At 42.1% G+C, this 144,179-nt stretch overlaps 3 protein-coding genes, 3 pseudogenes and 4 gene segments (V, D, J or C); 5 read left to right on the forward strand and 5 right to left on the reverse strand.

The window, feature by feature from the left end:
* Positions 1-15,181: 15,181 nt before the first annotated feature.
* LOC139373525 (myocyte-specific enhancer factor 2D homolog) lies at positions 15,182-46,949 on the forward strand. Of its 10 annotated transcripts, none has more exons than XM_071114135.1 (13): positions 15,182-15,389; positions 29,178-29,553; positions 34,690-34,893; positions 35,313-35,456; positions 35,727-35,940; positions 36,645-36,701; positions 38,509-38,690; positions 39,154-39,183; positions 40,049-40,175; positions 40,619-40,772; positions 42,236-42,304; positions 42,803-42,850; positions 43,427-46,949. In XM_071114135.1, the coding sequence occupies exons 2-13, from the start codon at positions 29,500-29,502 to the stop codon at positions 43,851-43,853; spliced, it is 1,710 nt and encodes a 569-aa protein (XP_070970236.1). In that variant the 5' UTR covers positions 15,182-15,389; positions 29,178-29,499; the 3' UTR covers positions 43,854-46,949. The 10 variants fall into 10 exon arrangements, with proteins under 10 accessions (XP_070970236.1, XP_070970238.1, XP_070970242.1 ...); XM_071114136.1 differs by having other exon boundaries at positions 15,196-15,389; positions 39,154-39,174; XM_071114137.1 differs by lacking the exon at positions 39,154-39,183 and having other exon boundaries at positions 15,185-15,389.
* A 5,432-nt stretch (positions 46,950-52,381) lies between these two features.
* Positions 52,382-59,243, reverse strand: LOC139373526 (transmembrane protein 79-like). Its single transcript, XM_071114146.1, has 5 exons — positions 59,055-59,243; positions 57,656-58,525; positions 56,777-56,971; positions 56,382-56,610; positions 52,382-53,834 (listed from the first exon to the last, which is right to left on the reverse strand). The coding sequence occupies exons 2-5, from the start codon at positions 58,335-58,337 to the stop codon at positions 53,642-53,644; spliced, it is 1,299 nt and encodes a 432-aa protein (XP_070970247.1). The 5' UTR covers positions 58,338-58,525; positions 59,055-59,243; the 3' UTR covers positions 52,382-53,641.
* Positions 59,244-61,393: 2,150 nt separating this feature from the next.
* Positions 61,394-67,862, forward strand: LOC139372325 (protein misato homolog 1-like; annotated as a pseudogene).
* Positions 67,863-68,940: 1,078 nt separating this feature from the next.
* On the forward strand, positions 68,941-69,980 carry LOC139372647 (leukotriene B4 receptor 1-like). Its single transcript, XM_071112423.1, has one exon. The coding sequence runs from the start codon at positions 69,093-69,095 to the stop codon at positions 69,978-69,980; it is 888 nt and encodes a 295-aa protein (XP_070968524.1). The 5' UTR covers positions 68,941-69,092.
* Positions 69,981-81,637: 11,657 nt separating this feature from the next.
* Positions 81,638-84,004, reverse strand: LOC139372327 (Ig kappa-b4 chain C region-like). The segment is given in 3 exon segments: positions 81,638-82,222; positions 83,647-83,712; positions 83,956-84,004. Coding segments are annotated over 3 exon segments (441 nt in total).
* Positions 84,005-85,014: 1,010 nt separating this feature from the next.
* Positions 85,015-100,732, forward strand: LOC139372328 (C-X-C chemokine receptor type 2-like; annotated as a pseudogene).
* On the reverse strand, positions 94,280-98,334 carry LOC139373899 (Ig kappa-b4 chain C region-like). The segment is given in 3 exon segments: positions 94,280-94,812; positions 95,817-95,922; positions 98,290-98,334. Coding segments are annotated over 3 exon segments (474 nt in total).
* Positions 100,733-116,966: 16,234 nt separating the features above from the next.
* Positions 116,967-120,246, reverse strand: LOC139372329 (Ig kappa-b4 chain C region-like). The segment is given in 3 exon segments: positions 116,967-117,491; positions 118,906-118,963; positions 120,196-120,246. Coding segments are annotated over 3 exon segments (432 nt in total).
* A 583-nt stretch (positions 120,247-120,829) lies between these two features.
* On the forward strand, positions 120,830-124,200 carry LOC139372330 (neuropeptides B/W receptor type 1-like; annotated as a pseudogene).
* Positions 124,201-137,859: 13,659 nt separating this feature from the next.
* Positions 137,860-142,014, reverse strand: LOC139372331 (Ig kappa-b4 chain C region-like). The segment is given in 4 exon segments: positions 137,860-138,455; positions 139,866-139,931; positions 141,618-141,624; positions 141,970-142,014. Coding segments are annotated over 4 exon segments (441 nt in total).
* Positions 142,015-144,179: the final 2,165 nt, after the last annotated feature.

The raw sequence follows: 144,179 nt of genomic DNA on the forward strand, positions 1-144,179 counted from the left end.
ACGATCCATCATGGCACCGAGATGATGTAGCATTGCCGGTGTTCCGGGGCACCTGCTCCAGCGGGCTCCATGGTTGGTATAAGATTCTGTCAGAATTGTGTGTGTACTGGTAGCGAAGTCAGTAGTAGTGAAGCACACTTTATTTAGGTAAAAGTGCAAAACAAGCAAAACAGTCACAAGAATTATGTTTAACAATAAACATCTTCGTGAAAATAACACGGAAAAAACAAGCCAGTCTGGCACATCAACAATACACACGTAACAATTAACAATCTTACACAAATACATGATGGGGAACAGAGGAATAAATACATGTAGATTGATTGGGGAACGAAGACCAGGTGTGCAGGGAACAAGACAAAACAAATGGATACATGAAAAATGGACTTCGGTGGAAGTTGTGACAGAAACATTTGACCCAAGTTAAACAATTTAAAGGCAATGCTACAAAATACTAATTGAGTGTATATAAACTTCTGACCCAGTGGGAATGTGAATAAATAAATAAAAGCTGAAATAAATAATTCTCTACTATTATTCTGATATTTCACGTTCTTAAAATTAAGTGGTGATCCTAACTGACCTAAGACAATGATTTTTTTACGAGGATTAAATGTCAGGAATGGTGTAAAACTGAGTTTAAATGTATTTGGCTAAGGTGTATGTAAACTTCCGACTTCAACTGTATGTTCCCGTGCTAAACGAGAAGCACGAACCACCGCATTTAACCATGGCAAGGTGACTGTTAATATGATCGAATATAAACAGTCTAGTTATTCCCTCCGTAAGGTAATCAAGCAGGCAAAACTTCAGTACAGAGACAAAGTGGAGTCGCAATTCAACGCCTCAGACACGAGACATATATGGCATGGTCTACAGACAATCACGGATTACACAGGGAAAACCAGCCATGTCACGGACACCGACGTCTTGCTCCCTGACAAGCTAAACACCTTTTTAGCCCGCTTTGATGATAACACAGTGCCATCGACGCGGCCCGCTCGAAAGTACTGTGGGCTCTCGTTCTCTGTGGCCGAAGTGAGTAAGACAATTAAGCGTGTTAACCCTCGCAAGGCTGCCGGCCCACACGGCATCTCTAGCCGCGTCCTCAAAGCATGCGCAGACCAACTGGCTGGAGTATTTACAGACATATTCAATCTTTCCCTATCCCAGTCTGCTGTCCCCACTTGCTTCAATATGTCCACCATTGTTCCTGTACCCAAGAAAGCAAAGGTAACTGAAGTAAATTACTATCGCCCCGTAGCACTCACTTTTGTCATCATGAAGTGCTTTGAGAGACTAGTTAAGGATCATATCACCTCTACCTTACCTGATACTCTAGACCCACTTCAATTTGCTTACCGCCCCAATAGATCCACAGACGATGCAATCGCTATTGCACTACACACTGCCCTATCCCATCTGGACAAGAGGAATACCTATATAAGAATTCTGTTCATTGACTATAGCTCAGCCTTCAACACCATAGTACCCTTCAAGCTCATCATCAAGCTCGGGGCCTTGGGTCTGAACACTGCCCTGTGCAACTGGGTCCAGGACTTCCTGACGGGCTGCCCCCAGGTGATGAAGGAAGGAAACAACACCTCCGCTTCACTGATCCTCAACCAAGGGGCCCCACAAGGGTGCATGCCTAGCCCCCTCCTGTACTCCCTGTTCACCCATGACTGCGTGGCTACACACGCCTCCAACTCAATCATCAAGTTTGCAGACAACACAACCATAGTAGGCCTGATTACCAACAATGACGAGACAGCCTACAGGGAGGAGGTGAGGGCCCTGGGTGAGTGGTGCCAGAAAAATAACCTCTCCCTCAACGTCAACAAAATGAGGGAGCTGATCATGGACCAGAAAAAAGCAGAGGGAGCACGCCCCTATCCACATTGACAGGACTGCAGTGGAGAAGGTGGAAAGCTTCAAGTTCCTCGGTTTACACATCACTGACGATCTGAAATGGTCCACCCACACAGACAGTGTGGTGAAGAAGGTGCAACAGCGCCTCTTCAACCTCACGAGGTTGAAGACATTTGTCTTGGCCACTAAGACCCTCACAAACTTTTACAGATGCACAATTGAGAGCATCCTGTCGGGCTGTATCGCCGCCTGGTACGGCAACTGCCCACCTAACCCTAAATGAAAGGAAAATACATTGTGAGCAAAATTATGAATCATATCACTTTAGTAAATACTTTCTAATGGGTTAATGACCTTAGATTTGAGCATCTGTGGCCTCCATTTTAGAACGTTCTAATATACCTAAAATGTATCATCGGTGTTATCATCAGTAGTGTTACTACTCCTACTGGTGGCACAACGTTATCCTCATGGTGAAAGAAAAAAGACAAACCCAGGTCAAACCATTTTGAATCATATTAGTCAAATACAATATTTTGAAGGAGTAGGCTGTCATTACTAGCAATGCAAAAGGAGAGGGTCTTTGGCAAGTGCACAACAAAAGACGACTAGGAACAGGCATAATCATAGTCGATGACGTGGTCAGATAAGAATAGTAGCAACCAAATAGGCTTCAGTGAGAAGTGGCTTTTGCTATGAGCACAGGGACCCAAAGTCCCATAAAACATGCTTCCCAGAGAAGTGAGGTGTGACAGCCTGTGAATTACAGGGGTGTGGGGGTAACACATCAGAGACAGTTTTAATTTGTTGAAACATTTAAATTTAATGTTGAGAGGCCATTATAAGGGTTTATTAGCCTCATAGACTAGACATAAGCCCCCTTCGCAAGGAGATTCCTGCAAAAATATTATTTGAAGATGAGTGAGTGAGTGTAAGTGTAAATCTGGGACACTCAAATTAGTATGATGTTACATTTGGTATGGTTATATAAGACAAATGGTTACTTAGGGTGGTTGGTCGGGGTAGATGGTGGGCGTATAACACAAATGGCTAGCAACCAAATGGATGCAAGTTTGAATCTCATCACGGACAACTTTAGCTAATGAGAAACTTTTCAAATACTTTTTAGGTACTTTGCAACTACTTAGCATGTTAGCTAACCCTAACCTTAACCCTTTTAGCTAACCCTAACCTTAACCCTAGTAGCTAACCCTTCCCCTAACCCTTTAACTTAACTCCTAAACGTAACCCTAACTCTAACCCCTAGCCTAGCTAACGTCAGCCAGCTAGCTAGAATTCGTAACATATCAAATGTTTTGCTAATTCGTAACATTTTGTACATTTCTAAATGTTTAACATATTGTACATTTGGCAAATTCATTACATATATTACAAAATGGGTGATGGACATCCACAAATTAATAGATACCATATGAAATGTAACATAGCATACTAAATGGAGTGTCTCGGATTTATGTACAGAATAATACAAAATGCTCTGAGACCAGGTTGGGTTTATACATGCTTAATACACTTTTTATTATGCTGGTTATCTGTTGGTATTGAGTAAAAGGTCCCCCCTACACACACATTGCTTTTATGGCATTGTGAGTTGTTGCACCCCTGTCATGTCATTCACCATGAAAATAAATGACACAGTGGTGTGCATACGTCCATTATTTCTCAGGTACTGTGTAAAAAAGACATTGGTTAAAATAATATCAAAAGATTAACCTCAATTTGACCGACTGGCCTACCTTCACCTCTCTCTCCACCTTCATCTTTCTACCTTCACCCCTCTCTCTCTCTCTCTCTCTCTCTCTCTCTCCTCTCTCTCTCTCTCTCTCTCTCTCTCTCTCTCTCTCTCTCTCTCTCTCTCTCTCTCTCTCTCTCTCTCTCTCTCTCTCTCTCTCTCTCTCTCTCTCTCTCTCTCTCTCTGTCCATTATCTCACTGACAAGTCTCCATTCAGATAATAAGGACACGAAAGGAATGCCAGTTCCTTGTTATGGCAAGATCCCCATAGTAATGGGAAAGAATATCAGTACTGGAAGGCGAAATTACAGGGTATAGGGCAGGCTATAGAGGTCAAAGAAGACGGTCTGAAGGCATCTAACCTCGGTGATTGAGTTGCCAGCATGAGGCCTTCTTTATTAGGACCGTTTGAACAGAGGAGCAACGGTGTGGATGGAAGCTCGAGCTAATGAACTCAGGCTGGAGCGCACGGACAAAGTGCTGAATTTAAAGGTTCCCAACCTTTGCCACTTTCAACTAACGTTCGGACAAATGTGAGAATCTATTGCGTTGTTCCCCTGTTCAAATGGCGTCCCGCACTAGGAAATTACTATTGGCGTCGCTCTCGTAATATCTGATTGAAAGGTGAAAAACAGGTGCCCGTTGACGAGATTATGATATTAATACGCTAAATACATTGGTTATATTATTCTTACGGTAACTATAGATTTCGAATGCCTAGCATATACACATCTCACTCATATAATAATTGATTGAAATGACCTAATTATTATTATGAAATTGCCCAATAAATTACTTTTTATTTTACTTTTTTTAATGGAAATTTCAATAAATGACAGTGAAATCATTTGCGGGAGAATATTTAGGCTCATGATAATAATAGCCTAATAACAATAGCCTTATTATAATAAGGCCAGATAAAACATTCATAATGTTTGGTTAATTGAACAGAACCAGCATGTTCTCATGTTTATAAGCACATATATTTCGAAGTAGGTTACACAGTGCCACTTAGCCTAACAAAAAAGTTGCAATGGAACTAACATTGCATTGTGTTACGCGACGAAAAAAAAAGTTTAAAATCTCTAATTGTAACAGAGAGTCTGTAACATAGAATATCACCTATAGGCTACACAACTAACCACTAAGCAAACGCTGGTTTATTCAATATAGTCCATTTAAATTTAATTCCGTTTCAAGCGATTTTTTTTTCTCTGTGGTATTTTACAACCTCATAAGTTACCTATTTGTATCTAGGCTAATAGGCTACTAACTTTTTTTCTGTCAATCTTCCAAAACGCAAATAAAAATCACTTACAGTTTCATCCCATGTTGAAACCTTTATAGACCTTTGTATCACTGTAAGCGTGACATTGCCTATTTTTTTCTTCACTTTCTGTCCATATCAGAAGTTTATTGGTAGGCTATGGTTCGTTAATTCGATCTATTCGATTTTAATTAATTTGTCTACTGAGAATTAAAACAAATTAGCCTGGTTCCTCTCTAGGTTTCTTCCTAGGTTTTGGCCTTTCCTGCATTACATGCTGTTTGGGGTTTTAGGCTGGGTTTCTGTACAGCACTTTGGTATATCAGCTGATGTAAGAAGGACTATATAAATACATTTGATTTGATTTGATATTACGGTGGCATATTTGACAATCCTTTATGGTGGAAATGATAAGAATTCCAGTGATTCCTTTGGAAAACGTAACAACGGATTATAAACACCATATATACAAAAGTATGTGGACCCTTCAAATTAGCGGATTCGGCTATTTCAGCCACACCCGTTGCTGACAGGTGTATAAAATCGAGCACACAGCCATGCAATCTCCATAGACAAACATTGGCAGTAGAATGGCCTTACAGAAGCTTAGTGACTTTCAATGTGGCACCTTCATAGGATGCCAACTTTCCAACAAGTCAGCTGGTCAAATTTCTGCCCTGCGGCTCAGCCAGGAAGTGGACTCTGGAGCAGTGGAAACGCATTCTCTGGAGTGAGGATTCACGCTTAACCATCTGGCAGTCTGACGGACACATCTGGGTTTGTTAGATGCAATGAGAACACTACCTGCCCGAATGCATAGTGCCAACTGTAAAGTTTGGTGTAGGTGGAATAATGGCCTGGGGCTGTTTTTCATGGTTCGGGCTAGGCCCCTTAGTTCCAGTGAAGGGCAATCTTAACTCTACACAATTACATTCTAGATGATTCTGTGCTTCAAACTTTGTGCCAACAGTTTGGGGAAGGCCCTTTCATGTTTCAGGATGACAATACCCTTGTTCACAAAGCAAGGTCCATACAGAAATGGTTTGTCGAGATTGGTGTGGAAGAACTTGACTTGCCTGTGTAACAGGGTTGGTTATGTTTCCACTTGCCTCTAAAGAAATGTGTATTTAATGTTCAAGCATTCTTATTGGTTGGTTCAACTCTGATGACAATAAGGTGTGTTGTGATTGGCCCCGCTTGCAGATAGGGGTAGATAGCGAACGTCAGGTCTTCCTAGTATGAAAATGCAGAGCAAGGGGAAGAACTACTTCAAGGCCTCAGAGCGAGTGACGTCACCGATTGAAACGCTATTAGCGCGCGCCACCGCTAACTAGCTAGCCATTTCACATCGGTTACACTTGCACAGAGACCTGACCTCAACCACACCGAATTGGAATGCCGACTGCGAGCCAGGCCTAATCGCCCAACATCAGTGTCCGACCTCACTAATGCTCTTGTGGCTGAATGGAAGTAAGTCCCCGCAGCAATGTTCCAACATCTAGTGGAAAGCCTTCCCAGAAGGCTGTTAAGCAGCAAAGGGGGAACCAACCCCATATTATTGCCCATGATTTTTAAATTAGATGTTCGACATGCATACTTTTGGACATGTAGTGTATTTTGCAAAACCACCATGTAAATGTGTGGCAGGTAGTCCAAAGGTTAAGTAACAGAAAGGTTGCTGGTTCGAATCCCCGAGCCAGAAAAGTGGAAAGATCTGTTGTGTTTATTACAACCACATCTAGCCGTAACCTACTGACATAACCACGGCTCTACGAACCAATTGATATTTCGTTTAATATGAGAGTTTCTCTAGCAACCCCATTTTCAAAAAATGCGACCTCTCGTTTGGGAAACGCTTATCTAGCATTTTGGGGGCGATGAAAGTCTTTTTCATCTTCAATGAAGGGAAGCTTAGTGGGCAGGGGATCGTTGGGCAGGGGGATCATTGGGTGATGCAAGTATGTGCGAGGAAGCATGAACAGGGTGGGACTAAAGTTGGTGAAATCTGAACTGTAGTTGCATACTCTACGACATCACTTTGCTATTGAGCAAGCAAAGATCACTATAGTTTTCAGCCCGAGTAGGCGTTCCAGTCTTTCTCTGTTGTATTTTTAATATGTACAGTAGGTCTACCCATATGTGTCATATCCCTTTCTTGCAAACAATTTGGTATTTACATACATCAATGAGAGTCGATTTATCTTCGACATTATTTCAGATAGAGATTATAGGAAACATGCGTTCTCACCATTTTACTATTAATCATATGCTATATGTCCAATACAAGGCATGTTATTTTTACTATCCTGTCAACACAAGATCTTATCACTTGAAATTAGATAAATCTGGAGCCATGTATTTTGTTAATATATAATGTATGTATCTGGTTTAAACTAGAGTTGGGGTTAATTCCGTTTCATTTCAAGAAATAAATTGACATTCAAGTTTAAGAATTGAAAATAGTTTTAAAACAAATTTATTGTTAATGAGTAATATAATCAATTTAGGAGATGACTTGGGCAAATACATGCTTCAATGGAATCCGAAAATGCCAATACAATTTTGGCAGTGGCTAGTATAACAAAACTAAAGTGTAGATTGCAGTCACTCCATAGACTGCTTTAAAAGGTAGGGAAACAAATATCTAAATATTTAAAATTGCTGAACTATCCCTTCAATTGAAACTAATTGACCCCGATCCTGGTTTAAACCAATAGTATGAATATATCATTAATTCCTTATTGTGCATTCAGTTTGTGTATTAATACATTCGCATAGATATTATTTTTTTTTCTCATTTGAAATAACTCTTCTTGTTGTTTTTATTTATTTGTTGAATCTCAAATGAGGTAGGCTAAATAAAGTCTAATACATTTGGTAAAAGAGGTAACCTCAATTCAGTCAATTCTTCTGTAACTGTTACAGAACTGTTAAGCCACTACAACTGTCACTACTAATTTGCTTGCACTAATGATTATTTGATGCAGGAACAATTGTGAAACGCCTCCACTGTATGCAATTATTATCTGTGGAGACGGAATAAAGATAATCCCCATTCTAAAGACTATGCTTCCATCATGTGGTGTTTTTGTGTATTTCACATGCCACCTGCTTTACTTATGCTGGAGGCTGACAACAGGATAGGATTCTGCGTCCCCCAGCTGTTTCCGAAGTTGCACTACACATATTTAGAGTTGAGACGTTCTCTCTTTATAAAAATCAAGAGTCAATATTTATCTGTTGGGTGGGGAATTCTAATGTGTCGATCTGTAAAGGTAGCCTATAATCTGCAATATTTACAGAATTTTCAATGGTAATGGTTCATTCGGCGAAAAAACGTACAATTGAAAGAGCATTAGCCAATTGTGACTGCTGAGGCCAAATGCTGTAATGTCAATCTACAGTTGAAGTCGGAAGTTTACATACATTTAGGTTGGAGTCATTACAACTCGTTTTTCAACCACCACAAATTTCTTGTTAACCAACTATAGTTTTGGCAAGTCGGTTAGGACATCTACTTTGTGCATGACACAAGTAATTTTTCCCAAAATTGTTTACAGACAGATTATTTCACTTATAATTCACTGCATCACAATTCCAGTGGGTCAAAAGTTTAAATACACTAAGTTGACTGTGCCTTTAAACAGCTTGGAAAATTCCAGAAAATTATGTCATGATTTTTCCATGATGTCATGGCTCATGACATAATTTGAGTCAATTGGAGGTGTACCTGTGGATGTATTTCAAGGCCGACCTTCAAACTCAGTGCCTCTTTGCTTGACATCATGGGAAAATCAAAAGAAATCAGCCAAGATCTCAGAAAATAAATTGTAGATCTCCACAAGTCTGGTTCATCATTGGGAGCAATTTCCAAACGCCTGAAGGTGGTACCACGTTCATCTGAACAAACAATATTTCGAAAGTATAAACCCCATGGGACCACGCAGCCGTCATACCGCTCAGGATGGAGACGCGTTCTGTCTCCTAGAGATAAACGTACTGGTGCGAAAAGTGCAAATCAATCCCAGAACAACAACAAAGGACCTTGTGAAGATGCTGGAGGAAACAGGTACAAAAGTATCTATATCCACAGTAAAACGAGTCCTATATCGACATAACCTGAAAGGCCGCTTAGCAAGGAAGAAACCTCTGCTCCAAAACCACTATAAAAAAGCCAGATTACGGTTTGCAACTGCACATGGGGACAAAGATTGTACTTTTTGGAGAAATGTCCTCTGGTCTGATGAAACAAAAATATAACTGTTTGGCGGTTTAGAGGAAAAAGGGAGAGGCTTGCAAGCCGAAGAACACCATCCCAACCGTGAAGCACGGGGGTGGCAGCATCATGTGGTGAGGGTGCTTTACTGCAGGAGGGACTGGTGCACTTCACAAAATAGATGGCATCACGAGGGAGGAAAATTATGTGGATATATTGAAGCAACATCTCAAGACTTGGTCACAAATGGGTCTTCCAAATGGACAATGACTCCAAGCATACTTCCAAAGTTGTGGCAAAATGGCTTAAGGACAACAAAGTCAAGGTATTGGAGTGGCCATCACATAGCCCTGACCTCTATAGAAAATTTGTGGGCAGAACTGAAAAAAACGTGTGCGAGCAAGGAGGCCTACAAACCTGACTCAGTTACACCAGCTCTGTCAGGAGGAATGGGCCAAAATTCACCCAAATTGTTGTGGGAAGCTTGTGGAAGGCTACCCGAAACTTTCGACCCAAGTTAAACAATTTTAAGGCAATGCTACCAAATACTAATCGAGTGTATGTAAACTTCTGACCCATGTGATGAAAGAAATAAAAGCTGAAATAAATTATTCTCTCTATTAGTATTCTGACATTTCACATTCTTAAAATAAAGTTGTGATCCTAACTGACGTAAGACAGAGAATGTTTACTAGGATTAAATGTCAGGAATTGTGAAAAACTGAGTTTAATGTATTTGGCTAAGGTGTATGTAAACTTCCGACTTCAACTGTATGTCATAGTATAAAAATAGATAAGAAAGAGCAGCAGAGCTTCAATAGTGGTATTGCCAGTGAGTTACTGACAGTATTATCACAATACCCCCAGTCTACATCCTACAATATCATTAAATAAGTACTGTATTTCAATCTTCTGTCATGCCATCTATGTAGTTAGTAGTACTATAGAAAAATTATGTTGAACCCTGTACTTTTTTACATCCCCATTATTGTTGCTCTCATTTCCTCTGTCTGTCTGCCTCATTTGCCTGCCTGTCACACACACACACACACAGCACGCATTCCCATCCCTATGTGCGGGTAATGTGGAAGTGGACTGTGGGTGGGTGCTTTTGTTGGTTTTGTTGCCATGGTGACAGTGTGTTGCCAGGCAGCAGGCGGGATGCGATGGCCCTTGGGAGCAGCGGGTCACCGCACACTAAGGGTTCTCCGCCCACACATACATACACACACACACACACTTCAGAGGAAAAATGGATAGAGGAAGTGAGGCACCCAGGAAAGCACCCAGGAATGGTTCAAGAATAAACACTGGACTGTTTTGGAGTGGCTAGCGATAAGTCCATATCTGAATTCCGCAGTTGATGGAAGGCACCACTCAAACATTGAAGAATTGGAGCAGTTTGAGCTGAAGAGTGGGATATATTACCCGTAGAAAGGTGCAGCAATCTCAGTGATAGCTACAATAAGCATTTTTTGCAGTTATCTTCACCAAAGGCTGTTTAACCAAGTATTAGCGCCTGGGTGCCAATAATTTTGTCATTGTAATCTTAAGTTTTCCAAAACAAAATTGGTTCTGCAATGTTGACAATATACAAGCAACGTGTGGAGACCAAAGTTTCTTTCAATTGAAACTTATTTTATAAGAAATAAGAAAATTGCTAAGGTGCAACATTTGTCTGCCACTGTATGCTTGATACATACTGATGGTGTAATGGGTCCTAGGTGTAGCTGGTGTAGAGAGTCAGGCGCAGGACAGCAGATTTAAGTAATCAACGTACTTTTACTCAAAATGTCAAATATACAAAGTAACAAATACACGCACACCATGACAGACCGAAAATACAATAAACAATCACTCACAAAATACCACATAGGGAACAAAGGGTTAAATAATAAACAAGTAATTAGTTGAGTGAAACTCGGTGTGAAAGACAGACAGAACAAATGGAAAATAAAAAGTGGATCGGCGGTGGCTAGAAAGCCGGTGACGTCGACCGCCGAACGTCGCCCGAACCAGGAGAGTGACCGACTTCGGCGGAAGTCGTGAAAGATGGTGACTTGATGTGACATTTAAAGGCAAAGAGGCAGTCGAAGCTTTAGAACAAATGTAGATATTTCCCCCCCGCTTTTTCACAGATCAAATTAAATCACAGATTATGTCTGTTTACATTATGAAATGATGTTCCCAGTCATAAACCCAATAAATATTACAGGAAATGTGAAACAAGTAATCCGTTCAACATGTTACATAAGGTTTATAAAAGCATTTAAGGAGGGCAATCCACCAACACACGCTGGTTTATCTGGGAATTTAGTTAATATTCCTTGAAACACCATGATGCTAAAACAAGATAAGATTGGAATATCATCCCTATTAAATCCATTGACTCATCAATTCAGTTATGAAGGTGAATCTTCTGGTCCCACAATACAGCCATGATATAGGTTTCCTGTAATACGTGTACCAAATACTAATATTTGTTTCCATGTTTATTCTGAATGTGTAAAGACCTCTGTCCAATCTGACAGAGGGGTTACATGTTGGCAGAAGGGGACCCATCTGTTTGCAGTGTATTTCCCCTGTAGCCTACATAAGCTTCTTACTTAAAACACACAGTAATCTTCTCCCCCACCCCCGGACTCACTCTCTCTCTCTCCCGCTCTCTCACACACACACACAAACTCACACACGCATGTCACACGAACAGACACCACTCTATCTCAACTTTATCTCTCTCTCTCCTCTACACTGCTCCCTCCATATTCAATTAGTAAGGTTCCATTATACACTGAGTGTACACAACATTAGGAACACCTAATGTTTGCATTAATAGACTGTCCAGGTGAATCCAGGTGAAAGCTATGATCTCTTATTGATACCACTTGTTAAATCCAATCAGTGTATATGAAGACAGCTTAAAGAAGGATGTGTAAGTCTTGAGACAATTGAGACATGGATTGTTTATGTGTGCCATTCAGAGGGTGACTGGGCAAGACAACATATTTAAGTGCCTTTGAATGGTGAATGGTGTATGTCAATAACTGCAAATGCTTCTGGGTTATTCACATTCAACAGTTTCCCACGCTCAACTGTTGGGTATCCTGTGAGTATCAAGAATGGTCCACCACCCAAAGGACATCCAGTCAACTTGACACAACTGTGGGAAGCATTGGAGTCAGCATGGGCCAGCATCCCTGTGGAACACTTTCGACAAGTTGTAGAGTCCATGCCCCGATGAATAGAGGCTGTTCTGAGGGCAAAAGGGGGTGCAACTCAATAATAGGAAGGTGTTTCTAATGTTTTGTACACTGTGTATTTTCATGACAGGTTTTACTAGGTTATTGTCACAGGACAATCCACAAAAGGTCATGGTCATAAACCAAGAGTTTAAGCACAATAAACTGTGAGTGGATCTATGCCTGCAAATGGTTTAAAGATGGCAATTTGTCTCTCCAAGATCGTTCATCCTGACAGAAGTTGATTTGCAAATGCTTCATAAAACCTCATCAAAATACATGCACTGTCATGTGTTCTTAAAAACCTTGTGATCTATAAGTTACAGACCCAGCGTACCCCGATTCACTCTGAATTCAATACTTTTCCGTCATACAATTGTATTTTCTTTCTACTGTATTATCTACGACCTTCCTCAACTGTAGTCTGATTTAAAATAATATAAATTATTGTGGCATCTTTAGAATCAGACAATCAAGGTGCTTCTGCCCTTGGCATCAATGGAAGTGTCGCAGATGGGAATCTGTGAAACTCACTCTTGAGTGTGAAATGTCGCCCCTTGCACAGACTTCTTCGGACAGGTAGAGACGCTTCAGGAGGGTGGTCACTAGAGTTGGGTGGTATCCAGATTTTCATACCATCATACCATTTCTTTACCATATGGGGGTATACACACAAGGGGCGCTACAAAAATTAATGTTACACTACAAGGTGTCAGAAGCATTCCACATGGATGCTGGCCCATGTTGACTCCAATTCTTCCTTCAATTGTGTCAAGTTAGCTGAATGTTCTTTGGGTGGTGAGCCATTCTTGATACACATGGGAAACTGTTGAGCGTGAAGAACCCAGCAGCGTTGCAGTTCTTTACACAAAACCGGTGCGCCTGGCACCTACTACCATACCCAGTTCAAAGCCACTTAAAACTTTTGTCTTGCCTTTTGTCACTCTCTGAATAGCACACATACACAATCAATGTCAAATTGTCTCAAGGATAGAGAATCCTTCTTTAACCTGTCTCCTCCCCATCATCTACACTGATTGAAGTGGATTTAACAACTGACATCAATAAGGGATCATAGCTTTCACCTGGATTCACCTGGCCAGTCTATGTCATGGAAAGAGCCTGGCTGCTGGCTTTAGTCAGGCGAAAATCATAGCAAGCTAGCTAGCCTTTTTAGCTCCCCACATCTCCATGTGAAATAATCATTCTGATATCAGCTAAAAGTAGAACGTCATCATGTTTGGTCACAGAGGGAAAAAAAAGCCCATGGCTAGCTAGTTGGCAACAGCAGGTTCTACCATTTCACTATAGCCCGGGATCACTCCTTATTGCTTCTAAACAAAACACCTTTTTGGGCAGATTCTTGTTGTTTGGTTTACTGTTTGAACAGTCACTGAGATTATATTTGGTTGGTTATTAATGCAAAATAGGCTACTTTGAGGAATAGTCTATTTTACAAGAAGCCGCCCCCTTTGTGACTAAAAACTACATCGCAACTCTGCTCCGTACTTTCAGTCTCTGTAGTGTGTGAGTTTACCTATAAAGCAACCAACTGTAGACAAAATCCAAGGTGTGATGCCGGGAGAGGTGCATCTGCAACAGCCGAAATTCAAGACACTGATGTGGTTTTCCAACAGAAAGGCTCAGTGCAACATGGCAGTGTTGCCATTGTTTATAAAAGTTGTTATTTGTAATGCCGAAATAAAGATGTACTCAACCCCCATACCTACACTAATAAACTTTAAATATACTTTGTATGTACATTGTACAATCAATTGGTGGGAGAGACTCAAATATCACATTCATTTGTATATATCCACTGTATACATGAATTGCGGCAAAGTTGGTTCCTGTTTCAGGCATTTTAATTGTTTTTCCTGTTTCAGGCATGTTGGCATTGGTCACGTTCACGTGGGCGAAACAATAACACCCTAATAATTAGTTACAGTAGAGCCTCCCACGATACAGGTGATGGTTGCAGGATTAAGATGGCGAAGAGCAACTGCAGAAATTTGCAGTTGACTGCAGTCAAAACTTCATGACCTTCCATCCCACGATTTGTGTACATTTCATGCAGTCGACATGTAGGCACAAATTGAAATATATTTATCCCCATATTGCAACACACTTTGAAAGGCGGTGACCATCTTGGAAAAAGGGATCTGCATGAATGCAATTGAAAAGCAATTTGTTAATTAAGACAATTAGAACACAAATCCTGCTGCCTAAAGAATAGGCCTATACTGTTGAAATTGCTCCCTCTCCTGATCATGGAGGAGACTGCACAGATTTGTATTTATTTTACAGGTCACATATCCACTTTATTTGGCGTAAACTCTAAAACTAGGGGAGAATCTCCTTCTGATACTCTTTGCGTCTTCTCTCCTCGCCTCCTTCTCAACACCCATTGGAGGAGAACGTCAGATAGGCGGGACCTCTGGCTTTTTTATCCAATGGGTTTTGAGAAGGAGCCGAAGAGTATGCAATTGAGATTCTCCCAATAATCTGAAGATATAGTAACGTCCTATCTGCAGAGCACGTAATTGTAAAACAGCTAATGGGTATTCTCCAGGAAAACAGGGTGGTAGGCCATTCGACCGTAGGCCACACAGTGACATTTGGAAAAGGTAAATACCAAAGCGGAGGGATACAAACACCCTTGTAGAACATGGCCGTCATCTCATCTCTTTCATGCCCTGCCCATGTACAGTAACTTCTACTGTGATTGGCCTTGACGTTATAGTATTAGCTTCTTATTGGCTTTTTACAAGTCACTAATGGCGTTGAAGCTATAGTATTAGCTTCCCTATTGGCTTCTTACAAGTCACTCATGCACTGGTGTCGATGACGTAAATTGTGCACTAGGTACACTGTATCGTTTGGTTGAACTGAATAGTTACATTTTACGTTAAACGGAAAAGGTTGGAGTGGATTTCTCTAAAGAGACATCGATCATGATTATAGCGCTTTGTCTTTTCATTACATCAATATTTTAAGCAATTCCTATATATTTTCACACCATTGTCGATGTGATATTTCAGGGTAAGTGGAATGATACATTTGCTCTCTGCGTATTTTTCCTTGTAAGAAAACGAATGCTTGTTTTAATCAAACAATTGTTGTCAGACGGATAGTTTATAATAGGCTAATTTGTATTGACAACATGATTCACCTAAATTGTATTTTGATTATAATTTGTCGGCCCAGTAGTCGAATTCATAGCTGACTAGATGGTTGGGTTGTATTTGTCGGAAGAGTTGAGGTTTTCAAGCAAGGTAGGCTAATGGCTGTCGGTCGGAGTTCGTCAGAGATCGTGAAATGGCCTAAAGAGCACCTTCGCTAGACGACAGATGAACCGTTCCTCCATGATGGTGTGAACAGTGAAAGCTCTCGGTTTAGAACGGAAGAGGTGCGTGCACGTTGACAACAGGGCCACAACCAAAATAAGAGCTAGAGCGAGCTGTCACCAGCGGATACATTTTCTGCCTATCAGTTGCTGCGTTAACATCGACTCTGAAAAATACGAGGTCAAATCATGACATTAGTGATCTCCAGGTCGTTAAGACGGAGTTCTAGAAAGAGGACAGATTTGGATGACCGTTCAAATGTATTTTTCCCAGTCGGAGCTCGTTTTTTTTCCGAGTTCCCAGTTGTTTTCAACGCTCAGAAGTCCGAGAATTCCGAGTTCCGAACTCTCCGTTGGTTTCAAAACAACTGGGAACACTTGCCGCGTTCAAACAACTGGGAACTCGGAAATCTCCGACTTCCAGTGCGTTCAAGTCGACTGGGAACTCGGGGAAGAAACGAGCTCCGACTGGAAAAATCGTTTAAACGGTCATCCAACTCGGAATTGCAAGTCGGTAACGCTGGCATTTTTATACAACTTTGTTTGCCAATTATTTTTCTAAGAAAATAATAGGTTACACTTCAGGCTACAAACAGTAGGCCATATATTTCCCCAGGATTAACAGCAATATTTTAATTTTCAATGTAGCTGTCAGTGACGAAATACTCAGGTAGGCTAGCTATCAATAGCAAAACATAGATGTCAGAGCATGCTGATGCATGAAGTTTGACATATTTATTTTATTTTTTATTCTGCCATTTTCTTTACATTTTAAAATCACTATACCTCTTCAAATCTCATGTCATTATTGCACTTTGCTGAACTTTGTTTGAATGTTATTCTTAAAACAAGCAACAAATCTCTCATTTGTGATACTGGGATTTGGAGATCATGTGCACTCTGTACCACATACAGCATTACTTTAATACATTCTATGATTACATTTTGAAGGAGAAGTTGTTGCATGAAGCCTCTTATGCAGAGATGGGTCTTTTGAAAGAATCTGGAAGGCCTTGCGCACCATTCAAATATTACGGATTTTACCTCACATGGGGGGGGAATTTGCTCAGATCTCTGTGCGCATTGTCATAGTACAGAGGGTAGGGATTCCCTAGCTGTTAAGCCACCTAAATACTGTACTTTAGTTAATGCGTAACGTCTTGACCCATCAGCAGACATTTAATATTAGATTCCGGGCCTTGATTTTTAGATTCATAGTGGAACATTAATCATTTCAATATCACGTGACCTGAAAGTTGGCAGGCATGTTGTGTGGATGGTCAAATCATTATTTTTTTGTCACATGCGCCAAATACAACGGGTGTGGACTTGACCATGAAATGCTTACGTACAAACCCATTCCCAACAACGCAGAGTTAAAAAGTAAGAAATGTGCTAAATAAAAGGAAATAGTAACACAATAAAATAACAAGGTCCAGGGATACGAGGTAGTTGAGGTAATTGTGTGTAGAGTTCAGTGAGTGTGCCTAGAGCCAGTGCAAGAGAGTCAGTGGAAAAAAACAAAACAATACAAGGCTGTCAATGCAAATAGTCCTGGTAGCCGCTTGATTAACTGTTCAGCAGTCTTATGGCCTGGGGGTAGAAGCTGTTCAGGAGCCTTTTGGTCTCAGACATGGCACTCCGGTACCACTTGCCGTGTGGTAGCAGAGAGAAGTCTACGACTGGGGTGGCTGGAATCTTCCACAGACACTGCCTGGTATGTATGTATGTATGTCCAGCTGTTGTCGGAAGTTTACATACACTTAGGTTGGAGTCATTCAAACTCATTTTTCAACCACTCCAAAAATGTCTTGTTAACATGGCAAGTCGGTTAGGACCTCTACTTTGTGCATGACACAATTTTTCCAACAAGTGTTTGCAGGCAGATTATTTCACTTATAATTCACTGTATCACAATTCCAGTGGGTCAGAAGATTACATACACTAAGTTGACTGTGCCTTTAAACAACTTGGGGGGGGAGGAAGCCAGAAAATGTCATTGCTTTAGAAGCTTCTGATAGGCTTATTGATGTCATTTGAGTCAATTGGAGGTGTACCTGTGGATGTATTTCAAGGCCTACCTTCAAACTCAGTGCCTCATTGCTTGACATTATGGTAAAATCAAAAGAACTCAGCCAAGACCTCAGAAAATAAATTGTAGACCTTCACAAGTCTGGTTCATCCTTGGGAGCAATTTCCAAATGCCTGAAAGTACCACGTTCATCTGTACAAACAATAGTACGCAAGTGTAAACACCATGGGACCACGCAGCCGTCAAACTGCTCAGGACGGAGACGTGTTCTGTCTCCTAGAGATGAACGCACTTTGGTGCAAAAAGTGCACATCAATCCCAGAACAACAGCAAAGGACCTTGTGAAGACGCTGGAGGAAATAGCTACAAAAGTATCTTTATCCACAGTAAAACGAGTCCTATATCGACATAACCTGAAAGGCTGCTCAGGAAGGAAGAAGCCACTGCTCCAAACCCGCTATTAAAAAAGCCAGCCCAGTTTGCAACTGCACATGGGGACAAAGATTGTACTTTTTGGAGAAATGCCCTCTGGTTTGATGAAACAAAAAATGGTCATTATGGCCAAACAGTTCCATCATTATGCTTGGAGGAAAAAGGGGGACGCTTGTAAGCCAAAGAACACCATTCCAACCGTGAAGCACAGGGGTGGCAGCATCATATTGTAGGGGTGCTTTGCTGCAGGAGAGACTGGTGCACTTCAAAATAGATGGCATCATGAGGGAGGAAAATTATGTGGATATATTGAAGCAACATCTGAAGACTTGGTCGCAAATGGGTCTTCCAAATGGACAATAACCCCAAGCATACTTCCAAAGTTGTGGCAAAATGGCTAAAGGACAACAAAGTTAATGGAGTGGCCATCACATAGCCCTGACCTCAAAACTATAGAAGATTTGTGAGCAGAACTGAGAAAATGTGTGCGAGCAAGGAGGCCTACAAACCTGACTCAATTACACCACCTCTGTCAGGAGGACTGGGCCAAAATTCACCCAGCTTGTGGAACTCTACCCGACACTTTTGACCCAAGTTAAACAATTTAGAGGCAATGCTACCAAATACTAATTGGGTGTATGTACATTTCTGACCCACTGGGAATGTGATGAAAGAAATTAAAGCTGAAAAATCATTTTCTTTACTATTATTCTGACATTTCACATTCTTAAAATGAAGTGGTGATCCTAACTGACCTAAAACATGACATTTTTACTAGGATTAAATGTCAGGAATTGTGTAACTGAGTTTACATTTATTTGGCTAAGGTGTATGTAAACTTCTGACTTCAACTGTATGTATGTGTAGACGGCATTCAGCTCGTCTGGTAGGCTGGCATCACTGGGCAGCTCACAGATGGGTTTCCCTTTAATCCGTGATAGTTTACGAGAGATGGAGTAGGATTTAATTTGAGTCATGTAGTTACCACAGTTCAATCAGTAAGGCTCTTCTGAATGCATTGTCACTTTTCATTCGTTTCTAATAAACTCATTCACATCTCTTCCTCTCACTGATCAGCATGGCAGGTATTTATAGGGGGGGGGGGTCCCAAACCAGCTGCCCTGTCTCTGAGGAGCATTCCTCAGAGACGAGGTCTACCTCAGAATATAATAAGGAATTTCAATGAATAGTTTCTGTCATTCAGTTAAGCCTGTACTCGATTGAACTGTATTGTTTGATGGTTCGTCAGAGATCGTAGGGGGATTCCCTATACGCATCTGGATTATTGTCCCGCTCCTTGAACGCGGCAGCTCTACCCTTTAGCTCAGTGTGGATGTTTCCTGTAATCCATAGCTTCTGGTTGGGGTATGTATGTATGGTCACTGTGGGGACGAGGTCGTCAATGCGCCTATTAATGAAGCCGGTGACTGATGTGGTAAACAAATCAATGCCATCTGATGAATCCCGGAACATACTCCTTTCTGTTAGCTGAACAGTCCTGTAGCTTAGCATCCGCTTCATTTGGCCACTTCTGTATTGATGACGTAACTGGTACTTTTTGAGATTTTGCTTGTAAGCAGGAATCGGGAAGATGGCGCTATGGTCAAATTTGCCAAATGGAGGGGGAGCTTTATGAGACTGCATTTTGTTGTTGCCTGTAGTCGCACAGGTGACCTGCTGGTAGAAATGTAGGTAATACGGATTTCAGTTCACCGGCCACGAGAAGCGCAGTCTCTGGATGTGCATTTTCTTGTTTGCTTATGGCCCTACACAGCTTGTTGAGTGCGGTCTATGTGCCAGCATAGGTTTGTGATGGTAAATGGACAGCTACGAAAAATGTAAATATTTTTTAAATAGTATGGTCTACAGCTTATTATGAGGTATTCTAACTCAAGTGAGCAGAATCTCGAGACGTCCTTGTTCAGCCACATATTGGAGAAACAGGATACAGTTCTTCAGACCACATCGATAGGATAGTCTCGACTGGAGTAGGTCCAGTGATTGCACGTTCGCCAAATGAACAGAGGGTAGAGGCGTCCACTCGCCAACGTAGTCTCGTCAGGTATCCCGTACACCGTAGTCTCGTCAGGTATCCCGTACACCGTAGTCTCGTCAGGTATCCCGTACACCGTAGTCTCGTCAGGTATCCCGTACACCGTAGTCTCGTCAGGTATCCCGTACACCGTAGTCTCGTCAGGTATCCCGTACACCGTAGTCTCGTCAGGTATCCCGTACACCGTAGTCTCGTCAGGTATCCCGTACACCGTAGTCTCGTCAGGTATCCCGTACACCGTAGTCTCGTCAGGTATCCCGTACACCGTAGTCTCGTCAGGTATCCCGTACCCCGTAGTCTCGTCAGGTATCCCGTACACCGTAGTCTCGTCAGGTATCCCGTACACCGTAGTCTCGTCAGGTATCCCGTACACCGTAGTCTCGTCAGGTACACCGTAGTCTCGTCAGGTACACCGTAGTCTCGTCAGGTACACCGTAGTCTCGTCAGGTACACCGTAGTCTTGTCAGGTACACCGTAGTCTCGTCAGGTACACCGTAGTCTCGTCAGGTGTCCCGTACACCGTAGTCTCGTCAGGTGTCCCGTACACCGTAGTCTCGTCAGGTGTCCCGTACACCGTAGTCTCGTCAGGTGTCCCGTACACCGTAGTCTCGTCAGGTGTCCCGTACACCGTAGTCTCGTCAGGTGTCCCGTACACCGGCCTCTTTTTTTTAAAATTTTTTTACGCCGTATTTTCCTTTTTCGAGTGTCAGCGATGAGCAGAATGTCCTTCACCGCCAACTCGTTGAAGTAGAGGTTAGAGATCGCTGCTCTGATGTTCAGAAGCTCTCTTTGGTCACGTGAAACAATGGCGGCAACATTATGTACAAAAGTTAACATCATTGCAAAGGAACAAACAAAATGGCCCAATTGGTCAGGTGCCCATAAAACGGCTGCTATTCCCTCGCAGCTAAGAACCAGGTCCCAAGGGATCTTCGTCTGATCCCAATGCTGCTTCTGGGGTAGGAGTATGCCAAACACAGCCTTGTGCTTTGGGGCCAGTCTGAAGAATACTTGATCATGTAGATTTCCCATCTCTCTGGGTCATTTAAATACATTCTTGAAAATATACTCGTCTAACCCAACATAGGTAATGTGCTACAATGTAATCTCATCATGGTCATTGCGAGCCATACTTACTTTTGGAGCTCACTGTATTTCATACTGTATTGGGACAGTGACAATTTGTTTTGGCTCTGTAATATAGCACTTTGGATTTCAAATTATATAATGCCTGAGGTTAAAGTGCAGACTGTCAGCTTTAATCTGAGGTTTTTTTTCATCCCATATCGGGTGAACCGTTTAGAAATGACATCAATTTGTGTACATAGTCCCCCCCCCATTTTAGGAGACTAAATCTATTTGGACAAATTCACGTGCATTAAAGTTGCGAAAGGTTTAGTATTTGGTCCCTTATTCCTAGCTCTCAATGAATGCATCAAGCATTCGACTTTACTAACTTGTTGGATGCATTTGCTGTTTTTGTTTTCAGATTATTTTGTGCCCAATAGAAATGAATGGTACATCATGCATCAATAACCATGTTCTAGTCACTGTTATTGTAAATAAGAATAGAATGTTTCGAAACACCGCTACATTCATTTGGATGCTACAATGATTACATATAATTGAATTGATGATGCCCAAGAAGATGGCATTTGGAGGATATTTTGACATGGGTGTTCGTCGAGGGTTGGCAAACCGTGCCAGTAAATCCTCCAAAAACTGGCTTTGAGGGCATTATCACTTTTATACAATTGGTTACCGACATATTCAAATAAGGATTGACATATTTTCATGAAAGTTATTTTGATGAATTTATTCATACTATTTCATCCTTCCACAAGATATAGTCTCGACACAAATCTAGGGTTGCTACCCAAACCAGCTGGTTGTTCCTTCTATCGGTTCGGTTTCTAGGAAACGACCCAGTCATTCAGTCTTTTTGTTCTGCATCTATGGACACGACCAAGTCGTTCGTTCTAAATGTTCCACTGCCATACTAGCTGGCAATCGTCTTATCCCTTGCTTGCTTGCTAGCTAGCCAACTACGGCTAACTTAGTCATGTCAAAACGTGCTGCCAGAATAACCGCAAAGTAGCTTCATTTGCATTTGTTTAAACTGTTTTCTAGTGACATTTATTTGGATACAACCATAACAATGAGGTGTGATATAGCCTGGCATAGAAAATGTGCTCACTCGTCAGGACACTGTTGTTCAGAGGAGCTAGCCAACAACACAGCAAATACAATCACTTCAAACTGAAGCTGGAAAGACTGCAAACTAGCCGCATCTTGTTCCATTTGACCTTTTTTCAATTGACATTTCTTTGTATATATCCATAAAAATGGTGCCAACTGATTCATGATTTCTACTGGCTGAGAAACGCTTCCTGTCTGTCTCTTCCCCCGATATGCTCATTACTACTGGACAGCTGCAGATTGAATTTGATTAATGAAACAAAGTTTCAAATGTCAGAGAGACAGACAGCAAGGTTTATACAAATCTCTGCAGTTGAAAACTAAATGTTAGTCTAAAAGAAATGTGAGAATGTCTAGATGTATTCTTATAGTGGCGATCAAGTTAATGACTTGTCTGCTTGGGCTGATGAGACGGTGGATTCCGCAGTCAGATGGAACAGAGTAAATAGGCATTTGAACGTCATAGCTGGTGGTAATTTGTGGAATAAATTCCGTCTGGAATGTGGTTTTAACCAGCATTCAGGATTAGACCCACCTGTTGTATAATCCTGAATAATGAGTGAGAAAGTTAGACGCACAAATACCATACCCCCAAGACATGCTCACCATTACAATAACACAGGAGGTTAACGTTTGTACGTCTAACTTTCTCACTTATCATTATTCACGTTTCATTCAGGATTATCCGTAATCATGGTAGCATCCACAATAATTCGTTTAGTCAGGGCTATTCTTATTTGCAATAATGAGCTGAACCTCAAACCGGAAATGCATCCAACTCATTTGTAGAATCACAAGTTTGATGTAGTCATTACATGCTATGAATATGGGACCAAATAGTTAACTATGTACAAAACATGCTGCGATTTCTACATGGTTCCCCCAATATGGATGAAAATGCCCTTCAAATGGGGAACAGAGGTAAAAACAACTGTCACTGTCCCAATACTTTTGGAGCTCACTATAGTTTGCTACACAAAACATCAGCCAGAGTTAAACCAACTTTTGATTTTGTTGAATTCATGGGATGTAAAAAAATAAACAAACTGGTTAAATATTACAAAGAAAACAATAGAGCACACATGAAAGCTGTTATCAGAAATAGCCTAATTATCAGAAACCAATGTAAACTTACAACCTTCAGAACACAGTATCACAATCCACTCTACGCCATCTGTGCTAATTGACAGACCAAGAGACTAATCTGTCACTTTGTGAGATCTTAGGGAAGTTGCTGTCACAGACGGCCACTGGCCAGTTCACTAGTCAAGTAATGTGACACACCTCCCCACCAATCTATATCAATGAACTCAAGTTAACCAAGAAAATAATTTGTACAAAAAAACGACATTAACCATGTTGGTCAAAAAGTTGACGTTTACAATGTTAATTGTAAACATGATTTCTCTTCACCAAATCTTCAACAGGAACAGTAGCGCCCACTGATTTACACTATAGGATGAACTATAGGGAACGAGATGAAGGCTGGCATGGCTTGTTTATATTTACAGTTGGCCACAGTAGTAAAACTTGTTCCTCTTCTCCTGTCAGTTGTCTGGTTGAACTGAAGGAGCAGTGGCCCTGAGGGCTTAACGATATTTGTCCTCATATGCGTCAGGATTGGATTGATCTCAGAAGAGATTAGTGTTTTTTTTTGGGGGGGGGGGAAACTGTTGGGAATAACAGATGCTACACCTCTAAAACCTTTGTTAGATCTTGTATCGTTAAGAAGGCAGGTCCATAGCATAGTGGCGCAAAATAATTGGGATTGAGAATGTTTTGCGGTTATCTGGTGTGACAGCACTATGTAACAGGGTTTTTTTCTTGATCAAAAATGGGCTTAGGTGGTGGGTGTGGTGTTCTTTTTAGATTCCCCCCCCCCCCCCCCCCCCCCCATATTGGCGGTGTAGCCAATTTCCTGCAATTCAACATATCTCCATGAAATTGTGAGAAATTGTTGCCGTTTTTAAAGCTTATTTCCTACAATTCTACGCTTTGCCATGGCTAATGATGTATTATTTTGCTCAAACATAAGAACAGAATCTATTCTGCTAAATTGTTTTGGAATTTTCTTTTTTCCCTGACTGTCTAGCTTTTATTTAGGTGATTTTGTTATTTCTCCAAATATTATTTAAAAATAGAGTAGGTCATTTATCTTTTCTACATACTTTCTGGTTGTAGTCATTTTATGTTTACACTGAAAGGTTTTTCCATCCCGATTTTTAACATAAAATTTATATATTTTACTGTTTCGGTTTAGGTGACCCGCCCAAGGATTCAATGGCAGACAAATTTCCTTTAATAATACTGCTCACCATGTGCTCTTATGGTCACACGCTGACACACCAGGAACTCACTTATTGCCACAATTTAGTTCGCACCTGTCATGTTCCGCTATTGTGTTAAGACCTGACTGCCCTACCCTTGACAGGATCTGTGAACGCTCTTCCCTCAAGAGTTTGCTATGGGAAGCCAATGTGACAGGATTCATTGCAAAGAGACTCCATGTAGCCCTGGTGTGTGAGACTTCTGGCGCGTGAGGAGATTGAAGGTATCGGAGGTCATCTCCATCAATAGAAAATGTCAGAGGAGAGGGATGTGAGGCGACCAAGGAAAAGTCTGAAATTCAAGAGAGCCATAATGAAATGAACATGGGAGGTTATAGAGGGAACCCAGTAGGCCTAGATGAGTGTCCTGGTGGGATAAAGGGTGAGCGATCAAGCAGGTGAAGCTGTATCTAAAAAATACTAATTATCAGCTCTCTACCTCTCTGCATGTAACCCAGCAAAGTCTTTGCAAACCACTAAATCTAGACTCACGAAAGAAGACAGAACTGTCATTTTCTCAACCTTTCCTCCACTGTGAAGTAATAACGACAGATCCCTCCATTAGCTGGAGTCAGATAGCCGATGAGTACTATAAGCTGTCCACTTCAAGGCTTGGTCCTCATTCTAGGGCTTTGCCCACATTTCATTGACCAATGTGTAATCTGCTGAAAGGTCTGTGCCACTAATTACTGTACACCATTCAAACCGACAGATGCCTCGCCTGGCTTGATTGTGCTCTCTCTCTTTTAATCAGAGGACATTTTCACGGGTTGCGAAAGCAGTTTCAAGAGGGTGTCCAGGCAGGTCGATAGAACCAAGGTGACTGAAGGCCTGCCCTTGACAGATGAGGCGTTCTCTGTAAGGTCCATTTCAGACTAACATATTTTTCTGCCTGAGCCCATCCAGTGTCTGAGTCTGGGCTCAAGTTGAAAGCCACGTCTCTCCTTTAGCTCGGAGGTTCCTGTAATGTCACTGTCAGAGTGAGCTCGGTTCTGCTCTGGCTCAGCGTGTGTCGAGCCGCGGCCTCATTATCTTTGCGTCTAATCAGTCCTCCAGCCAGCTCTTAATTGAGCCATCAGCGCCTTAAGGGGGAGGACGGATGTGTCAATTAGAGTAACGAGTGGGAGTAGCCATGCCAAGTGCAGCACAGGGAGGACATGCCTTGCAGAGCAGAATCCTTGTTCTGGTTCATTCTACGGCCAATCCAATAGACCAACTATAGCCGAATATGTCAGCAAAGTCAAGAACTTGTGAGGTTGCAGAGTTTTTACTCCTCGTGTGTCATTATATTATATTTTTAAAATGTTGATTTTGTTCTGTGGTATACTGTTGGGGTTTGGCACATCCACAACTTATTCACCAGCCGCTGTTTACTATTGTTCTGTCGAGAAAGGGGGCAAGTGCAGAGGCTAAATTGTAGAACGTGAGTTCTACTGTCTAGGATTCCCATGAATATGGGTACATAAAAAAAGTCATTTTCTTGCCCAATATGGATATAGTCACCTACATGCAGTTTCCCTCGATGGAGTGTCACATTGTGCCATATGCTTTTATTTAGATGAAACACTCTGGAGCGAATGTCATGTTTGATAATGGAAATGATCACAGGGAGGAACACTTGGGTGCTTTTGGAGTTAATTTTCCTGTCATGGTCAGTGTCTTCAGACTGTTAAGTGTCTGTGACCTACATAGGCAAAGCCCTGCTCTAACATTGTCTTTTAATGGCACTTGCCATCATATAAACACACAATTTAAGTTTGTTTTTAGTCGTGGTATTGGAACGGAGAGCTTTGGTGTATTTATCATTTCTGATTGGCTGTTTGGGCAAATTAGGTCATGTTTAATTTACTGTAAATGTGTTTGTGTTCACATGAATGTAGTTAGCAAAGTTGTCATCAAGGCAAAGGGTGGCTACTTTGAAGAATCTCAAATATACATATATTTTGATTTGTTTAACACTTTTGGTTGTGTTATTTAATAGTTTTGATGTCTTCACTATCATTCTACAGTGTAGAAAATAACAAAAAACCCTGGAATGAGTAGGTGTGTCCAAACTTGACTGGTACTGTACATTGGCAGCACATTTCCCGCCCAGTCCTCACTTTCCCAAGACCTTTTAAAGATGAAATAAAGCTGGTTTTGTGGAGGACCTAAGTGCTCTCCACCAGCTACAGAGTTGGCTTTGCATATTTTCCATCTGGCCTCACAATGATCCCACTGAAAAGCTAGGGGCTTGACGGGTCAGCGCTTGAAGGGGAAACGCTTTTGGCATTTACATAACAGCCACAAGGCTGTGTTCATGTGTAGATAAGTTGCGGTGGCATTACTGGACAGTACAATGACAGTCGCCTGTCATTTGGCGTAACAGTTAGACACCATCACATTGAATGACAGACAGGCCGATCATTCGGTGTAACCGAATGGTTCCATATTCAACGATACGTGGTCGCTTAGCATGTTAAACCCATGTGTTTGTGTTACATGATTCCATATTATCCTGGAGTACTTGGTTGGTTGCTAAAGTGAGCTTTAGCTTGGCTACATCATGCCAAGTTTGTCATATCAGTCCAAACCATCAAACAAGTGTGGCTATAGCACTGTGAGCACACAGTGAGGGGCCATGACAACCTTGCGTGGCTGTCAAGAGACCTGGCAGAAGAGTGTGAATTCTGAACACGTTCCCCCTCAAATTGAAGCAGTCTTTAGATGCAGTGAAACATGCGACTTGTGAATATGAAGGTGGACGGCACAGACCCGTGTACTAAAGGACACAGGTGGGTTCTGACTGAGGTGGTGGTTACCATGGTCTGTGCAAATTTACCTGCTTCCCTTTCGGTCATTGGTTTTAGTGCAGTTTACCTCAACAACGATCCTGGGGACCCACTATGCAGGATTTCCCTCCGGCTGAGCATTAATTGGACTCGATGCGTCTAGGGAAGCTGCAATACTGTACGACACATGGAATACGATTGGGATAGAGACGCTTTCCCTTATGCTTCTGATCCCAGCTTAGGGAGGACACTAGGCTATAGCCTGGGTTTGTATTAAAACCACTCGTGTATTCATAGAAGCCTAAACACCAAAAATATATGGACGGTACAAACCAGTGCCAAATAACAGAGGTTGTTCATCGAACTCCGAAAACAGCTAATTGAACACAGTTTTACAAAGATCCCCGTAAGACCCTCTCGAGATGTGGGCCTAACTTACAACAGAGTCTTATGAGAGGAATATGAGGATGTATTTATTGTAATGAAAATGTATGCTGAATGGAAAGGAACCCCTGCTAAAAGAGTAAACACATTGTGTGGACTATGGCGAAGAAGAATCCGCTTTGTTCCAGGTTCAATGGCTTTGGGCTTTGGCAGGAAGTGCCTAATGTTAAGGGGGATGGCTAATACCGGGCATGCATAAATGTTCTGATATCTGTTTAGTCATTTTAGGTCCCTCTTCAGTATTCAACGCTTGAAATCACTGCAGAATGTTTTCGAACCATATTGCTTCACCCACCAGTCTCAAGTCCCAAGGAACAAGGTTTGACTCCAGAGTAGGAAATTGGCCTTGTTGCTTCTTCTCATCTTGTCATTTCACTTTAGTCTATGAAACCATCACGCTACACGCTAATATGCTACAGACTTCTAATCTATCAGGCTCACCTGGAAGTGTAAGCAACCCAAATACACCCCCCCTCCCCCCATGTGTGTAGTGTGAACACAGGTATTTTTTTTAGACGCTTGCCGTAATCCGTCCGTCTTTCCCTCTGACGTCCTTGTGCTTGGGAATTCCTCTACTGGGCAGCTAGCGCTTAGTGCGCCACCCTGTTGTCACAGACCAGCCTTGGTGAATTGAAGGCTGTCGCTAATAGGATGGAAGCGCTAGTGGCGGTTAGCATGCCTTTCCTCAGTGTGAGGCTGCGGGATCACTCTCTGATGGGGAGGAGTGACAAGGGCAGGGTGACATCAGAGCCTTTCTGACATTGAGCTGTGGGGAGTATTTTACTTGTCTTTCTCTGTGCGTGCCTAAACTGACTGACTGGAGAAGCGTAATAGTTGTGTGTGTGTGATCAGACAGGTCAGACTGCATTACCTGGGCTATTGTCCTTGAGTCATAGGTTTTGAAAAATGACATATTTCTCTCATGTAACTGGGTCCACAGTACTTACAGACATGTTAACAGTGAGTTGTAGTATTAGGAGCAAATCTGCTTTGTTGAATCAGTCCAATTAATACATTTTATATTTTATAGCCTGCGGTTACTTTAGTTGTCTTTCAGTTAGTTTTATTCCCCCCCCCCCCCCCCCCCCCCCCCCCCCAGTTTCTGAGGCATTTTAGTCACATACAACTGAAACATGGCATCTGTTCTATGAAAACGCACCATAAGGGTTGTTTCCTGTGTGTACCTAAGGAATGTAGAAGTAACTCTCTCTCCCCTCCCTTTCCAGGAGTGACATCGTCCTCACCACAACAACGGTCGAGAAACTGGTGACCTGAGTGAACAATGAACTGAGGGCAACCCCCCCCACCCCACCCCTACCCCTCCCCCCCACCCCCCTCTCCACCAGCTCTAGCAACAGAAAACCCTCTGGCCCGTCACCCCAGACCTGGGCAGAGGAGTGTGTGCGCGCGTGCGACTGCGTGTGTTTTCTGAGGCTGCCCGTGCTCCAGAAAGAGCTAATAGGCTAACCTCGCCTGAGAGGAGGCCCTTCTGACCTTTGACCCTGTTTGACTGACCCCAGCCAACAGTCACCACCACCACCAGGAAGCATGGGGAGGAAGAAGATTCAGATCCAACGGATCACCGATGAGAGGAACAGACAGGTGAGATTGGAGACACGGCCACATCTCAAAGTCTGTACCAACGCTATTGTTGTTTTTATAGTCGAGAAAGATGGGGCCTTGTTTCTTTGAATACTGAACAACAAAAAAAAGTAATCCTTCCTTCCTCCCGATCCAGTTATACCCAGGTTGACCCATGAATGTGTTCGCCCACCAAGGCCCATTTGTCACCATGGGCTAGATTCATTGTTTGTACCGGTGCAAAGTACGTACCTGTTGAAATAAATTGACCAAAAACAGTCAAATAGAACTGATGAGAAGGAAAAAGAGCTTACGGTTAATAAGACTATAACGATTTTTAGCTTGTTTCATTCTGAAAATAACAGGTGCAAAGTTGGCATGGGCTGTCTACCTCGGGGTATTTGGAAATGGCCACGGGATGGTTTTTCAACACCATCAATGCGGTTGGAACTATTTCTTTGAAGTTTTTCTGTGCTTTTTAATATTTGTAGTTTACTTTTTACAGAAATACATGAAGTCAACTTGTGCAGTATGTTAAAAGATAAAAGCCGATTGCGTTCTTTATTTCACCCGTTACATTATTTGACATTATGAAGCTTACCATAGATCCCCAGAACAGTTGAGCCAGTCACGTGTCTGTAAATAGCACAACTAGAGAAAGCGGGGGCAGGTGAGTCCAGCGGTGTGTTGACAGGGGTCGTGTTTTATATTGAAAAGTGGTGTTTTTTGCTTCAATAGAGTGACCAGGGACGTGCAACTATAGTTTTCTGCTACAGATTTGGCAGAAAATAGCTTAATTTTCATCAGATGACAATAGAAGCGCAACACCTTGGCTGGCAGCCACACAAGTTTGCTCAATGAGCTTAAAATGTTTATCTTAAATCTAGTATTTTTACCAGAGGAAAGTAGCCTCACCTTAATCGGAGCGTTGTCTGCTGAACTCTCATCAGAGTGAAGTGCAGCTGAAGCACAGAATGAGTCTGATGCTGTGCAGAAATTACAATAAGAAGCATTTAGATTCCTTATGTGTTTTATTTATATATATATATATATATATTTTTTTTTCTGTGTGAAAAACAGAATTCTGAGTTAACTAGCAAGTTAAACTTAGGGGTCACGTCATCGAAGTAAGTGGCTGAATTAAGGTGATGGGGCATCAAATCAAATGTTATTAGTCACATGCGCCGAATACAACAGGTGAAATGCTTACTTCCGAGCCCCTGACCAACAATGAGGTTTCAAAATCATTTCAAATATGAATAAGAAATAAATTAACAAGTAATTAAAGAGTAGCAGTAAAATAACAATAGCGAGACCTATATACAGGGGGGTACCGGTACAGAGTCAATGTGCGGGGGCACTGGTTAGTCGAGGTAATATGTACATGTAGGTAGAGTTATTAAAGTGAATATTCATAGATGATAACAACAGAGTAGCAGCGGTGTAACGGGGGGGGGGGGGGGGGGGCAAATAGTCTGGGTAGCCATTTCATTAGATGTTCAGGAGTCTTATGGCTTGGAGTTAGAAGCTGTTTAGAAGCCTCTTGGACCCAGACTTGGCGCTCCGGTACTGCTTGTCGTGCGCTAGCAGAGAGAACACTCTATGACTAGGGTGGCTGGAGTCTGACAGTTTTTAGGGCCTTCCTCTGACACCGCCTGGTATAGAGGTTCTGGATGGCAGGAAGCTTTGCCCCAGTGATGTACTGGGCCGTATGCACTACCCTCTGTAGTGACTTGCGGTCGGAGGCCGAGCAGTTGCCATACCAGGCAGTGATGCAACTGGTCAGGATGCTCTCGATGGTGCAGCTGTAGAAACTTTTGAGGATCTGAGGACTCATTCCACATCTTTTCAGTCTCCTGAGGGGAATAGGTTTTGTCGTGCCCTCTTCACAACTGTCTTGGTGTGCTTGGAAAATGTTTGTTTGTTGGTGATGTGAACACCAAGGAACTTGAAGCGCTCAACCTGCTTCACTACAGCCCTGTCGATGAGAAGAATGGGGTGTGCTCGGTCCTCTTTTTCCTGTAGTTATCTCCTTTGTCTTGATCACATTGAGGGAGAGTTTGCTTACCTGGCACTGCACTGCCAGGTCTCTGACCTCCTCCCTATAGCCTGTCTCGTCGTTGTCGGTGATCAGGCCTACCACTGTTGTCATCAGCAAACTTAATGATGCTGTTGGAGTCGTATCTGGCCATGCAGTCATGAGTGAACAGGGAGTACAGGAGGGGACAGAGCACACACCCCTGAGGGGCCCCTGTGTTGAGGATCAGCGTGGCGGATGTGTTACCTACCCTCACCAACTGGGGGCGGCTTGTCAGGAAGTCCAGTATTCAGTTGCAGAGTGAGGTGTTCCAGGGTCCTTAGCTTAGTGATGAGCTTTGAGGGAACTATGGTGTTGAATGCTGAGCTGTCGTCAATGAATAGCATTCTCCCATAGGTGTTCCTTTTGTCCAGGTGGGAAAGGGCAGTGTGGAGTGCAATAGAGATTGCATCATCTGTGGATCTGTTAGGGTGGTATGCAAATTGGAGTGGGTCTAGGGTTTCTGGGATAATGGTGTTGATGTGAGCCATGACCAGCCTTTCAAAGCACTTTTAATTTTTTTAATTTTTATTTCACCTTTATTTAATAACCAGGTAGGCTAGTTGAGAACAAGTTCTCATTTACAATTGCGACCTGGCCAAGATGAAGCAAAGCAGTTTGACACATACAACGACACAGGGTTACACATGGAATAAAAAAAACAGTCAATAATACAGTAGAAATATCTATATGCAGTGAGTGCCAATGAGGTAAGATAAGGGAGGTAAGGCAATAAATAGGCCATGGTGGCGAAGTAATTACAATATAGCAATTAAACACTGGAATGGTAGATCGGCAGAAGATGAATGTGCAAATAGAGATACTGGGGTGCAAAGGAGCAAGATAAATAAATAAATACAGTATGGGGATGAGGTAGTTGGATGGGCTAATTACAGGTGGGCTATGTACAGGTGCAGTAATCTGTGAGCTCCTCTGACAGCTGGTGTTTAAAGCTAGTAAGGGAGATATGGTTCTCCAGCTTCAGTGATTTTTGCAGTTCGTTCGTCATTGGCAGCAGAGAACTGGAAGGAAAGGCGGCCAAAGGAGGAATTTGCTTTGAGGGTGACCCGTGAGATACACACTTCATGGCTACAGGCGTGAGTGCTACAAGTCGTAAGTTTTAGGCAGGTTACTTAGAGTTTTTCCGGCACAGGGACTATGGTGGTCTGCTTAAAACATCATGATATCTTTTGATTTCTGCTCCTCCCCCATCTTCTCTGAGCAGAGCAGGCAGGCCCGTTGCCCTTGCGACTCCAGACTTCACACACAGGTGTGCTGCTCTAGAGCCAGTACTGTTCATTTGCACAATGTCGCTTGTAAATGTCCAAACTCACCAAAAATGACATTTGGTAGCTCCTACTTATATATGTATCACTTTGAGTTGGACTGCCTGTCTTTTGCAATTACATATTTTTTTTTTTGCTCTCGTTAGCCTGTTTAGCTAGCAGCCTCCATGGAAATTTGCTATTATTTGGGCTAATTTTGATAGCATTGTGGTAGTTGATGCCCAATGGGCTTTTTTTGTGTTTTGGCACCCCCTAGTGTACTAAACCGGTAATACCTTAAATCCCGGGTTGTATGAAGGATTATATGACATGAAAATTTGGCTACTGCCCAACCCAAGTGCAAATGTATATCTTTCTCTATGTTAGTGTCACTGTGCCCATTTAATGAACATTGTATCAGTGTTGTAGTGTAATGTTTCTGTTTTCTGGGTTTGTGCAGAGTTTATCGTGGTTTGTTTGAGGGTGTTTTTGTGTTTGACGTGAATGGAGCGCTCGTGCACCCATGGCCCTTTCTGAGAGTGCATAGTGTTTCAGGCCGAGCATGCACAGAGTTTAAACCAGCATGGAGTCAACCAGATCACACACAGCTCTGCGGACAGCTGCTACAGATAAATCAATCCACCCACAGCAGCTGTAGGCCAGTGGACACAGTCATATCAGGGATATAAGTTACTGATCTCTCTGTGTGTGTGTGTTTTGAAATGGTAAAAGTGTGTGAGTGAGATTGTGGCCGAGTGCAGGGGTGTCTCTGTGTGCTACTGTTTTGGGAAAAATGTGCAATTGTACAGTATGTGCAAGTGAGTTTCTCATTTTTCAAGGAGTCACCTGTTACGGTTCTTGTTCACAAATAGGTATAGAGTTAACAACAACCACCCTGCTATTGGACTGATGTTCCGATTTTTAGATGAATTTGTTAGTCATGAATGGTTAAACATGAAAATAATCTTCCTGGTTGTACATAAGCAAAATACATAAAACCGGTACAAGGGCTATGGTCGGTTTATGTCAGTTATTCAGTGACCTATGTTCCTCATTCACATTCCTACATTCCTCCAGTAATTCAGAAATGTACACACACAACATGGATACACGAAACGTTCAAATCAAATCCAGAATTGCTGACCAAAGGTCACGTATCACTACAGTGGCGTTGCGTAATCGCGTATTACAAAAGCATAACCCCAGTAGATGTTACACCCTTCCTTGTCCTCTATTGCTCTTCCGTGTGCTTGTGCGCACTTGCTTGCGTGTGCGTTTTGTTTCGTATGTGTGAGAGGATATTAAAGGCCCTTATCAGTTTTATCATCAAATCATCTCATTTGTATGTTCATGGATCTGAGAAATGGGGAAGGGGGGGGGGGGGGGGGGGGACTGTAATTAGTTGGCGAAGTTGGGACATGTTCATTCGGCACAAAACTGAAGAAAACAGTCTGAAATGGAGGGAGATGTTTTTTGTGGCACAATGTTTTGAAGCATTTTGCTACAGTGTGCCCTAATGAAAACGTCACTGAAGAACCTGACGGTGGCACCAATTTTAAATGAATAGCAGGTAAAGGAAACCCGCACTGCCGGTTCACTCAGATTTGTCACGCTGCCGGACGTGTTAATGACATGAATTTACCCTCTACAGACACACCACAACTCATTTTCACGCCTTCCTTTCCGCAACCTCTGCAAGCTCTTCCCATCACCCTCTATTATGTTACTGCGTAAAGGACTTTGTGACAATGCTGATGGCCAAAGTGCTTATATTAATAAATGTGATAGAGAATAAATAAATCTCCTCCCATCCAGGTGACGTTCACCAAGAGGAAGTTTGGCCTGATGAAGAAGGCGTACGAGCTGAGCGTGCTGTGCGACTGTGAGATCGCCCTCATCATCTTCAACCACTCCAACAAGCTGTTCCAGTACGCCAGCACCGACATGGACAAGGTCCTGCTCAAATACACCGAGTACAACGAGCCCCACGAGAGCCGGACCAACGCTGACATCATCGAGGTAAAGCAATCACAAAGAGCCATCCGCCTCTAACCGTACCACTTTTGCTTGAGCCTGCCTGGAATGCCATGTGGGCCGGATTTGTGCTTTTGTGACTATTCCTTTGGTCCCACTGTGCCAGGCAAGCTCAATCACGTACAGTTAACCGCTTTGAACCCAGTTCTTGGCAGAACAACGAACCGTATTTGCAGCCACAGTGTGGTGTCGCCTTTCTGTAGCCTCCAGTGTTGTGGAACGCAAATGGCAGCCAGAGAGGGAATGGGAATTTTGTCTCAGAACTGAGCTGTGTGTCTTCTTGCCAGATCCGGAAGTCTGAAACTCTCGTGTGCACTAGTTCATATTCAGCCAGACTAACCTCCACCTTCCGTGTCATCTTTTCCTCTTGTCTCCCTCCGCTCTTTTTCACCCTGTCATCACAGACGTTGCGAAAGAAAGGCTTCAGCGGTTGCGAAAGTCCCGAGCCGGACGGAGAGGACTCCATCGACCAGAGCCCCCTGAACGACGACAAATACCGCAAGACCACCGAAGACCTAGACATTCTCTTCAAGCGCTACGGTGTCAGTGTAAGTATCTCCCTCTCTCACTATCTCACCCAATCTAAAAAACCCTTGCCCTTAGCTTGCCACTATCCCCTAGTACGGCTGCTAGTACTGGGATAGGTCAAATAACTGCCCTGGCTGGTGGTACTCAAATAGAGGTTTGAGGAACACTGGTGGAAGCTCCCTTTCACCTAGAGCAGTATCAAACTGCTGTTCTTTCATTGTCTATCAAATATCAAGAGGCCTGAAACATGGTTGAAAAGTACTAAGTGTCAATTCTCTCATCTCTTTCAGTCCTCGGTCCCGCCCCCCACATTCTCCGTGCCCGTCACCGTCCAGGCCTCTACTCAGAACGCATTGCAGTTCAGTAACCCTGGGAACGCCATGGTGACCACCTCCTACGTGACGTCGTCATCGCTCTCTGACAACCACCACCTGTCACCCCAGCCACCGGCGCTCCAGAGAAGCACAGGATCTCCCGGGTTGCCACAGCGACCGGCCAGCGCAGGTGAGCGAAAGAGCGGGAGGGCCTTCTACTGTGGCATGTGGAGGAAATTAGGTTGTCATCTTTTCTCTCCACACAAACTCTGTGCTCTGCCATAACCAGGGTCATGTTTATCATGACATGCAATGGAAAACGTTGGTGTAAAGTAATATACTGCTTACTATGCTATTATATTCGCTTCTATTATGTAAAATACAAACTAATCATTAGGCCTATGTGATCTTGCAAGACACACTTGGACAGTAGGGCAAGTTTATTAATTGCGTCGTAGCTTACCCGAGCCCCAAGTCCATAAAACTGTTTTGAGGACTGCCATTTTAGCAACCACTTGTAGGATTTTCTGTCTGCGGCTGTTCTGTCGCATCTGGCCCGCTTTCAAGTGATTATCGCTCATTGGAAGTATTTGAAAGTATTTTTTTTTTTTAAATAACTTTTATAAATAGCTTAGCATTTGAAAATATTTGGATACATTTCTTCTAAATACATTTATTTCAAATACTCCTAGGACCTGGGTTCAAATGCATGGGAGCATTTATTTATATTTGCCAATACATTCCAATATTCAACTACTTGTATTTTCAAATCGAAAATATCTGAATACTTGTAATAAACGGAATGTAAATGTTTATTACAAGTATTCAGATATTTTCCTACTAGTAGGAATGTTCATATTTTCCTTGCTCAGCCAGTGTTCATCATTTCAACAGGTGCTATGCTCGGCGGTGACTTGAACAACTCAAATGGCGGATGCCCAAGTCCAGTCCGTGAGTAACCTTGACAGACTACTCTACAATAACACTGCTACTGACAATACTACGCTCTAAGAAATCGGCGTACCCAGTGAAAAACAGCAAATTAATCTATTATCTTAGGCGCTAGACACAAATTCCCGTACTCTGATTTTGCTCCCACAATGATTGATTGAGATGCTCAAATGACAGAAAAACGTTTCCAAAAGTCTCAATAAATATCAGCATTTTGGAAATGAGGATGTTGCTTTAAAAAAAAAAATTAAGCAAAGGGCCTGCTAGAAGACTAGAAAAAGGAAAGGAAAGTGAAAAACATTTTGATGCTTGACACATTGCCAAGAGTAATCATATACTCCACCCAGGTCCTTAGCAGTTCCTCTCCCTCCCTTCTCTGTCATTACCGTCAATGTAATTACTGGGACTGCCCTGAATCATCTGGGAATGTTGACGTCAGCTGGCGTGCCTGGAATCCCCAGCACTTTCCTGGATTGACACCGGAGCAATGCAGGAGGGTGGCAGGTAGAGAGGGAGACCCAGAAGGTTCAGGTGTCACTGTCAACCCTCCCTCGGGGAGAAATCAAATCTAGCCCCAGGCTTTTGGACAGAGGGGGGTTGCCTAGCGTTATGGCTGAAGCATGCAGTCCAGGGATAGCTGAGGATATGATGTAAAGACATTTTGTCATGTTGTGTGACACGCACGTCAACATGTTTTTCTGTGTAATCAATGTACTTTTTGCCGTGGATTGTACACACCTTCTCACAGCTCACGAGCCATGCGAGATGACTACGGATATATATATATATATAATTGTTTTTCAATCAAAGCATTGTTTGTCATCGAGTCGTGTGTTTGGGAGTACATCCAATGATGTAGTGCTATTTATTTTATTTTTAGGTGCAGGAGCTATAATTTCTCAGTTTGTACTGACATACTGTATGTCGTCAATTGAATAGCCATTATAGAATATGCATAAAATACATCCTCCAATTGCAACGTCGGCCTATGCCCACCACATTGTCTCAAGAAGAAAATGTTATATTTCGAACGGAGATGGGCCGTCATCACTGCATCTGCAAGCCAATCATTTGATCTCAATCAGTTTCATAGGAATGTGCATTTAGGATCTTCTTGAGTGAATGTTTGGTGAGTGAATCAGAGCACACGGTGTTCAAACTATTAGTCTTGTATTTTATTTTCAATCCAAGCATAGACTCTATCCTGCCTGGTGGCGCACACTGTTGAGTTTTGTCCGGCATGATCAGTGAGCTAACTATCCTAAAAGCTCCTAAGAAAGCGTTTTTGGTGTAAAGTAATATTCTCTAGGCTTACTATGCTATTATATTTGGTTCTATTATGTAAAATACAAACTAATCATTAGGCCTATGTGATCTTGCAAGAGACACTTGGACAGTAGGGCAAGTTTATTAATTGCGTCGTAGCTTACCCGAGCCCCAAGTCCAAAACAAACTGTTTTGAGGACTGCCATTTTAGCAACCACTTGTAGGATTTTCTGTCTGCGGCTCTTCTGTCTCATCTGGCCTGCTTTTTAAGTGATTATTGCTCATTTAGATGATCGCATTGCACAAACCATGAAGTCTGACCCTCCATCTAATTTCCTCAGAGACCATATAGGCTCTTTGCTGTATGTCATATATAAGGTCCTTTTGAGATCGGTGATCATGAAAGAAAATACTTAACATCTGTCAGAGGTTCCATCTTCTAAGTACACTAAACAATGATTGCTGTGCCTAGGTGTTGATTTACCTACAAGCTGTTTTGTCATTTATCTTTGGACGTTCTCTCTTCCTTTTCCCCCTTCAGCTAACGGATACATCAGTGCCAGGGCCTCCCCGGGCCTCCTCTCGGTGTCCAACGGCAACAGCCTGGGGAAAGTAGTTCCGGCCAAGTCCCCACCTCCGCCTCAGAGCCCACAGATGGTCAACAGCCGCAAGCCAGACATCCGGGTAATCACCACTCAGGGTGGGAAGAGCCTGATGCAGATGGTGAGCTCAACCATGCCGAACCAGGTCTAACCAGGGCCAACCAGGCTTTACCAGACTAAATGGGACCCGTCTGTGTTTGGACACCTTTTTTTAATTGCATCAAAATAATAATTTACAGAGGTTGTGAATATTTCCCTTCTACAAACTTTGACACTTATTATGCACAGGTTTATCTCAGTTTCGTAACGAGTGAAATCTAGCATGGAAGTTCCAGATTGCCAAAACACAACCTGTGCAATCTAGAGTAAGCAAAGGTTATATAATAAAATATTGTATTATACACTATAGTATATCTGTAATATATATATTATCATTGACAAACAGGACCTTTTCTTCACTATGAATACTGTCTTCTCTCCAGCATGACCTTTTAGTCAACGGTCGGTCTAAACTAGAGATGACTGTGTTTTGAGTTCAGAGAAAGGTCAGTGGTGTAATTATCTCCGCTCCCGTCCCTTTGCAGACAGATGATGAGCTGGAGATGGTGAGCGAGGTGAATCTTTCTCTCCCGTCACTCGCATGTGTCGATGACTGTTGACCACCCCCCACCCCCCTCCATTCACATGGTCACAAGTGTGCAACGCAACTCGTCATTTAAGCCCAAAGTATAGATGGTCTCTGTCTTTAGTCCAATGGCATGTGGCGGTATGGTCATGAGTTTATGGTTGCCATCTGACTGCATGTGGCTTTAGGGTCGAGGTTATGGGATTCCAGCATGACTGCATATCGTCATTCAACTATGATCAGTCTGTATTTTAAGGGGGAAAATAAAGGTAGCTTTCAAGCAACGCTAGCATCGATCAGTGGGAACGTTAGCAGCAATTTTGGACGATTTTTCGCCGCACACCTCATTTGGCTCATCGACATTGTTTGTAGGCCCATTTTCTTCCGTCAAACCCTGACACCTTTGGGTAGCATGACGGGTGTCATTTCCCTCGGCAGTTTGCCACCACCTCGCAGCACGTTCCCTGTCCATCTGGAAACTGCATGGGGTTACCCAAACGATGAATGGCACACATTGAAAGGGATAGTTCACTTTTTGAAGTTTGCTTATTTCCAGCTAGAAATTTTAAGTGAACTTTAAGGCTCGCGTTCACCTGGCAATGCCACCACTACTATTATGTGTGTTGATGCATGATGTCTCAAGATGTCTCCCAACACCACCTCTACCTAATACGAGAGACATTTTGAAAGTCGTAGCTTGTCATGAATCCAACTGTGTTGACATTCAAGCATGTCAAAAGTTCCATTCATTGAATACACGGGTTTTAAACATGTCGCTCAGTTCTGTCCAACACCAAGGTTCAAATTCTGTTTTTAGTTGGTCTAACAGTCTCCTTCATCTCCTTTCTTCCCAGAATGCACAGCGTTTGGCCGGTGCACAAGTGACCCAGATGCTCACCACACCGGTGGTCTCGGTGACAACGCCCAGCCTCCTGGCGCAGGGGATGCCCTTCTCCGCCATGCCGACAGCTTACAACACAGGTTACCTGAAGCATGAGCAGATAGCTACAAATGCTTATACGTAGCGGAGGACAGCTCATAATGTCTGGAATGCAGTCAATGGAATGGCATCAAACCCATGTGGTTGATATCATTCCATTGACTCCATTCCAGACATTATTATGAGCCGTCCTCCCCTCAGCAGCCTCCACTGATATATACTGCACACACACTGTAGGTCAGAATTGCACAACTCTGTACACAGTCCTTCTGGTTTTCATTTCTCCCTGACACTTGATGTTATCGAAGATCAGTAGTTTCAGAGTAGCAAAGAGCGAGTAACAACGAGCTGCAAAATGCACCACAGCTGCACAGAGAGTTTGAGTTCCTATATACAGTAGATTAAGTTTGATTTAAAAAAAAAAAATTACAGCACATGTAAGGAAATGTGCAACAGTTTTCCCTCTGTTTTTCGCTTCCCTCAGAATACCAGCTGACGAGCGCTGACATCACCGCTCTCCACGCCCTGGCGTCACCAGGCGGCCTGCTGCAAGGCAACGCGCCATGGCAACAGTCTTTATCCCAGCAGCAACATCAACAACAGCAACAACTTAGTCTGGCATCGCTTAGCAACTTGGTGTAAGTCCATCCTTGCATTGCCACGTCACAAAGCAACCATGAAGCTCTCCTCCGTTCTCTACAAACCAATTGACGACTGTCGACCTGTCCATCAAAAACACTATGACTGACCATTCCTGTCATGTAGCATAGTGTCCCCATGTCATTTGTAGCTGTAAGCAATTCACATTCTTTGGAAGGGGTCTGTGAATTGGTCTTGACTTTTTTCCCTGGACTTTTTCCACATCTTGTTACGTTACAGCCTTATTCTAAAATGGATTGTTTTTTTCCCCTCTGCAATTTACAAACAATATCCCATAATGACAAAAAAAAAAAAATGATATCATAGTCTTGGATATGACGATGGGCACACCTGTATTTGGGGAGTTTCTCCCATTCTTCTCCAGGAATGTTCAAGTATGGGCTCTGGCTGGGCCACTCAAGGACATTCAGAGACTTGTCCCAAAGCCATTCCTGCGTTGTCTTGGCTGTGTGATTAGGGTCGTTGTCCTATTGGAAGGTGATCCTTCGCTCCAGTCGGATGTCCTGAGCACGGTCATCAAGGATCTCTCTGTACTTTGCTCCAGAGAAACTCTGGAGCTCTGTCTGTCAGTGACCATTGGGTTCTTGGTCACCTTCCTGACCCAAGGCCCTTCTCCCCCGATTTCTCAGTTTTTCTAGGAAGAGTCTTGGTGGTTCCAAACTTCTTCCATTTTAAGAACGATAGAGGCTAATGTGTTCTTGGGGACATTCAATGCTACAGAAACGTTTTGGAATCCTTCCCCAGGTCGACACAATCCTGTCTCGGCGCTCTACGGACAATTCCTTCAACCTTATGGCTTGGTTTTTGCTCTGACATGCACTGTCAACTGTTTTATAAAGACAGGTGCGCATTTCCAAATCATGTCCAATCAATTGAGTTTACCACAGGTGGACTCCAAGTTGTAGAAACCTCTCAAGGTGATCAATGGAAACCGGATGCACCTGAGCTCAATTTAGAGTCTCATAGCAAAGGGTCTGAATACTTATGTAAATAAGGTATTTCTGTTTTAGTCTTTTAATAAAATTGCAAATGTGTATATAAACTGTTTTTTCTTTGTCATTATGGGTTATTGATGAGGGGAAAAACAATTTAATCCATTTTAGAACAAGGCTGTAACTTAACAAAATGTGGATAACGGGAAGGGGTCTGAATACTTTCCAAATGCACTGTATTCCTTTCCTCTGATGGGGCACCAATATGGACTGTCCTATTGTGCTGCGTTCTTACTCCACACACCGCTTTACGATGGCAGCATACAGGAAAGCATATTTCCTTAGAACCTGCAAAGCTGTTACCGGGCGGGTCTTCCAGGCCTTAAGGAGAGAAGCCACGGTTTGTCCCAAACGGCCAAAATGGATCCCGCTGCTAGAACCAATACCCCAGCCGCACACACACTCCGCCTCAGTAGCCTGTGTGACTGAGTGTTCTCTCTTGTCCACAGCATGTGGGGCATGGACAAACAGAGTGGGGAATTGTCTAGCCAGATCTCCAGTCTGGCAGCCAATCTGAGGTGAATGTGTACCTTCGGGTGGTTGGGGACTGTTCTCTATTCTATGTTATCACACAATCTCTTTTCAGAACAATGTTATTCAGGACAATGTCAATTATACTGTACTTACACACACACGTGCGCAAAGTCTGTTATTTTAAAGGGAGGGAGTTGCCTTTTCCACAGGGTGACATATATTAGCATCAACCATAGGACTGTCTAACATTGAATCCGGCAACACTGTCCAGAGACCACTTATGAAAATCATGAAATGTCATTTTCCGCACCTGCAAATGTTTTTCATGCTCCTATATTTGAAGAAATGGGATTGGGCTCAACTTCAATCTATTTATGATCTCTTCATAAATGTATTATCCATCTATGCTTGTTTAAATTGCTGTATAGATGGATAGGTAGATTGGTGAATACCCATACACCCCTTGCACACTTCTCACATGCATAGCTACATACTGTCATTTCCTTTTGCAAGTGTCTCCAATGTTTTTTTTCTCCCCACAGCGCCTCGCAGTCCAACCTCCTCTTGGGTAGAGATGAGTGGTTGGGCCGGTACTGTATTTGTCCGTACTGTGTAATGTCTGTGCGCTTTTGGCTGCCCCGGCATGTAATTTCTGTGATTGTGGTTTCCACCTTTTTCTTAAACGGGTGTAAGGTTACAAAATTCTGGAAACTTTACCACAGTTCCCAGGTTTTTCAGAAATTCTGGAATCCTCCAACCGGAATTTCTGAAAAACCCAGTTTCTGGATGATAATTTCCGATAGCTGCCATGATCCCTTTGCCAAATCACCTGCCATACACAGGCAATTTCATGCTTTTTTTAATGCTGTTGCTTGTTTTTGTATGGATTTTGGGAGCTTGAAGTTGAATTTTGCTTGTCAATTGCTTGGAATGGATTTGATCATTGACTCAAATGGTGTTGCTACCACTATGCCTTGTTGGTGCTCTTTGTGTGTGAAACTTCACATCAGAAGCCTGTCACTATGCTTGTTTTGCAGTTGATTGTCAGGTGAAACTGACTCTCATCCATCTTGTCTTCCTTCTCTTTCTTAATTTCCATCTCTGTGCTGTGGCTCATTGTCCATGTTTCCCCTCCCATCTCCTGCACTTCTCTCTCTGACGCTCAGGCCGGTGGGCCACATACCTCAGGGCGCCATGCTGACTGTCAACACCAACTCCAATGTGAGCATCAAGTCTGAACCCATCTCGCCCGGCCGAGACCGCCACTCACCGTGCCCCCCGCCGTCCTCCTCTGGAGGGGGCATCCAGACGACCGTGCCCCCGCCACAGTACCCTGGTTCCCTACTGTGCCTGGAGCCACCAACCGGCCGTTCCCCCGCCCACAGCCTCAGCAGCAACGGCAGCTCCTACGAGGGCAATGACCGGGATGACCCTGGGGCAGGCGGCGGCATTGGCGGAAGTGCAGCGGGCAACCGTGGCCGTTCCCTGCCTCCTGACTTCAGCCCTTCGGTGGAGCTCCTGCGGGCCCAGAATGAGGTGGAGCAGGAGGGAGCCAACATCAAACGCATGAGACTCGACGCGTGGGTCACATAGAGGCCACGCCGCCAATGTCATCGACCCCTGAAGCACCCCGAACACAGACCCCCTCCCCCAACACACACTGAACCCCCCCCCCCCCCCCCCCCCCCCCACTGACATTTGCCACCCACCACCACACCTTCCCTGCCTCCTATCCAACCACTTACCCAGCTGCCCAGGACTCAAAGCAGAGAGAACGGTATGGGCTTGCGTTCCACCTGAGGGGAGGATGGTGTAGTGTGTTGGATTCTGTATGGGGCGGTGCAATGAATATGGGGGCTCAAAGAATCTCGACGTGGTCTTGCTCAAACTGAGTTTTGCGCAAGTGTCAATTCCCACGAAAAAAAACTATCGGGACTTGAGGATAGTGGATGGATTTAAAATGGAACATTCTGAAACGTTTCGACTGCTCGTTGCTGTTTATGCCACTTGTAAAAGGGACTAGATTCGTTGGACGACAGTCGTCACGTATTTAGTTTGAGCACGACTGTATCGGTAACAGTATGATGGATGGCTTTATGCTGTGTTTGCTCAACAAGTGCTGGTTGTTTTCACCGCGGGACTTCCTGCCATATTGACTGTTCAGTTCTGTTAGATATAATTAGCAGTTAGCAGTCTGTTTTCCAGAAAGCCCCCCCCCCCCCTTCAAAATGCACTTTGGGAATGACTCTGTTTTGACGAGCGCTGTTTGCGACGATTGCTGGCTCGGCTTCATCGGTGGCACTGAGCGAAGAGACCCAGACGGGCAAAAACAGGATGTCCGGTCGGTCAGGGATACACAGGAATGGATCCTACCGCTGCCACCAATTTCCAACGCCCAAGCCTCAGGTGGTGGCACTCTGTGGTCAACTGGCACTGTCAGCCAAGGCCAAAATGAGCCCCTCGCCAGAGTGCCGATATCAACCTCTTCTCCTAAATGCCAAATGCCTCGGACGCGGGTAGAGGGACACTGAAGAATATTGTTCAGTTATGACTGACAGCCTCTATGAAACAACAGTAAACACTCATAGCATTTGTGTCTGCCCTCTCTCTGCTCAGATGCATATGGAGTCATCATCACCTGTTTCCATTCTGATTTTTGAAGGAATTGTGAATCTTTGTTGCTCCAGAAATGAGGTTAGATGCAGGGATACGCATCAGAGGACTTCTAAAGGCTCATTCTACTAGTAGAAGACCCCAATGCAATGCACATTTTATGTTTTGGACTTCTGGTTGCTCTCTTTAGGGAAGTATTTGGTATGTTGGCATTTTAGACCTGCTGTTAGAGGTTAGAACTGTTTAACTGTAGATCGTTTTGGGGGATGAAGAGTTAAACTTTGTATAAAATCACCCATTATACAAACGCGTTTGATGTTCCCTTAGCTTTCTGCAACTCTTTGCAATGTTTCAAAAGAGCTGTTTCAGCAGAATTCAAAAACACATATTCTATATTTCTATAGCTTCAGTTGGCTTTTCAATACGGACGATGTGTGTAAATATGAGTATATTTGCATAGACTTTGCTAGGTATCCCTAAAACAAACAATGTGGTCATTCTCTCAGTGGATCTGTTTGCATATTGAGTGTGATTTGTAATTTCGAGCTACGATGCAGGAGTCCTGCAGCAGTAGCCGGGGAGTTTGTTTCAGTAACCTAATATAATGCTAGTGTTGATGGTGTGCATGTTTTCTCACTCGCTCTTTAGAGGCCTGCTTGGCTACAGTGTCAACATGTCCTTTGGCCTCACGCTCTGAACCCAATCCCCTATTATCAAAGTCAAATGATAGACCACTATAACACAAGTTATAAAAATGAAATGGATTCTACTATTGAAAGGAGCACAATGTGACATTTGTATTGAATCATGGCATTTAGTCTTAAAACGATCTAACTTTGAACTACACTAAGGTTGAGCGAAAACAAGAGACTTTATTTAAAGTAATTTGCCGATTTTGAAACAACTTTTTCTCCCATATGAAATCATGTTTTCATATGCTTCACACTCTGCCGTGAGCTTGGCCAAATGGACTTGTCCTATTTAACAATGTAAGTAGGTGGTGTTGATTTTTAGAAATGTAACTGCTGTCCATTATGCAACACAGATTTAGTTTCATTGCCTGCTCAGGTGAATCCCAGGGTTCAGTGCGTATGGCTGGCACCAGTGACTTATCTAGTGGGGTGCAACATTTCACATAGAAATGGAATGTCTAGAATGAAGAACAACAACAGGCCCAATTCAGGGGCTTTCTTTTCTACACACTACATTTTTTGTCTGAACTTGTCGTCACGCCCACCTCAGTCTGAGGGAGAGGTCCCTCTTTGGTTTGAGACATTTGACACCACACTTGATTGGTTTTAACACCCTGTCTATTGCAGGTCACTCATGTACAGAATGTTCTAGCAATGTAGTCTCGACAATCTATGTTAAAACCTGCATCCTTTTTTTTTTTTTTTCTTGTGTAAAATGTTTTCTAGGTCTTATTTTTCAAGTGTTTAATTTGTGCTGGTGACAGTTACTTATTGTTGTATAATGGAGCTTTTATTTTTCTGGTATTTTGTGTAGGATATTCAACCTTTTTTTATTTAAACGCCCTTATATACATGATATGAAACTGGTTTCCTTTCTTGAAACAACTTGCTAAAATTGCACGATCAGTTAATGTGATATAGCAAATGCAATGAAGGAGAAGACCAGTTAAATGCTGCAATATTGATTTTAAGATATGAAAATATTTATGTGGGGGAACCTGAAATGAGCAATTAAAACGAATTACAAAATGTAAATGCATGGGATTATACGAAACGCTCATGTTACATAACAGTAACAAAATGCATCACAAATGAGTAAGACAACCTCGTAAAAATGTAGCATAAGTCAAATATATGAAAATGATTGATAATATATTGTGTTCAGTTAGTCTGCTTTGGGTTTTTTGTTGTAAAGACTTGTTTGAGAATTATATACATTTTGTGTATATTTTCATATGCAATGTATGCACTGATATGTTATGAACATTCTATACCGCTTTTACAAGTGTTTTGTTGTACCAAAGTATCCCAAGTCCCTTAACCTTATCCCTTTTGTGTATGTTTTACCGTATTTTATATATTAAATAGACAAATTGAGTGAAAAGGCGTATCTGTTTTGAACAGTAACGGTGCGTGGGTAAAATCAAAGGGGAAGCCAACCCAGGGGGGAAAAAAGCCAAATTGCAACCTGTGTTATCACACATGCTTTGATAATTGTTTGTACTATAACCTGTTAGTTCATATGGCTTGACGCTGAGATAGCGATATATTGCTATCTAAGGCCGAGACCAGACACGGTGGCAGAATAAATTCAACCACACATTTGTTTCATTACAAAACCGGAGAGAAACCTCTGTCTGGTGAAGTCCACAAAACATATTGTACGTAACAAACAGTTGCTTGACTTTACTGTAGGTCATGTTTCTGACATTTTTGGACAACTGATTTTGGAACCACTGAGTTACTGCAAGTCGCAACGAAAACAGGAGCCACCTCCACTATTGAAGCAACATTTCAACATATACTAAGCTTAGGTGATAAGTACAGTGACAACTAAAAATATACCAAAAACTATTTAGTTTAATCACCTTAAGGTACATATGTGGCTGTGGAATGGTACGGATTTCTGTGTCTGTCTGTGCAAGTAGAAAAAACATGTTGACTCACCCTACTTGAAGAGAAACGCCAATGCCATCCTCCTAAACGGTCTCTGACTGTTGGTACACACTTCTAGTTTGTTGTCCTAGGCTACCTGGCTAAAATGCTTGAGCTCTAGCCTAACTTTCTTTTATGGGCAACGATGTGCCAGGCCAGCCAGTTAACATTAGCATGCTACATGTCGGTGTGTTTTGTTGTCATATACAGTTGAAGTCGGAAGTTTACATACACTTAGGTTGTAGTCCATTAACTAATTTTTCAACCACTCCACACATTTATTGTTAACAAACTATAGTTTTGGCAAGTTGGTTAGGACATCTACTTTGTGCATGACAAGTAATTTTTCCAACAGTTGTTTAGATTATTTCACTATCACAATTCCAGTGGGTCAGATGATTACATGCACTAAGTTGACTGTGCCTTTAAACAGCTTGGAAAATTCCAGAAAATTGTCATGGCTTCAGAAGCTTCGATAGGCTAATTGACATCAATTGGATGTGATCTGTGGATGTATTTCAAGGCCTACCTTCAAACTTAGTGCCTCTTTGCTTGACATGGGAAAATCAAAACCTCAAATTTTTGTAGACCTCCACAAGTCTGGTTCATCCTTGGGAGCAATTTCCAAACGCCTGAAGGTAACACGTTCATCTGTACAATCAATAGTACGCAAGTATAAACACCATGGGACCACGCAGCTGTCATACCGTTCAGGAAGGAGACGCGTTCTGTCTCCTAGAGATGAATGTACTTTGGTGCAAAAAGTGCAAATCAATCCCAGAACAACAGCAAAGGACCTTGTGAAGATGCTGGAGGAAACCGGTACAAAAGTATCTATATCCACAGTAAAACAAGTCCTATATCGACATAACCTGAAAGGCCGCTCAGTAAGGAAGAAGTCACTGCTCCAAACTTGCATAAAAAAGCGGTTTACAACTGCACATGGGGACAAAGATCATACTTTTTGGAGAAATGTCCTCTCGTCTGATGAAACAAAAATAGAACTGTTTGGCCATAACGACATCGTTATGTTTGGAGGAACAAGGGGGAGGCTTGCAAGCCGAAGAACACCATCCCAACCGTGAAGCACGGGGGTGGCAGCATCATGTTGTGGGGTGGCAGCATCATGTTGTGGGGGTGCTTTGCTGCAGGAGGGACTGGTGCACTTCACAAAATAGATGGCATCATGAGGGAGGAAAATGATGTGGATATATTGAAGCAACATCAGTCAGGAAGTTAAAGCTTGGTCGCAAATGGGTCTTCCAAATGGACAATGACCCCAACAATTTTGCCAAAGTTGTGGCAAAATGGCTTAAGGACAACAAAATCAAGGTATTGTAGTAGCCATCACAAATCCCTGACCTAAATCCCATAAAAGATTTGTGGGCAGAACTGAAAAAGCATGTGCAAGCAAGGAGGCCTACAAACCTGATGCAGTTACACCAGCTCTGTCAGGAGGAATAGGCCAAAATTCACCCAACTTATTTTTATTTAACTAGGCAAGTCCGTTACGAACAAATTCTTATTTTCAATGATGGCCTAGGAACAGTGGGTTAACTGCCTGTTCAGGGGCAGAATGACAGATTTGTACCTTGTCAGCTCAGGGATTTGAACTTGCAACCTTTCGGCTGCTAGTCCAACACTCTAACCACTGTGGGAGTGGGAAGTTTGTGGAAGGCTAGCCAAAATGTTTGACACAAGTTTTAAAGTTAATGCTACCAAATACTAATTGAGTGAATGTAAACTTCTGACCCACTGGGAAAGTGATGAAATAAATCACTATTCTGACATTTCATATTCTTAAAATAAAGTGGTGATCCTAACTGACCTAAGATGGGGAATTTTTAAAGGAATAAATGTCAGGAATTGTGAAAAACTAAGTTTAAATGTTTTTGGCTAAGGTATATGTAAACTTCCGACTTCAACTGTATATATACACTACTGTTCAAAAGTTTGCGGTCACTTCGAAATGTCTTTTGTTTTTGAAAGAAAAGCAACTTTTTGTCCATTTAAAATAACAAATTTATCAGAAATACAGTGTAGATATTTAATGTTGTAAATGACTATTGTAGCTGGAAACGGCAGATTTTTTAATGGAATATCTACATAGACGTACAGGGGCCCATTATCAGCAACCATCATTGCTGTGTACCAAAGGCATGTTGTGTTAGTTTATCATTTTAAAAGGCTCAATAGAAAACCCTTTGCAATTGTTAGCACAGCTGAAAACTGTTGTCCTGACGAAAGAAGCAATAAAACTGGCCTTTAGACTGGTTGAGTATCTGGAGCATCAGCATTTGTGTTCGATTACATGCTCAAAATGACCAGAAACAAATAACTTTCATCTGAAACTCGTCAGTTTATTCTTGTTCTGAGAAATGAAGGCTATCCCATGCGAGAAATTGCCAAGAAACTGAGGATCTCGTACTATGCTGTGATCTACTCCCTTCACAGAACAGTGTAAACTGACTCTAACCAGAATAGAAAGGAGTGGGAGGCCCCGGTGCACAACTGCGCAAGAGGACAAGTACATTAGTGTCTAGTTTGAGAAACGGACGCCTCACAAGTCCTCAACTGGCAGCTTCATTAACTTCTTCTCGATCCGTGTCCTTTCCACGGGATGGTTGAGCTAATGTTGGCTAATGCGATTAGCATAAGGTTGTAAGTCACAAGAAAATTTCCCAGGACATAGACCTATCTGATATTGGCAGAAAGCTTAAATTCTTGTTAATCTAACTGTACTGTTCAATTTCCAGTATGTATTAGTGAAAGAATACCATGCTATTGTTTAATGAGTGCACAATTTTGAACATGTAAAGTCATTAATAAACTATTTAGGCACATTGGGCAGTCTTGATAATACAACATTTTGAACAGAAATTAAATGGTTTATTGGATCAGTCTAAAACTTTGAAAATACACTGCTGCCATCTAGTGGCCAAAATCTAAATTGCACCTGGGCTGGAATGATACATTATGGCCTTTCTCTTGTATTTTAAAGATGATGGTACAACAAATACAAAAGAACGGTTGTTTTTGTCTTTGTATTATCTTTTACCAGATCTGTGTTATTCACCTACATTTCTTTCACATTTCCACAAACTTCAAAGTGTTTCCTTTCAAATGGTACCAAGAATATGCATTTCTTTGCTTCAGGAACCGAGCTACAGGCAGTTAGATTTGGGTATGTAATTTTAGGCAAAAATAACCACAAAACACCAGTCTCAACGTCAACAGTGAAGAAGCGACTCCGGGATGCTGGCCTTCTAGGCAGAGTTCCTCTGTCCAGTGTCTGTGTTCTTTTGCCCATCTTAATATTTGATTTTATTGGCCAGTCTGTGATATGTTTTTTTTCTTTGCAACTCTTCCTAGAAGGCCAGCATCCCGGAGTCGCCTTTTCACTGTTGACGTTGAGACTTGTGTTTTGCGGGTACTATTTAATGAAGCTGCCAGTAGAGGACTTGTGAGGTGTCACTAATGTACTTGTCCTCTTGCTCAGTTGTGCACCGGTGCCTTCCACTCTTTCTATTCTGGTTAGAGACAGTTTGCGCTGTTCTGTGAAGGGAGTATTACACAGCGTTGTACGAGATCTTCAGTTTCTTGGAAATTTCTCGCATGGAATAGCCTTAATTTCTCAGAACAAGAATGGACTGATAAGTTTCAGAAGAAAGGTCTTTGTTTCTGGCCATTTTGAGCCTGTAATCGAACCCACAAATGCTGATGCTCCAGATACTTAACTAGTCTAAAGGCGGACAGTTTTATTGCTTCTTTAAATCATAACAGTTTTCAGCTGTGCTAACATAATTGCAAAAGGGTTTTCTAATGATCAATTAGCCTTTTAAATGATAAACTTGGATTAGCTAACACAACGTGCCATTGGAACACAGGAGTGATGGTTGCCGATAATGGGCCTCTATCCCTATGTAGAAAAAAAAACATTCAGCTGTTTCCAGCTACAAAGCCATTTACAACATTGTCTACACTGTATTTCTGATCAATTTGATGGACAAAAAAGTTGCATTTCTTTAAAAAACAAGGACATTTCTAAGTGACCCCACACTTTTGAACTGTAGTTTTTTAAATTTATTCCCAGCCCCCGTCCCTGCAAAAGGACTTTTGCCTTTTGGTAGGACGTCATTGTAAATAAGAATTTGTTCTTAACCATCTTAAAGGTTAAATAAATACAACATTTGAACTTCCATCCTCTCAGGCCAGGGGCACAATGTATTGATTTATGGTTGGATCAGAATCACTATTATCATTGGCCAGTATTGAGAATTAAGTTAAAACCACAAGTCCAAATCCCTATCTCCATCCATGGATAATTCAGGAAAGGGACAATTTTATCTAGATAGCCATCAGAGGACAACGAGATGCAACAATTCAAGTTTTACTTCTGTCAATGAAGTTTGTTTTCTGATGTGATTGGTCTGAAGCCAAATCCAAACTGGCTTCCCTTAACACTTTTGTTTTGGCGCGCAAGGACCATTCACAGCTGAGCGCACTCAGTTTAGCTCAACACTGATTGGCTATTATTTTATACTTTTATCAAGGGGGGGGGGAAATGCTTGTTGACTTCCCTTGCATTCAGTGCTATGGGCTGCAACAATGCCATGCTGTTTGACCAGACAGCATCATATGCTATGCATACTGAGAGGGGCGCTGTTTTGTACGCTCGGACGCTTTCTCCAGTGACATACATTCAGCCTCTTGCAAATCGAAGGAAATATATGAAACACAGACTAAAGATACAAAACAACATATGTTTTTCTTGGTTAATTCCTTGGGGAAGCCTGGCTTCCCTTGGCATCCATGAATACACACCACTGCTTTTGAACTAGTTACTGTCAATCCTTTGGCTTCATGATGTCATGACAAAACGCAAGATTAGTAGCTACTTTATTATGTGAATCACATCATTCCATTAAGATAGTGTAAACATTGAAAGATAATGCCCAAAAGAAATACAACAATTATGAGCTGTCTTCCATATACAAACAGGACAATGTATGTGCATTGGTTATGGTACTGTACAGACATAATTAACGTAACACATTCTTAAATAGCTATCAATTAACATTCTTCATTCCCATTCATTGTGGTAGTAAATGCTGTACTATTGTAGAAAGGAAATACATGTAAACATGGCACAGTTGAAGAAATAATAAAATATCCACATGGATTTTATGTTATACGCATTCAAAAAAGTCAACTCCGCCCTAGGTTCATACTTCAATGTTGGCACTTAAGTCTTCTTACATTTTAATAACTTGGGGAAGACCACCCCCTTCAGGATGTACTGTATAGTGCCGACTAGTCATGTCGTCATAGCTCATTATGAAACCTTCCAGTGAAGCTCTGGACCATCCTTCACCAAAGCCATGAGATTAGAATAAAACACAATTCTAGTTAGTAAGGATATACTGCACAAAGTTGTGTTTTAGGCAACAAACGGAGGAAAACAGACGGGGAAGAACAACCTGGATTGTCCAATAATTATTTTTTTAAACGCTCATTTTCCTTTGCTACATTAAAAATTCTTTTTTTTTACGTTTTGTGCCTAATGAACACAACCCAGGCCTTACATGTCTTATTTTATGGATGGTCCATTCCTCTTTGGCTTATGTACGGCATAAGACACTTTATATCACAATCATTCTACTACAGGTAACTTCATTGGGGTGGCTAACTGTTACTAGCCCCACGTCATCTTAATGAATTGTCCAGCTCTCCATAAACCATTGTTCAATGTGATCCAATATGTTCCAGATGAAGGACATGAAATCCAAGAACTTGATTCTTCTCCCTTACTCCTTCCAAACAAACATCATGACAATGAGTGGGTGCCAATTGAACTATTCACTCAAATTATTCAGTAGGGCAAAACACTGAGGAACTCGTGTGTTATATTGTTGATAACAGACTTGCATCTCAGAAATGTATTCCTTACGCTACATGCTATCTGCAAGGTTGCACAACGTTTGCCTAAGGAACGTGCCTCTGATCTATCAGAAGGCAAAGTGTACATATGATACTGTAGGTATAAGTTACATGGTAATATCTAATTCTTTCAGGTTTAAGTATCTAGGGACTGGGGGTCCATTTAATCTTCAGGATTGGACGTATCTACTCCTCTTCCTCCTAGCCCCACCAACTCTGCCTGGGAGGTGGGGTGGTGGTGGGCGGGGCCACATCAAAGACAGCCCCTTCACTGACTGACGAGCACACAAAGTAGAGGTTGGCGCCCAACATGACCAGTATGGGCAGGAAGGAGAGGCCGAAGCCCAAACCCCTCACGCTGCTGCCTAGGGTCACACACACCCAGTAGATCAGCCTGTAGGGTGAGAGATCACAACAAGATCAGCCAATTGGGTCACACAAACCCAGTAGATCAGCCTATAGAAGAAGTGACATTGGGTGAGTTTGTTTTGCATGGTCCATGGAGATAATATACGGAGAAGGTATGTAAACACGTACAGTACCAGTTAAAGGTTTGGACACACCTACTCATTCAAGGATTTCTTTATTTTTACTATTTTCGACATTGTAGAATAGTGAAGACATCAAAACTATGAAATAACACATATGGAATCATGTAGTAACCAACAACAACAAAAAAGTGTTAAAATAAATAAATAATGTAAGTAGCCACCCTTTGCCTTGACAGCTTTGCACACTCTTGGCATTCTCTCAACCAGCTTTGAGGAATGCTTTTCCAACAGTCTTCAAGGAGTTCCCACATATGCGGAGCACTTGTTGGCTGCTTTTCCTTCACTCTGCAGTCCAACTCATCCCAAACCATCTCAATTGGGTTGAGGTCGGGTGATTGTGGAGGCAGGGTCATCGGATGCAGCAGTCCATCACTCTCCTTGGTCAAATAGCCCTTACACAGCCTGGAGGTGTGTTTTGCATCATTGTCCTGTTAAAAATGAATGATAGTCCCACTAAACACAAACGGGAAGGCGTATCACTACAGAATGCTGTGGTAGCCATGCTGGACTGTCATGCTGGACTGTCGTTTCTCTTTGCTTATTTGAGCTGTTCTTGCCTCAATATGGACTTTGTCTTTTAACACATATGACTGTCTTGTCACAACTGATTGGCTCAAACTCATTAAGGAAAGAAATTCCACAAATTAACTTAACAAGGCACACCTGTTAATTGAAATGCATTCCAGGTGACTACCTCATGAAGCAGGTTGAGATAATGCCAAGAGTGTGCAAAGCTGTCAAGGCAAAGGGTGGCTACTTTGAAGAATCTCATATTTTGATTTGTTTAACACTTTTTTGGTTACTACATGATTCCATGTGTTATTAGATCGTTTGGATGTCTTCACTATTATTCTACAATGTATAAAATAGTAAAAATAAAGAAAAACCCTGGAATAAGTAGGTGTGTCCAAACTTTGACTGGTACTGTAAGTGTTTACAAACATCATTAGGTTAGAAAAGACAAGGATAACAATGTCGGGTAAAAGTATGGATCGGTGATAAGCAATGTTCCCTCTGGGACTGGCCCCCAGAATAAATATTAGCCCACAGAGAGAAGCACGAGATTGAACTTCACTCTAGAGTAGTGGTCACCTATTGGTCAATCCAAGGCATTCCTAGTCAAACATTTCAGGGAATAAAATAAATAAACGCTTCCCCCCCCCCCCTGTTTATTTTTTGTCTCAGACTGTTGCCGGTTAGGTGCACCAAATTCAGCTGCCCTGCGTGCCGGGTAGACAACTGTTGCCGTTTTGTACCATTTCATGTGTCTGAAGGTACAAACTCTGCCTTCCTGGCGGGCCCGGAGAGCAAATCAATTGCACTATAGGCCTACCGCTGGCCAATCGGATGGCTCAGATTACAGTTTCTGCAGTAACGTAGCAGGCAAAAAAGGAAAGCTACCGCAACGTTTATACTGTGAGATTTTAAAATGTGTAAAACCATGACTAGAGAGAGACTCAACACACTCATAAAAAAACAGCAGCTCTTTGCTGTGAGTTCATGTTTAAGTTTTTACTCAGCACTGTCAACACTTGTAGGCCATAAAATGCACAGTCTTCCCATTTCCACTCAGTGCTCCAACAAGCACTGCAGCAGCAATGAATGAGTAGGAAAGTGTACCTATAGGCTTGCGTTGTTGTTATTATTATTAGCGGATTGGGTCATTTTTAGTATCGAGAAATGTTTCACTTTCTCTGTTCATAGGAGTAACATGAATTTATGCATGAGGCAGAAACGATGCGGTGCGACTCGAGTTTTGCCATCAGCTAGAAGAATGTGTCCCTTTTTGGTCAGTGGAGGAAAGGGAGAGCAGAGGGATGTTGACAGGCGGACCCTCAGTCTGCTGCTCTCTCCCTCTGCTGACCATCAGACGTAGGCACAATCAGCCCAGAAAAATACAAATAAAAGCTAATTATTTGGTTGTGCCTTACAAGTAATACAACAGATCTATTACAGGTGTTATCATATAGCCTACCTCAAATTTTAAAATATACTTTTAATTTTTTTTTTAAATGGCCTGAACAACAATGCATTGGCAGGGCAACTCATTGCTTCAGTACTCTTTTTAATTGGTTAATGTTGCACAGGCGTACACTTTTTAAGTCATGTGTAAAAATGATCTGAGCGGCATTTTGACTCAGAAAGTGATCTTGACTCAGAAAAGTTTGGTGACCACTGTTCTAGAGTTTTCCCTGTTAACACTATCAACGTTTCCCTTTACTGTGGTAGTTGTGTTCTAATCAACGGAATATTAGCCACTTTCAATGCAACATACTGAAACAAAAAACTTTGCAAGAGATTTCATTGTAATAAACATACAACGCAAAACACACTGCTACCACTGACACTAAGTGGTGAACACACACACACAGGCAGTCACAGGCATTCACCTGCCGAAGGCAAAGACGACGGTGAGCAGGGGCACCATCTTGAGCAGGTCCTGGCTGATGTAGGTGGCCATGACGGCCAGCTGCAGGAAGTAGAGTAGGAAGAGGGAGAGCGAGTCGCCCACGTAGTGCCGGTGGACTGCCACCTCCCGGCTCTCCTCCCCCACCTTGGCCTCGTAGAGGGGCGTTAGGGCGCCGTAGCGTAGCCGCGCCAACCCCTGCACCAGCACACCTGGGAGAGGGGGTGGGAGGTAGAGGAAGATTGGGAGAGTACCAAAAAAAGTGATAAAAACATTAGCATTGCCCAGAGCAAAGAAGTAACACACATTTAGTCTATTCAATAATCTCTAATAGGTGATAACATATCACAGCCCAACCCTAATAGTCCACAGTCTTACCTAGCATAATGGGTATGACAGCAAAGAAGGAGCAGCGCAGTGTGTACACCAGCCTGAGAGGGGCGCTGTCCAGGGGTGGGGCATCAAAGGGCAAAAGGGCATATCCGCCCCACACAAGTAGAGGGAAGAGAACAGCTGCAGCACCAATGCCCAGGCCAAGTTTCAGAACATCCCCACAACTACCACCACACATATCTAAATAACAGAGAAATCTGGGTTCAATAAAACTACAGCCAAACCTGGGGAAAATTGGGTTTGTAAAATACAATAACTCAAAGTATTAATTAAAAAAATTAAAACAGCCATCTCTTGAGGTCGATGACGATAGGAAATATATGTAGACGTCTTATTATGCTGCCTCAAATTTTACATGACAATTTTCATACCAATTTCTCACAACAGGAAAGAGATTCATTTTTACATTTTATTAACTTAGCTGACAGTCATATCCAGAGCGACTTTCATCTTAAGATAGCTAGGTGGGGCAACCACATATCACAGTAAGTACTTTTCCCCACAATAAAGTAGCTATCAGGGGTGAGGAGGGGGTGCTGTGGGATTATTTCAGATACTCTTTTGAAGAGTTCGTTTTTCAGATGTTTTTGGGAGATGGGCAGGAACTCTGTTGTCCTAGCTTCAGGGGGAGTCATTAGAGCTAAAAACATGTCTAATCAGAGGGGAAAAGATCAGATAAAACGATTATGTAACCTACATTTTTTAGAATCTAGTTGTGTTGATATACCGTTTATTGAAAATTTTACATGATGACAAATGTTTTTCTTCTTCATAGGAATGTACTTGAATCCCTACACTGATTAGAACTTAAATGGAACTGACCCCAATTAGTATTAATGGTATTGGTCCGGCACTGGTACATACGTGTGTAGTTGTCCGGCTCCTCTGTCCACTGTGGGTAGTAGAGTACTGGTGGGGCTGTTGGTGTCTGGGGCTCTAAGAAAGGTCTCTTCTCAGTATCCATCTCTCCATACCTGCTATTTTCAAGTGGGAACTCCTCCCGTTTGCTAGATGGACGCACTATCACTGTCGGAGTGAAGACCTGCGCAACCTTCTCTGGCATCCAATTCACTGGGCCTTCCTCCCCCTCTTCCTCATCATCTGCAAGCGAACCATCCATTTCCTCACGTTGGCCTCCCTCCAACTCATCATCTCTCCATCTCTCTCCCTCTGGCATGCTCTCTCTCCATTTTGCCTTTCGCTCACTCTCTGGCTGGCTCTCCTGTCCCTCCAAAAGCTCTGTACTCCCTCCTATCCTCTCTGCCTCCCTCTCCTCCTCATCCCCTTCAGCTCCCTCGCTCTCAGACACCACACCTCCTTTCTCCCCCTCTCTGTCTCCCAGCCACAGCAAAGTGCTAGGCTCCAAGGCAGCGGAGCTGGTTTCCTTTTTCGCCTCTTGCTTCTCATCCTCTTTTTCCATCCCCCTGTGCTCTAGGCCCTGTTGTTCCGTTCCAGGTGTTTGAGGTCCTGCAGCGGTAGACCCACTGGTTTTAGAAGGCCCTCCGGCTCTGTCTTCATCTGGATTTAAAGTCAGGTGCACGGACATCACTGTTTCTCACCTGTCTCTATCTGTATGATATTCCTGTCTGGGCTGTGTTGTGTGTGCAATTATTGGCCAGTGTGTCTTCCTGCAAAGTGACTATTTACTTTTCAGTTTCAAGATTTACAATTATATTCCATAAAACAAGTTGGTGCCAAACCTCATTCTCATAAGGTCAAGTTCTATTCATTCACCTGAAAGGGAAGAGTGATAATACAATGGTTTGCAGGCACACAGTAAACAATCCATTTGATAAGCTAATGAGCTGACAGTCATCAGTGAGCATTGAACTTTGAATCTTTAAAATGGATGAAGTGTACCTTCCTCTACGGAGTGCGATTTATCAACATTCTAAAGCGCACTGCACGCACGAGAGACATATTGATTTATATTCTACTACTAGTAGCCTACCAATGAGATGCAGTTGTTTAATAATGAAAAAGCTATTCCTACTTTAATATAGGCGTAGTACGGAAACGGATTACTTTAAAAATAAGCAATGTCGCAATAACTTGTTTTGTGGGTCTGGTTTAGAGTATCTGATTTTGCGACAACATTGCGTTCTCCGTTTTCGCACTATGTCCATATCGCAAAAACGTTTTTGTGGGTCTCTCTGGTCTCCAGATATTGGACCTTATCCTACCTATCCAGTGCCATTAAATCCATGACATAAGGAACTGAACTGATGTACTTAGTTAGTTAGTCGTAGTTAGACTGACTTACCCGACGTCTAGGCTGCATGCTGCTCCATAAGATTAAAATAGTAAAAACGTGGAATTGGCTCAGTGCAAGAAGGAAGTGTTTTTCAGATTTGTGTCGTAATGTGAAACTCGAGTAAGGTTGAGTTGTTTGACAGGTGCGGCAAGGTAAATCGTTGCAGGAAAGTTTTTGTGGTTACTCATATCGTGTGATAACTCCACCCACGGTGACGTTTCGTTTTGTAGTAGGCCACAGTGCACATTTTTTTATTTATTATTTTTTTTATTTTTAAACAATGGCGATGCCTCTCATAATTAGGCTGTATTGGTTACCCATAATTGTATTATAGCACTGCCTATTTCATTGTCTAAATACATATTAAATACATGCTCTCAAAATAGGTTTTCCTCGCATTTATAATAATTACACTATTCAAACATAGATTTTCATAAATCGCAGGTAGGTTTATTACTATACCGCTCGTCACTAGTCTATCGACAGTCTACTGTACAAGGAGGAGACTGTCTTACTGCGCTCCTGTAATACATACTGGGACGGCAGGTAGCCTGGTGGTTAGAGCGTTGGACTACTAACTGAAATCTGTTGTTCTGCCCCTGAACAAAGCAGTTAACCCACTGTTCATAGGCCGTCATTGAAAATAAGAATTTGTTCATGACTTACCTAGTCAAATAAAGGTCAAATAAAAAAAATACTAACGTGCTGCATGTTTGCCTCCACGGCGAAACGGAACAATTGTATTTTTATTTAAACAGGGAGTCATATTGAGATTAAACATCTATTTTACAAGAGAGACCTGTATACATTACAATAAAAACAGAATAATATAACATACACATATGTGTATAAAATAATATAATTCAGCACACAATGACAAAATAAACACTATTTTGAAAAACGTTTCAAAGAGCGAATCATATTCGTTCATGTACTTCTTATTAGCCAATAGTAGACGCTATTGCCTTCATCAAGGGTGGGCTCCTTCTGAAACTTGCACCTGTTACAGTGATCTATAAATCTGTTGTCATGTTTGCTTGCCATGATGGAGCATCATATTCCATATTCTAAGAAATCTTGTAAAATTAACAGATTTATGCATTTGTGATATATTTTTGATTAGAAACTGGGTGGTTCGAGCCCTGAATGCTGATTGGTCTACAGCCGTGGTTTATCAGACTGTATACCACGGGTATGACAAAACATTTAGTTTTACTGCTCTAATTACGTTGGTAACCAGTTTATAATAACAATAAGGCTCCTCGGGGGTTTGTGATATATGGCCAATATACCACACCTAAGAGTCGCGCATAAGAACAGCCCTTAGCAGTGGTATATTGGCCATATACCACACCTCCTCGGGCCTTATTGCTTATTTACCTCATAGACCTCAGGATGGGTATCCTGTTTAGAGAAGTCAACTCTGGCACTATTCTAACTTCGTCTGCACACATTGGTGGAATTTACAGGTTGATACCCATCTGCATGTGCTCTATGGCAATTCTGGAAACTGATGATGTTTTTGCAAGCTAGCTAGCTACTATTTTAGCTAATCACAAGTGCAGTACGTGGTTAGCTAGCTAGCTAGCAATGTCAATAGTTGTGGCTAGCTATCGTACATTCAAGCTGAAATAGCCATGCTAACAATACGGGGAAGAGTGGTGTTTTGGTACACAAAGCAGAGGGTGCAGCGAAAGTGAGCGAGGAGAGGGTGTGGCCCACAGTTGACTGCAACAACCATTGACAGCCAGCTAATGTTATAGACAGCAAGAGCAAGACATAACTATAAATTCACTATTCTATTGATGCCACATGACTGGGAATACAGATATGCATCTGTTGGTCATAGATACCTTTACAAAACAATGGGCCTCAGGCTCTCGTTACGGTATTTTTGTGCATTCAAATTGTCATCGATAAAGTGCAATTGTGTTTGTTGTCTATAGTTTATGCCTGCCCATACCGTAACCAAATTGCCAACATGGGGCACTCTGTTCACAACGTTGACATCAGCAAACCGCTTGTCGACACGACACCATACACGTGGTCTGCGGTTGTGAGGCCGGTTGGATGTCCTGTCAAATTATCTAAAATGACTATGGTAGAGAAATTAACATTTCATTCTCTGGCAACAGCTCTGGTGGACATTCCTGCAGTCAACATGCCAATTGCACCCTCCTTCAAAACTTGAGACATCTGTGGCATTGTGTTGTGTGAAAAAACTACACATTTTAGAGTGGCCTATTGACCCCCAGCACAAGGTGCACCTGTGTAATGATCATGCTGTTTAATCAGCTTCTTGATATGCCACACCTGTCAGGTGGATGGATTATCTTGCCAAAGGCGAAATGCTCACTGACAGGGATGTAAACAAATTTGTGCACAAAATTTGAGCGAAATAAGCTTTTTGTGCAAATGTAAAATCATGAGGATCTTTTATTTCAGCTCATGAAACCAACATTGTACATGTTGTGTTTATATTTTTGTTCAGTGTAGATTACAACATTCCATGTAGCTAGCTAACACAACAAGGAGAGAGAGAAAAAAGACAGGAGGGGAGTCTCTATGAGCCTGGGAAGGATCCCACCGCTCTCACGTGGTGCGTCTGTCTGTTTGTGTGTGTGCCTGCCTGCCTGTGTGTGTGTGTGTGTGTGTGTTTCCCTCAAACCTTGTCTATGTGTATGAAGTAAATAACTGTTCTTTGCAGGGAGGGCAATGTAATGATGCCCAAAGAGAGCCTGCCAACAAATGACTCCTTCCTCCCAGACCTGGACAAGCTAGACGTATGACACACAAACACCATGCACACTACGTCTCTTTCCTAACGTTTAAAAAAACTAAGATAGCCCAAAAACATCCATAAGCCTTTAACCCCTTAGCCGATTGCATGTCTGAAGGAACCAGATAGGTGTAAACAATATTGCCGAAACTCCCTGTATCTCGTTGGAAGGCTAGGTGGAGCCGCCTCCATATTACTTACACCGGTCCAATAATTGCTGTTCTTCAAACACCAAAGGTTTGGGGCTCAGTGCAAGAAAATTGGAGTTGTTGTTGGACCAGGCATAACAATTCTCATTCAAGTGTCTCATTCTGACAGTTAATTTTATGTCCAGAAGGGGGAGATATTGGCTGAGGTTGATTTGGACCCAACTCCAGTGCCTCACTGTTCCGGTAAGGGTCGAAAAACTAAGCATTTTGCCACAGTGCAGGTGCTCTGTGGCAACAAAAAAAAGGTGATTTATAAGTTAGCATACTATTATGGGTGTAAACCTGTATGACCAGAAATGTGGTCAAAGAGGATCAGACCAAGAAACGAGCGGTTTTCTGTCACTGACACACTTCCTTTTCACCGAACCGAGTTTCCTGTGTAGGGACGGTTGCCATGGAGACGGCTGGAGAGCAATGTGAGGGTATGGTCAGACTTCTTGAGGAGCCACCTGCACCCTCACACAATCTGTCATCCACGAGTACAACAACGATGGGTGAGAGCAAATAGTAACAGACACAAATAGTAACAGCCAAAGATGCACACCCAAAGAGTTGACGAGGTGGAGAACAGATAATGGACTTGAAATATTACATACGCTACATTATTCTCAGTGCCTTTCTTAGTCATATTGTGTGGCTGGGTCGATTCCAATTATTTTACACAGAGTACGGGTCGCCTACCGTAGAGCTAAAAACATTGAAGACAGTGTTGTCCAATCAGACATCAGCCAAGGCGCAAACAAGACCAGCCTCCTGCATATTCCCCCGGCAACAACAGGTGTGGCAATTGTACTCAATGCCAGTGTAACAGTATAACTTTAGACCGTCCCCTCGCCCATACCCGGGCGCGAACCAGGGACCCTCAACATCTCTTCGTTACCCATCGCTCCACAAAAGCCGCGGCCCTTGCAGAGCAAGGGGAACTACTACTTCAAGGTCTCAGAGCAAGTGGCGTCACCGATTGAAACGCTATTTAGCGCGTACCGCTAACTAAGCTAGCCGTTTCACATCCGTTACACCAGTACACCACACGTATGACCGGGTCGAGACATAAAAATCTACAGTACCATCCATTGTAATTCTCGCAATGTGATCTATGTGATTCGCTGCCTGTGCTGCTTATTTTACGTTGGAGTTACGCACTAGGTGGCAACATTGACCACAGCCTGAGTACCAACCTGTATGGTCTACCAGGCTGTCTCCCATTAGCACCACCAGCTGAAGAGAGTTTTCTACCTAATTGTCTTCCCCATGCCCTATATGAACTTGTCCATTCCTTTTGTGATTATTCTGAAGAAGGTCTTTTAATCTTGTCTAATAAAACAATGTATTGGTAAGCGAGCGGTGCGCCTTTTCCTGTCCAATGATGTCCACACAGAGTGCGTTTCCCATATACCACAGCAGAACTAACTTGGAATTCTTAGGAAAATAACTTCATTTTGGCATTGTGTCGCTAGGGAGGCCCACAATCTGGAAGTGTTTGGCCAGGGGGAGGCTCTGCTTCAGGGCTCAGTGCTGGAGGATCTAGAGGACAGACTACACTTCTTCATAGAGGGCTACCTACAGGTAACTGACTGGTGATCCTCTACCATGACTCTCCATTACGGGTTATCACCAACCCTCATTCTGCAAAAGTACAAGACTGGAATATCTAAAAAGATCCATATCCACCCAAATATACTTTGGTCTTTACAAAGGCCCCATTTGGTACAATCACTCCTTGAATGATTGATTTTCATCAGTTTGTCATCTCTCCTTTCTCCCTTCCTTCTGCCATCCCTCTCCCTCCCAGGGGTTCCAGGTGCTGTGTGACCTGGCCGATGGCTTCTCCGGCCTGGGTTCAAAGGTCACTGAGATGCTGCAGGACTCCTATGGGGGACGGGGCATCTTGAGCTGGGAACTTGCACCTGTTAGTCACCCAGACACAGTGAGTGACAAGAGGGAGGTTGTTTGCAGTGTATTTTCAGGCAGTTCCCGCCCAACCCCCCTCCTTCCCCCACCTCAACTACGGCATGATTCAGACAGACACCACTCTCTTTCTCTCATCTATCATCAATCAAACTTATTTATAAAGCCCTTCTTACATCAGCTGATGTCACAAAGTGCTGTACAGAAATCCAGCCTAAAACCCCAAACAAATTAGTGGATTCGGCTATTTCAGCCACACCCGTTGCTGACAGGTGTATAAAATTGAGCACACAGCCATGCTATTTCCATAGACAAACATTGGCAGTAGAATGGCCTTACTGAAAAACTCAGTGACTTTCAATGTGGCACCATCATAGGATACCACCTTTACAACAAGTCAGTTTGTTGAATTTCTGCCCTGCTAGAGCTGCACCTGTAAGTGCTGTTATTGTGAAGTGGAAACGTCTAGGAGCAATAACGGCTCAGCCACGAAGTGGTAGGCCACACAAGCTCACAGAATGGGACCACCGAATGTTGGAAGCGCGTACGAATCGCACACACTACTGAGTTCCAAACTGCCTCTGGAAGCAACGTCAGCACAAGAACTGTTCGTCGGGAGCTGTATGAAATAGGTTTCCATGGCCGAGCAGCTGCACACAAGCCTAAGATTTCAATGTGCATTGCCAAGCGTCAGCTGGAGTGGTGTAAAGCTCGCCACCACTGGACTGGAACAGTGGAAACACCTTCTATGGAGTGATGAATCACATTTCACCATCGAAGTCCGACGGACTAATCTGAGTTTGACGGATGACGGGGGAAATGCTACCTGCCCCAATGCATAGCGCCAACTGTAAAGTTTGGTGGATTAGGAATAATGGCCTGGGGCTATTATTCATGGTTCGGGCTAGGCCCCTTAGTGAAAGGAAATCTTAATGCTACAGCATACAATGACATTCTAGAGAATTCTGTGCTTCCAACTTTGTGACAACAGTTTGGGGAAGGCCCTTTCCATTTTCAACATGACAATGTCCCTGTGGCCAAAGTGAGGCCCATACAGAAATGGTTTGAGATCGGTGTGGATGAACTTGACTGGCCTGCACAAAATCCTGACCCTATCGAACACCTTTGGGATGAATTGGAACGCCGACTGCGAGCCAGGCCTAATGGCCCAACATTCGTGCCTGATGTCAATAATGCTCTTGTGGCTGAATGGAAGCAAGTCCGCGCAGCAAGGTTCCGAACATCTAGTGGAAAGCCTTCCCAGAAGAGTGGAGGCTGTTATAGCTGAAAAGGATGGAACAACTCCATATTAATTTTGGAATGAGATGTTCGATGAGCAGGTGTGCACATACTTTTGGTCATGTAGTGTATATAGACTCGATTGAGCTGTAGTGCAAATGATTGACATCGCTCTCTCCCCTTGTTGCTTGAGAGGATTTTTTTTTTGTGTGCCACCCCTAAGATGTCCGACAACCCCAAAAATGTGTATTTTTGTCTCCTCCATCCGTCGCTCTGGTACCACTCCAGCTCTGTGCTGGCTCTGGCCCTGGACTCCCTCACTGTGCCCTACCGGCTGAGGTACAACAGCGCCTCCATGTGGGAATTTGCCGAAGCACTAGCCGTGTCCGGGAGAAAGGAGAGTGCTGGGTGCTTTCTTTAACCAGGTCTCTACTGTATGTCAGAAAATATTGTATCCCAATGAGACTAATCTGGTTAGTTAAAAAAAAAAAAAAAAAAATTTAATCAGGTACAAGTACTGGTTGGCTTCAGTTATCCCCCTCAAAGAAACCATTTGAAGGGATCGTCCAGGACACAAGATAACCATTATGTCTTCCCCACATAGCCTACTATATTTATCAGGTTTACTGTGTGTGTGTGAGACATTCGGGTTTTAGTCTGTTCTCTTCCGTTTGGTGCCTAATGAACATGACCGAGGTGTGTGTGTGTGTGTGCGCGCGTGTGTGTATGTTTCTCAGGTGGTGGCTGCGTACGGAGCCCTCCCCTTTCCTATGGCGCAGGGCAACTCTCTCCCTGACACCCTGGGTGACTTGCTGTGGAAACCCCTATCGGCTTGCCCCGAGCAGGCCATGATTGACCGAAGCTGCACACAAGCTGCTCAAGGGTTTAGAGTTGCAGAGTCTGGTTAGGTGAGTCAAAGAACATGGCTGTTATGTTACTATTGCGTTACTCTGTCGACTGCAAGTGTATTTCTGGGGCATGGAGGCCTATGTGTACCAGTGGAGGCTGCTGAGGGGAGGACGGCTCATAATGATGGCTGGAACACAGCGAATGGAATGGCATCAAACATTAGGAGACCATGTGTTTGTATTTGATACCATTCCACTCCAGCCATTACCACAAGCCCATTCACCCCAATTAAGGTGCCACCAACCTCCTGTGATATGTACATATGGGTATTCCAACACATAGGGTTTAGAGTTTTAGATGCAAAACGCCAATACCACTCCGGATGTGTATCAGAAAAGTGATTTTTGTCAGCGTTTTTCAAAGGTTGAATTAACATTGTTGCAGATGTATTCAATGGTTCTGAAGGTGTGTGGAAACGTTGCTGATGTTAATGTGCGTTGCTGTAACGTTGCGGTCCCATCTCCAGCCAGCTGAGACCAGGGATGCAGCCGCCCACCCCGCTGCATAGCCTTGATTGTAGGGAAGACGTGCTAGCCTCCTACATCAATGCCCACTACCCTGCTACGCCTTGGTGAGTGTCAACCTCACATACACACTCCCATACAATACCACATGTATTCAAACACACACACACACCAGCACGGACAATGTCACACACTCGCATACAGGCAGGCTCGGAGACATGGCCACATGCACGCATTAAACACACACTACTGTAGTATTTTGATAGCCTACACCGAACCAATCCTGCTGATTTTTAAACCAGGAAAATCACAGTTTACCATTTCTTTCTCCCCTGTGCAGTTCGGTCCACCTTGTATCAAGCCCCAGTAAACTGACCCCGCCCTTCCCACAGATATTCAGCCAGTCCTTGGGTCCCCAGGGCTTTCTGCAGAGTCAGGCCCCTCCCCCCAACTGTAAGTAAATCTAATCTTGATGTTTCTGGTCCATTTATCTGTGGTTTGTCCCATATCTCTCACTCTCCGGATCTCTGTCTGCTCTTATCGAAGTCTGTCTCTATCTGACTCGGTCCATGCCTCTGTTTCTGCTATCAAGTTTTATTAGTGCTATGTACAGGATACACATGGTGTACACTTTCCAATGAAATGCTTACTTGCAGGTTCCTTCTCGACAATGCAACAACAATTATAAAATATACCAATATGAACATAACGTAAATGGCTCAGTAGAATGAAATATATATATACATATATGTGTATAATACGGGAAGGCAAAATGTATAGTAAAATATTTACACATGTATCAGGGAAGGGGGATTGGGGGGCAAGTGTTTTAAATTTGGTAGTAGTATAATAGTAAACTCCATGTTGTCTGGCTACACAAGTGATTTGTATGTGGACATTCAACCCTTTGTCTTTCTCCCCGTCAGTCAGTTCTATTTCTCTCACTGTGCCCAGATCTCTGCCTCACAATATCTATCACTAAATAATTTATTTTTATGCCTCACTATGCTTGTACCCAACAGTCTCTCATTATTGGCAGGTCCTTCCCTCTATTTTATTCTCTTCCACAGCGAGGTCCCCTAGTCTCCTCCGGGTGCACACCTGCCTGCACTCGTCTCCGGCCCTGGGCCCGTGGCTGTTGGAGCTGCAGCGTGTTGCCAGCGCCCTGGACCCCCGCCGCATCGCCCCCAGCTTCCTCTCGCGGGGTACTGAGCTGGCCGACTTTCAGGAGTATCGGGAGCAACTCGGCCTCCTGGTTCGCTGTTCCCGCGACGATAGCAGAGGCATGATGCGACGATCGATTGACTGACATCCACAAGAGTAATTTTCTCTTTTCCGTCTTCTGCATTGTTAGCCCAGAACGATTCTGCACACTCCATACCATCCGAATAGATGGGTCTCGATGGACCGCGACTGGAATTGACAGACCCACCCGTCCACATTGTATAGTCACCAGAGGATCAACTCGAGATCATACAGACTCACTTAGACTTGATAAGGATTGGGGATTCTGGTTGGAAACAATGGACTCGCTGTTTGAGATGGTGACGGAGAACTGTTACCATAGAATATTGAGGTTTTAATTGACAAAAGATAATAGTTGGACAGTGAAACTAAGTCCTTATGAAATAAGAGAGAAAATAGGGTGATAGAATAAGAAAAGGTCGATGAAGGGATAATATGGTAGGCTACATATGAGAACTGATAGTCACTTCCCCCTCAAGTTTCAGAGTTTATTCGCCATGTGCACAGGATACAACAGGTGTAAAACATTAGTGACATTTTTACTTTGATCTCTTTCCCAACAATGCAGTGATAATATAATTCCCCCAAAAATAATAAACCACAAGAATGGAAGTGTGTGTACACATAAATGTTAATCATACAAATGTCCAGTTGTCAATAGTTTCCCATATTGGGATAACATAAGATGGCAATCATGTTAAATGTATGCTAGAATCTGTGGCAGTGAGGAAATTAAAAGTGCAATTATGTTTGAAATGTAGTTTTTCTATTCATGTCACTAGCTGGCAGCATTGAAGTATGGACATAAATTCACGGACAGACAAGAAAAAGCTGTTCCTTTAAGCACCAGCAACACCGAGATGGATTAAATCCATTACGCATTAATCTCTGTAAAACAGTTAAAATCATTTAAACAAGTTAAAATCATTAACGTTAAGAATCATTTAATGGGGGCAAAACATATTTAAAGATCTGTGGCCGGCCCCTTACATCTACAAGCGGCGTTCGATGTTTTGCCTATAGCTTGACACAATCTTCTCTGTCGTGTCTATTTGTGAGAATCGGGTTCGCTCCAGCCTGAATGACAAAATGGAAAGTATCTGTTAACCACACACCCACAGCTCATTCGGAGGAAGCTGGCCAGAAGCAGTTAACCCCTATCGCGTTTCATATCACCATGACAAGAGATCAAGAGAAGAGAAACTTGCGAGGATTTCAAAAACGAGAGACATAGAATTAGATGTCTAAAGTCTGTCTTCCAGATAGCTATTAGATCAATTATCTTTCACCGACTATGGACAACCTCAACTCCTCCAACACCTCCAGCTTGGACCCCACCTCCCCGGATTCGGGCCGCCTGATTTCGAGCATCGTCCTGGGGTTGTGCTGTGCGTTGGGCCTCCCTGGTAACATAGCTGTCCTGTTGTTCATCCTGCGCGGCTCGTCCCGACGCCCCAACTTTACCCTGTGCCTCATACTGAACCTGGCGTCCTCTGACATCTTATGCCTGGCCACTGTGCCCATGTGGATTTATTCTCTCCTGCACGGCTGGACTCTGGGCAGTGCCACCTGCAAGCTAGCCACCTTCCTGCTCTACCTCAGCCTGTACGCGAACGTGCTAACGGTCACTCTACTCGGTGTCCAGCGCTATCTCCAGGTGTTATACCCGCAAATGTGGAACCGGCTGGGGCGCAAGGGGAAGGCGGCGCTGGTCCTGGCCCTGTGGGGGCTCGCCTGCGCCCTGACTGCCCCCGCCGTGACCACTCGCTATGTGGGTGATGGCGAGCTCAAGTGCCGGAGACACAGTGAATCCGATGCTGAAAGAGTAGCGGTCCTCATTTTGGAGACCTTTCTGGGGTTTGTGGTCCCATTCTTTGTGCTGGTCACGTCCTACTGCTGCCTCCACCGGCGGGTGAACCAGACGGCGCTGTTCAACAGCGCCAGGTTGACGCGGCTGGTCACCAGTGTGCTGGTCGCCTTCTTTGTCCTCTGGGTCCCCGTGCACATTGTCAACATGGTGGACATTGCCGGCATGGTGCTGCGGGCTTCCCGGCCAGAGGCGTCGGCAGTGCTGCTGCGCCACAGGAGCGCGGCAGCACGTGTCGTCCGGAGCTTCACATTTGTCAACAGCTGCCTGGACCCCTTCCTGTACGCCTTCGCCTCACGGAGGAACTGGAAGTAGCCCAAGCGGGAAGCAGGCCACAAAGGTCTGAAGTCGTCCTCTGCAGGTGCGACAAAAGGGATGTGACTGGCATGCCAACCCATAACTCTAACCCTACCCATAACCAACCCCCCTAACCGTAACAAGTCCTTTCACCCCTGCTATTTGTCCTCAACAAAACCCACATTATTTGGTTGCTAAATCTGGGTCTGTATAGCCTGTACTGTCTGTGTATCCATAGATCACCAAAGGGACTAATCTAGGCTACCCTATCTCCCTTCAAGCTGACCACCGTTGGTGAAATCCTAAATTATATTGCTTCCGTGAGCTTTCTCATGCATAAATAAATTGGTAATGTTTTCATGATTAACTAGATTTTTGGTTTCTCTTGCAGTACACGTAGGCTACTTCTGCTTTGGTTCAGAGGAGCCCCAATTTCCCACTCTAAAAAATCAACTGGGGCATGTGTTTGATTAGCAAACTAGAAATATGTTTGCATTAAATTAATTAATCGTGTTTATGTTCATTGTTTGTTGTACATGACTCAAAGAAAATCCTGATGAATTAAATGAATTCATGTCAATCCAATGAGAATGAGGTCCCTCAAAACAATGACTCTGATATGGTTAGCTATTGAGCATGCTCCAAGCCCACCGGATGCACAAAAAGTTCGTAGGAGTGGGACGTTTCATGGACGAATAACCAGGACTTGCAAGAGTACTTTCACCTAATCGTTTGGCATCCTTGATATTAAGGGTAAGTAATTCAGACATATCTACATGAATTTATTTAGTTCAATAGGGTGAGTGATAAATAGTTATTCGACATTTGAGACATAAACTACATCATTATGGAAGAAGCCAACATTATCTGTGCATACAGTTGAAGTCAGAAGTTTACATACACTTAGTTTGGAGTCATTATTATTATTATTATTATTATATAATTAGTTTTTCCTTGGGAGCAAAACGCCTGAAGGTACCACGTTCATCTATACAAACAATAGTACGCAAGTATAAACACCATGGGACCACGTAGCCGTCATACCGCTTAGGAAGGAGACGCGTTCTGTCTCCTAGAGATGGACGTACTCTGGTGCAAAAAGTGCAACTCAATCCCAGAACAAAAGCAAAGGACCTTGTGAAGATGCTGGAGGAAACCGGTAAAAACTTATCTATATCCACAGTAAAACGAGTCCTATATCGACACAACCTAAAAGGCAAGGAAGAAGCCACTGCTCCAAAACCGCCATAAAAAAGCCAGACTACGGTTTGCAACTGCACATGTGGACAAAGATCATACTTTTTGGAGAAATGTCCTCTGGTCTGATGAAACAAAAATGGAACTGTTTGACCATAATGACCATCGTTATGTTTGAAGGAAAAAGGGTGACGCTTGCAAGCCGAAGAACCCCATGCTTCACGGTTGGGATGGTGGTGGCAGCATCATGTTGTGAGGGTGCTTTGCTGCAGGAGGGACTGGTGCATGTCACTAAATAGATGAGGGAGGAAAATTATGTGGATATATTGAAGCAAAATCTCAAGATATCAGTTAGGAAGTTAAAGCTTGGCCGCAAATGGGTCTTCCAAACGGACAATGACGCCAAGCATACTTCGAAAGTTGTGGCAAAATGGCTTAAGGACAACAATATCAAGGTATTGGAGTGGCCATCACAAAGCCCTGACCTCAATCCTATAGAGAATTTGTGGGCAGAACTGAAAAGGCGTGTGCGAGCAAGGAGGCCTACAAACCTGACTCAGTTACACCGGCTCTGTCAGGAGGAATGTGCCAAAATTCACCCAACTTGTTGTGGAAGGCTACCCAAAACGTTCGACCCCAAGTTAAACAATTTAGAGGCAATGCTACCAAATACTAATTGAGTGTATGTATACTTCTGACCCACAGGGAATGTGGGAATGATTGTTGCCTCTGATTATCCTCTGTAACAAGTGGACCAATAATCAGAGGCAACAATCGAAGCAGAGAACAATTTTCATGTGCATTTCCACCAATTACTTTTTTTACTGAGAAAGTCTGTGGTATTGCGTGAGGCCGATTGAGTACAAATGGGAAGATAAAACCAAACTTTCGTATCAAATTGCTACGTTTTTCTAAGGAGTTCATGCGCATATCAAATGTACCTCTATCTACATTCTTTTGCTGAGCTCGATCGGTACTCTCCACGCATGAAGGAGATCTTTTGACGCAAAGGTGGAGCGGCTGGAAGAATAACATCTCATGGTTGGCCATCTCCAAGGTTTGTATTAAAGTGGTTATGATTATAAAATGCTTTTTATGCCCCTGTCATTACAATTGCGTGAGCATAATTCTCTATACATATGGTAGGCAAATGTGCCAAGAGGTATGCAGGTTTTCACTTAATCAAAACACTTAATCATGTGATTATACTGATTACATCTGCTTCAGCCAGATATGAGGTAATTGGTAAACTCACATGGTGAACTTTTTGGTCAGAATGAAAAACCACCCTGTGTGTGTGGGGTTGCCTCATTTCGTGTTTTGATTTGGTTGAGATCTTGTGTAGATGTTGAGTACTAGTCTTTTGGGCTCCAGAGACCTAAGTATTGTCTACCACACCAATAACCTTGCTCAAAACTTGCAGTTTGCTATCAAGACTGCAGAGTTCTTTTTTTCAAACTGCTGCCTAAAATGCTGAATATTGTCAGAATGGGTTCCCTTTTTCCCCCTCAGGATGACCCAATTACATACAAGACGAGCATGTGTCATCAAGTCCTTGAGCACCTTCCTGAACGAAGACCATTAGAAACTTGTGACGGAATATCTGGTGAGTTACTACATACACTGATGTTACTTCCTTCCCTAGTTCTCCAATGAATGCTTTCAGTGCTCACTGGGATGTCCAACCTTATATTTCATGTTGTACTGTTTGTTTTTTTTATAATGTATGTATCTGTATTACTTTGTACAGACTTAATTTGTTGACAATTTTATGAAGAAAATTATGTTTGTTTTACAATTGACAATTTTATGCTCAGCAATCAGCATATTTAACTTTGCCTTGCCTTGCCACACTTTGTCTAGACTCGGAAAATGTATTTGTCAGATTTTACTCCACAGAACACAGACCTTGAGTCCAACACTTCCATGGAGCTAACTGTAATGGGAGTGTATGTCATACAGAAGGAGGGTGTGGAGCCTGGAGATGACCCAGAGGACATCGGTGTGGAGGCCCTCGGTGGTTTGGGGAACATTGCGATGGCTTGTGCTCTGTTGTTTGGACTGATATACTGTTTGGACCTAAGCTACCCACCAGAGCTCAAATACACTTTTGAAGTCCTGCAGAAGATTGTTCTAAATCTGGACGTGCAGAGGTTGTCACAATCCCCCCCCAAAAAAACAAGCTCACTCCAGAAGCTTGAAGAAGACTGATATGCAGATTTTGCAGATCTGCAATGCAGTCGTGCACACATCTTTCTGGGTGATTTGTAAACTTTGTTTTGGCCTAAATAAAGTATATTTTGTAGATTCCAATGTATCATTTATTGCATTTTTATAAATGTGTTTTAAGAAGTTTAATTGTTGCACTTAGAATTTTAAAACTTGAAATGACATTAATGCTCAAATCCTGAAACATTGTTTTAAGGCTGTTTTCTTAATGAGCCTCGATTATTTTGTTGGCAAAATATTCTACATGCATTTGTTACAAAAGTTGGAAAAAATTGTTGAACTTTAACCTTAAAGGACAAAAGTACACACATTTTGCAAGACTATTTGTAAACTCTGTTTTCTTGAAGCCACTACGCGTAGGATTTGGAAGTGAATACAGCATTCCCAATTGCATAATTATATGGTTAATATTTGACACAAACAAAATGAGTCTTGGCGAAAATTGGTTTAATTGGTGCGTTTCATTGAGTGCCGGAAGGAATTTAGTCACTTACTGTTTTAGTCAGTAATGAAGTTAAAAATGACAATATGCCAGTAGTAACTGACATATTGTGGAGATGTGTAAAAAAGACTGTAGAGATAATGATGGTAAAGATCTGGTGTAATGTTAGGTCCGCAGGAGGTCAGAGTGTCTCTAGTTGCGTAATCCTTCTCGACTGAGTGAACATTGCTTTGGAAGTTCTTTCGTCTCCTACATGCATTGCTGTGTGTGGAAAGGTTCTAAAATGTACCTGTTATTTACTCAACTCGTTTAATCCTCTTGGTCTCTTAGCTTTGAAGTTTGCGTCAACCATCCTTCAGAACAGTGTGTTTGCAATTAGGACTGTTGGTTTGTATTCTCAGGTGGCATGGAGGTAAATTGAGGCCTGCTAATATAACTAAAGGGAAGTTTAGCATGAGATGGTTAAAGGGGAGAAAGCCGAGAAGAATAGGGATCTTGGCAGCTGTATGTTAAAGCCAAATATTAAATCAAATGTTTTTGCATGTTGTCTTTTTTTTATGTATGTTAGTGGATCTTTAGTAATTGAATTACACTGAATGCTTACTAGCAATGAAAACAACACTAACTGAAACATAAGATTAACATTAGTATAACAGACAACCTATTCTAGTTCACACAACAAGGCTGAATGTTGTTGTACTGAAGTGTTTGACCAATGTAAACTAAACTGAAATTAATTTGACGAGACAAAGTAAAAAATTAAAAAAATCCAAAGGCAAATTAGTTGAATGTAAATATTAACATGACATTTCAGCCACAAATCTATGTGGTGTTCAAATAACACAATCAAGACAAATTGATTTTACTTGATTTGCTTAGATGTAATATAGGTAGAATGATTAAATTACTTTCATCCAATGATACCTTTTTTTGAGGGCATAAAGTGTCAGATTATTTTGTCATACTTGTGAAGTTGACTCATTTGAGCAGTAGAGAAACACTAGTTCTAATGAACAACATTTCTGCCTAAATGAATCAATAAGAGCATGCACTTCAAACCTTGCACCACTCCGATTTACAACATGGGTCTAACCATGTCAGTTTCAGTCTAAGCCACAACAAGAAGTGACACAACTTGTGAATTGTTTGGAGAACTTGGTAGAACTTGTGATATGTCAGATGTAGCAACACATTTGGTACACGGGCAGACAACTTTATCCACCCTCACCCTCCTATCTTTAGTCCCCAGTGTAGATGCAAGGATTGACAGTCCATGAGATTGACATGATACTGTAGTTTAAAACATATTTTGAAACTATAAACAGTTTTTTGTGGTTATGAGAGGATGGTGAAAAGCATGATCTGATGCACACCCCCAAAATGTTTCAATAGGTGCTGACTAATGGAAAGTAAACTGGATAAAAATAAATAAAGTTGTACACTACATATGCTCCTAACACCTGAATGTGTATATAGAATGTGTAACTTTCATTTCATACGGATCTGGGGGAACTTGAACGTATTTAAAAAAAATAAAATCATTTTGGCACATTCCTTCAGATGTTAAGTGATATATTTTCAAAACTAAATACAAAACTCTAAACTGATAACACTTGTAATACCCCCATATCTTATGTTCAGAACTTTTGATTATGCAGTCATTGGGGTTTCATACATTTAACCTGAGTCATTCATGCAAAATCAAAGTTTTCCGTGACATAACATGAAAACATTTCGTTGAGTCACCAATACATCAGATAAGGAGGCTCAACATTTAGTCATTTAGCTACGATTTAATCCAATAGCAAAACAATACAATATGCACATTTCTAAACTGTTCTTTTTGAAATGCTGAGTAGAAAGAATAGTAGATATAGTATTTTCCACACGATATTTGACTATAACTTGACATGCACAATGTTTTAAATCGTTTGTATCCAATGGCAGGATGTGAGCATGTTGAGAAATGCCAGTCTTACAGTTTTATCCTAATCCAGTACATATCATCAGAAAAAGGAGTATTGTAAAGCAGTTGGTTGATGTAAAACTAGCACAGTGTTGTATGCCATTTCTGACCCATGCAACATTGTACAAGAACACCTTTTCTACTGATACAGTATCGCCTGTCTCTCTGCTTGAAATTCCTCAGTTTACAGTGTATCATTGATATTCAGATAATGAGTGGAATGTATTGTAAAGTGTTGGTCCCATGTTTCATGAGCTGAAATAAAATATCTCAGAAAATGCACAAAGCTTATTTCTCTCAAATTTTAAGCACAAATCTGCTTACATACAGTGCCTTGCGAAAGTATTCGGCCCCCTTGAACTTTGCAACCTTTTGCCATATTTCAGGCTTCAAACATAAAGATATAAAACTGTATTTTTTTGTGAAGAATCAACAACAAGTGGGACACAATCATGAAGTGGAACGACATTTATTGGATATTTCAAACTTTTTTAACAAATCAAAAACTGAAAAATTGGGCGTGCAAAATTATTCAGCCTCCTTAAGTTAATACTTTGTAGCGCCACCTTTTGCTGCGATTACAGCTGTAAGTCGCTTGGGGTATGTCTCTATCAGTTTTGCACATCGAGAGACATTTTTTCCCATTCCTCCTTGCAAAACAGCTCGAGCTCAGTGAGGTTGGATGGAGAGCATTTGTGAACAGCAGTTTTCAGTTCTTTCCACAGATTCTCGATTGGATTCAGGTCTGGACTTTGACTTGGCCATTCTAACACCTGGATATGTTTATTTTTGAACCATTCAATTGTAGATTTTGCTTTATGTTTTGGATCATTGTCTTGTTGGACGACAAATCTCCGACCCAGTCTCAGGTCTTTTGCAGACTCCATCAGGTTTTCTTCCAGAATGGTCCTGTATTTGGCTCCATCCATCTTCCCATCAATTTTAACCATCTTCCCTGTCCCTGCTGAAGAAAAGCAGGCCCAAACCATGATGCTGCCACCACCATGTTTGACAGTGGGTATGGTGTGTTCAGGGTGATGAGCTGTGTTGCTTTTACGCCAAACATAACGTTTTGCATTGTTGCCAAAAAGTTCAATTTTGGTTTCATCTGACCAGAGCACCTTCTTCCACATGTTTGGTGTGTCTCCCAGGTGGCTTGTGGCAAACTTTAAACGACACTTTTTATGGATATCTTTAAGAAATGGCTTTCTTCTTGCCACTCTTCCATAAAGGCCAGATTTGTGCAATATACGACTGATTGTTGTCCTATGGACAGAGTCTCCCACCTCAGCTGTAGATCTCTGCAGTTCATCCAGAGTGATCATGGGCCTCTTGGCTGCATCTCTGATCAGTCTTCTCCTTGTATGAGCTGAAAGTTTAGAGGGACGGCCAGGTCTTGGTAGATTTGCAGTGGTCTGATACTCCTTCCATTTCAATATTATCGCTTGCACAGTGCTCCTTGGGATGTTTAAAGCTTGGGAAATCTTTTTGTATCCAAATCCGGCTTTAAACTTCTTCACAACAGTATCTCGGACCTGCCTGGTGTGTTCCTTGTTCTTCATGATGCTCTCTGTGCTTTTAACGGACCTCGGAGACTATCACAGTGCAGGTGCATTTCTACGGAGACTTGATTACACACAGGTGGATTGTATTTATCATCATTAGTCATTTAGGTCAACATTGGATCATTCAGAGATCCTCACTGAACTTCTGGAGAGAGTTTGCTGCATTGAAAGTAAAGGGGCTGAATAATTTTGCACGCCCAATTTTTCAGTTTTTGATTTGTTAAAAAAGTTTGAAATATCCAATAAATGTCGTTCCACTTCATGATTGTGTCCCACTTGTTGTTGATTCTTCACAAAAAAATACAGTTTTATATCTTTATGTTTGAAGCCTGAAATATGGCAAAAGGTCGCAAAGTTCAAGGGGGCCGAATACTTTCGCAAGGCACTGTACCTCTTAGTGCGCATTTAGCATTTTCCAAGATAATCCATCCACCTGACAGGTGCACCTTGTGCTGGGGACAATAAAAGGTCCCTTTTATGCCAGTCTTGTGCCACAGATGTATAACAGTTTGACAGATCGTACAATTAGCATGCTGGCTGCAGGAATGTCCACCAGAGCTGTTGCCAGATAATGTAATGTTCATTTCTCTACCATAAGCCACCTCCATCGTCGTTTTAGATACTTTGGTTGTAGAAATGGCATTTTATCGATTGCAATTTGAATGCACAGAGATACTGTGAGGAGATCCGGATGCCCATTGTCGTGCCATTTATCTGCCGCCATCACCTCATGTTTCAGCATGATAATGTGCATAGAGTTTTGAAACATGAGCCATTTTGATGATCTGTTTAGATGTTTGTGCATGGAGTTGTGAAAATGTACCACACTTGTGAAAATTGCACCAAAGTGAAACTTAAGTAAAACACCCACTATACACATCACCCAGACTGCCATTACACACTGTGGTCAGAGGAGGGCGACAGAGCTCCACTACTGTCCCTCATGAGAAGGTTTGAAGGAAATAGAGGCAGCAATTCTACTGTTCAGCTTCATTTACCTTCTCCTGGGACTGACAACCACTGTTGAGGGACATCACACACTGTGTGGGCGAGTCAAACTAGGCCCCATTTAATAAATAGTTGTTACAACGTGTGGTTTGTCTATGATTTTAGTATTCTCCGATTTGATATACATTAGGCTGCCTCCATATTCTTCTTACCTTTTCATGGGGGACAGTTGTGGAGCTCTGTCGCCCTCCTCTGACCACAGTGTGAAATGGCAGTCTGTGTGATGTTTTTTATTTTGTTTATTTTTTTTAACCTTTATTTAAGGTAGGCAAGTCAGTTAAGAAAAAAATCTTATTTTCAATGACGGCCTAGGAACAGTGGGATAACTGCCTTGTTCAGGGGCAGAACAACAGATTTTTACCTTGTCAGCTCGGGGATTCAATCTTGCAACCTTTCAGTTACAAGTCCAACGCTCTAACCACTAGGTTACCTGCCATTTTCTTCACTCACTTTGGTTAAATTTTCACACGTATGTGGTACATTTTCACAACTCTAAGCACAAACATTTAAACAGATCATCAAAATGGCTCATGTTTCAAAACTCAAAGCACATTTTTAACTGACTGAGTACAACTGGAACACGCCGTCGTACACGTCGATCCAGAGCATCTCAAACATGCCATCTGAACAAGATGGCTCCGATGGAGATGGCAGCATCGCGACAAGTTCTTTGCAGTATTTAGTTATTTACAGTGCCTTGCGAAAGTATTCGGCCCCCTTGAACTTTGCGACCTTTTGCCACATTTCAGGCTTCAAACATAAAGATATAAAACTGTATTTTTTTGTGAAGAATCAACAACAAGTGGGACACAATCATGAAGTGGAACGACATTTATTGGATATTTCAAACTTTTTTAACAAATCAAAAACTGAAAAATTGGGCGTGCAAAATTATTCAGCCCCCTTAAGTTAATACTTTGTAGCGCCACCTTTTGCTGCGATTACAGCTGTAAGTCGCTTGGGGTTTGTCTCTATCAGTTTTGCACATCGAGAGACTGAAATTTTTTCCCATTCCTCCTTGCAAAACAGCTCGAGCTCAGTGAGGTTGGATGGAGAGCATTTGTGAACAGCAGTTTTCAGTTCTTTCCACAGATTCTCGATTGGATTCAGGTCTGGACTTTGACTTGGCCATTCTAACACCTGGATATGTTTATTTTTGAACCATTCAATTGTAGATTTTGCTTTATGTTTTGGATCATTGTCTTGTTGGACGACAAATCTCCGTCCCAGTCTCAGGTCTTTTGCAGACTCCATCAGGTTTTCTTCCAGAATGTTCCTGTATTTGGCTCCATCCATCTTCCCATCAATTTTAACCATCTTCCCTGTCCCTGCTGAAGAAAAGCAGGCCCAAACCATGATGCTGCCACTACCATGTTTGACAGTGGGGATGGTGTGTTCAGGGTGATGAGCTGTGTTGCTTTTACGCCAAACATAACGTTTTGCATTGTTGCCAAAAAGTTCAATTTTGGTTTCATCTGACCAGAGCACCTTCTTCCACATGTTTGGTGTGTCTCCCAGGTGGCTTGTGGCAAACTTTAAACGACACTTTTTATGGATATCTTTAAGAAATAGCTTTCTTCTTGCCACTCTTCCATAAAGGCCAGATTTGTGCAATATACGACTGATTGTTGTCCTATGGCATTAAACTTATCTTATAAAAAACAATAAATCAATCAATCATAATCACTAGTTAACTACACATGGTTGATGATATTACTAGTTTATCTAGCGTGTCCTGCGTTGCATATAATCTGACTGAGCATACAAGCATACAAGTATCTAAGTATCTGACTGAGCGGTGGTCGGCAGCAGCAGGCTCGTAAGCATTCATTCAAACAGCACTTTCGTGCGTTTTGCCAGCAGCTCTTTGTTGTGTGTCAAGCATTGTGCTGTTTATGACTTCAAGCATGTCAACTCCCGAGATGAGGCTGGTGTAACCGAAATGAAATGGCTAGCTAGTTAGCACGCGCTAATAGCGTTTCAAACGTCACTCGCTCTGAGACTTGGAGTGGTTGTTCCCCTTGCTCTGCATGGGTAACGCTGCTTCAAGGGTGGCTGTTGTCGTTGTGTTCCTGGTTCGAGCCCAGGGAGGAGCGAGGAGAGGGACGGAAGCTATACTGTTACACTGGCAATACTAAAGTGCCTATAAGAACATCCAATAGTCAAAGGTTAATGAAATACAAATGGTATAGAGGGAAATAGTCCTATACTTCCTATAATAACTACAACCTAAAACTTCTTACCTGGGAATATTGAAGACTCATGTTAAAAGGAACCACCAGCTTTCATATGTTCTCATGTTCTGAGCAAGGAACTTAAACGTTAGCTTTCTTACATGGCACATATTGCACTTTTACTTTCTTCTCCAACACTTTGTTTTTCCATTATTTAAACCAAATTGAACATGTTTCATTATTTATTTAATGTATTATATTAAGTTAAAATAAGTGTTCATTCAGTACAGTTGTAATTGTCATTATTACAAATACATGTGAAAACAAATTGGCCGATTAATCGGTATCGGCTTTGTTTGCCCTCCAATAATCGGTATCAGTATCGGCGTTGAAAAATCATAATCGGTTGACCTCTAGTATAGAGTTAAAGTGGAGTCGCAATTCAATGGCTCAGACATGAGACGTATGTGGCAGGGACTACAGACAATCACGGACTACAAAAGGAAAACCAGCCGCGTCACCAACGTCTTGCTTCCGGACAGGCTAAACACATTCTTTGCACGCTTTGAGGATAACATAGTGCCACCGACGCGGCCTGCTATCAAGGACTGTGGGCTCTCCTTCTCCGTGGCCGATTTGAATAAAACATTTAAATGTGTTAACCCTCGCAAGGCTGCCAGCCCAGACGGCATCTCTAGCCGCATCCTCAGAGAATGTGCAGACCAGCTGGCTGGTGTGTTTACAGGCATGTTCAATATCTACCTATCCCAGTCTGCTGTCCCCACATGCTTCAAGACGGCCACCACTGTTCCTGTACCCAATAAGGCAAAGGTAACTGAACTTAATGGCTATTGCCCCGTAGCACTCACCTCTGTCATCATGAAGTGCTTTGAGAGACTAGTCAAGGATCATATCACCTCTACCTTACCTGACACCCTAGACCCACTTCAATTTGCTTACTGCCCCAATAGATCCACAGACGATGCAATCGCCATCACTGTACTCTGCCCTATCCCATTTGGACAAGAGGAACACCAATGTAAGAATGCTGTTTATTGATATCCAGACACACAATTTAACATTTTGAACGTCTTTATTGTCTCAACATGTCAGAACCAACAGCATTACAGTAAAAAGGTTCAGAACACATGTGATATGAAAGCCAAACAGATCTATTTGACATCAGAATCAGACATGTATTCTGTTCTTTGTTCCACTATGCTAAAAGCTCCGGCTGGAGGAAGGATTCCCACACAGGATCCAGCCCAGCATTAGATCAGTGTGCTGGTATTGCTGGAACAGTAAGAAGGAGAGGTGCAGAGTAAAAACAGTGGAGTCAGAGGGGGGAGCTCATTAATCAGAACACTGGTCTCTCCTCAGTGTCTCAGAGAGAGGAGACTGGGAGCCCTGGGTGGCCTCACAGGTCACAGAGCCCACCTTCTTCCACTGGTCGACAGGGAGGGTCAGGGTGCTGCTCCAGCTGTAGTGGCCGTCCTTCTCCAGGACCCCGGGGTTCCCGGTCACCTCCCAGGTGTTGCTGCTGCTGCTGCCGTCCACCTTCCAGCTCAGCTTCCAGTCTGAGGGGAAGCCCTTGTTGGCCAGGCACATGAGAGTGGCCTTCCCCTGCTGCAGCTCCACACTGGAGGGGGGCAGGACTGTCAGGGTGGGACGAACATCACCTAAAAGACAGGTGGGAAGTTATGGAGAGGGGAACTATCAATCAATCATCAGACTGATATGACAATAATGATGCAGCAGTTTTACATCTTAGCTGTAAATTACAATTTTTTTCCATCAGTAGGTTTCTGTTCCTCATACACAGTCAGTTTATCACACTTCCCTTTGAGTAGCTACTGAAGCATATTATAACTACATGAGATGACTGAAAATACAATCAACTATCTTCAAAATTTTACTATTTAAAATGTGAAATATTCCTCCCTTATTGTAATGGAATAAACTCCTATGAATCAAACTGCATTTCATTATTAATTATTATGATGATTCTTTTAAAGAACATTTCACAGAATGTATGAACAATTCTTAAATTATTAATTAAATTACAATTGGTTGATAATATGCCTGTGCTGAAGAAATCAATTCCAGTTGACTGTAAACACCTAACAATGAAATACATTTAATTTAAAAATCACACTAAAACATTTAAGTTTTAATTTTTCGAAAAGAAAATGAATAAAGTTACGTGTAATTTACAAGATATTGTATCAAATTGAAAATAAACCTATATTCATATGAACAGCAGAAAAGCTGGACTTCACAAGATAGCAAGTCTTTTCAATAGATAGCAAATAAAACAACAAATGGGATCAAATAAGATACAAAATAGTAAATAGCAAATAGATAGCAAAGCTAAGCAATACCTTGTAGCTGAATGCTGAAGGAGTGAATTAAGTTGAATATAACCATCTTACAACAATTATATACATTTAAAAGACACATTTAAATAAAATGAATAGTGATATTATTTACGAGACTAGGTCTGTTAACCAAAAATAATAGGTTAATATTTGAGGTTTAACCAAAATATATTTTCACACAAATGGGGACTCTTATGAAGAGAATAACTCTTTAACCAAAAACATAACTATGCATAGCATTTATTTCCATTTTAATCTTAGTTTCTTGTCTCACAAGTTCATCAGTGCATCTATATGCAAGGTCAGAACATTTTCTTGAATTAGTAATTAGAGGCACTGTAGGTAAACTTACTTCCAAACTCCAGTCTAGTGCCTCCACCAAAAGTGAACCACAGTGATACAATCTCATTCAGCGGCCGTACAAAAACCTCTGACACTATAGAGACACTGCTTTTGCTCTTTGTAAAGCCACATTCATCTAAACCACTGATTTCAACAGTATCTCTGTTCCAAATGAATACACACTGTATAACCTTGTTTGATATATTACATCTTGAATAGGCATTTTGATTGAACTAAGTTTACTTTAAGGAAAATAAATGCAAAACAAATTCTCGAAGAATAAATATACATTTTTACCTTCTATTTAAGGGAGTTGTAATATTGTTAAGAAAATGAATTGGGATTTTGATATCAGAGGTCAAGATCAAGAACTGAATACTTACTGCCAACACTCAGTTTGGTCCCTCCACCGAAAGTCCACCACAGTGATAGATTCTGATTCTGAAAACCTCCAGACAGACACAGAGGGGAATGATAACAGAGACATGGAACTGATGCCCCCTACTAGTCCACTCTGGAACTCCAGTAGACTGGACACATTCACTTTCCCCATTGAACTTTCAACATTTTGAAAATGGCTGGTGGACTATGTTGATGTGCAGTGCCTTCAGAAAGTATTCACACCCTTTGACTTTATCCACATTTTGTTGTCTAACAGCCTGAATTGAATGGGGACTTTTTAAGATAGTTACAGAGTGTGATGGCTGTGATAGGAGAAAACTGAGCATGGATCATCAACATGATACGGTAGTTACTCCTCAATACAGTACTAACCTACATGACAGAGTGAAAAGAAGGAAGCCTGTGCAGAATACAAATATTCCAAAACATTCATCCTGTTTGGAATAAGGCACTAAAGTAAAACTGCTAAAATGTGGCAGAGAAATTAACTTTATGTCCTGAAAACAAAGTGTTATGTTTGGGACAAATCCAATAAAACACATTACTGAGTACCACTCTTCATATTTTCAAGCATAGTGGAGGCTCCATATTATGGGTATGCTTGTCATCGACAAGGACTCTGGAGTTTTTTGGAGGGATAAATTAAATGGAATGGAGCTAAGCACAGGCACAATCTTAGAGGAAAAGTTGGTTCAGTCTGCTTTCCACCAGAAACTGGGAGACTAGCTTAGAACAAATAGATGAGTCTAGAATCTATATTGACTGCGAATAGTATTGACAGACCCATCCATCCACGTTGTATAGTCAGTCATCTGTGGATCTGATCAAGTTCACAAAGACTCAGTGAGACTTTATAAGGACTGTGAGTTATAGTTGGAAAGAATGTTTGAGATGTTGACAGTTACTGTAAAATGTTGAGGTTTCAACTGATAAAAGATAATACTTGGACAGTGAAACAACCTCAATCAAGAAACAAAGGAGAGAATAAATAGAGGGATATAAGAAGGAAAGTCAATGAAGAGATGAAGGGAGAATGTCGGTAGGCTACATATGAGAACTCATAGTTGCGTCCCACTCTTTATGCAAATGACCAGATATTGTCAATAGCTTCCAAATTAAGATAACATAAGATAGCAGTCATGGTAGATTTATGCTAGAATCAGGTAGGAAATTAGAAGTGCAATCATCCCACTGGGTAGATGTCATTTCAATGTCTGTTCCACATGTGTTCAACATAATTTCATTGAAATTATGTGGAAACGTGGCGTAGTGGTCTAAGGCACTGCATCGCAGTGATTGAGGCGTCATTACAGACCTGGGGTTGATCCCAGGCTGTGTCACAGCTGGCCATGACCGGGAGACCCATGAAGCATCGCACAATTGGGCCAGCGTCTTCCGGGTTAGGTAAGAGTTTGGCCGGCCTGGATTTCCTTGTCCCATCAAGCTCTAGCGACTTCTTGTGGTGGAAAAAGCGCCTGCAAGCTGATCTCGGTTGCCAGCTGGACAGTGTTTCCTCCAACACATTGCTGTGGCTGGCTTCCGAGTTCAGTGAGCAGTGTGTCAAGAAGCAGTGCGGCTTTCCAGGATTGTGTTTCGGAGTACGCATGGCTCTCGACCTTCGCCTCTCCTGAGTCCATAGGGGAGTTGCTGTGATGAGACAACACTGTAACTACCAATTGGGGAGAAAAGGGGGTAAATCTGCAACAACAAAAAACACACACACAGCTCATCAGGAGGAATCTGACCAGAGGCAGTTAACCCACACCTTTCACTTACTATCAATCTATGACATGAGATCAAGAGAAGAGAAAAACTTGTGAGGATTTCATGCACTCTGTTTACTAGTGTAGAGACTGTTTTAACAGTATAATTGTTTTTAGAAACAAATAATTAAATGTCTAAAGTCTACTGTCTTCCAGATATCTCGTAGATCTCTTATCTTTCATCGACCACGGAGCACTTGAACTCCTCCAGCACCCCCAGCATGGACCCCACCCCCCTGGATTCAGGTCGCCTGATTTCAAACATCGTCCTGGGGCTGTGATGTGTGCTGGGCCTCCCTGGTAACATAGCTGTTCTGGTGGTCAAACTGAGCAGCGTGGCCCAATACCCCAACTTTACCCTGTGTCTCATGCTGAACCTGGCGTCCTCCGACATCTTGTACATGGCCACGATACATGTGTGGATCTATACTCTCCTGCCTGGCTGGATTCTGGGCCTCCTGCAAGCTGTCTGTATAGCCTGTACTTTCTATGTATCCATAGGGTAGCCTAGATTTGTTCCTTTGGTGATCTAACCCCCATTCAAGCTTGACCTCTATTGGTAAAATCCATCTTTCCCATGCATGAATAAATTGATTTAGTTTTAATTAATAAATAGATGTTTTATTTCTCTTGCAGTAGGCTACATAGAGGCTACTTCTGCTTTTGTTCAGATGAGCTCCAACTTGTTCAATTACTTCATCACACTTGTTAAGTTGCCTTAAAATCTTGACAGGTATTTTACTATTGAGCACAATGGATAAACACATTAGATGTATGCAACAACATTTCTGCTTAAACAGATAAATACTGTAAAAGGATGCATTTTAAACCTTGCACCACTATGATGCCCAACATTTGTTCAACTATGTCTGTTTCATTCTAAGCCACAACAAGAAGTGAGACATCTTGTCAACACGGCCAAACAAAATGTTTCTGGACCAAATGAAGGTAGAACTTGTGATTTGTCAGATGTAACACATTTGGTACACAGACAGAAAGCGTTATCCTCACCCTAAGCACCATGTCTTTTGGTTCAAAATGAGAGAAAAGGCTGAATCATCAACATAAATTGATGCTGTAAACCATGTATTCAACAGCATAGGCTATATTTCTATATGACAGAGAAACCCTCAACACCTCTGATATGAGGTATGACTGCTATGACTGTCAGTCCTCCCTCCTATCTTTAGTCCCCAGTGTAGATGCAAGGATTGACACACCATGAGATTGACATGATACTGTAGTTTAAAACATATTTTGAAACTATAAACAGTTTTTTGGGGTTATGATAGGATGGTGAAAAGCATGATCTGACGCACACCCCAAAAATGTATATAAAAAAAGAAAGATGTACACTACATACAGTGGGGAGAACAAGTATTTGATACACTGCCAATTTTGCATTTTCTGTCATTTTTATCATAGGTACACTTCAACTGTGAGAGATGGAATCTAAAACAAAAATCCAGAAAATCACATTGTATCATTTTTAAGTAATTAATATCCATTTTATTGTATGACATAAGTATAAGCAACAACTGTTGGTGCAATTATTAGAAAATGGAAGAAGTTCAAGATGACGGTCAATCACCCTCGGTCTGGGGCTCTATGCAAAATCTAACCTCGTGGGGCATCAATGATCATGAGGAAGGTGAGGGATCAGCCCAGAACTACACAGCAGGACCTGGTCAATGACCTGAAGAAAGCTGGGACCACAGTCTCAAAGAAAACCATTAGTAACACACTACGCCGTCATGGATTAAAATCCTGCAGCGCACGCAAGGTCCCCCTGCTCAAGCCAGCGCATGTCCAGGCCCGTCTGAAGTTTGCCAATGACCATCTGGATGTTCCAGAGGAGGAATGGGAGAAGGTCATGTGGTTTGATGAGACAAAAATAGAGCTTTTTGGTCTAAACCCCACTCGCCGTGTTTGGAGGAAGAAGAAGGATGAGTACAACTCCAAGAACACCATCCCAACCGTGAAGCATGGAGGTGGAAACATCATTCTTTGGGGATGCTTTTCTGCAATGGGGACAGGACGACTGCACTGTATTGAGGGGAGGATGGATGGGGCCATGTATCGCAAAATCTTGGCCAACAACCTCCTTCCCTCAGTAAGAGCATTGAAGATGTGTCGTGGCTGGGTCTTCCAGCATGACAACGACGCAAAACACACAGCCAGGGCAACTAAGGAGTGGCTCCGTAAGAAGCATCTCAAGGTCCTGGAGTGGCCTAGCCAGTCTCCAGACCTGAACCCAATAGAAAATCTTTGGAGGGAGCTGAAGGTCCGTATTGCCCAGCGACAGCCCAGAAACCTGAAGGATCTGGAGAAGGTCTGTATGGAGGAGTGGGCCAAAATCCCTGCTGCAGTGTGTGCAAACCCGGTCAAGAACAACAGGAAACGTATGATCTCTATAATTGCAAACAAAGGTTTCTGTACCAAATATTAAGTTCTGCTTTTCTGATGTATCAAATACTTATGTTGTGCAATAAAATACAAATTAATTACTTAAAAATCATACAATGCGATTTTCTGAATTTTTGTTTTAGATTCCGTCTCTTACAGTTGACGTGTACCTATAATAAAAATGACAGACCTCTACATGCTTTGTAAGTAGGAAAACCTGCAAAATCGGAAGTGTATCAAATACTTGTTCTCCCCACTGTATGCTCCCAACAACTGAATGGGTATATAGAGTGTGTAACTTTAATTTTATAAGGATCTGGGGGAGCTTGAACTTAAAACACCCACTCCACACATCACACAAACTGCTATTATGCAGTCTGGTCAGAGGAGGGTGACAGAGCACCACTACTGTCCATCTTGAGAAGGTCTGAAACATACAGAGGCAGTAATTCTACTGTTAAACTTAATTAACCTTCTGAGACTGACAACCACTGTTGATGGACATAAACCACTGTGTACGTGGGCTCATTTATGATATAGTTCTTACATTGTGTGGTTTATGATTTCAGTATTCTCAAACGTAATATACAGTAGGGCTACCTTTGGAAACTGTTGACTTCATTTTTCTGCGTGGTGTATTTGCATGAAATATTGGAGTTTTGCATATCTGTCCTGCCTCATTGGTCCACATACTTTTAAAACCCCAGTGTTGATCAGTGACTGTTCACTCCTTTCAGAGCCACTGACACGCAGCATAATGATGATGTCACTGATTCTACTGCTGGGAACACTGGGGCTCCTTGTTCAGGGTGAGAGACACTTCGACCGACTTTGATTCATGTTTGGTTTAGCTTCAGAATTAAACTTAATTTGTGAATATTGAAGATATCAGCCAAACCCAGATGTGGTTTTATTAATATGTTTCATGATAGAATGTGGAAGATTATCAATGTCTATTTGTTGTGATTAATAATCAGCCTTTCTTCACTTTTGTTTTATTTTTCAGAATCATCAGCAGATATAATTCTGACTCAGTCTCCTAAATCTCAGTCTGTTAGTCCAGGAGAGACTGTCTCTATCAGCTGTACAGCCAGTTCAAGTACTGGTAATGCGCTTAGCTGGTACCTGCAGAAACCTGGAGAAGCTCCTAAACTCCTGGTTTATTCTGGTACAACCCGTCAGTCTGGGATTCCAGGTCGTTTCAGTGGGAGTGGATCTGGTAGTTCATTAACTCATTACACTCTGACCATCAGTGGAGTCCAGGCTGAAGATGCAGGAGATTACTACAGAGACTCCTGTATTCTACAGTACTCTAAACTACAAATAATCTAAATATGAAACTACAATACAATAATGTAATTGGTTAGACTATGGATTATGATACTGCACGTATCTCTCAATATATTAAGCAAACATTTTCAATCTTTGTTTACACACCAGGATACAGAGCTGTAAAAAATATTTTTTTTAGGACATGTTGAACACAATTCTGAATAGGTTTAGATTTTGTGCCCATTTAGGTACACAATAGCATGAAAGTTGAACCTGCCCAAACCCAACTTCCCAACTATTCATGGCCTACTCAACTTCTATACCCCTCCAACTATGAAAGTGAATACAGTCATATTGATTGCATTCAATAAGTACTATTTTGACATTATGAGAGTGTATATCTGTCACAAGTAAATCTAGTTCACGCAGCCATATAAAGACCTGAGAGTGAAGTCCACAATTTGCATGTTATGCAAAGTCCAGCGTGAAGTCTGGTTTCCCCAGCCCTAGTCAGACACACACAGCTGGCCTAGTCCCAGTGGGTTTGAGGATGGGAGATTGTGAGCTGTGGTGGGGTTGAAACTCAGATTTGGATGAGCAGGGTGACACTCCCAGAATAGAGCAGTACCATGGCCAGATGTTCACCTGTTCCCAGAGAGTTCCACTGAGCTTGGAGCACATGGCTTCAGTAATGGTAACATCCAGAGTCATATATTTAGAGACTTAGGCCAACTTTTAGAATTTGTAATATTGTTCTAATTAAGTGATAATGCTTGGGAAGCCGGTGTTTGGAGGATATTTTGGCACTAGTGTTGTTAGGGCCGAGATGAAGTTGAGATAACAATGCTGTGTAACTGTAATATTCAGTTACATAGCATTGTTTAAATATCCCCCATGTAATGTTAATGGGGAGCTACTATGCCTGCTACAGAATGTTGAAGTGTCATGTAAATACATCATAATGCAGAAACCTCAATGTCCTCTCTAATACATGGCTCTGGTAACATCATAAAGACTGGGGAGTCTAGAGAACATGGCTTCAGTATTAGTGACATCATAAAGACTGGGGAGTCTAGATAACATGACTTCAGTATTAGTAACATCATAAAGACTGGGGAGTCTAGAGAACATGACTTCAGTATTAGTAACATCATAAAGACTGGGGAGTCTAGAGAACATGACTTCAGTATTAGTAACATCATAAAGACTGGGGAGTCTAGAGAACATGACTTCAGTATTAGTAACATCATAAAGACTGGGGAGTCTAGAGAACATGGCTTCAGTATTAGTAACATCATAAAGACTGGGGAGTCTAGAGAACATGGCTTCAGTATTAGTAACATCATAAAGACTGGGGAGTCTAGAGAACATGACTTCAGTATTAGTAACATCATAAAGACTGGGGAGTCTAGAGAACATGGCTTCAGTATTAGTAATATCATAAAGACTGGGGAGTCTAGAGAACATGGCTTCAGTATTAGTAATATCATAAAGACTGGGGAGTCTAGAGAACATGACTTCAGTATTAGTAACATCATAAAGACTGGGGAGTCTAGAGAACATGGCTTCAGTATTAGTAATATCATAAAGACTGGGGAGTCTAGAGAACATGGCTTCAGTATTAGTAACATCATAAAGACTGGGGAGTCTAGAGAACATGGCTTCAGTATTAGTAACATCAAAAAGACTGGGGAGTCTAGAGAACATGGCTTCAGTATTAGTAACATCATAAAGACTGGGGAGTCTAGAGAACATGGCTTCAGTATTAGTAATATCATAAAGACTGGGGAGTCTAGAGAACATGGCTTCAGTATTAGTAACATCATAAAGACTGGGGAATCTAGAGAACATGGTTTCAGTATTGGTATCACTGTAGATATCATTTTGACTGGTATTATATTTGGCCCAATCAGCCAAGCTTTCATGGAGAGAGGTTCATTAACTGAAATGTATCAGTAACATTATTTTCCATGGCAGAGCTCTCCATTTCCTATAGTCCACGATCAGCTCCTGTGTCTTGCTCACATTGAGAGAGAGGTTGTTGTCCTGGCACCACACTGCCAAGTCTCTGACATCCTCCCTATAGGCTGCTTCATCGTTGTCGGTGATCAGGCCTACCACTGTTGTGTCGTCATCAAACTTTTGATAGTGTTGAATTCATGCCCGGCCATGTAGTCGTGGGTGAACAGGGAGTATAGAAGGGGACTAAGCACGCACCCCCGAGGTGCCCCAGTGTTGAGGATCAGCGTGGCAGATGTGTTGTTGCCTACTCTTACCACCTGTTTGGCAGTCAGTCAGGAAGTCCAGGATCCAGTAGCAGAGGGAGGTGTTTACTCCCAGGGTGATGAGATTTGTGGGCACTTTGTGGTGATGAATGCTGTGCTGTAGTCAATGAACAGCATTCTCACATAGGTGTTCCCTTTGTCCAGGTGGGAAAGGGCAGTGTGGAGTGCGATTGAGATTGTGTCATCTGGAGTGGATCTAGGGTTTCTGGCATGATCGTGTTGATGTGAGCCATGACCAGCCTATCAAAGCACTTCATGGCTACCGACCTGAGTGCTACAGGGCGGGAATCATTCAGGCAGGTTAACTTCTCTTTCTTGGGCGCAGGGACTATGGGGTCTGTTTGAAACATGTAGGTATTACAGATTCAGCCAGGGAGAGGTTGAAAATGTCAGTGAAGACACTTGGTCCGCGCATGCTTTGAGTACACGTTCTGGTATTCCCTCTAGCCCGCGGCTTTGTGAATGTTAACCTGTCTAAAGGTCTTGCTCACATCGGCTACCGAGAGCGTGATCACACAGTCGTCCAGAATAGCTGGTGCTCTCATGCAAGCTTCAGTGTTGCTTGCCTCGGAGCGAGCATAAAAGGCATTTAGCTCGTCTGGTTCGCTCCCGTCACTGGGCAGCTCACGGCTGGGTTTCCCTTTGTAGTCTGTAATAGTTTTCGAGCCCTGCCACATCCGACAAGCATCAGAGCCGGTGTAGTAGGATTCAATCTTAGTCCTGTATTGACACTTTGCCTGTTTGATGGTTCGTCTGATGGCATAGCAGGATTTCTTATCAGCTTCCGGATGAGTCTCACGGTAGACCTAGCTTTTGAAAATTGCTGACTTTGTTTATCTGTGTGTGTGCACGTGCACGGAGCGTGTATTTGTGTAAATGATGAAAGCTTTGCATAGTTGTCCTGCCTCATTGCTCCACATACTTTTAAAACCCCAGTGTTGATCAGTGACTGTTCACTCCTTTCAGAGCCACTGACACGCAACACAATGATGATGTCACTGATTCTACTGCTGGGAACACTGGGACTCCTTGTTCAGGGTGAGATACACTGACTAACTGTGATTCATGATGGATTTGGCTTCAGAATTAAACTTCATTTGTGAATATTGCAGATAATTTTCTTTATATCTTCTGGTTTTGCCTGATATATTTCATGATAGTATTTGGAAAATAGATATTTGTTGTGATAACCTTACTAATCAGTCATTGTACACTTTTGTTTTATTTTTCAGAATCAGCAGCAGATATAACTCTGACTCAGTCTCCTAAATCTCAGTCTGTTAGTCCAGGAGAGAACTGTCTCTATCAGCTGTACAGCCAGTTCAAGTACGGGTAATAATCTCCACTGGTACCTGCAGAAACCTGGAGAAGCTCCTAAACTCCTGGTTTATACTGGTACAACCCGTCAGTCTGGGATTCCAGGTCGTTTCAGTGGGAGTGGATCTCGTTTTCCTTATACTCATTACACTCTGACCATCAGTGGAGTCCAGGCTGAAGATGCAGCAGATTACTACTGTCAGCAGGGTACCAGCGTTCCATTCACACAGTGTTAGAACACCATACAAAAACCTCCTGCAGCTAAAGATGAACTGCTCTGACTTAACAGCTGCAGAGCTACGGAGTCTTCCGTATTCTAAAGTATTCTAAACTCCAATTCTTCGAAATATGACGCATACTGTACATTTCTCTCAATATATTCTCCAAAAAAATGTAAATCTTTGTAAACACACTGGGACCACTAAGGATACAAAGCTGTAGAAAATGCTTTCTTTTTAAGGACATGTTAAGCAAAATTCAGAATAGGTTTATATTTATGCTTTGACTTCTCTTCATATTGTAAGAAGCACCCATTTCAGCATGCAATAGCATGAATGTTGACCCTGTCCAAACCCAACCATTTATGCCCTACTCAACTTCTATATCTCTCCAATCTTGACAGAACGAATACAGTCATATCGTTTCAATTCAAGAAGAACCACTTTGACATTATCGTGATACAGTATATCTGTCAAAAAATAAATGTAGATCACGTAGCCATATAAAGACCTGAGAGTGAAGTCCCCAACTTGAACGTTATGCAAAGTCCAGCGTGAATTCTGGTTCTCCAGCCCTAGTCAGCTCTAGTCAGACACACACAGCTGCCCCAGTCCCAGAGGGTTTGAGGCTGGGAGATTGTGTTCTGTGGTGTGGCTGAAAGGGATATTTGCATGGGCAGGGTTACTGCAACACTCCCAGAATAGAGCAGCACAGTAGCCAGATGTTCACATGTCCCCAGAGAGTTCCAGTGAGTTTAGAACACATGTCTTCAGTATTAGAAACCTCATGAAGATCCATGTGTTTATAATGTCTTCAGTATTAGTAACATCATGAAGACCAGTAGATTTAGAGCACATGGTTTCAGTATTAGTAACATCATGAAGACCAGTGTGTTTAGAGCACATGGTTTTAGTATTAGTAACATCATGAAGACCAGTGGGTTTATAATATGTCTTTAGTATTAGTAACATCATAAAGACCAGTGGGTTTATAATATGTCTTCAGTATTAGTAACATCATGAAGACCAGTGGGTTTATAATATGTCTTTAGTATTAGTAACATCATGAAGACCAGTGGGTTTATAATATGTCTTCAGTATTAGTGACATCATGAAGACCAGTGAGTTTAGAGCACATGGATTCAGTTTTAGTCGTACTGTAGATATCCTTTTGACTGGTACCAAACTTGGCCCAATCAGCTAAGCGTTCATTGAGAGAGGTTCATTATCTGAAATGTATCAGTAACATTGTGTTTCATGGCAGAGCTCTCCATTCCTTATGAAAACTAAACAAATCATAAAGAAAAATGTCTAATGGTAAACCTCATTAAAGAATGATATCCAGACACACAATTTAACATTTTGAATGTCTTTATTGTCTCAACATGTCAGAAACAACAGCATTATGGTAATAAGGTTCAGAACACATGATATGAAAGCCAAGCAGATCTATTCAGACATGTGTTCTGTTCTTTGTTCCACTATGCTAAAAGCTCCAGCTGGAGGAAGGATTCCCACACAGGATCCAGCTCCAGGCCACACTGGAGTCAAAGGGGGAGCTCATTAATCAGAACACTGGTCTCTCCTCAGTGTCTCAGAGAGAGGAGACTGGGAGCCCTGGGTGGCCTCACAGGTCACAGAGCCCACCTTCTTCCACTGGTCGACAGGGAGGGTCAGGGTGCTGCTCCAGCTGTAGTGGCCATCCTTCTCCAGGACCCCGGGGCTCCCGGTCACCTCCCAGGTGTTGCTGCTGCTGCCGTCCACCTTCCAGCTCAGCTTCCAGTCTGAGGGGAAGCCCTTGTTGGCCAGGCACATGAGAGTGGCCTTCCCCTGCTGCAGCTCCACACTGGAGGGGGGCAGGACTGTCAGGGCGGGACGAACATCACCTAAAAGACAGGTGGGAAGTTATGGAGAGGGGAACTATCAATCAATCATCAGACTGATACGACAATAATGATGCAGCAGTTTTACATCTTAGCTGTAAATTACATTTTTTTTCCATCAGTAGGTTTCTGTTCCTCATACAGACAGTCAGTTTATCACACTTCCCTTTGAGTAGCTACTGAAGCATATTATAACTACATGAGATGACTGAAAATACAATCAACTATCTTCAAAATTGTACTATTTAAAATGTTACTGTAATGGAATCAAACTGCATTTCATTATTAATTATTATGATTATTCTTTTAAAGAACATTTCACAGAATGTATGAACAATTCTTAAATGATTAATTAAATTACAATTGGTTGATAATATGCCTGTGCTGAAGAAATAAATTCCAGTTGACTGTAAACAATGAAATACATTTAATTTAAAAATCACACTAAAACATTTAAGTTTTACATTTTCGAAAAGAAAATGAATAAAGTTACGTGTAATTTACAAGATATTGTATCAAATTGAAAATAAACCTATATTCATATGAACAGCAGAAAAGCTGGACTTCACAAGATAGCAAGTCTTTTCAATAGATAGCAAATAAAACAACAAATGGGATCAAATAAGATACAAAATAGTAAATAGCAAATAGATAGCAAATCTAAGCAATACCTTGCAGCTGAATGCTGAAGGAGTGAATTAAGTTGAATATAACCATCTTACAACAATTATATACATTTAAAATACACATTTAAATAAAATGAATAGTGATATTATTTACGAGACTAGGTCTGTTAACCAAAAATAATAGCTTAATATTTGAGGTTTAACCAAAATATATTTTCACACAAATGGGGACTCTTATGAACAGAATAACTCTTTAACCAAAAACATAACTATGCATAGCATTTATTTCCATTTTAATCTTAGTTTCTTCTCTCACAAGATCATCAGTGCATCTATATGCAAGGTCAGAACATTTTCTATATTAGAGGTAGGTAAACTTACTTCCAACATCCAGTCTAGTGCCTCCACCAAAAGTGTACCACAGTGATACAATCTCATTCAGCGGCCGTACAAAAACCTCTGACACTATAGAGACACTGCTTTTGCTCTTTGTAAAGCCACATTCATCTAAACCACTGATTTCAACAGTATCTCTGTTCCAAATGAATACACACTGTATAACCTTGTTTGATATATTACATCTTGAATAGGCATTTTGATTGAACTAAGTTTACTTTAAGGAAAATAAATGCAAAACAAATTCTCGAAGAATAAATATACATTTTTACCTTCTATTTAAGGGAGTTGTAATATTGTTAAGAAAATGAATTGGGATTTTGATATCAGAGGTCAAGATCAAGAACTGAATACTTACTGCCAACACTCAGTTTGGTCCCTCCACCGAAAGTCCACCACAGTGATAGATTCTGATTGACTGGCTGGACAAAAACCTCCAGACAGACACAGAGGGGAATGATAACAGAGACATGGAACTGATGCCCCCTACTGGTACACTCTGGAACTCCAGTAGACTGGACACATTCACTTTCCCCATTGAACTTTCAACATTTTGAAAATGGCTGGTGGACTATGTTGATGTGCAGTGCCTTCAGAAAGTATTCACACCCTTTGACTTTTTCCACATTTTGTTGTCTAACAGCCTGAATTGAATGGGGACTTTTTAAGATAGTTACAGAGTGTGATGGTATGCTTGTCATCGGCAAGGACTCTGGAGTTTTTTGGAGGGATAAATGGAATGGAGCTAAGCACAGGCACAATCTTAGAGGAAAAGTTGGTTCAGTCTGCTTTCCACCAGATACTGTGAGACAAATTCATCTTTCAGCAGGACAGCAACTTAAAACACAAGACCAAATGTACACTGGAGTTCCTTACCAAGACGACATTGAATGTTTCTGAGTTGCCTTTAAGTAGTTACAGTTTTGAACTTAGATCGTTGACAAAAAAATTGACAATTAAATCCATTGGAAACCCATCTTGTTACACAACAAAATGTGGGAAAAGTCAAAAGTCCAATTTTTTACATTATTATGAATAAAAATATCTGCCAGCGGCATTTTGCGGAAGAGTCACACTGTCTGGAACATTCTCCCTAGTAAGTGGGACCTGCTCCATGTGTACATCTGTACATGATTTGTGGCAAATCTGTTTCAATCATGTCTTTGGTCACTTTCACGTGGGTCAAACAAAAACACCCTAATGATTGGCAGGCAATAGAGCCTCCCACAACGCAGGCGATGGCTGCAAGTTGCAACTGGTGAGGAGAAACTGCAGAAACTTGCAGTCAACTACAGTCAAAACTTCATGACCTTTGATCACATGGTTTTTGTAAAGTTCATGCAGTTGTTATGTAGGCTCAAGTCAGAATATGAGAACATATGAGAACTCATGGTTGCTTCCCACTCTTTATGCAAATGACCAGATATTGTCAATAGCTTCCAAATTAAGATAACATAAGATAGCAGTCATGGTAGATTTATGCTAGATTTATCTGTGTCAGGTAGGAAATTTGAAGTGCAATCATCCCACTGGGCAGATGTCATTTCAATGTCTGTTCCACATGTGTTCAACATAATTTCATTGAAATGACGTGGAAACGTGGCGTAGCGGTCTAAGGCACTGCATCGCAGTGATTGAGGCGTCATTACAGACCTGAGGTTGATCCCAGGCTGTGTCACAGCTGGCCATGACCGGGAGACCCATGAAGCATGGCACAATTGGGCCAGCGTCTTCCGGGTTAGGTAAGAGTTTGGCCGGCCTGGATTTCCTTGTCCCATCAAGCTCTAGCGACTTCTTGTGGTGGAAAAAGCGCCTGCAAGCTGATCTCGGTTGCCAGCTGGACAGTGTTTCCTCCAACACATTGCTGTGGCTGGCTTCCGAGTTCAGTGAGCAGTGTGTCAAGAAGCAGTGCGGCTTTCCAGGATTGTGTTTCGGAGGACGCATGGCTCTCGACCTTCGCCTCTCCTGAGTCCATAGGGGAGTTGCTGTGATGAGACAAGACTGTAACTACCAATTGGGGAGAAAAGGGGGTAAATCTGCAACAAAAAAACACACACACAGCTCATCAGGAGGAATCTGACCAGAAGCAGTTAACCCACACATTTCACATATTATCACTCTATGACATGAGCTCAAGAGAAGATAAAAACTTGTGAGGATTTCATGCACTCTGTTTACTAGTGTAGAGACTGTTTTAACAGTATTCATTTTTTTAGAAACAAATAATGAAATGTCTGAAGTCTACTGTCTTCCAGATATCTCTTAGATCTCTTATCTTTCATTGACCACGGAGCACCTGAACTCCTCCAGCACATCCAGCATGGACCCCACCTCCCTGGATTCAGGCCGCCTGATTTCCTGGGGCTGTCCTGGGGCTGTGCTGTGTGCTGGGCCTCCCTGGTAACATAGCTGTTCTGGTGGTCAAACTGCGCAGCTAGTCCCAACACCCCAACTTTACCGTGTGTCTCATGCTGAACCTGGCGTCCTCCGACATCTTGTACATGGCCACGATACATGTGTGTATCTATACTCTCCTGCTCTGATCTGACGCACACCCCAAAATGTTTCAATAGGTGCTGACTAATGGAAAATGGAAAGTAAACTGGATAAAAATAAATAAAGTTGAACACTACATATGCTCCTGAGAACTGAATGGGTATATGTGTAACTTTCATTTCATACGGATCTGGGGGAGCTTGTACAGAGCACCACTATTGTCCATCTTGAGAAGGTCTGAAAAATACAGAGGCAGTAATTCTACTGTTAAACTTAAATGACCTTCTGAGCCTGAAAACCACTGTTGATGGACATAAACCACTGTGTACGTGGGCTCATTTATGATATAGTTGTTACCTTGTGTGGTTTATGATTTCAGTATTCTCAAATGTAATATACAGTAGGCCTACCTTGGGAAACTGTTGACTTCTTTTGTATGTGTGGTGTATTTGCGTAAAATATTGGGGTTTTGCATATCTGTCCTGCCTCATTGCTCCACATACTTTTAAAACCCCAGTGTTGATCAGTGACTGTTCACTCCTTTCAGAGCCACTGACACGCAGCATAATGATGATGTCACTGATTCTACTGCTGGGGACACTGGGGCTCCTTGTTCAGGGTGAGAGACACGTTGACTAACTTGGATTCATGATGGTTTTGGCTTCAGATTTAAACTTTGTGAAATTTAAAGGTTTTAATAAAAAACAATCTGGTTTTGCCTGATATGTTTCATGTTATAATGTGTAAGATTATCAATGTCTATTTGTTGTGATTAATAATCAACCTTTCTTTACTTTTGTTTATGTTTCAGACTCATCAGCAGATATAATTCTGACTCAGTCTCCTAAATCTCAGTCTGTTAGTCCAGGAGAGACTGTCTCTATCAGCTGTACAGCCAGTTCAAGTACGGGTAATAATCTCCAGTGGTACCTGCAGACACCTGGAGAAGCTCCTAAACTCCTGGTTTATCATGGTACAAACCGCCAGTCTGGGATTCCAGGTCGTTTCAGTGGGAGTGGATCTGGTAGTTCAAACACTCATTACACTCTGACCATCAGTGGAGTCCAGGCTGAAGATGCAGGAGATTACTACTGTCAGCAGGGTTCCAGCTATCCGTTCACACAGTGTTAGAGCGTCATACAAAAACCTCCCTCAGCTAAAGAGGAACTGCTCTGACTCAACAGCTGCAGAGTTACGGCGCCCCTCCCGTATTCTAAAGTGATTTAAAGACCAATTATTTGAAAAATGACGCATACTGTACATATCTCTCATTACATTCTCCAAAAATGTTTAATCTTTGTAAACACACTGGGACCAATAAGGATACAGAGCTGTAGAAAATGCTTTCTTTTGAAGGACATGTTAAGCAAAGTTAAGAACAGGTTTACATTTACGCTTCGATTTCTCTTCATATTGTAAGAAGAACTCATTTCAGTACACAACAGCATGAGTGTTGACCCCGTCTGAACCAAACTATTCATGCCCTACTCAACTTCTATACGCCTCCAAACTTGAATGAGTGAATACAGTCATATCATTTGCATTCAAGAAATACTACTTTGACATCATTATGATACAGTATATCACATGGTTTCAGTATTACTAACATCATGAAGACCAGTGAGTTTAGAGCACTTGGCTTCAGTATTAGTAACATTATGAAGACCAGTGAGTTTAGAGCACTTGGCTTCAGTATTAGTAACATCATGAAGACCAGTGAGTTTAGAGCACTTGGCTTCAGTATTAGTAACATCATGAAGATCAGTGAGTTTAGAGTACATTTATTCAGTATTAGTAACATGATGAAGACCAGTGAGTTTAGAGCACATGGTTTCAATATTAGTAACATCATGAAGACCAGTGAGTTTAGAGTACATGGCCTCAGTATTAGTATCACTGTAGATATCCTTTTGACTGGTATTATATTTGGCCCAATTAGCTAAGCGTTCATTCCGAGAGGTTCATTAACTGAAATGTATCAGTAACATTATTTTTCACGATACCTCTCGATACCTACTCTCCTGGGCGACTGGACTCTGCAAGCTAGCCACCATCACTCCAGGTGCTCTACCTGCAGATGTGGAACCGGCTGGGACGCAAGGGGGAGGTTGCACTGCTCCTGGCCCTGTAGGGGCTTGCATGCGGCCTGACTGGCCCCGCTGTGACGACTCGCGAAATGGGCAATGAGTGCTGCCAAGACACGCGCTGGGGTTCATGATCCCATTCTCTGTGCTGGTCACATCCTACTGCTGCCTCCACGGACTGGTGAACCAAGTTGACGCAGCAGATCACAAGTGTTGTGGTTGCATTCTACATCCTCCGCATCCCTGTGATCCATAAGCGTGGTGGACATTGCCGGAGTGGTGCTGTGTCTGTCTGAAGTCGGTCTCTGCAGATTTGACTAAAGGGATGTGGCAGGCATGCCAACCCATAACTCTAACTCTCACCCTACCCATAACCAAACCCCTTATCCCTAACAGTAACAAATTAATAATTTCTTAGGGCTGTGATCCCGCGTATGGGATCGATATGACAACAGCCAGCTAAAGTGCAGGGCGCCAAATTCAAAACAACAGAAATCCCATCATTAAAATTCCTCAAACATAGAAGTATTTCACACCATTTTAAAGATGCACTTCTTGTTAATCCCACCACAGTGTCCGATTTCAAATAGGCTTTACAGTGAAAGCACCACAAATGATTATGTTAGGTCAGAGCCAAGTCACAGAAAAACACAGCCATTTTTCCAGCCAAAGAGAAGAGTCACTAAAATCAGAAATAGAGATACAATTAATCACTAACCTTTGATGATCTTCATCAGATGACACTCATAGGACTTCATGCTACACAATACATGTATGTTTTGTTCGATGAAGTTCATATTTATATAAACAAATCTCAGTAGACATTGGCGCGTTATGTTTAGAAGTTCCAAAAACATCCGGTGATTTTGCAGAGAGCCACATGAATTTCCAGAAATCCTCAAAATAGACATTGATAAAAGACACAAGTGTTATTCACAGAATTAAAGATAGCCTTCTCCTTAATGCAACCGCTGTGTCAGATAAAAAAAAAAACGTTACGGGAAAAGCACACCATGCAATAATCTGAGTACGGCGCTCAGAGACCAAACAAGCCAAAAAGATATCCGGCATATTGTGGGGTCAACATAAGTCAGAAATAGCATTATAAATATTAATTTACCTTTGATGATCTTCATCAGAATGCACTCCCAGGAATCCCAGTTCCACAATAAATGTTTGATTTGTTCGATAAAGTTTATCATTTATGTCCAAATTCCTCCTTGTTGTTAGCGCGTTCAGCCCAGTAATCCATCTTCAAAAAATTCCATTACAGTCCGTAGAAACATGTCAAACGACGTATAGAATCAATCTTTAGGATGTTTTTAACATAAATCTTCAATAATGTTCCAACCGGAGAATTCCTTTGTCTTCAGAAATGCAATGGATCGCGAGCTACCTCTCATGTGAACGAGCGTCACTAGCTTGTGGCACTCTGCTGGACCACTGACTCAAAGAGCACTTAAGAGCCCCTCCTTTACAGTAGAAGCCTCAAACAAGTTTCTAAAGACTGTTGACATCTAGTGGAAGCCTTAGGAAGTGCAACAGGACCAATATCCCACTGTATCTTCAATAGGGAATGAGTTGAAAAACGACCAACCTCAGATTTCCCACTTCCTGGTTGGATATTTTCTCAAGTTTTTGCCTGCCATATGAGTTCTGTTCTACACACAGACATCATTCAAACAGTTTCAGAAACTTCAGAGTGTTTTCTATCCAAATATACTAATAATATGCATATATTAGAAACTGGGACTTAGTAGCAGGCAGTTTACTCTGGGCACCTCTGGGCACCTTATTCATCCAAGCTAATCAATACTGCCCCCAGCCATAAGAAGTTTTAAGGTACTCACAAAATAGAAAAAAACGTTTTATCTGGATTCAGCTGGTCAGTCTATGTCATGGAAAGAGCAGGTGTCCTTAATGTTTTGTACGCTCAGTTTATACCAGTGTTGCAGTTGCACTAAACTCATACCATTTCTTAGTCATACCATTTCTTAGTCAATTGTCATCATTAATTAAAATTATAATTGAACAGGTAAAAAGGTATGCTTAGATAACCTATACCGATAAATATATATACAGTGCCTTACGAAAGTATTCGGCCCCCTTGAACTTTGCGACCTTTTGCCACATTTCAGGCTTCAAACATAAAGATATAAAACTGTATTTTTTTGTGAAGAATCAACAACAAGTGGGACACAATCATGAAGTGGAACGACATTTATTGGATATTTCAAACTTTTTTTAACAAATCAAAAACTGAAAAATTGGGCGTGCAAAATTATTCAGCCCCTTTACTTTCAGTGCAGCAAACTCTCTCCAGAAGTTCAGTGAGGATTTCTGAATGATCCAATGTTGACCTAAATGACTAATGATGATAAATACAATCCACCTGTGTGTAATCAAGTCTCCGTATAAATGCACCTGCACTGTGATAGTCTCAGAGGTCCGTTAAAAGCGCAGAGAGCATCATGAAGAACAAGGAACACACCAGGCAGGTCCGAGATACTGTTGTGAAGAAGTTTAAAGCCGGATTTGGATACAAAAAGATTTCCCAAGCTTTAAACATCCCAAGGAGCACTGTGCAAGCGATAATATTGAAATGGAAGGAGTATCAGACCACTGCAAATCTACCAAGACCTGGCTGTCCCTCTAAACTTTCAACTCATACAAGGAGAAGACTGATCAGAGATGCAGCCAAGAGGCCCATGATCACTCTGGATGAACTGCAGAGATCTACAGCTGAGGTGGGAGACTCTGTCCATAGGACAACAATCAGTCGTATATTGCACAAATCTGGCCTTTCTGGAAGAGTGGCAAGAAGAAAGCCATTTCTTAAAGATATCCATAAAAAGTGTCGTTTAAAGTTTGCTACAAGCCACTTGGGAGACACACCAAACATGTGGAAGAAGGTGCTCTGGTCAGATGAAACCAAAATTGATCTTTTTGGCAACAATGCAAAACGTTATGTTTGGCGTAAAAGCAACACAGCTGAACACACCATCCCCACTGTCAAACATGGTGGTGGCAGCATCATGGTTTGGGCCTGCTTTTCTTCAGCAGGGACAGGGAAGATGGTTAAAATTGATGGGAAGGGGGGGATGGTAGGGGACGCCATGTGCGACTGACGTGTTTTCTGTTTGCTCCCGTGGTATTCTTAAAGTTTATGTGAATTCTGCAGCAGAACCGTATTTATTTTCGAATATTAATTTGGTGATCCCTTTCCGTAAAAACCAAGACTACTTTGCTTCAGAATGTCAGCATGTCGACCAAACATAAGGCCAAGAACATGACTTTAAGAAAACCCGGCCTACAAGACCCGCTCTCATCACCGCCCTCTCCTGAGTCTGAGGGCCCGGGGACGCACACTTACCCGGGGGCGCGGCTTGGCCTGGCGGCGCTGAAATGAACATTCTCGAGGCCATCAAACTACTACGCTCTGAGATAGTTGAAATGAAAACACAGGTGGTTGCTACGATTGAGGCCAGAATACAGGAGGTTTCTGATACTTTAAAAGCAGATTTAACCATCCTGCGGAACGAGACTGTGCCGGCAATTACATTACTCAAAACAACAACTGCATCACACACTACAACGATTGCAGCACTGGAGGCCTCCGCTACTAATGTCTCTCCGATTGAACTACATCCCTGGAGGCTGAAGTTAAACGCCTAGCTGCGTATTTGAAAAAGGTGAGGGAGAGCTTTGTGAGTTTAGAGGGATTCTCTCGCTGCAATAATCTGAGACTTGTATCAGTCCCAGAGTCCGCGGAAATGCATCGCGCCACAGATTTCGTTTCAGGGCTGCTGAAGGATGTTCTTGCCTTAGACGAAAAGCCCCTGATTGATCGAGCCCACCGGTCGCTGCGCCCAAAGCCTCCGACGAGCCCGCAATACCACTCTGAGCTTTCAAGGACAGAGCTTTTCCATATACCAGGACTACTCCCCCACTGTTTCCAGGCAGCGCGCAGCTTTCGGACAGGCCAAACGAGTACTTCGGGACCATCCAAGTGTGAAGTATGGACTGCGATTCCCGGCCCGTTTATGGATATCTCATGAGGGTAAAGACCACACATTTGAATCTCCGGAGGAGGCTATGGCTCACATTCAACGTCACATCAAGAAGTCTTGAATATGCTCACAGTTCAGCAACTGTTGCTTGCGAACTATGGATAGTAAGTACCCCACTTGTGGTACAATTATGTTGAGATATAACAGGCTAGTCTTGTATAGTTGGTGAAACTATTCAGGCTTATTTGATGTGATCTAATGTTTTGATCATCTAGTGTGCGTGCCTTATCTCGCTCACCTATTTAGTTTGTTTACACATTGTCTCAGTGACTCAAAATATTTTTGGTTATTTGTTTACTGCATCCGTTTGCATTGACCCAGTAAACAGTAAATGTCTCCCGAGGCTACACGGTTTCTGGGGCCTCACTTTAATTTTAAAAGTTTTGAGCGTCATTTATGCCCAGCAAACGTTCAACGTTGCGCACACGTGATTTTTTGGGATTGGTTGTAAGCTGTCTCAGCTTCAATTAGACTACTATTATAATTACTATTATTTTTAATTGTCTTACTACGATTTCCTTACTTCAAATTAGATTTTTGGCTGAGAGCCTTTATACATTTTATTTATTTTCTCTCTCAATGCCTGTTATAAGACGGGGAATACAATTATATACATCTACAAGTGGTGCTTTTGTCATTCCGTTTGCACAAGTGATTCGCCTTTTTTTTATTTGAAAAGAAATACATACAAATCTTTCTTTTTGCTGCTTGATCCACTAACAAAACGCGACTTTAAAGAGCGTGACTGTGGGTTTAGGTTTAAGACCGCACTCTCACAGACATACTGTGCGAAGAGAACATGTTCTATTTAGGCTTGTACCTCGTTTGGGGAGGTATTGTCTGGGATGGGGGAGGGGGAGGGGTGGGGTGGCAGGTTGAATTGTTCAGTTCTAATGTTGTCATTCTGTCTTTTTAGTTTTTTTTTCTGTACTTTTTTCTGTACTTTTTCCAAACATTTACCACCGTACATTATTACTCTGAGACAAGTTATTCTGGGGGTTTTGGGCGCTCATTGCTTTTCCATTCTATGCTCTGATGACAGGGTTGAATAACGGGAATGCCCAGAGGGGCCGAAATAATACGATCAAGTACATTTCTTGGAATACCAAAGGGGTCAACAACCCGGTGAAGCGTAAGAGGGTGTTGACACACTTAAAGGGTTTGAATGCAAATATTGCATTTCTACAAGAGACTCACTTGAGGACAGGTGAGCATTTTAGGATGCGTAAGGACTGGGTTGGTCAAGCGTTCCACTCAAACTTTCATAGTAAATCAAGAGGTGCTGCTATTCTGGTTGATAAAGCTACTCCCTTTGTAGCTTCTGAGGTTATTGCTGATCCTAAAGGACGATACGTCATAGTAACTGGTGAACTGTTTTCTACCCCTCTTGTTTTGGCTAGTGTTTTTGCTCCCAATTGGGATGACACAAGTTTCATTTCTTCCTTTCTGTCTGCTATTCCCAATTTAGATTCTCATTTGTTGATCTTAGGGGGGGATTTCAACTGTAAAATGTCCCCAGTTCTTGACAAGTCCTCACAAACAAATACAGGCCCATCTAAATGTGCCCTACTTATTCAATCCTTTCTTCAGAAATATGCTATGTTTGAGGGCTGGCGTTTCCTACATCCTACAGATAGACAGTATTCCTTTTATTCTCATGTTCATCAAACATACTCCCGGATTGATTACTTCTTTTTGGACAAAAAACTTCTGCCTAACCTTCGGCAGTGTACTTACGAGAGTATTGTTATCTCTGACCATTCACCATTAGTGCTTGAACTAGAGTTTCCCCAGCGACCTCCTAGGTGTTATCAATGGCGTCTCAACCCCATTTTACTCTCAGATAAGGAGTTTGTCAATTTAATTTCTTCTGAAATTACCTTATTCCTAGAAACTAATTCAACACCAGGTACGTCCTGCTCTACCATATGGGAGTCTCTCAAAGCATACCTACGTGGCCAAATTATTTCTTATACAGCCAACCAAAACAGAGTTCGCTCCCAGTGACTTCGGGACCTGAGCGAGTCCATAGCCACATTGGATGAGAAGTATGCTACGGATCCTTCCTCTGATCTGCATAAAGAGCGCCAACTACTCCAATCTGAACAGTTACTCTTGCGAGCTCGATACAAAGTCTATGAACAAGGTGACAAGGCCAGTAAACTCCTTGCACATCAGATCCGTAAATCTGAGGCCTCACGTTTAATCCCACAAATAAGGACCCCGTCTGGTGCCACCACAGTTATACATAAAGAGATCAATGATCAATTTAAACAATTTTACTCTGCGCTATACACCTCTGAATCCCCTCAAGACCCTTCGCTGATTGACTCCTTCTTGAATGGCTTGAATATGCCTTCAATTGATACAGACTCCCATGACTGTCTAGAAGAAGAATTTACGCTTGAGGAGATTGCAACAGCAGTGTCCGCAATAAAAAGTGGTAAATCACCGGGTCCGGACGGTTTTCCAACCGAATTTTACAGGACGTTTTCTGGTCTGCTTTGCCCATTCTTATCCCGACTATTTGCAGAGTGCCTCAATACTTCAAAGCTGCCGCCTAGCCTTTATCAGGCTTCAATTTCATTACTACTAAAGAAAAACAAAGACCCCCTGGAATGTGGATCCTATCGCCCAATCTCGCTTTTAAACTGTGATTACAAAATCCTAGCTAAGCTTTTAGCCATCTGTATGGAAGGCTTGCTGCACCAAGTAATACACTCTGACCAGACTGGCTTTGTGAGAAATAGGCATTTATTTTTCAATATTAGGCGCCATATGAATATACTGTACTCCCCAGCGTCGGAGGACCCGGAGGTGGTGGTCTCGCTTGATGCCGAAAAAGCGTTTGACCGCGTTGAGTGGGATTACCTAACAGCTGCCCTTTATAAATTTGGCTTTGGCCCCAAATTCATTGCGTGGATAAAGATTCTTTATTTTTTCCCCATGGCTTCGGTACGGACTAATAACTTGTCCTCTGACTATTTTCCCTTGCACCGCGGATCCAGACAGGGTTGCCCACTCTCCCCCTTGTTGTTTGCTTTGGCAATCGAGCCTCTCGCCATTGCACTACGCTCTAATGATGCCATTCAAGGCATAATCAGGGCGGGCTGGGAGCAGAAAGTCTCGCTATATGCTGACGACCTCCTTTTGTTTATCTCCAACCCCGATACCTCATTGCCACGTGCCCTATCTGTTCTTAAAAAGTTTGGATCAATCTCAGGGTACAAGCTGAATCTAGGCAAGAGTGAGCTTTTTCCGGTAAACAAGGCTGCTTTAAAGTGCTCTTTCACAAGTTCTCAGTTTAGGATTGTCCGGGATCAATTCACTTACTTGGGAGTAAAAGTGACAAGGAAATATTCAAATTTGTTTCAGGAAAACTTTGTTGCTCTTTTTGGAATTCGCTATCCCTTTCTCTTATCGGAAGGATTAATGTCATTAAAATGATTGTGTTGCCCAAATTTTTATATTTATTTCAATGTTTACCCATTTTTATTCCAAAATCTTTTTTTATTTCACTGGATCAAACATTCATGCATTTTATTTGGGATGGCAAGGTACCACGGATTGGTAGAAAACATTTACAGAAGCCTAGGTCATTGGGGGGTTTAGCTTTACCAAATTTTCAGACATACTACTGGGCTGCAAATTTCAGAGCCGTTCTGTACTGGCTGCAGACTGATCCTACTGGCCCTAGACCACTCTGGGCCCAGATGGAGTCTGAATCGTGTAAACCTGCCGCACTTTCCTCTGTGCTGTGCTCATCTCTCCCAGTGTCCCTAGGCAAAAGGTGTGCCAACCCAATTGTAAAGCAGTCTCTTAAAATTTGGAATCAGTTCCGTTTAGCCTTTAACCTCCGAGGCTTTTCTCTATCAGGCCCAATCAATCAGAACATTTTATTTCCTCCATCTTTGAATGATGGGGCTTTTGGCATTTGGCACTCACTAGGCCTTTCCTCGCTAGCCCAATTATTCTTTGATGATACATTTGCCTCTTTTTCTCAGCTGCAGGAAAAGTTCAATCTCCCCCAATCCCACTTTTTCCGCTATCTCCAGACTAGAAACTTTGTCAGGGCTAACACACCTTGATTTCCCAATAGGCCTCCGAATACAGCTATAGAGAGCATCTTGGAGCTGAACAAGCTTCCTAGAGGCGCAATTTCAGATGTATATGCAATCATTCATGACCTACAGAACCCTTCTTTGGTGCCTTTAAAGACTCGATGGGAAAAAGATTTGGGGGAGGAACTTGGGGAAGACGCCTGGGAATCTGTGCTGCGCAGGGTGCACTCGTCCTCTTTTAGCACTAGACACAGCCTCATTCAATTCAAGGTGGTTCACCGTATCCACTGGTCGGGGGCCAAACTTGGAAGAATATTCTCTGATTTTGATCCTACCTGTGTCAGATGTAAGGTGGAACCAGCCACACTGTTGCATATGTTTTGGGGCTGTCATAAACTGTCAGGTTTCTGGGAATTGATATTTAAATGTTTCTCTGATATATATGACACTGTTATAGATCCGTCTCCCCTTACAGCCCTTTTTGGAGTACTGCCCACGGGTACCCCCCTATCAAGAATCCAGTCGGACACTGTTGCTTATACAACTCTTTTAGCTAGACGGCTAATACTATGGCATCTTATAAATATTGGGTGAGGGATGTGTTGTGCTCTCTGAAACTAGAAAAAATTAAATTAAATTCACGTGGGAACCCCAAACTGTTTGATGAGGCTTGGGCTCCATTCCGGTCTTACTTTAAACAGTCCATCTTCTGATGGCATTCCAATTAATACTAAAATAAGTCTGTGACTTGTGGGTTGGAGGAGCTTCTCTCTGTGTTTTTGCTGGGGGGGGGGGGTATTAAGGTTCATGTGCTTATTGATTGTGGTCCGCAGATGCCTTGTTCATCTTGCCCAGGCAGAGACTGAAGTGTTAGCTTGTTGTCATTTTATTTTTTTATTTTAAAGCATTGTACACTTTTTTTTTGTCCAGTGGATGGTCGGTCTGTGGCCATGACTCTCTGTGAGTGATTGCATTTCTCCACCCTTATCCCTTGACTGCCTACAGGAACAATGGTGAGGTGCTTTGCTCTGTCCCTGTACTATAGATTGCCCTTTAACCTCTGTAGCCTTCTGCCTGGTGTGTTTAACTTGTCTAAAGTATGGTATCTTTAAAGCTATTTTTTTATTTGTATTTTTATTTGTATTTTTTTTTTTTTTTCTAGTTGAGTATATTATTTATATTGCTTTGTCTTGTCTGTGTGTGTGTATGTTCAAATCTTAATAAACAGAGTTTAAAAAAAAGAATAATAATAATTGATGGGAAGATGGATGGAGCCAAATACAGGACCATTCTGGAAGAAAACCTGATGGAGTTTGCAAAAGACCTGAGACTGGGACGGAGATTTGTTTTCCAACAAGACAATGATCCAAAACATAAAGCAAAATCTACAATGGAATGGTTCAAAAATAAACATATCCAGGTGTTAGAATGGCCAAGTCAAAGTCCAGACCTGAATCCAATCGAGAATCTGTGGAAAGAACTGAAAACTGCTGTTCACAAATGCTCTCCATCCAACCTCACTGAGCTCGAGCTGTTTTGCAAGGAGGAATGGGAAAAATGTTCAGTCTCTCGATGTGCAAAACTGATAGAGACATACCCCAAGCGACTTACAGCTGTAATCGCAGCAAAAGGTGGCGCTACAAAGTATTAACTTAAGGGGGCTGAATAATTTTGCACGCCCAATTTTTCAGTTTTTGATTTGTTAAAAAAGTTTGAAATATCCAATAAATGTCGTTCCACTTCATGATTGTGTCCCACTTGTTGTTGATTCTTCACAAAAAAATACAGTTTTATATCTTTATGTTTGAAGCCTGAAATGTGGCAAAAGGTCGCAAAGTTCAAGGGGGGCGAATACTTTCGCAAGGCACTGTTTTATATATATATATATATATATATATATATATAAATATATATATTTTACATAGAATTAGGCTGAACGATTATGGCTCTAAATTACAGGAAAAAGGTGTTTGAAAAATGGTCATCATTCATTACAATGACAATTGAACAGGTTAAAAGGTATGCTTAGATTAATCACGAGTAAAATTCAGTCTGTGCTGCTGCTCACCTCTAGTTGCTACTGGAAAAGTCATATTATCAGATATGAAGGTAAGACCCAGATGTGACAACGTCGAATAAACAATAGTTTAATATTCCCACAGGGGCAAGCAATAGACAGGTCAAGGAAGGCAGTGGTCAATAGTCCAGAGTAGTGGGGGAAAGGTACAGGATATCAGGCAGGGTCAGGGGCAGGCAGGCGGGCTCAGAGACAGGACAGGCAAGGGTCAAAACCAGGAGGGCAAGAAAAAGAGAGACTGGGGAAAAGCAGGAGCTGAGAGAAAATGCTGGTTGACTTGACAAACAAGATGAACTGGCACAGACAGACAGAAAACACAGTTATAAATACACAGGGGATAATGGGGAAGATGGGCGACACCTGGAGGTGGGTGGAGACAATCACAAAAACAGGTGAAACAGATCAGGGTGGGACAGTACTCCCCCTTTAGGGGCGCCACCTGGCGTCTTACAGGGGCGCGTAGCTGGTTGACCGGAGTGCCGGCGATGGAAGTCGACGATGAGGGCTGGGTCCAGGACGTTTCTAGCGGGGACACAGCACCTCTTCTCCGGGCCATAACCCTCTCAGTCCACCAGGTACTGGAAATACCTGCCCCGTGGACGAATACTCAGGAGGCGTCTCACCGTGTATGCTGGATGACCAAAAATATCCTTCTGTCTCACGCACACACACACACACACACACACACACACGAGAAAGAAGCTGATAAGAGGCAGTTAACCCATATTACTTTCCTTATTATCACTCTATGACAAGAGATCAAGTGAGAAGAACAAACTTTTTTCACCAGACTGTTTTCTGGTGTTCAGACCGTTATAACCTGTTCTGAGATGTCCAGCACCTGCAAAAAAAGTTAAACATAGAATTAGATGTCTAAAGTCTATTTCCAGATAGCTCTTACATCTCTTATCTTATTCTTTCACTGACCATGGAGAACCTCAACTCCTCCAACATCTCCAGCTTGGACCCCTCCTCCAAGATTTAGAGAAATGTCCTGGGGCTGTGCTGTGCACTGGGTTTCCCTGGTAACATAACTGTCCTGGTGGTCATACTGCGCCGCCCGCCCCAACGCCCCAACTTTACCCTGTGCCTCATGCTGAACCTGGCGTCATCCAACATCTGGTACATGGCCACGATACCTGTGTGGATCTGTACTCTCCTGCACTGCTGGGCCGTGTCACCTGCAAGCTAGCCACCTTCCGGCTCTACCTCAGCCCATAACTCTAACCATCACCCTACTCATAAACAAAACCCTTAACCCTAATCATAACAAATTAGGGTACTCACAAAAATAAAGGTGACTTTTTAAGGTGTTTTGGCTTGGTTTAAACAGCAGCCAATTTAGCTATTTTGTTCTCAACAAAACCCACATTTTTGGTTGCTGGCTCTGTATCTGTATAGCCTGTACTTTATAGGTATCCATAGGTTAGCCTATATTTGTTATTTTGATGATCTGTCTCCTTTCAAGCTTGACCTCCAAATCCTAAATTGTATTTGTCAGCTTTCGATTGCATAAATATATACATTTAGTTTTAATGAATACATTGATTTGTTGTTTCTCTTACAGTACACGTCTGCTTTGGAGGAGCCCCAACCTCCCAGAAAGTGTTGGACTATTTCATCATACTTGTGAAGTTGACTCATTCTTTGTCAAAATCTTGACAGGTATTTTACCATTGAGCACCATGGAAAAACACTCTAGATGTATGTAACAACAGTTGTGCCTAAATAGATCATTAAAAGCATGCAATTCAAACCTTGCACCACTCTGATGCCCAACATGGGTTCAACCATGTCAGTTTCAGTCTAAGACTCAACAAGAAGTGAGACAGCAGGCCAAGAATGACAAACAAAATAGTTATGAAACAAATGAAGGTAGAACTTGTAACATGTAACTGTCACGTCTCTTGATGGCGCCAGGCTGCCCTTCATTACACAAAACTGTCACCAACATTACGAGCAGCTGCTCAATATTGGTCTCACCTGGACTCCATTACCTTGTTGATTTCCCCCTCTATATCTGTCTGCTCCTCAGTTTGTTCCCTTTGTCAGCATTGATGTCGTTATTTTTCACCTGTCCAGACGCTGTTCCTGCCCTGTTTCATGTCCGCTGTTTAGTAAATGTTCTCCCTGTACCTGCTTCACGTCTCCAGCGTTGATCCTCACAGTAACAACACATTTGGTACAAGGACAAACAACGTAATCCCCACAAGACCAAGTCTGAAAAAGGCAAAAAGGCAAAAAAGGCAAAATCCTCAACATAATATTCACAGAGGATACAGAACGTTAAGAACACCTTCTTAATATTGATTTGCACCCCCCCCCCCCCTTTTGCCCTCAGAAGTGTCAATTAGTCAGGCCATGGACTACAAGTTGTTGAAAGTGTTCCACAGTGTGCCTGGGATTTTTTTAAAGTCACACTACATTATTCTCCAGACAATTGAATGAAAGTGTGTGAGAGCCATTTTATATGGATCTGGGAGAAGTTTAACTTAAAGTAAAGCACATCACACAAACTGCCATTATGCATTGTGGTAAAAAGAGGACGACAGAGCACCATTACTGTCCCTCATGCAAAAAAATGGAAACCATTTGCAATCAGGCTAAGGGTCCATTTATTTTCATAGATTCAATAATTGTATCATTTAGAAAATTAATTTGAATACTGCACAACTCCTGAATTATTTTAATTTGATTATAAAACGTAAATGAATAGAAGTGTTGAATTTAATACATAAAAATACATTTGACCCCAACCCTGATAGGTCCTAAACATTGAATCAATATTTGAATTTGAAAACAAAACAAGTAAGGCTTTTATGTTTTTGTATTCACAACTAAAGTCAGTTATGAGATACATTTATCTCCTAATGTTAACACACGTCCTAACTGTGAGTCGTAAAGTGTTTTTTTGTCTCTTTCTCTGTGTTTCTATCTCCTATTGGAGGTTGTGTTCATGGCTGGGGCTCCTCTGATCTCGGGTCAGTATGAGTAAGGGAGACTTCCAGTAGAATCCTGCTGGATTGCAACTCTAGTTTGGAACACTCTTCGCTCTGGAGCTTCATTCACAAACACACTGGGACACGGAGGATACTGAGCTGTAGAGGATGCTTCTCTTTTGAAGAAGATGCTGAACAAGTAGTAAAGATTGGGATAAGTTTTCTGTTCAGGACCAAGATGGAGCCGACAGAGATGGTCGCCTCGCTTCAGATCCTTAGAAAACTATGCAGTTATTATTATTTTTTTTAATATCTGATTTCTTACATTGTTAGCCCAGAAAATCTCAAGTGTTATTACATACATCTGGGAAGAACTATTGGATATAAAAGCGACGTCAATTTACCATCAATACGACCAGGAAGACTTTCCCGAAGCGGATCCTTTGTTCGGACCTCCACCCTGGACATGTGATCATATCCCAGCGGCCGACCCAAAAAACGCGGTCGCGGCAGGAGAGGAAGACAGAACGGCCTACTGGTCAGACTCTGAAGGCGAGCACACCATTCACCGCTTCCGAGCATATTACAATGTCCAATCTCTAGACAACAAGGTGGATGAAATTAGGGCACGAGTTGCCTTCCAGAGAGACATCAGAGATACCCTAGACCCACTCCAATTTGCCTACCGCCTCAATAGGTCCACTGACGATGCAAATACCATCACACTGCACACTGCCCTATCCCATCTGGACGAGAGGAATACCTATGTAAGAATGCTGTTCATTAACTACAGCTCTGCATTTAACACCATACTACCCTCCAAACTCATTAAGCTCTAGACCCTGGGTCTCGACCTCGCCCTGTGCAACTGGGCCTGGACTTTCCAGTGGAAGGGTAGGAAACAACATCTCTACCCCGCTGATCCTCAACACTGGGGCCCCACAAGGGTGCGTTCTCAGCCCTCTCCTGTACTCCCTGTTCACCCATGACTGCGTGGCCATGCACGCCTCCAACTCTATCATCAAGTTTGCAGATGACACTACAACACTGGGGCCTGATTACCAACAACAATGAGACTGCCTACAGGGAGGGGGTGAGGGCCCTTGGAGTGTGGTGAGGGCCCTTGGAGTGTGTGTGTGTGTGTGGGGGGTGGGGGGGAGGGAGGGATAAAACACACACAGACAGACAGACAGCTCATCAGGAGGAATCTGACCAGAGGTAGTAAACCCACACCTTTCACTTACTATCAATCTATGACATGAGATCAAGAGAAGATAAATTTTTAATTTTTTTGTTGTTGTTACAATGTGTGGTGTGTCTATGATTTTAGTATTCTCCGATTTGATATACAGTAAGCATACTTCTGGAAACTGGTGACTAATTTTATCTGTGTGTGTGTGTGTGCGTGCAAATGCACGCATTTGCGTAAAATACATTTGCATAGCTGTCCTGCCTCATTGCTCCACATACTTTTAAAACCCCAGTGTTGATCAGTGACAGTTCACTCCTTTCAGAGCCACTGATACACAGCACAATGATGATGTCACTGATTCTACTGCTGGGTAACACTGGGGCTCCTTGTTCAGGGTGAGAGACACTTTGACTAACTTTGATTCATAATGTGTTTGGCTTCAGAGTTACACTTCATTCGTTATTTTAACCTGACAGGCTATGCTTGATAGGCTATTCTTTACGATATGTTTGTTGTTGTGATAACCTTACTAATCAACCTTTCTTCACTTTTGTTTATTTTTCAGAATCATCAGCAGATATAACTCTGACTCAGTCTCCTAAATCTCAGTCTGTTAGTCCAGGAGAGACTGTCTCTATCAGCTGTACAGCCAGTTCAAGTACTAGTAATAATCTCCACTGGTACCTGCAGAAACCTGGAGAAGCTCCTAAACTCCTGGTTTATTATGCTACAACCCGTCAGTCTGGGATTCCAGGTCGTTTCAGTGGGAGTGGATCTGGTAGTTCTTATACTCATTACACTCTGACCATCAGTGGAGTCCAGGCTGAAGATGCAGGAGATTACTACTGTCAGCAGGGTGTCAGCTATCCATTCACACAGTGTTAGAGCGTCGTACAAAAACCTCCCTCAGCTAAAGAGGAACTGTTCTGACTCAACAGCTACAGAGTCTCCCGTATTCTAAAAGTCGTCTAAACACCAATTCATCACAATATGACACTACAATAATGTAATTGGTTAGACTGTCTACGGACTATGATAATGTACATATCTCTCAATATATTCTGCAAAAATGTTACATCTTTGTTTAACACACTGGGACCACTAAGGATACAGAGCTGTAGAAAATGCTTTATTTTGAAGGACAGATTTTTTTTCACGCTTTGATTTATCTTCATATTGTAAGAAGCACTCATTTCATTACGCAATAGCATGAATGTTGATCCTGTCCGAACCCAACTATGCCCTACTCAACTTCTTTACCCCTCCAACCTTGAAGGAGTGAATACAGTCATATCGATTCCATTCAAGAAGCACTGCTTTAATAAGATTATTATACATGTCACAAATGTAGTCTACATACTGTATTCAAAGCCATAAAAAATTCCCCGATTTGAACGTTATGCAAAGTCCAGTGTAAAGTCTGCTTCCCCAGCCCATGTTCATTTCTTTAGTCAGACACACAGCTGCCCCAGTCCCAGAAGATTTGAGGTTGAGTGAATGTGAACTCTGGTTGGGTGGAAACTCAGATTTACATGGGCAGGGTGACCACAACAGTCCCAGAATACAGCAGTACCATGGCCAGATGTTCACCTGTTCCCAGAGAGTTCCACTGAGCTTGGAGCACATGGCTTCATAATTGGTAACATCCATAGTCATATATTTAGAGAGTTAGGCCAACTTTTAGAGTTTGTAATGTTGTTCTAGTTCTAGACATTCAGTTACACAGCACCGTTGTAAGGTTAATGGGGAGCTACTATGCCTGCCACAGAATGTTGAAGTGTCATGTAAATACATCATAATGCAGAAACCTCAATATCCTCTCTAATACATGGCTCTGGTAACATCATAAAGACTGGGGAGTCTAGAGAACATGACTTCAGTATTAGTAACATCATAAAGACTGGGGAGTCTAGAGAACATGGTTTCAGTATTAGTATCACTGTAGATATCCTTTTGACTGGTATTATATTTGGCCCAATCAGCCAAACACTCATTGAGAGAGGTTCATTGAATAACATGTATTAGTAAAATTACTTTCCAGGGCAGAGAGCTCATCATTCTTTATGAAAATGCAATAAGTCAAAAGTATATCAATGTCTAATGGTAAAACTAATTAAATAATGATATCCAGGCAAACAGTTTAAAATTTTGAACGTCTTTATTATCTCAACATGTCAGAACCAACAGCATTCTAGTAATAAGGTTCAGAACACATGTGATATGAAAGCCAAGCAGATCTACTTGACATCAGAATCAGACATGTATTCTGTTCTTTGTTCCACTATGATAAAAGCTCCAGCTGGAGGAAGGATTCCCACACAGGATCCAGCCCAGCATTAGATCAGTGTGCTGGTATTGCTGGAACAGTAAGAAGGAGAGGTGCAGAGTAAAAAAAGTGTAGTCAGAGGGGGGAGCTCATTAATCAGAACACTGGTCTCTCCTCAGTGTCTCAGAGAGCGGAGACTGGGAGCCCTGGGTGGCCTCACAGGTCACAGAGCCCACCTTCTTCCACTGGTCGACAGGGAGGGTCAGGGTGCTGCTCCAGCTGTAGTGGCCGTCCTTCTCCAGGACCCCGGGGCTCCCGGTCACCTCCCAGGTGTTGCTGCTGCTGCCGTCCACCTTCCAGCTCAGCTTCCAGTCTGAGGGGAAGCCCTTGTTGGCCAGGCACATGAGAGTGGCCTTCCCCTGCTGCAGCTCCACACTGGAGGGGGGCAGGACTGTCAGGGTGGGACGAACATCACCTAGGAGACAGGTGGGAAGTTAGGGAGAGGGGAACTATCAATCAATCATCAGACTGATATGACAATAATGATGCAGCAGTTTTACATCTAAGCTGTAAATTACATTTTTTTTTCCATCAGTAGGTTTCTGTTCCTCATACAGACAGTCAGTTTATCACACTTCCCTTTGAGTAGCTACTGAAGCATATTATAACTACATGAGATGACTGAAAATACATTAAACTATCTTCAAAATGTTATTATTTAAAATATGAAATATGTTAGCAAACATCCTTTATTATAATGGAATAAACTCCTACGAATCAAACTGCATTTCATTATTAATTATTATGATGTTTCTTTTAAAGAACATTTCACAGAATGTATGAACAATTCTTAAATGATTAATTAAATTACAATTGGTTGATAATATGCCTGTGCTGAAGAAATAAATTCCAGTTGACTGTAAACATCTAACAATGAAATACATTTAATTTAAAAATCACACTAAAACATTTATGTTTTAAATAATCGGAAGAAAATGAATAAAGTGTAATTTACAAGATATTGTATCAAATTGAAAATAAACCTATATTTATATGAACAGCAGAAAAGCTGGACTTCACAAGATAGCAAGTCTTTTCAATAGATTGCAAATAAAACAACAAATGGGATCAAATAAGATACAAAATAGTAAATAGCAAATAGATAGCAAAGCTAAGCAATACCTTGTAGCTGAATGCTGAAGGAGTGAATTAAGTTGAATATAACCATCTTACAACAATTATATACATTTAAAAGACACATTTAAATAAATTGAATAGTGATATTATTTACGAGAATTGGTCTGTTAACCAAAAATAATAGCTTCAAAATTGAGGTTTAACCAAAATATATTTTCAAATGGGGACTCTTATGAACAGAATCAATCTTTTACCAAAAACATAACTATGCATAGCATTTATTTCAATTTTAATCTTAGTTTCTTCTCTCACAAGATCATCAGTGCATCTATGTGCAAGGTCAGAACATTTTCTATATTAGAGGTAGGTAAACTTACTTCCAACATCCAGTCTAGTGCCTCCACCAAAAGTTAACCACAGTGATACAATCTCATTCAGCGGCCGTACAAAAACCTCTGACACTATAGTGACACTGCTTTTGCTCTTTCTAAAGCTACGTTCATCTAAACCACTCTTATTTCAACAGTATCTCTGTTCAAAATGAATACACACTGTATAACCTTGTTTGATATATTACATCTTGAATAGGCATTTTGATTTAACAAAATGTACTTTAAGGAAAATAAATGCAAAACAAATTCTCCAAAAATAAATATACATTTCTACTTTCTATTTAAGGGAGTTGTAATATTGTTAAGAAAATTAAATGGGATTGTGATATCAGAGGTTAAGATCAAGAACTGAATACTTACTGCCAACACCCAGTTTGGTCCCTCCACCGAAAGTCCACCACAGTGATAGATTCTGATTCTGAAAACCTCCAGACAGACACAGAGGGGAATGACAACAGAGACATGGAACTGATGCCCCCTACTGGTACACTCTGGAACTCCAGTAGACTGGACACATTCACTTTCCCCATTGAACTTTCAACATTTTGAAAATGGCTGGTGGACTATGTTGATGTGCAGTGCCTTCAGAAAGTATTCACACCCTTTGACTTTTTCCACATTTTGTTGTCTAACAGCCTGAATTGAATGGGGACTTTTTAAGATAGTTACAGAGTGTGATGGTATGCTTGTCATCGGCAAGGACTCTGGAGTTTTTTGGAGGGATAAATTAAATGGAATGGAGCTAAGCACAGGCACAATCTTAGAGGAAAAGTTGGTTCAGTCTGCTTTCCACCAGATACTGTGAGACAAATTAATCTTTCAGCAGGACAGCAACTTAAAACACAAGACCAAATATACACTGGAGTTCCTTACCAAGACGACATTGAATGTTTCTGAGTTGCCTTTAAGTAGTTACAGTTTTGAACTTAGATCGTTGACAAAAAATATGAAAATTAAATCCATTGGAAACCCATCTTGTTACACAACAAAATGTGGGAAATGTCACAAGTCCAATTTTTTACATTATTATGAATAAAAATATCTGCCAGCGGCATTTTGCGGAAGAGTCACACTGTCTGGAACATTCTCCCTAGTAAGTGGGACCTGCTCCATGTGTACATCTGTACATGATTTGTGGCAAATCTGTTTCAATCATGTCTTTGGTCACTTTCACGTGGGTCAAACAAAAACACCCTAATGATTGGCAGACAATAGAGCCTCCCACAACGCAGGCGATGGCTGCAAGTTGCAACTGGTGAGGAGAAACTGCAGAAACTTGCAGTCAACTACAGTCAAAACTTCATGACCTTTGATCACATGGTTTTTGTAAAGTTCATGCAGTTGTTATGTAGGCTCAAGTCAGAATATGAGAACATATGAGAACTCATGGTTGCTTCCCACTCTTTATGCAAATGACCAGATATTGTCAATAGCTTCCAAATTAAGATAACATAAGATAGCAGTCATGGTAGATTTATGCTAGATTTATCTGTGTCAGGTAGGAAATTTGAAGTGCAATCATCCCACTGGGCAGATATCATTTCAATGTCTGTTCCACATGTGTTCAACATAATTTCATTGAAATGACGTGGAAACGTGGCGTAGCGGTCTAAGGCACTGCATCGCAGTGATTGAGGCGTCATTACAGACCTGAGGTTGATCCCAGGCTGTGTCACAGCTGGCCATGACCGGGAGACCCATGAAGCATCACACAATTGGGCCAGCGTCTTCCGGGTTAGGTAAGAGTTTGGCCGGCCTGGATTTCCTTGTCCCATCAAGCTCTAGCGACTTCTTGTGGTGGAAAAAGCGCCTGCAAGCTGATCTCGGTTGCCAGCTGGACAGTGTTTCCTCCAACACATTGCTGTGGCTGGTTTCCGAGTTCAGTGAGCAGTGTGTCAAGAAGCAGTGCGGCTTTCCAGGATTGTGTTTCGGAGGACGCATGGCTCTCGACCTTCGCCTCTCCTGAGTCCATAGGGGAGTTGCTGTGATGAGACAAGACTGTAACTACCAATTGGGGAGAAAAGTGGGTAAATCTGCAACAAAAAACCACACACACAGCTCATCAGGAGGAATCTGACCAGAGGCAGTTAACCCACACATTTCACATATTATCACTCTATGACATGAGCTCAAGAGAAGATAACAACTTGTGAGGATTTCATGCACTCTGTTTACTAGTGTAGAGACTGTTTAAACAGTATTCATTTTTTTAGAAACAAATAATTAAATGTCTAAAGTCTACTGTCTTCCAGATATCTCTTAGATCTCTTATTTTTCATCGACCATGGAGCATCTGAACTCCTCCAGCACCTCCAGCATGGACCTCACCTCCCTGGATTTAGGTCGCCTGATTTCAAACATCGTCCTGGGGCTGTGCTGTGTGCTGGGCCTCCCTGGTAACATAGCTGTTCTGGTGGTCAAACTGCGCAGCTAGTCCCAACACCCCAACTTTACCCTGTGTCTCATGCTGAACCTGGCGTCCTCCGACATCTTGTACATGGCCACGATACATGTGTGTATCTATACTCTCCTGCCTGGCTGGATTCTGGGCCGCCTGCAAGCTGTCTGTATAGCCTGTACTTTCTATGTATCCATAGGGTAGCCTAGATGTGTTCCTTTGGTGATCTAACCCCCATTCAAGCTTGACATCCATTGGTAAAATCCATCTTTCCCATGCATGAATAAATTGATTTAGTTTTAATTAATAAATAGATGTTTTATTTCTCTTGCAGTATGCTACATAGAGGCTACTTCTGCTTTTGTTCAGAGGAGCTCCAACTTGTTCAATTACTTCATCACACTTGTTAAGTTGCCTTAAAATCTTGACAGGTATTTTGCTATTGAGCACAATGGAAAAACACATTAGATGTATGCAACAACATTTCTGCTTAAACAGATAAATAAAAGGATGCATTTTAAACCTTGCACCACTCTGATGCCCATCATGGGTTCAACTATGTCCATTTCATTCTAAGCCACAACAAGAAGTGAGACAACTTGTCAACACGGCCAAACAAAATGTTTCTGGACCAAATGAAGGTAGAACTTGTGATATGTCAGATGTAACACATTTGGTACACAGACAGACAGCGTTATCCTCACCCAAAGGACCATGTAATTTGGTTCAAAATTAGAGAAAAGGTTGAATCATCAACATAAATTGATGCTGTAAACCATATATTCAACAGCACAGGCTATATTTCTATATGAAAGAGAAACCCTAAACACCTCTTACATGAGGTATGACTGCTATGACTGTCAGTCCTCCCTCCTATCTTTAGTCCCCAGTGTAGATGCAAGGATTGACACACCATGAGATTGACATGATACTGTAGTTTAAAACATATTTTGAAACTATAAACAGTTTTTTGGGGTTATGATAGGATGGTGAAAAGCATGATCTGACGCACACCGCAAAATGTTTCAATAGGTGCTGACTAATGGAAAGTAAACTGTATAAAAATAAATAAAGTTGAACACTACATATGCTCCTGAGAACTGAATGGGTATATAGAGTGTGTAACTTTCATTTCATACGGATCTGGGGGAGCTTGTACAGAGCACCACTACTGTCCATCTTGAGAAGGTCTGAAACATACAGAGGCAGTTATTCTACTGTTAAACTTAATTGACGTTCTGAGCCTGAAAACCACTGTTGATGGACATAAACCACTGTGTAAGTGGGTCAAAGTAGGCCTCATTTAAGATATAGTTGTTACCTTGTGTGGTTTATGATTTCAGTATTCTCAAATGTAATATACAGTAGGCCTGTTGACTTCTTTTGTATGTGTGGTGTATTTGCGTAAAATATTGGGGTTTTGCATATCTGTCCTGCCTCATTGCTCCACATACTTTTAAAACCCCAGTGTTGATCAGTGACTGTTCACTCCTTTCAGAGCCACTGACACGCAGCATAATGATGATGTCACTGATTCTACTGCTGGGAACACTGGGGCTCCTTGTTCAGGGTGAGAGACACTTTGACTAACTTTGATTCATGATGGTTTTGGCTTCAGATTTAAACTTTGTGAAATTTGAAGATTTTAATAAAAAACAATCTGGTTTTGCCTGATATGTTTCATGTTATAATGTGTAAGATTATCAATGTCTATTTGTTGTGATTAATAATCAACCTTTCTTTACTTTTGTTTATCTTTCAGAATCATCAGCAGATATAATTCTGACTCAGTCTCCTAAATCTCAGTCTGTTAGTCCAGGAGAGGTTGTCTCTCTCAGCTGTACAGCCAGTTCAAGTACTGGTAATGCGCTTAGCTGGTACCTGCAGAAACCTGGAGAAGCTCCTAAACTCCTGGTTTATGATGCTACAACCCGTCAGTCTGGGATTCCAGGTCGTTTCAGTGGGAGTGGATCTGGTAGTTCTTATACTCATTACACTCTGACCATCAGTGGAGTCCAGGCTGAAGATGCAGGAGATTACTACTGTCAGCAGGGTGCCAGCTATCCGTTCGCACAGTGTTAGAGCATCGTACAAAAACCTCCCTCAGCTAAAGAGGAACTGCTCTGACTCAACAGCTGCAGAGCTACGGCGTCTCCCGTATTCTAAAGTAATTTAAAGACCAATTATTTGAAAAATGACGCATACTGTACATATCTCTCAATATATTCTCCAAATATGTTAAATCTTTGGAAACACACTGGGACCAATAAGGATACAGAGCTGTAGAAAATGCTTTCTTTTGAAGGACATGTTAAGCAAAGTTCAGAACAGGTTAACATTTACGCTTCGATTTCTCTTCATTTTGTAAGAAGAACTCATTTCAGTACACAACAGCATGAGTGTTGACCCCGTCTGAACCAAACTATTCATGCCCTACTCAACTTCTATACGCCTCCAACCTTGAAAGAGTGAATACAGTCATATCATTTGCATTCAAGAAATACTACTTTGACATCATTATTATACAGTATATCACATGGTTTCAGTATTAGTAACATCATGAAGACCAGTGAGTTTAGAGCACTTGGCTTCAGTATTAGTAACATTATGAAGACCAGTGAGTTTAGAGCACTTGGCTTCAGTATTAGTAACATCATGAAGACCAGTGAGTTTAGAGCACTTGGCTTCAGTATCAGTAACATCATGAAGACCAGTGAGTTTAGAGTACATGGCTTCAGTATTAGTATCACTGTAGATATCCTTTTGACTGGTATTACATTTGGCCCAATTAGCTAAGCGTTCATTCCGAGAGGTTCATTAACTGAAATGTATCAGTAACATTATTTTTCACGATACCTCTCGATACCTACTCTCCTGGGCGACTGGACTCTGCAAGCTAGCCACCATCACTCCAGGTGCTCTACCTGCAGATGTGGAACCGGCTGGGACACAAGGGGAGGTTGCACTGCTCCTGGCCCTGTGGGGGCTTGCATGCGACCTGACTGGCCCCGCTGTGACGACTCGCGATATGGGCGATGAGTGCTGCCAAGACACGCGCTGGGGTTCATGATCCCATTCTCTGTGCTGGTCACATCCTACTGCTGCCTCCACGGACTGGTGAACCAAGTTGACGCAGCAGATCACAAGTGTTGTGGTTGCATTCTACATCCTCTGCATCCCTGTGATCCATAAGCGTGGTGGACATTGCCGGAGTGGTGCTGTGTCTGTCTGAAGTCGGTCTCTGCAGATTTGACTAAAGGGATGTGGCAGGCATGCCAACCCATAACTCTAACCCTCACCCTACCCATAACCAAACCCCTTATCCCTAACAGTAACAAATTAATAATTTCTTAGGGCTGTGATCCCGCTTATGGGATCGATATGACAACAGCCAGCTAAAGTGCAGGGCGCCAAATTCAAAACAACAGAAATCCCATCATTAAAATTCCTCAAACATAGAAGTATTTCGCATCATTTTAAAGATGCACTTCTTGTTAATCCCACCACAGTGTCCGATTTCAAATAGGTTTTACAGTGAAAGCACCACAAATGATTATGTTAGGTCAGAGCCAAGTCACAGAAAAATACAGTCATTTTTCCAGCCAAAGAGAAGAGTCACAAAAATCAGAAATAGAGATACAATTAATCACTAACCTTTGATGATCTTCATCAGATGACACTCATAGGACTTCATGTTACACAATACATGTATGTTTTGTTCGATGAAGTTCATTTTTATATAAAAAAATCTCAGTAGACATTGGCGCGTTATGTTTAGAAGTTCCAAAAACATCCGGTGATTTTGCAGAGAGCCACATGAATTTCCAGAAATCCTCAAAATAAACATTGATAAAAGATACAAGTGTTATTCACATAATTAAAGATAGCCTTCTCCTTAATGCAACCGCTGTGTCAGATTTTAAAAAAAAGTTACGGGAAAAGCACACCATGCAATAATCTGAGTACGGCGCTCAGAGACCAAACAAGCCAAAAAGATATCCGACATATTGTGGGGTCAACATAAGTCAGAAATAGCATTATAAATATTAATTTACCTTTGATGATCTTCATCAGAATGCACTCCAAGGAATCCCAGTTCCACAAGAAATGTTTGATTTGTTCGATAAAGTTTATAATTTATGTCCAAATTCCTCCTTGTTGTTAGCACGTTCAGCCCAGTAATCCATGTTCAAAAAATTCCATTACAGTCCGTAGAAACAACATTAGGATGTTTTTAACATAAATATTCAATAATGTTCCAACCGGAGAATTCCTTTGTCTTCAGAAATGCAATGGATCACGAGCTACCTCTCATGTGAATGAGCGTCACTAGCTTGTGGCACTCTGCTAGACCACTGACTCAAAGAGCACTTAAGAGCCCCTCCTTTACAGTAGAAGCCTCAAACAAGTTTCTAAAGACTGTTGACATCTAGTGGAAGCCTTAGGAAGTGAAACAGGACCAATATCCCACTGTATCTTCAATAGGTAATGAGTTGAAAAACGACCAACCTCAGATTTCCCACTTCCTGGTTGGATATTTTCTCAGGTTTTTGCCTGCCATATGAGTTCTGTTATACACACAGACATCATTCAAACAGTTTCAGAAACTTCAGAGTGTTTTCTATCCAAATATACCAATAATATGCATATATTAGCAACTGGGACTTAGTAGCAGGCAGTTTACTCTGGGCACCTCTGGGCACCTTATTCATCCAAGCTACTCAATACTGCCCCCAGCCATAAGAAGTTTTAAGGTACTCACAAAATAGAAAAAACGTTTTATCTGGATTCAGCTGGTCAGTCTATGTCATGGAAAGAGCAGGTGTCCTTAATGTTTTGTACGCTCAGTTTATACCAGTGTTGCAGTTGCACTAAACTCATACCATTTCTTAGTCATACCATTTCTTAGTCAATTGTCATCATTCATTAAAATTATAATTGAACAGGTAAAAAGGTATGCTTAGATAACCTATACCGATAAATATTTATCTATATATTTTATAAATATATATATATATATATATATATATATATATATATATATATATATATATATATATATAAATATATATACAGTGCCTTGCGAAAGTATTCGGCCCCCTTGAACTTTGCGACCTTTTGCCACATTTCAGGCTTCAAACATAAAGATATAAAACTGTATTTTTTTGTGAAGAATCAACAACAAGTGGGACACAATCATGAAGTGGAATGAAATTTATTGGATATTTTAAACTTTTTTAACAAATAAAAAAACTGAAAAAGTGGGCGTGCAAAATTATTCAGCCCCTTTACTTTCAGTGCAGCAAACTCTCTCCAGAAGTTCAGTGAGGATCTCTGAATGATCCAATGTTGACCTAAATGACTAATGATGATAAATACAATCCACCTGTGTGTAATCAAGTCTCCGTATAAATGCACCTGCACTGTGATAGTCTCAGAGGTCCGTTAAAAGCGCAGAGAGCATCATGAAGAACAAGGAACACACCAAGCAGGTCCGAGATACTGTTGTGAAGAAGTTTAAAGCCGGATTTGGATACAAAAAGATTTCCCAAGCTTTAAACATCCCAAGGAGCACTGTGCAAGCGATAATATTGAAATGGAAGGAGTATCAGACCACTGCAAATCTACCAAGACCTGGCCGTCCCTCTAAACGTTCAGCTCATACAAGGAGAAGACTGATCAGAGATGCAGCCAAGAGGCCCATGATCACTCTGGATGAACTGCAGAGATCTACAGCTGAGGTGGGAGACTCTGTCCATAGGACAACAATCAGTCGTATATTGCACAAATCTGGCCTTTATGGAAGAGTGGCAAGAAGAAAGCCATTTCTTAAAGAAATCCAGAAAAAGTGTTGTTTAAAGTTTGCCACAAGCCACCTGGGAGACACACCAAACATGTGGAAGAAGGTGCTCTGGTCAGATGAAACCAAAATTGAACTTTTTGGCAACAATGCAAAACGTTATGTTTGGCGTAAAAGCAACACAGCTGAACACACCATCCCCACTGTCAAACATGGTGGTGGCAGCATCATGGTTTGGGTCTGCTTTTCTTCAGCAGGGACAGGGAAGATGGTTAAAATTGATGGGAAGATGGATGGAGACAAATACAGGACCATTCTGGAAGAAAACCTGATGGAGTCTGCAAAAGACCTGAGACTGGGACGGAGATTTGTCTTCCAACAAGACAATGATCCAAAACATAAAGCAAAATCTACAATGGAATGGTTCAAAAATAAACATATCCAGGTGTTAGAATGGCCAAGTCAAAGTCCAGACCTGAATCAAATCGAGAATCTGTGGAAAGAACTGAAAACTGCTGTTCACAAATGCTCTCCATCCAACCTCACTGAGCTCGAGCTGTTTTGCAAGGAGGAATGGGAAAACATTTCAGTCTCTCGATGTGCAAAACTGATAGAGACATACCCCAAGCGACTTACAGCTGTAATCGCAGCAAAAGGTGGCGCTACAAAGTATTAACTTAAGGGGGCTGAATAATTTTGCACGCCCACTTTTTCAGTTTCTGATTTGTTAAAGTTTGAAATATCCAATAAATGTCGTTCCACTTCATGATTGTGTCCCACTTGTTGTTGATTCTTCACAAAAAAATACAGTTTTATATCTTTATGTTTGAAGTCTGAAATTTGGCAAAAGGTCGCAAAGTTCAAGGGGGCCGAATACTTTCGCAAGGCACTGTATATATATATTTTACATAGAATTAGGCTGAACGATTATGGCTCTAAATTACAGGAAAAAGGTGTTTGAAAAATGGGCATCATTCATTACAATGACAATTGAACAGGTTAAAAGGTATGCTTAGATTAATCACTAGTAAAATTCAGTCTGTGCTGCTGCTCACCTCTAGTTGCTACTGGAAAAGTAATATTATCAGACATGAAGGTAAGACCCAGATGTGACAACGTCGAATAAACAATAGTTTAATATTCCCACAGGGGCAGGCAATAGACAGGTCAAGGAAGGCAGTGGTCAATAGTCCAGAGTAGTGGGGGAAAGGTACAGGATATCAGGCAGGGTCAGGGGCAGGCAGGCGGGCTCAGAGACAGGACAGGCAAGGGTCAAAACCAGGAGGGCAAGAAAAAGAGAGACTGGGGAAAAGCAGGAGCTGAGAGAAAATCCTGGTTGACTTGACAAACAAGATGAACTGGCACAGACAGACAGAAAACCCAGTTATAAATACACAGGGGATAATGGGGAAGATGGGCGACACCTGGAGGTGGGTGGAGACAATCACAAAAACAGGTGAAACAGATCAGGGTGGGACAGTACTCCCCCTTTAGGGGCGCCACCTGGCGTCTTACAGGGGCGCGTAGCTGGTTGACCGGAGTGCCGGCGATGGAAGTCGACGATGAGGGCTGGGTCCAGGACGTTTCTAGCGGGGACACAGCACCTCTTCTCCGGGCCATAACCCTCTCAGTCCACCAGGTACTGGAAATACCTGCCCCGTGGACGAACACTCAGGAGGCGTCTCACCGTGTATGCTGGATGACCAAAAATATCCTTCTGTCTCACGCACACACACACACACACACACACACGCACACGAGAAAGAAGCTGATAAGAGGCAGTTAACCCATATTACTTTCCTTATTATCACTCTATGACAAGAGATCAAGTGAGAAGAACAAACTTGTGAGGATTGCAAGCAGACTGTTTTCTGGTGTTCAGACCGTTATAACCTGTTCTGAGATGTCCTGCACCTGCAAAAAAAGTTAAACATAGAATTAGATGTCTAAAGTCTATTTCCAGATAGCTCTTACATCTCTTATCTTATTCTTTCACTGACCATGGAGAACCTCAACTCCTCCAACATCTCCAGCTTGGACCCCTCCTCCAAGATTTAGAGCATTGTCCTGGGGCTGTGCTGTGCACTGGGTTTCCCTGGTAACATAACTGTCCTGGTGGTCATACTGCGCCGCCCGCCCCAACGCCCCAACTTTACCCTGTGCCTCATGCTGAACCTGGCGTCATCCAACATCTGGTACATGGCCACGATACCTGTGTGGATCTGTACTCTCCTGCACTGCTGGGCCGTGTCACCTGCAAGCTAGCCACCTTCCGGCTCTACCTCAGCCCATAACTCTAACCTTCACCCTACTCATAAACAAAACCCTTAACCCTAATCATAACAAATTAGGGTACTCACAAAAATAAAGGTGACTTTTTAAGGTGTTTTGGCTTGGTTTAAACAGCAGCCAATTTAGCTATTTTGTTCTCAACAAAACCCACATTTTTGGTTGCTGGCTCTGTATCTGTATAGCCTGTACTTTCTAGGTATCCATAGGTTAGCCTATATTTGTTATTTTGATGATCTGTCTCCTTTCAAGCTTGACCTCCAAATCCTAAATTGTATTTGTCAGCTTTCGAATGCATAAATATATACATTTAGTTTTAATGAATACATTGATTTGTTGTTTCTCTTACAGTACATGCACGTCTGCTTTGGAGGAGCCCCAACCTCCCAGAAAGTGTTGGACTATTTCATCATACTTGTGAAGTTGACTCATTCTTTGTCAAAATCTTGACAGGTATTTTAGCATTGAGCACCATGGAAAAACACTCTAGATGTATGTAACAACAGTTGTGCCTAAATAGATCAATAAAAGCATGCAATTCAAACCTTGCACCACTCTGATGCCCAACATGGGTTCAACCATGTCAGTTTCAGTCTAAGACTCAACAAGAAGTGAGACAGCAGGCCAAGAATGACAAACAAAATAGTTATGAAACAAATGAAGGTAGAACTTGTAACATGTAACTGTCACGTCTCTTGATGGCGCCAGGCTGCCCTTCATTACACAAAACTGTCACCAACATTACGAGCAGCTGCTCAATATTGGTCTCACCTGGACTCCATTACCTTGTTGATTTCCCCCTCTATATCTGTCAGCTCCTCAGTTTGTTCCCTTTGTCAGCATTGATGTCGTTATTTTTCTCCTGTCCAGACGCTGTTCCTGCCCTGTTTCATGTCCACTGTTTAGTAAATGTTCTCCCTGTACCTGCTTCACGTCTCCAGCGTTGATCCTCACAGTAACAACACATTTGGTACAAGGACAAACAACGTAATCCCCACAAGATCATGTCTGAAAAAGGCAAAAAGGCAAAAAGGCAAAAAAGGCAAAATCCTCAACATAATATTCACAGAGGATACAGAACGTTAAGAACACCTTCTTAATATTGATTTGCATCCCGCCCTTTTGCCCTCAGAAGTGTCAATTAGTCAGGCCATGGACTCTACAAGTTGTTGAAAGTGTTCCACAGTGTGCCTGGGATTTTTTTAAAGTCACACTACATTATTCTCCAGACAATTGAATGAAAGTGTGTGACAGCCATTTTATATGGATCTGGGAGAAGTTTAACTTAAAGTAAAACACCCACTCTGCACATCACACAAAATGCCACTATGCATTGTCAAATCAAATCAAATCACATTTTATTTGTCACATACACATGGTTAGCAGATGTTAATGCGAGTGTAGCGAAATGCTTGTGCTTCTAGTTCCGACAATGCAGTAATAACCAACAAGTAATCTAACTAACAATTCCAAAACTACTGTCTTATACACAGTGTAAGGGGATAAAGAATATGTACATAAGGATATATGAATGAGTGATGGTACAGAGCAGCATAGGCAAGATACAGTAGATGGTATCGAGTACAGTATATACATATGAGATGAGTATGTAAACAAAGTGGCATAGTTAAAGTGGCTAGTGATACATGTATTACATAAGGATACAGTCGATGATATAGAGTACAGTATATACGTATGCATATGAGATGAATAATGTAGGGTAAGTAACATTATATAAGGTAGCATTGTTTAAAGTGGCTAGTGATATATTTACATCATTCCCATCAATTCCCATTATTAAAGTGGCTGGAGTTGAGTCAGTGTCAGTGTGTTGGCAGCAGCCACTCAATGTTAGTGGTGGCTGTTTAACAGTCTGATGGCCTTGAGATAGAAGCTGTTTTTCAGTCTCTCGGTCCCAGCTTTGATGCACCTGTACTGACCTCGCCTTCTGGATGATAGCGGGGTGAACAGGCAGTGGCTCTGTTGGTTGATGTCCTTGATGATCTTTATGGCCTTCCTGTAACATCGGGTGGTGTAGGTGTCCTGGAGGGCAGGTAGTTTGCCCCCGGTGATGCGTTGTGCAGACCTCACTACCCTCTGGAGAGCCTTACGGTTGAGGGCGGAGCAGTTGCCGTACCAGGCGGTGATACAGCCCGCCAGGATGCTCTCGATTGTGCATCTGTAGAAGTTTGTGAGTGCTTTTGGTGACAAGCCGAATTTCTTCAGCCTCCTGAGGTTGAAGAGGCGTTGCTGCGCCTTCTTCACAATGCTGTCTGTGTGAGTGGACCAATTCAGTTTGTCTGTGATGTGTATGCCGAGGAACTTAAAACTTGCTACCCTCTCCACTACTGTTCCATTGATGTGGATAGGGGGGTGTTCCCTCTGCTGTTTCCTGAATTCCACAATCATCTCCTTAGTTTTGTTGACGTTGAGTGTGAGGTTATTTTCCTGACACCTCACTCCGAGGGCCCTCACCTCCTCCCTGTAGGCCGTCTCGTCGTTGTTGGTAATCAAGCCTACAACTGTTGTGTCGTCCGCAAACTTGATGATTGAGTTGGATTGAGTTGGAGGCGTGCGTGGCCACGCAGTCGTGTGTGAACAGGGAGTACAGGAGAACGCACCCTTGTGGGGCCCCAGTGTTGAGGATCAGCGGGGAGGAGATGTTGTTGCCTACCCTCACCACCTGGGGGCGGCCCGTCAGGAAGTCCAGTACCCAGTTGCACAGGGCGGGGTCGAGACCCAGGGTCTTGAGCTTGATGACGAGCTTGGAGGGTACTATGGTGTTGAATGCCGAGCTGTAGTCAATGAAGTCAATGAACAGCATTCTCAAATAGGTATTCCTCTTGTCCAGATGGGTTAGGGCAGTGTGCAGTGTGGTTGAGATTGCATCGTCTGTGGACCTATTTGTGCGGTAAGCAAATTGGAGTGGGTCTAGGGTGTCAGGTAGGTTGGAGGTGATATGGTCCTTGACTAGTCTCTCAAAGCACTTCATGATGACGGAAGTGAGTGCTACGGGGCGGTAGTCGTTTAACTCAGTTACCTTAGCTTTCTTGGGAACAGGAACAATGGTGGCCCTCTTGAAGCATGTGGGAACAGCAGACTGGTATAGGGATTGATTGAATATGTCCGTAAACACACCGGCCAGCTGGTCTGCGCATGCTCTGAGGGCGCGGCTGGGGATGCCGTCTGGGCCTGCAGCCTTGCGAGGGTTAACACGTTTAAATGTCTTACTCACCTCGGCTGCAGTGAAGGAGAGACCGCATGTTTTCGTTGCAGGCCGTGTCAGTGGCACTGTATTGTCCTCAAAGCGGGCAAAAAAGTTATTTAGTCTGCCTGGGAGCAAGACATCCTGGTCCGTGACTGGGCTGGATTTCTTCCTGTAGTCCGTGATTGACTGTAGACCCTGCCACATGCCTCTTGTGTCTGAGCCGTTGAATTGAGATTCTACTTTGTCTCTGTACTGACGCTTAGCTTGTTTGATAGCCTTGCGGAGGGAATAGCTGCACTGTTTGTATTCGGTCATGTTACCAGACACCTTGCCCTGATTAAAAGCAGTGGTTCGCGCTTTCAGTTTCACGCGAATGCTGCCATCAATCCACGGTTTCTGGTTAGGGAATGTTTTAATCGTTGCTATGGGAACGACATCTTCAACGCACGTTCTAATGAACTCGCACACCGAATCAGCGTATTCGTCAATATTGTTATCTGACGCAATACTAAACATATCCCAGTCCACGTGATGGAAGCAGTCTTGGAGTGTGGAGTCAGCTTGGTCGGACCAGCGTTGGACAGACCTCAGAGTGGGAGCCTCTAGTTTTAGTTTCTGTCTTTAGGCAGGGATCAACAAAATGGAGTCGTGGTCAGCTTTTCCGAAAGGGGGGCGGGGCAGGGCCTTATATGCGTCGCGGAAGTTAGAGTAACAATGATCCAAGGTCTTTCCACCCCTGGTTGCGCAATCGATATGCTGATAAAATTTAGGGAGTCTTGTTTTCAGATTAGCTTTGTTAAAATCCCCAGCTACAATGAATGCAGCCTCCGGATAAATGGTTTCCAGTTTGCAAAGAGTTAAATAAAGTTTGTTCAGAGCCATCGATGTGTCTGCTTGGGGGGGGGGATATATACGGCTGTGATTATAATCGAAGAGAATTCTCTTGGTAGATAATGCGGTCTACATTTGATTGTGAGGAATTCTAAATCAGGTGAACAGAAGGATTTGAGTTCCTGTATGTTTCTTTCATCACACCATGTCACGTTAGCCATAAGGCATACGCCCCCGCCCCTCTTCTTACCAGAAAGATGTTTGTTTCTGTCGGCGCGATGCGTGGAGAAACCCGTTGGCTGCACCGCCTCGGATAGCGTCTCTCCAGTGAGCCATGTTTCCGAAGCAAAGAACGTTACAGTCTCTGATGTCCCTCTGGAATGTTACCCTTGCTCGGATTTCATCAACCTTGTTGTCAAGAGACTGGACATTGGCAAGAAGAATGCTAGGGAGTGGTGCACGGTGTGCCCGTCTCCGGAGTCTGACCAGAAGACCGCCTCGTTTCCCTCTTTTTCGGAGTCGTTTTTTTGGGTCGCTGCATGGGATCCACTCCGTTGTCCTGTTTGTAAGGCAGAACACAGGATCCGCGTCGCGAAAAACATATTCTTGGTCGTACTGATGGTGAGTTGACGCTGATCTTATATTCAGTAGTTCTTCTCGACTGTATGTAATGAAACCTAAGATGACCTGGGGTACTAATGTAAGAAATAACACGTAAAAAAACAAAAAAATGCATAGTTTCCTAGGAACGCGAAGCGAGGCGGCCATCTCTGTCGGCGCCGGAAGTAGAAAGAGGTAAAAAGAGGACGACAGAGCACCATTACTGTCCCTCATGCAAAAAAATGGAAACCATTTGCAATCAGGCTAAGGGTCCATTTATTTTCATAGATTCAATAATTGTATCATTTAGAAAATTAATTTGAATACTGCACAACTCCTGAATTATTTTAATTTGATTATAAAACGTAAATGAATAGAAGTGTTGAATTTAATACATAAAAATACATTTGACCCCAACCCTGATAGGTCCTAAACATTGAATCAATATTTGAATATGAAAACAAAACAAGTAAGGCTTTTATGTTTTTGTATTCACAACTAAAGTCAGTTATGAGATACATTTATCTCCTAATGTTAACACACGTCCTAACTGTGAGTCGTAAAGTGTTTTTTTGTCTCTTTCTCTGTGTTTCTATCTCCTATTGGAGGTTGTGTTCATGGCTGGGGCTCCTCTGATCTCGGGTCAGTATGAGTAAGGGAGACTTCCAGTAGAATCCTGCTGGATTGCAACTCTAGTTTGGAACACTCTTCTCTCTGGAGCTTCATTCACAAACACACTGGGACACGGAGGATACTGAGCTGTAGAGGATGCTTCTCTTTTGAAGAAGATGCTGAACAAGTAGTAAAGATTGGGATAAGTCTTCTGTTCAGGACCAAGATGGAGCCGACAGAGATGGTCGCCTCGCTTCAGATCCTTAGAAAACTATGCAGTTATTATTATTTTTTTTAATATCTGATTTCTTACATTGTTAGCCCAGAAAATCTCAAGTGTTATTACATACATCTGGGAAGAACTATTGGATATAAAAGCGACGTCAATTTACCATCAATACGACCAGGAAGACTTTCCCGAAGCGGATCCTTTGTTCGGACCTCCACCCTGGACATGTGATCATATCCCAGCGGCCGACCCAAAAAACGCGGTCGCGGCAGGAGAGGAAGACAGAACGGCCTACTGGTCAGACTCTGAAGGCGAGCACACCATTCACCGCTTCCGAGCATATTACAATGTCCAATCTCTAGACAACAAGGTGGATGAAATTAGGGCACGAGTTGCCTTCCAGAGAGACATCAGAGATACCCTAGACCCACTCCAATTTGCCTACCGCCTCAATATGTCCACTGACGATGCAAATACCATCACACTGCACACTGCCCTATCCCATCTGGACAAGAGGAATACCTATGTAAGAATGCTGTTCATTAACTACAGCTCTGCATTTAACACCATACTACCCTCCAAACTCATTAAGCTCTAGACCCTGGGTCTCGACCTCGCCCTGTGCAACTGGGCCTGGACTTTCCAGTGGAAGGGTAGGAAACAACATCTCTACCCCGCTGATCCTCAACACTGGGGCCCCACAAGGGTGCGTTCTTAGCCCTCTCCTGTACTCCCTGTTCACCCATGACTGCGTGGCCATGCACGCCTCCAACTCAATCATCAAGTTTGCAGATGACACTACAACACTGGGGCCTGATTACCAACAACAATGAGACTGCCTACAGGGAGGGGATGAGGGCCCTTGGAGTGTGGTGAGGGCCCTTGTAGTGTGTGTGTGTGTGTGTGTGTGTGTGTGTGTGTGGGGTGGGGGGAAGGGAGGGATAAAACACACACAGACAGACAGACAGCTCATCAGGAGGAATCTGACCAGAGGTAGTAAACCCAAACCTTTCACTTACTATCAAAAAACTATGACATGAGATCAAGAGAAGATATTTTTATATTTTATTTTTTTTGTTACAATGTGTGGTGTGTCTATGATTTTAGTATTCTCCGATTTGATATACAGTAAGCATACTTCTGGAAACTGGTGACTAATTTTATCTGTGTGTGTGTGTGTGTGTGTGTGTGTGTGTGTGTGTGTGTGTGTGTGTGTGTGTGTGTGCAAATGCACGCATTTGCGTAAAAGACATTTGCATAGCTGTCCTGCCTCATTGCTCCACATACTTTTAAAACCCCAGTGTTGATCAGTGACTGTTCACTCCTTTCAGAGCCACTGATACACAGCACAATGATGATGTCACTGATTCTACTGCTGGGTAACACTGGGGCTCCTTGTTCAGGGTGAGAGACACTTTGACTAACTTTGATTCATAATGTGTTTGGCTTCAGAGTTACACTTCATTCGTTATTTTAACCTGACAGGCTATGCTTGATAGGCTATTCTTTACGATATGTTTGTTGTTGTGATAACCTTACTAATCAACCTTTCTTCACTTTTGTTGATTTTTCAGAATCATCAGCAGATATAATTCTGACTCAGTCTCCTAAATCTCAGTCTGTTAGTCCAGGAGAGGTTGTCTCTATCAGCTGTACAGCCAGTTCAAGTACTAGTGATTATCTCCACTGGTACCTGCAGAAACCTGGAGAAGCTCCTAAACTCCTGGTTTATTATGCTACAACCCGTCAGTCTGGGATTCCAGGTCGTTTCAGTGGGAGTGGATCTGGTAGTCCTTATACTCATTACACTCTGACCATCAGTGGAGTCCAGGCTGAAGATGCAGGAGATTACTACTGTCAGCAGGGTGTCAGCTATCCATTCACACAGTGTTAGAGCGTCGTACAAAAACCTCCCTCAGCTAAAGAGGAACTGTTCTGACTCAACAGCTACAGAGTCTCCCGTATTCTAAAAGTCATCTAAACACCAATTCATCACAATATGACACTACAATAATGTAATTGGTTAGACGTGTCTACGGACTATGATAATGTACATATCTCTCAATATATTCTGCAAAAATGTTACATCTTTGTTTAACACACTAGGACCACTAAGGATACAGAGCTGTAGAAAATGCTTTATTTTGAACGACAGATTTTTTTTCACACTTTGATTTATCTTGATATTGTAAGAAGCACTCATTTCATTACGCAATAGCATGAATGTTGATCCTGTCCGAACCCAACTATGCCCTACTCAACTTCTTTACCCCTCCAACCTTGAAGGAGTGAATACAGTCATATCGATTCCATTCAAGAAGCACCTCTTTAATAAGATTATTATACATGTCACAAATGTAGTCTACATACTGTATTCAAAGCCATAAAAAATTCCCCGATTTGAACGTTATGCAAAGTCCAGTGTAAAGTCTGCTTCCCCAGCCCATGTTCAGTTCTTTAGTCAGACACACAGCTGCCACAGTCCCAGAGGATTTGAGGTTGAGTGAATGTGAACTCTGGTTGGGTTGAAACTCAGATTTACATGGGCAGGGTGACCACAACAGTCCCAGAATACAGCAGTACCATGGCCAGATGTTCACCTGTTCCCAGAGAGTTCCACTGAGCTTGGAGCTCATGGCTTCATAATTGGTAACATCCATAGTCATATATTTAGAGAGTTAGGCCAACTTTTAGAGTTTGTAATGTTGTTCTAGTTCTAGACATTCAGTTACACAGCACCGTTGTAATGTTAATGGGGATCTACTATGCCTGCCACAGAATGTTGAAGTGTCATGTAAATACATCATAATGCAGAAACCTATATATCCTCTCTAATACATGGTTCTGGTAAAATCATAAAGACTGGGGAGTCTAGAGAACATGGTTTCAGTATTAGTAACATCATAAAGACTGGGGAGTCTAGAGAACATGACTTCAGTATTAGTAACATCATAAAGACTGGGGAGTCTAGAGAACATGGCTTCAGTATTAGTAACATCATAAAGACTGGGGAGTCTAGAGAACATGACTTCAGTATTAGTAACATCATAAAGACTGGGGAGTCTAGAGAACATGACTTCAGTATTAGTAACATCATAAAGACTGGGGAGTCTAGAGAACATGGTTTCAGTATTAGTATCACTGTAGATATCCTTTTGACTGGTATTATATTTGGCCCAATCAGCCAAACACTCATTGAAAGAGGTTCATTGAATAACATGTATTAGTAAAATTACTTTCCAGGGCAGAGAGCTCATCATTCTTTATGAAAATGCAATAAATCAAAAGTATCTCAATGTCTAATGGTAAAACTCATTAAATAATGATATCCAGGCAAACAGTTTAAAATATAGAACGTCTTTATTATCTCAACATGTCAGAAACAACAGGATTACAGTAATAAGGTTCAGAACACATGTGATATGAAAGCCAAGCAGATCTATATGACATCAGAATCAGACATGTATTCTGTTCTTTGTTCCACTATGATAAAAGCTCCAGCTGGAGGAAGGATTCCCACACAGGATCCAGCCCAGCATTAGATCAGTGTGCTGGTATTGCTGGAACAGTAAGAAGGAGAGGTGCAGAGTAAAAACAGTGGAGTCAGAGGGGGGAGCTCATTAATCAGAACACTGGTCTCTCCTCAGTGTCTCAGAGAGAGGAGACTGGGAGCCCTGGGTGGCCTCACAGGTCACAGAGCCCACCTTCTTCCACTGGTCGACAGGGAGGGTCAGGGTGCTGCTCCAGCTGTAGTGGCCGTCCTTCTCCAGGACCCCGGGGTTCCCGGTCACCTCCCAGGTGTTGCTGCTGCTGCCATCCACCTTCCAGCTCAGCTTCCAGTCTGAGGGGAAGCCCTTGTTGGCCAGGCACATGAGAGTGGCCTTCCCCTGCTGCAGCTCCACACTGGAGGGGGGCAGGACTGTCAGGGTGGGACGAACATCACCTAAAAGACAGGTGGGAAGTTATGGAGAGGGGAACTATCAATCAATCATCAGACTGATATGACAATAATGATGCAGCAGTTTTACATCTTAGCTGTAAATTACATTTTTTTTCCATCAGTAGGTTTCTGTTCCTCATACAGACAGTCAGTTTATCACACTTCCCTTTGAGTAGCTACTGAAGCATATTATAACTACATGAGATGACTGAAAATACAATCAACTATCTTCAAAATTGTACTGTTTAAAATGTGAAATATTCCTCCCTTACTGTAATGGAATAAACTCATAGGAATCAAACTGCATTTCATTATTAATTATTATTATTCTTCTTTTAAAGAACATTTCACAGAATGTATGAACAATTCTTAAATTACGAATTCAATTACAATTGTTTGATAATATGCCTGTGCTGAAGAAATCAATTCCAGTTGACTGTAAACATCTAACAATGAAATACATTCAATTTAAAAGACACACTAAAACATTTACGTTTTACATTTTCGAAAAGAAAATGGATAAAGTGTAATTTACAATATATTGTATCAAATTGAAAATAAACCTATATTCATATGAACAGCAGAAAAGCTGGACTTCACAAGATAGCAAGTATTTTCAATAGATAGCAAATAAAACAACAAATGGGATCAAATAAGATACAAAATAGCAAATAGCAAATAGATAGCAAAGCTAAGCAATACCTTGTAGCTGAATGCTGAAGGAGTGAATTAAGTTGAATATAACCATCTTAAAACAATTATATACATTTAAAATACACATTTAAATAAAATGAATAGTGATATTATTTACGAGACTAGGTCTGTTAACCAAAAATAATAGGTTAATATTTGAGGTTTAACCAAAATATATTTTCACACAAATGGGGACTCTTATGAACAGAATAACTCTTTAACCAAAAACATAACTATGCATAGCATTTATTTCCATTTTAATCTTAGTTTCTTCTCTCAAAAGATCATCAGTGCATCTATATGCAAGGTCAGAACATTTTCTATATTAGAGGTAGGTAAACTTACTTCCAACATCCAGTCTAGTGCCTCCACCAAAAGTGTGCCACAGTGATACAATGTCATTCAGCGGCCGTACAAAAACCTCTGACACTATAGAGACACTGCTTTTGCTCTTTCTAAAGCTACATTCATCTAAACCACTCTTATTTCAACAGTATCTCTGTTCCAAATGAATACACACTGTATAACCTTGTTTGAATTATTACATCTTGAATAGGCATTTTGATTTAACAAAATTTACTTTAAGGAAAATAAATGCAAAACAAATTCTCAAAAAATAAATATACATTTCTACTTTCTATTTAAGGGAGTTGTAATATTGTTAAGAAAATTAAATGGGATTTTGATATCAGAGGTCAAGATCAAGAACTGAATACTTACTGCCAACACTCAGTTTGGTCCCTCCACCGAAAGTCCACCACAGTGATAGATTCTGATTCTGAAAACCTCCAGACAGACACAGAGGGGAATGATAACAGAGACATGGAACTGATGCCCCCTACTGGTACACTCTGGAACTCCAGTAGACTGGACACATTCACTTTCCCCATTGAACTTTCAACATTTTGAAAATGGCTGGTGGACTATGTTGATGTGCAGTGCCTTCAGAAAGTATTCACACCCTTTGACTTTATCCACATTTTGTTGTCTAACAGCCTGAATTGAATGGGGACTTTTTAAGATAGTTACAGAGTGTGATGGCTGTGATAGGAGAAAACTGAGCATGGATCATCAACATGATACGGTAGTTACTCCTCAATACAGTACTAACCTACATGACAGAGTGAAAAGAAGGAAGCCTGTGCAGAATACAAATATTCCAAAACATTCATCCTGTTTGGAATAAGGCACTAAAGTAAAACTGCAAAAATGTGGCAGAGAAATTAACTTTATGTCCCGAAAACAAAGTGTTATGTTTGGGACAAATCCAATACAACACATTACTGAGTACCACTCTTCATATTTTCAAGCACAGTGGAGGCTCCATATTATGGGATAAATTAAATGGAATGTAGCTAAGCACAGGCACAATCTTAGAGGAAAGGTTGGTTCAGTCTGCTTTCCACCAGAAACTGGGAGACTAGCTTAGAACAAATAGATGAGTCTAGAATCTATATTGACTGCGAATAGTATTGACAGACCCATCCATCCACGTTGTATAGTCAGTCATCTGTGGATCTGATCAAGTTCACAAAGACTCAGTGAGACTTTATAAGGACTGTGAGTTATGGTTGGAAAGGATGTTTGAGATGTTGACAGTTACTGTAAATGTTGGAGGTTTCAACTGATAAAAGATAATACTTGGACAGTGAAACTACCTCAATCAAGAAACAAAGGAGAGAATAAATAGAGGGATATAAGAAGGAAAGTCAATGAAGAGATGAAGGGAGAATGTCAGTAGGCTACATATGAGAACTCATAGTTGCGTCCCACTCTTTATGCAAATGACCAGATATTGTCAATAGCTTCCAAATTAAGATAACATAAGATAGCAGTCATGGTAGATTTATGCTAGAATCAGGTAGGAAATTAGAAGTGCAATCATCCCACTGGGCAGATGTCATTTCAATGTCTGTTCCACATGTGTTCAACATAATTTCATTGAAATGACGTGGAAACGTGGCATAGTGGTCTAAGGCACTGCATCGCAGTGATTGAGGCGTCATTACAGACCTGAGGTTGATCCCAGGCTGTGTCACAGCTGGCCATGACCGGGAGACCCATGAAGCATGGCACAATTGGGCCAGCGTCTTCCGGGTTAGTTAAGAGTTTGGCCGGCCTGGATTTCCTTGTCCCATCAAGCTCTAGCGACTTCTTGTGGTGGAAAAAGCGCCTGCAAGCTGATCTCGGTTGCCAGCTGGACAGTGTTTCCTCCAACACATTGCTGTGGCTGGCTTCCGAGTTCAGTGAGCAGTGTGTCAAGAAGCAGTGCGGCTTTCCAGGATTGTGTTTCGGAGGACGCATGGCTCTCGACCTTCGCCTCTCCTGAGTCCATAGGGGAGTTGCTGTGATGAGACAAGACTGTAACTACCAATTGGGGAGAAAAGGGGGTAAATCTGCAACAAAAAAACACACACACAGCTCATCAGGAGGAATCTGACCAGAGGCAGTTAACCCACACCTTTCACTTACTATCAATCTATGACATGAGATCAAGAGAAGAGAAAAACTTGTGAGGATTTCATGCACTCTGTTTACTAGTGTAGAGACTGTTTTAACAGTATAATTTGTTTTATAATAATAATAATAATAATGAAATGTCTGAAGTCTACTGTCTTCCAGATATCTCTTAGATCTCTTATCTTTCATCGACCATGGAGCATCTGAACTCCTCCAGCACCTCCAGCATGGACCCCACCTCCCTGGATTCAGGTCGTCTGATTTCAAACATTGTCCTGGGGCTGTGATGTGTGCTGGGCCTCCCTGGTAACATAGCTGTTCTGGTGGTCAAACTGAGCAGCATGGCACAATACCCCAACTTTACCCTGTGTCTCATGCTGAACCTGGCGTCCTCCGACATCTTGTACATGGCCACGATACATGTGTGGATCTATACTCTCCTGCGTGGCTGGATTCTGGGCCTCCTGCAAGCTGTCTGTATAGCCTGTACTTTCTATGTATCCATAGGGTAGCCTAGATTTGTTCCTTTGGTGATCTAACCCCCATTCAAGCTTGACCTCCATTGGTAAAATCCATCTTTCCCATGCATGAATAAATTGATTTTGTTTTAATTAATAAATAGATGTTTTATTTCTCTTGCAGTAGGCTACATAGAGGCTACTTCTGCTTTTGTTCAGAGGAGCTCCAACTTGTTCAATTACTTCATCACACTTGTTAAGTTGCCTTAAAATCTTGACAGGTATTTTGCTATTGAGCACAATGGAAAAACACATTAGATGTATGCAACAACATTTCTGCTTAAACAGATAAATACTGTAAAAGGATGCATTTTAAAACTTGCACCAATATGATGCCCAACATGGGTTCAACTATGTCTGTTTCATTCTAAGCCACAACAAGAAGTGAGACATCTTGTCAACACGGCCAAACCAAATGTTTCTGGACCAAATTAAGGTAGAACTTGTGATATGTCAGATGTAACACATTTGGTACACAGACAGACAGCGTTATCCTCACCCTAAGCACCATGTCTTTTGGTTCAAAATGAGAGAAAAGGCTGAATCATCAACATAAATTGATGCTGTAAACCATTTATTCAACACCATAGGCTATATTTCTATATGACAGAGAAACCCTCAACACCTCTGATATGAGGTATGACTGCTATGACTGTCAGTCCTCCCTCCTATCTTTAGTCCCCAGTGTAGATGCAAGGATTGACACACCATGAGATCGACATGATACTGTAGTTTAAAACTAGAAACAGTTTTCTGGGGTTATGATAGGATGGTGAAAAGCATGATCTGACGCACACCCCAAAAATGCTTCAATTGGTGCTGACTAAAGGAAAGTAAACTGTATAAAAAAAAGAAAGATGAACACTACATACAGTGGGGAGAACAAGTATTTGATTCACTGCCAATTTTGCATTTTCTCTTACTTACAAAGCATGTAGAGGTCTATAATTTTTATCATATGTACACTTCAACTGTGAGAGATGGAATCTAAAACAAAAATCCAGAAAATCACATTGTATGATTTTTAAGTAATTAATATCCATTTTATTGTATGACATAAGTATTTGATCACCTACCAACCAGTAAGAATTCCGGCTCTCACAGACCTGTTAGTTTTTCTTTAAGAAGCCCTCCTGTTCTCCACTCATTACCTGTATTAACTGCACCTGTTTGAACTCGTTACCTGTATTAAAGACACCTGTCCACACACTCAATCAAACAGACTCCAAACTCTCCACAATGGCCAAGACTAGAGAGCTGTGTAAGGACATCAGGGATGAAATTGTACACCTGCACAAGGCTGGGATGGGCTACAGGACAATAGGCAAGCAGCTTGGTGAGAAGGCAACAACTGTTGGTGCAATTATTATAAAATGGAAGAAGTTCAAGATGACGGTCAATCACCCTCAGTCTGGGGTTCCATGTAAGATTTCACCTCGTGTGGCATCAATGATCATGAGGAAGGTGAGGGATCAGCCCAGAACTACACAGCAGGACCTGGTCAATGACCTGAAGAAAGCTGGGACCACAGTCTCAAAGAGAAGCATTAGTAACACACTACGCCGTCATGGATTAAAATCCTGCAGCGCACGCAAGGTCCCCCTGCTCAAGCCAGCGCATGTCCAGGCCCGTCTGAAGTTTGCCAATGACCATCTGGATGTTCCAGAGGAGGAATGGGAGAAGGTCATGTGGTTTGATGAGACAAAAATAGAGCTTTTTGGTCTAAACCCCACTCGCCGTGTTTGGAGAAAGAAGAAGGATGAGTACAACTCCAAGAACACCATCCCAACCGTGAAGCATGGAGGTGGAAACATCATTCTTTGGGGATGCTTTTCTGCAACGGAGACAGGACGACTGCACTGTATTGAGGGGAGGATTGATGGGGCCATGTATCGCGAGATCTTGGCCAACAACCTCCTTCCCTCAGTAAGAGCATTGAAGATGTGTCGTGGCTGGGTCTTCCAGCATGACAACGACGCAAAACACACAGCCAGGGCAACTAAGGAGTGGCTCCGTAAGAAGCATCTCAAGGTCCTGGAGTGGCCTAGCCAGTCTC

Source organism: Oncorhynchus clarkii, chromosome 18, assembly GCF_045791955.1.
Source record: "Oncorhynchus clarkii lewisi isolate Uvic-CL-2024 chromosome 18, UVic_Ocla_1.0, whole genome shotgun sequence".
Lineage (NCBI taxonomy): Eukaryota > Metazoa > Chordata > Actinopteri > Salmoniformes > Salmonidae > Oncorhynchus > Oncorhynchus clarkii.

Excerpts from the sequence above, each read along its gene's own strand:
- LOC139372647 (XM_071112423.1), top strand. The coding sequence starts at position 69,093 with ATGGACAACCTCAACTCCTCCAACACCTCCAGCTTGGACCCCACCTCC.
- LOC139373526 (XM_071114146.1), bottom strand. The coding sequence starts at position 58,337 with ATGTCCGTGCACCTGACTTTAAATCCAGATGAAGACAGAGCCGGAGGG. Across the intron at positions 56,972-57,655 it reads GGAGCCGGACAACTACACAC|ATATGTGTGGTGGTAGTTGT; the intron begins GTATGTACCAGT and ends TCTGTTATTTAG. Across the intron at positions 56,611-56,776 it reads TGTCATACCCATTATGCTAG|GTGTGCTGGTGCAGGGGTTG; the intron begins GTAAGACTGTGG and ends CCCCTCTCCCAG.
- LOC139373525 (XM_071114135.1), top strand. The coding sequence starts at position 29,500 with ATGGGGAGGAAGAAGATTCAGATCCAACGGATCACCGATGAGAGGAAC. Across the intron at positions 40,176-40,618 it reads GCCGACAGCTTACAACACAG|AATACCAGCTGACGAGCGCT; the intron begins GTTACCTGAAGC and ends CGCTTCCCTCAG. Across the intron at positions 42,851-43,426 it reads AGAGATGAGTGGTTGGGCCG|GCCGGTGGGCCACATACCTC; the intron begins GTACTGTATTTG and ends TCTGACGCTCAG.